Here is a 137,500-nt window from a genome sequence, read left to right as displayed (position 1 = left end):
GGGGTTTTCGTTGATCATCTTCATCATGGCCTTCACAGCGTTCTTCTTGTGCAGCAGCTCCAGCCCCGGGGCGTTGGGGTCCGGGACGTCCCCCAGCCCGTCCTTCCCGTGGTAATCTCCAGCGTGCTGCTTACGGGCCAGCAGGGGTTTATCACAGCCGGCATACACTGGGATCTGTGGAGCGGGATGTGTAAAGCATGCATACTTTTAGTTTGACTCCAACCAACAGCTGCTCAAACCCTCACAAAAAAAACCTGCACAATTATTATTCTGTGCAGTACTCATATGACTCTATTTCTGCACATTCACATCACATTTTCTCAGCATTAAGATCTTTTTTAGTACACATATTGAACATACACAACCCAACCCAATTTCCCCACCCATATAGCTATTGTGATTCTGATACCATAATATGAAATCAATTAAAAACCTCCATGGACATGCACTGATTCAAACTCACATCCAGCCTGCCTGCTGCCTGCAGGACACGCAGCGTGTTTTTGAGGACGTTGTCCAGGGGGGTGTTGCCGTGGCAGCAGGTGATCCCCAAAACCTCCACGTCGGGGGCGGCCAGGGCCATCATGATGGCGTGAGCATCGTCCACCCCGGTGTCCACATCGAGGATCAGCTTCTTCTTCATCCTGTGTTCGACAACAAGGGGAGGAATATGATCCCTCTAAGCCTCACAATGATTACATGAGATGGAAAAGTTTAAATATGTGTGAGATATAACATCCAAAACACATGATATTACTTTAAGACAACTAGCAACTCAAGCAAAGGATCTGCTTTAAACGATTCTGCAACATGAGAATGTAAAATGAGAAAAGGGTGTGTCAGGGTTGAGAAGGAACTTTTATTTGACGCTCGATCGTCTTCATGCAATTCCCGACATGTTGCTTGTAAGTGAAATAAAACTGGAGATTAGTTCAGTGCATGTTTATACACACACTTTTAAATGTCTGTGGTTGTGATATTGCAGTAAAATGTAAAACCCTCACCTGGCGGGCAGATGTTGACGGTGTTTGCTGATGTGTGTGTTGCAGGTGGAGAGGCGGCTGCAGACAGACTTCCCCTGACGAGTCTCCTTTTTAAAGGGCAGAGACACAAAGGGGTGGTGCAAATGAGCGGAGCCTGAGGCTTGTTCTTACATGTTTTTATTACATGTACAGCACTTTGATTTTGATTTGATTTGTTTCTGCAGACCCAAAGGACAGATTGGGTTTCATTTTGCTACTTTTTGCTCCTTTTCAAAGAGCTTAAATTAACTATCAGTGGTGCTTTTTATTTGAAAAGACCATGGACTTAAAATGCATGTGTTTTAGACATTTTAAGACACTGATTGGTAACAGAAAGGCAAGGCAAGTTTATTTATACAGCACACGGCAACCCAAAGTGCTTTACAAAATAAAATAAAAGACATTTAAGAATAAATACAGTGGAAACACATTATAAAAAGGCAAAGACAATAAAATCAACACACCAGGTATAAAATACATGGATAAAAAGCCAAACTGCAGTTTGAGTTTGAACATCTCATCCAAATGCAGCGTCAAAAAGATACGTTTTTAATCTCGATGTAAAAGTATTAACAGTTGCAGCGGACCTGCAGGGTTCGGGCAGTTTGTTCCAGATAGTCGGGGCATACAAACTAAATGCTGCTTCTCCATGTTTAGTTCTGACTCTTGTAGCAGAGAGCAGACCCGTCCCAGAAGACCTGAGACTCCTGGATGGTTCATACTTTTGCAGGAGATCGTTAATATCATTTGGTCCTGAACCACTTAGTGCTTTAAAAACCAGCAATAGTATTTTAAAATCAATTCTTTGGTAGACAGGAAGCCAGTGTAAAGACTTCAGAGCTGGACTGATGTGATCCACTCTCTTAGTGTTGGTAAGGACTCGAGCAGCAGCGTTCTGAATCAGCTGCAGCTTTCTGATGTTTTAGTGAGACCTGTGAAGACACCATTACAGCAGTCGAGTCTACTGAAGATAAAAGCATGGACAAGCTTTTCTAAATCCTGCTGTGACATTAGTCTTTTAATCCTAGATATGTTCTTCAAGGGGTTTTAATCATCAAATGCATCGCACCGTAACAGGACTATCAAGGAGGAACCTGCATTCAGCTTCAGTGTGTGTGTGTGTGTGTGTGTGTGTGTGTGTGTGTGTGTGTGTGTGTGTGTGTGTGTGTGTGTGTGACCAGAAACATGCACTAAAGATATATCTTATGTAATGCTGTGGAGATGTCACGCATACAGCAACATTTTGGGTGTTTTTGTCCTTAAATGATTGTATTTAGAAAGTATTTCTGGCACTACTAGTGCAACTATAATGTCGTGTAACAGACGAGACAGTGACTCTGCAATGTTTCTGCTCCCTTTACACTATACAGCCCTGTATCAGCATCTCGGTAATTTGCATTTTGTTCTACTTCACAACCTGTTCAAACCTGCTTTCACTTCTTTGATATTTCTTTAGTAATTTGATTAAGGGGATCTTAACACCAGAGAGAGAATTTGAAGATCCAGTCAGATGATGGCAGGAGCCGTAAGTTCTTGTTGCCTCTTGTTGGCTTTTGTTTTTGGTTTATCTCTTACGCTTGTCTCCCAAAACAGAACCTTCGATCCACCGTAGTCAGATAAAGGCAGAACAAAAGGTCCTACTGTATTGTAGGACATTGTATCTGTTCAGGCAGGATATGAAATGTAAAGTATTGTAGTTCAGTAATCTTCCTATGATTTTGTTCCTTCTTGTCTACGGTGCTTGCATTTGGTTAAGCAATGCTTGTCTAATCACACGAAGAATTAAAACAAATTGAAGAATGTTATTGTGCAAAAAGCCTGAGAGGAAAGTTGGTATTTCTTACCAAAAAAAGACATAAAAATGATACTTGTTTTGTAGAAATAAAACTCTTGTATACATTGTGGTAGTTTGATTCGCTCATGTTGAAGAAACGCTCTGTTTTATTAAATTATATTTGGAGAAAATACAAATATATATTATGACGTCTTTCCGAAGTGCTGCACACTCTCACAGGAGCAGAGCAGTCCGGATTCATCCTGTCCTTGTTTTAAATCCAGTCTGTTCACTCAACAGGGAACTTCATTCCCCAGAATCCTCAGCTTCTGGAGAGGCGGGTCTTGGCCTGGCCAGGTTGGCTCTGACTCTCGCCTGGTCCACGGCGTCCAGAAGGTTTTTGGAGTCCAGAGCCAGAGTGTGAGCAGCGGTCAACATCTGGCGCTGACACTCTTCCTTCAGAGAGGTGACGCTGTTCTGCTGAGCCAGACGCATCTTACTGATCAGATCCCCCAGGTCCTTGTTCAGCAGCTTCTTCGTGCCCTCGATCTGAGCAGAGCACATGAAACAGTTTCATTTGGGTAATCTAGGTGGGTTTTAATTAGCATTTTAACACATTATACGGTTGCAGAAAATGTGGAGTAGTTTGATTTGATCATCTTCAAGAAATGCTCAGTTTTATTAATTCTATTAGGATCAAATTCAAACATAAACGGTATTTTGATGTCTTTTAGTAGGACAAGTACTGGCCGTGTTGCACAATAAGTGTCCTTACTGTAAGGTAATTATTATATGTACAGCACTTTGGCTCGACCAAAAATCGTTTTAAAAATGTGCTATATAAATAAAACTTGATTTGATTTGATTTGATAAATGATATGGTTGCAGAACATTTAATTCAAAGCCAAATAAATTGGGTGTGTCTTGAGCTACTCAAATGAACTCTAAATCATGATCAAATGACTATATTTACGTGACAATGATTGTTTAAAATAAGAGGTGCAGTTGTTTACCTCTGTGGTGACGGAGCAGTGCAGCGAGGGCAGGATCTCATCCACGCTCTGGATCAGACCGCGCAGAGTGATGCCCACCGCCTGGAGGTTAGAGAGGGAGAGACATTGTGTATGTTACCTGTCTGTCTGATCACAATCAGGAGTATTGCCAGGTGGGGTAACACATACAAGGGATTTGGTGCATACATAAACACAGTAAGAGGAATTGCTAAAAGGAGCAGAGAAGAATATGACAAGTTACTCTAAGAAATATGTGCAGTACTACATAGATGTGCTGTTTTAAGAGGTAGAATTGTGCAGAAATGTGCAAAATATACAGAGGAACGTCCATTTGTTTTTTATGCTATTTTATTGCTATTGAGACATTTTGAAATGTTTATTTGTTTTAATTTTTATGCCATGTCTTTTTATGCAACACAAACATTTCCCAACTTGGGATCAATAAAGTACTTTTATCTTATCTTATCTTAAGGTTTACAGTATTTTTAAGGAGGAATGGCTCACATGGTGTGCGTTAATGTAAACTATTGTGTCTAATAGAGGACTTAAGAGTATGTCAGAAGATAAGGACAGTCCAAAAACGAATTTCACAGCTTCTAGGAGAACAGTTTTGTTAAATTCAATGTGAAATGATGTCCTACTTTGACAGCGTTGGGGTACTCGGAGGCCGACAGCGTGTTGACGTCATTCTTCAGCTGCACCACCTGCTTCACCATCGCCATGACGCCCGTGTACACCTGGTCACCTGACCGATCCAGCTCAGCTGTCGGCCGCGCCTACAACAAAAGGTAAATGAACTGTAATTATATAACACTTTATCCAGTCCTTACAACCCCTCAAAGCGCATGTTCTAGTCGTTTTTACAGTGTTTGGTCGTTTTCATAAGAAAGTAATCAAATTTATAATAAAAGGGATATTTTTTACCTGCATGACTGTGGGAGGCATTGGTGGCTTCTCTGGAGGAACTGATGGAGACAAAAAACCTGAATATCAACGCATTTTGATGACATACATAACCATGCATGTGTATGAAATTACTCTTAATGTGGAATCAATAACATGTTGCATCTTCTTTATACAATGCATGGTGAACATAACACATGTTTTATCTTAAAACACTTGTTTGAGACACTAGACTCACCATTTTCTTGTCTTTTTTCAGGAGGCTGCAATAAAAGCATGAAAGAAAGGATGTGAATTGATGAGTTTTAGGTCAGAGGTCAGGTTTAGATTGTCTATTTTCATATTTTCGAGATGCTAAGAGGTTTTCTTTTGTATAGGCTTATACTGACAAAAGAGGAAGAAAGCTTTGTAAACGACACTTGTGTGTGTGAGAAACAGATATGCCTCTGCAGCTAATGGTCACAACGTGTTAACTACACATTTTGTTTGCCTCTTAAGTAAGAAGAAGTAAAGACACCATAAAGTACCTTGATGTGTGAATCCGCCCGTACGACAGGATCCTGCAGAGAACCAGAAGCAGAGGTCAGTGAACGCAGCGTTTAGCATAACGGGGGTTAAGTGTTAATTCTGCTGCACGTGTCATGTGCTCGCCGAAGATCTTCTGCTTTTAGGAAACGTCACTCTGTTTCTTTCATAGTTTCGTCACACTCAAGGAAGTGCTGCTTCCTGTGTGTGCGTGTGTGTGTGTGTGTGTGTGTGTGTGTGTGTGTGTGTGTGTGTGTGTGTGTGTGTGTGTGTGTGTTATTCCTCACCAGCTGTCTCTCTTCCTGCTCCAGCCACTGTTCATCCATCAGCATCTCTCTTCTCTGTCGCTGTAAAGTGTTCTCCACTTGCTCTTTCTCTTTCTCCCACACCGGCCTGGTGTCCCTCTCTGTTCTCTACACACACACACACACACGCACACGCACACGCACACACACACACACACACACGCACACACACACACACACACACACACACACACACACACACACACACACACACACACACACACACCCTTTAATGTCACATTTTCACTCCAGTATTTGCATCAGTATGACTTAATGATTTCATTGAGCTTGGCCTCCTGATGAATTGCAAATCAGCTGGCTTTACTCAGTGTCACTCAACCAAAAGCTTCCTTAAATTGGAAGAGATAGTCATTGAGTGAACAATATATCCACATAAGGTGATCATACATCTTTTCCAATATTGCATTTGAAAGATTTGCAGGTTTATACAGTGTGTTCTGTATCTATAAGGGAACAGGAAGTCACAGCTAGAGATTTAAATAGCTAATTTGGTCAAAAATGAAATATGAAAGTGTGTTGTGTTGACACCTGTTGGCACGTGACTCGAGGAAGGGTGTTGCCTTTTATTCTGGATGGCTGGAAAAGAGAAAAAGGGGATTTTTTTATTTATTATAAGGAATAAAACAGCCTGAAGTGGCCAATTTTAAGATCATCCGCTTAAGTCAAATGCATCACTAACTAAAAATAGAAAGCATACAAACGGCTGTAGACACTAGATTAACTAACACTCTCTCATTCACCTCCATACAGTTTTTATGCAGCACGTAGTTTCCATTTATTCGTACCTTGGGTGGAGGCTCTTTGTGATTGTTAGCATCAAATGTAGAGACGGAGCGCGATCTGTCTCCACTCCCCTCCTGCTCCAACTCCATCCTGTGGACATCACTGTCAAACACACACACACACACACACACACACACACACACACACACACACACACACACACACACACACACACACACACACACACACACACACACACACACACACACACACACACACACACACACACACACACACACACACACACACACACCAGTTAGTGCGTGTTCTGGTGTCTCATATGTTCAGAGGTTTTTTTAGTATCAACCGCGTAGTTTTGGCAATAAATCTCAGGCTCCTCCAACAATGCAAAGTACTTAACATAAAATCCCAGCATGCATAACTGTAAGAACACGTTTATTTTAACTTTTGAGGCCACAATTTCAATTTAAAACATATTCAAGACTTTCAAATGTGTTAATCACGCGTGCAAATGTCTTAACACGGATGGAAAGATCCAAAGTGAGAAAAAATGCAATTACGTTAAAGGAGGCCTATTGTGCTCTTGGGGTTTTCCCTCTCCTGTAGTGTGTTATATACGTTTGTGTGCATGTCAATGGTCTGCAAAGGCTAAAATCCCTAAGTTGGGTATTAAAAGAGAAGAGAGGCAGGTGTTTTTACCTGAGGAGGTAGACGAGCTGGCTGAATTTGGGCCGGCTGTTCGGCTCGTAGCTCCAGCAGCGGCTCAGCAGGGAGTAGACGTGGGTGGGGCACTGCTGAGGTATGGGGAGTCGAACCCCCAACTCCAGCTGGTTGATCACCTGACCGTTCTCCAGCCAGAAGAACGGCTGATGGGCCATGGAGAACATCTCCCACACACACACACCTGGGTCAACACGCACACACAGCTGCGTTGGCTTTTTATTCACACTAAACGATATTTAACATCAAATACAGCCTTTTCACATTTGTATGATATACAGTATATAACAACAGAGAAGTTACAGTTGTAAAAAAAGGGAAAAAGACCAACAAAATAATACAAATATATAAGAATAATAATATATATGTTAATAAGAAAAGTCTACAAGCTTTGAAACGGCATTGTTACTTCAATTGTGTCACTGTGCTTTTATCGCATATTAATGTCACCTATTTTTCATTACCACTGTATCTAGAGACATGGAAAGAAGGAGCTTCACTGTAACAATTCTAACAGTTAATTTATAGCATGTCTGACGTTAGGAAAAGCTCTATCCTGCAGACAAAACTGTACTATTATTTGACTGTAAGTTTGCTTTAATGCTCAGACACACAGACAGACGAGTGTTTTCTCACCAAACATCCAGACGTCACTCGCGGTGGTGAAGCGTCTGAAGTTGATGGACTCAGGTGCCATCCATTTGATCGGTAATCGACTCACTGAGGCTGAAATATTGAAAGAGATATCAAAGATTAAACAAGTATCTTTTACTATTACAAAGAATGACATTATGTGAATGCATGCTGGAGGAATTTAACACTCCTTGTACCTCTTGATAAAGACAAGAAAAACTGTAACACCTCTAATGAGTTTCGTCTACGCTGAGAGTCTCTGATGTTGACCACATCAGAGACAAAGTGTTCACCTTTATAATACTCTTGTTCGTCAACGTAGCGAGACAGACCAAAGTCGCCGAGTTTGACGCAGTCAGGAGACGCCACCAACACGTTTCTCACCGCTATATCTCTGCAGAAACCAGACCAAATGATTACGTATCTTTCATTTAAAAGTAGGGAAGTCTTAGAGGAGTGTGTGTTACCTGTGCACCATGTTGAGTCCTTCCAGGTAGGCCAAGGCTTTGCAGATTTGCAGACAGTACAATGTTAAGGTGGCTGTGGTCAGGGTGTACTGCTCCTCCACCAGATAGCTGCCCAGCTGACAGGAACACAACACACTTTTATTAAGTCGATTTATACTGTGTTTCTGTGACACTATATCTCCATCGCCTTGTGTTGAAGTGTGCTGTATAAATAAGCTTCCTGTGCAAAATAAGATCATTTAATTTCATCCAAACAAAACAGAAACCGACCTCTCCGTGTTCGAGGAGCTCCATGACGATCCACACGGGATCCACCTCAATGACTCCGATTAGACTCACAATGTGGGGATGATCCAGATTTTTCATCAAGTCTGCAACACACAAAATAAGGCAAAAATGTATTACTATTAGAGTAGGTACCTGCATGAGAAAGTAGTAACAGACAGAAAGGAAGCATGAGAGGGGAATCAAAAGTCCCTTACCAGAGTTACCATCGCTTAACCACTAGATTGTATTTATACTTGACAGGAAAAACAGTTTCACAAAGCAGAATCTAACCTCTGTGTGTGCGTGGCAGAGCTTGTGCGAGTGATAAGAGCAACGTCACCTTCCTCTTTAGAAATACTTCACACTCTCTCATTCACAGTTTTATTAGCGGACATATCACAGTTCCTATTTCGACTGAAACAGAACAGCTAAAAGAACAGTGAATATCAGACTTATTCTTCAGCTTATGAACTTTCATACAAACTAGACTTCTGATATGACAATAGATTTGTTATATTTGTCTAGGAGGCATGTGGCGCAGTGGTTATAGCGTTAGTGTTCGGATCAAGGGGTCACAGGTTCAAACCCCACTGCAGTCAGCATGTCGTTGTGTCCCTGAGACACTTCACCCCAAATTGCTCCTGTGGGGATTGCCCACAGTATTGAGTATGTAAGTCGCTTTGGATAAAAGCGTCTAACAAGTGACATGTAATGTCTGACATGGCAGCCTCAAGGTTCATCAATCAGGGCTTTTTTTTCAATGTTAATTTAGATTTTGCAGTCTTTTCAAAGTGACGTATAGTAGGGTGTATCTTGTTGAATAGCATCCTATGAATAACCACTTTTATCCATGACATTACGAGCAAATGAGGCTACGACTTGTTATCTTTCTCGACCTATATGTGAGGGACTGCGGATGGAAATGAGCTCAAAGCTAAATCTGGCACTGTTACGCTTGACACATTTGAATGTTTGAAGTGTTCATTACTGTGCATTGTCCCTGCCAAATAAACGATGAAATGAGAAATGATACACTCAGTGAGTTGTTGTTCTTAACCATGAGGATACCACAGCCTCCAGTTTTAGCTTTTTTTTCACCAAGCCACAACCAGGCAACAGGAAGTCGCCGACAAACATTTTCTGATCGGAACAAAATGTGCCAAACTCATTCTCTCTCTTTTTCATTTTCCCCCGAAAGGTCTTCTTTGTATTGGATGTTTTCTAGTCATGTTTTCAAGGTATGAAAACTCCAGATTTGACACCGTTTAGGAACAGTTATACCCTGTTATTACCGTCACAACCGCAGACCATCACTCACCAGCTTCACTGAGAAACTTCTCCTTCACTTCAGCAGAACATTCTTTACAGGTTTTCACAGCAACATGGATCCTCTCTCCGCTCTGCAAACACACACACATGCAAACATCATCCGGTGTAAAGTGACTAATACATTTTCATTTGTGTCTTCAGTGTGTTTGGGGGTGATGAGACGGACTCACGGGGCTTTTATAAACTCCATCGTGAACCTCTCCGAAGAATCCCTCACCCAGGATCCGCCCCACAACAATGTCGTCTCTGGAGATGCTGTGCTTCTCTGATGATAACAACACAACGGTGACATTTCTTAACTTATCACCAGGTTTGTTAGATGAAATCAAGGTTACATTTGAAATAAACTCACCACTAGAGTTTTCTTTCCCCTCTGGAATCTCAGCATAAATGTCCGAACCTGACATTAGAGAAACGTTTACACTACTATGTGACACTTTAAAAACGATTTTCTACGGCTGCTACTTCAATAGATAACTTCTGCAATTTGCCTTTGCTGTAACATTGTACATTTCCCCAACATGGGACACAAAATGGATTTCCAATGATTGCTTGGCATGATAATAACATAGTTAAAGTTTAAATGATTGGTTAAAATTAAAACCTCTTTGTGTTTCTGTATAATCTGTGAATATGTCAAACCTTTATTAGATGCACTGGGACCACCACTGGAAGAGAAAGGAAGACATGTTAGGCTTTCGTCAAAAACATTTCCACTACAAATCATCATGTGACCTTTCAGTCCAGCAGACAGACATGAATATGAAAACATGACCACAGCATAGAGGAAGAGGATGGTGTGAATATGAAAATGAAGGCTTTCATCGCATTACACTCCATTATGATTCATGACGCTCACCGTTTTGGGATGTCAGGTAATTTCTGTCTTGCCTCTCTACCTGTAAGGATCAGATATATTTGGGATCAGAAAATGAAAGGGACATTGCAGCGTTTTACACCTGGTTGCACTTAGGTAGGTTTGGATGACATTGACATTTCCATAAGTGTTTTATTCACTTCAATTCCACTGAGGCCGTGGCTAACACCAACTAGTGTAAGCAGCATGACATTTCTTTATTGATTTGATTATATTATTGAAACCAGTTGTTTGATTAACATGATTCATGGACAATAAGAGTCAAAGTATCCCAGGTTGTAAAATAAAGAAATGGTGCATGCTGTTGTTTCCTGACTCCATTTAGTCTCAGGTGTACCTTTGCTGGGTTTAATAATGAGCGACTTTGCAGAGTTCCTCTCCAGCCGACAGTAGCCGTCGATCAGGTCGGCCATGTTTTCTGCCACAGCCAGGGAGGAGACGTTCACTGACAGCGGCTGGAGGGTCGGAGATAAAAATACATCCAGAGTCTGTTAAACTGCCCCAACTTGTTTCGCACCTTAACCTCAATTAACCCGTTATTAAAGAGTGTGAAACCTCTGGTCTGTCACTGTTAAAGTGCACCCATGAAAGAAACATTTTCCTACTCCATATGTTTTTCAAGATTCAAGGCTTTTATTGTCATTCGTACATAGCTACAGTGTAGTTATGTCGATGAAAATCTTAGGACACAGGCTCCTCCAACAGTGCAACACAATAAAACAGATACAATAGTGCAAGTAAATACAATATAAGTAGTGCCATAAGAGTCTATATACAAGTGATACATAATATGTAAGGATGAAACAAACACTTTGATAATTGGCTGCAAATAATGCTGTTTCTATTTCTTTCTCAGGTGAATATGTACCTGTATGGCTCCCTCTATGTGCACGGTGAGCAGAGCGCGGCCGTCGCTCTCTGCAGAGCAGGAGATACTGCACACCTGAGAAAACATCGCCAAACACACGGGCTGCTGAAGAGACAAAGAGGTATATTATTATATAGATACATATACATTATGATAGATCTGCTTCTGCTAATATGCTCATGTGCCCTTGTTTGTTCCCTCATGTTTGTTTTTATCGGACATTTTATAGGATATTTGAGCTCACCGTGGAGTTCTCAGTTTGCTGGCTGATGCCTTCAGGGCCGATGACCAGGTCTATTGTTACACTCCAGCCATGCTGTAGAAACAGGACCCACTTAACCATTAAAAAAAGCCCAATTTATCTTAGAAATGTGACAGTCAATGATGTAAACCTCTCACCACCAGCTGGCAGGCGAAGCTCTCCTGTGTGTAGCTGTAGCACTGAGCCAGAGTGGTGAAGAAGCGAGTCATGCACTGGTCCTGCTTCAGGGTGGAGTAACCCTGAAACGTCTGCTGGACCAGGCGACGCAGCTGCTTAGGCTGATGCAGGACAACAGAACATCATTAGAAATAACATGATATAATGTCATTGTACAATTAAAACGTATTTAAAGTCAGTACCTTCATGCTGTTGATCAGCTCTCTGGGGAAGAACAGGTCCAGACCAACCTCCTTCCTAAAGGAGAAGTCACACCACCATCAGAAATCAAACACTACTCAAAGGCTTTTTTCTAAGTGTGACCAATATAACATTCAGATAAGGTCATTGGAAAACAAGATTATTATAGCGTTTTGTGGAGCAATAGCTCATGCTTCTGTACGGGGGTGTGTAGAGTTACGTAAACGTTGCATGACTTCCAATATGATTGTTCAGACTGAGGTTGCATTGCAGAAAAATCTTGTCTGTGTCTGATTTAGGAACATGTTTGAAAGTGGGAAAAATCTTTGAGATGTAAAGATAAGATTTCCTGGCATGTGTGCTGTTACAGACTGGAGACACTTTTGCAACATCTGACATTCAAACCAAGCATTTCTCATTAATGCAAGTCCTAGGACAAGAGAAAAGACGACAAGGTTTATACACACATTCAACAACCTCACAGGACTTACTCCAATTGTTCAAAGTTGGACTTTTTCTCCAGTCCGTTCGGATTAATATCTTTGAAGAATCTCCTGCAAACAATACATCATTTGTGACTTAAAAAATATATGAAACTAAGTCCAACTGTTGTGCAAATATGTTGGATCTGGGTCACAGTTTCTTTCTTTTTTTAGATAATAAGGTGTACAGTACCTTATTTCCAGACAGCCGAGCTGAAGAGCCATCCCATCGCTGACTTTTGAGGCGTACTGCTGCATGTAGTCATTTCTCACCTGTGGATAAAGCACACACACCTTCTATTGACTACAACCATCATAGACATTGACCCGAACCTAACTAATCTAGTGCTTAGCCTGAAGAAAGAGACAGAACTTATTACTGACCTGCTGGTAAAAGTAGAGCATCGTGGTTCTGTCATCTTTGAATTTCTCCATGAAGTCAGACGGGATGTATCTGATCCTCAGATCATATCTGCACGAACAAACGTCACAGTCACTTTACTGTACTTATGTGTACTTGTACTTCACTCTCTGCAGTACTGACCTCCACTCAGCCTCGAGGTGCTGCTGCTCGTAGCGCAGCGTGAGTTCAGACATGGTGAGGTCCGGGTGCAGCCAGTGTTTCTCTGAGGACTTCAGGTGTTTGAGGAGGAGGCAGAAACAGGAGCAGAAGGATATATCCGGACCCACGCAGCCGCTGGACAGCACCACATTCACTACATCCTGGAAAACAAGTCAGTAAACAATCATTTCTCATAAAACATGCCACAAGAGAGTACAGTTAGAGCATAGTGCAGTGAAGTAAAGAACAGTAAATACAAGTACATTACAGTACAACTGAGTGCAGTACAGTAAAGTACGTTATATTAGAGTGCAAAAGAGTACAGTAAAGCACACTAAAGTGCAGTAAAGTCCAGTATAGTAGTGTACCTTGACGGTCCATCCCTCCTCACATCGGACCAGTTTGAAGCTTTTGCCCAGGTTGGAGCTGTTGCTAAGGAAACACACTTTGATGATCTTCACCCTGAAGATATTGTCCTTGGTGAAAATGGTCGATGGAGACATATCCGAGGATTCTGATTGGCTGGTGGGAGACATGCTCCTCCAGGACAGCGTGCTGGTGTCTCCAGACATCTCACACACACACACATATGCTACTGCAGACACATCGCTGTCACGTAGACACACACCATTTCACCCTCTTCCTTGTCTGTCATACACTCAACACACTCTTGAAGGGATCCATTGAAGCTAAAAGAAAACAACAATCATTTCACAAACAACTTTTCGGTTTTAAAGAATATTCGTATCCGGGATAACGATTCAGCTTCTCTCGGTACTCACCGGTCTTGCACAAACTTCACGACCCAGCACCCAGAGATGTAATGTCAGTCTCTAAAAGTGAACACAAGCCAGTGCAGGTAACACACACACAAACACATGTTATTTTGTAAAGTGTATATTTCGTTTTCTTTCTCAGGTTAAGGGACGATTTCTCCGAAGCTGCGTCCTGAAGAAGAGCTGCATCTGTACGCGAAAGAGGAAACGGTACTAACTTACAAACAAGGAAGTTGAAGAGCAGCACACAGAAAAACTGACAGGTCTGATGAAACCGCCTCACCCCTCCTCCCCCCGCCTCACATGCAATGGCACAGTCCAGCATCAAAACCACAACTGTGCAACAGAACTTCCTCTTCCAAAAGTTATGATGCAGGTGAAAACTGGGGATTAAGACACTATTATTACAACATATATAAGTACAGCATGAGCTAATAATGTACAGGTTTTTAACCATGTACAATCTGTTGCAGACATTCATGATCATCACCACGTGAATCATACTGACTTTTGCAATATTTTCTGCTAACATGACGTTTTTGATTTTGAGTTTCCACAACTATTAGATAGATGGAAAATGTGGTACAGATATTAAACTCCCCATCAGGATTAATTGTAATAATGTCATAAGAGACAGGCGTTAAAACGGTGTGTTTCAGACAGAGTGTTGATCCAGGTATATTCAGACGGACAGTACGAGAAAAATAAAGTGTATTTTGAACATTAAAACGTGTAAATATGTTCAAATCAATCACAAAATAATGAATATTAACCTAAAAATGAGCATGATATGTTCTGCCCAAAACACTGCTATTCATGAGTACATATAAGTGGTAGGTTTAAACTGGATTAAATATAATTAAAAAGAATAATAATAAGGAAGTATTTATGCAAAGCTGCTGCCTGGCAGTAGCTGAACCTATTGAAAGTGAGATGTACCCTGTGGTGACCATGAGGCTGTGGAAGGAAAATTCTTTATTTTCTTTCAGATTCGACCTCAGTGGTTTTGTTCTTCACATTCTGACTGTTAGCAAACTGGGTCACGCATGTAGAAAGAATATGTCTGACAGCAGTAACCACTGTCAGGAAAGTGTGGCCTCCTCAGAAAACACAGGTTTGTTTCTGTCGTCGAGAATTATGCATATGATTCTTCACACATCAAAGTGACACTTTTCGTATGAACTTACATCCTGTTATTCACAATGTAGACACGACCCATTCCTCTGAAAACAGCACGCTTTGCATTTAGCACAAAGCACTAATATCACATGTACGGTGACTAAACATGTGGTGCAGAAAGCCCACGCACCATCATTACTGACCAATTTAGAATAATAATTAATAATGACCTTTGCACACATGTCTTTTGTTACAATACTACATTATGTCTTCATGTTTTTCTTGATGGGAGTTAATTACCCGGCCGTGTCACTTACTAATATATTACACAATATTGTAGGACATGTTACTGGCATAAGTTTAGTATACAACTTTGCTATATGCAAAACCTATGACACAAACTTTCCTACAGATGGCGACACAGGCCAGTTTGTTGCAGTGGATAAAAGGCATTTATTCAATACATTAATGATGTCATGCCCCTGCAGGCAAATGGAAAAATCGACTTAACACGCTGTTTGGTTAGGTACCACTCTAATAGAGTCAATAGTGGAATCATCACATGAATGGATAGGGAGTAATTCACATTTTGAAAGATTAAGAGATAACCCTGATGCTTTTGAAAAATTTGAAATTGTGTTAAGAGTTTCCTTTACCATGGATTTATTCTTTAGGAAAATGGATGTGTCATCCGCAAATTGACTAATTTTGAACTCTTTGTCAAAGAGGGTAATGCCTAATATTTTGTGATTCTTTATAATAAGCGTTGTTAATACTTGGGTGGTCAGAATAAATAATTTTGGGGAAATAGGGCAACCCTGTCGAATACCACGTAAAACCTTAAACCTAGGGTTAAAAGATACAGAACTATAAATGTCCGAGTAGAGCATCCTAATTATGTTGCAGAAATGTTCACCAAAACCCAGAAATGTCAGAGTTTCCATTAAAAAGGAATGTTCAACAGTATCAAAAGCCTTGTAAAAATCCAGAAATAGTACGAGACCTTCAGTATCAATAAACTCCTGGTAATCAAGCATATCCAATATCAGTCTGGTATGGTTATGAATACTTCTGCCCTTTATAAAGGCTGATTGACATTCATCTATTAGTTGATTCAGACCCGAGTTTAACCTGTTAGCATAAACATGTGCTAAAAGTTTGTAATCATTACATAACAGGGTAATAGGTCTCCAATTATCCAACAAAAGATTATTTTTATTTGGTTTTGGAATTAAGGTAATAAGGCCATGTTTCATGGTTGGCGAAAGGTTTCCTGCTGAAATGCAATCTGTGAACGCCTTATAAAGCATTTCTCGCACATCTGACCAAAAACATTTATAAAACTCTATGGTTAAACCATCCAGCCCTGGTGATTTGCCACCAGACATTTGCAGTAATGCACTATCTAATTCTTCAATTTTTAGTCCATCGTCCATATACTGTTTAAAAGAATAATCTATTGTCTTTTTGAATTCTGTAATTTTACTAAAAAAGTTATCACAATTTTCTTTAGAAAACTTTGAGTTATATAAATTGCTATAAAAAAGTCTAATTTCTTCATTTATCTGGTCTTGATTTTCAATAGTGACATCATTAATAATCAGTTTTTGGATTTTCTTTTTCACTTGTCTTTGCTTTTCAAGATTGAAGAAATAAGAAGTGTTTTTCTCTCCTTGCTCAATTCATCGGGCTCTCGAACGAATAAAAGCTCCCTTTGCTTTTTCCAAATACATGTTGTCTAATTGAATTTGTAAATTGTTCAGTTGAATTTGCTCATCCAATGATAACTCAGCTTTAAGGCATAAATTATTAATTGCACTTGTCATCTCTTGTTGTTTTTGTTTCTTTAATCAAGAAGAGTATTTACAGGATTTTATCGCAATCTGTCTCACACTAAATTTAAACCATTCCCATTTACTGAGAGATGACATATCCAAAGCCAGAGTTTCTTTTATCAGTTGTTTGATCTCTCTACAAAAATCTGCATTCTCCAAAAGACTATTATTGAATTTCCATATAGGTTTAAGATTGGGACTGAAGTTGCATAGTAAAAAGGACAAAGAGATGACAGTGATCCGTCAGAGGTGATGCTGAAATGTCACACTTTGAGACATTATTATAAACTAGTAGAGATTAACCAATAATCGAGCCTAGAGCACTGACCATTGTTAGAAGAGTTAAACCAGGTATATTGTGACTTTGAGGGATTATTTATTCTCCAAACATCAGTTAAATTAAGTTTAGAGGCCAAGTGAATAATAGAATCATTAAATTAACCACTCATCAGGAACTACATTATCAGACGTTACGCATCGAACTGATGTTCACAATCATGTTTATTTCATAATATTCATCATATTTTATGTTTAACTTGCCTCAACAACATTAAACAAAGTTCAAGCATACATGAAGCACTCTTCAAAAAGGAACAATCCTCCATGTTTGAACCTCTTAAATCGCTGCATAGCCGATTTATTTGGACTGGATTATCCCAGAGAGGCTAAACATTCTTTATAACACAGTTTCAGATTTGTGAAACCTTTAATTCTATTTGTGAAAATACAAAAAAGAGAGATTTTAGTGCTTTTTCGCATCCTGGCCACATTAGACCAGGTCCTGATCTAAAACCACTATACCTAGACTCATCAAATCTGGACTGGATTATCCCAGAGAGGCTAAACATTCTTTATAACACGTGACTTGGGCACGTGGGCACGTGGGGCGAAGTCCCAATACCAATACCCATAAATAATCCTTACAACTGTGGATAAACCATGGATGTATAAAGATAAGGGCTAAACAGTAAAGCTCCTGCATTCGAATCAGCGCGGTTAGCCAGGCGTTAGTATAGCCCTCTGCCAGAAATGATCACACACTCCTGTAACCAATCCTGCTTCAGACTGAGGTTAGGACCGCCCACCTCATTAGCATACGGACACATAAATAAATAAATAAATGTATGTCGAGTAAATGTAGAAATATATGAAAGATATATAATAACGTGCAGTGTTTAAAAAAAAAAATTGAATTTCTTTTTTTTATCGATAACGGCTTGAGGTTAAAAAATAATAATAAACGAATTTGAAACTGGGGGGGGGGACACAAACGGGCAGACAGCAGAGCTCGGGGCAATAATGCAGATTTGTTTGACTTTTTTACACTTTGTTGTTCTCCTCCTTTCCTCCGCTCGTGTCTCAGAAACAGAGCGGAGGGAGAATGAGAATACGCAAAGCAGTGGACACTGAAACATGCACATACATTGGATAAATAACATAGGCGTTTAGTTTATTTAATAAAAGAGCACATGTTCAATGTGAAAAGTGACCGTAGATAGATTACTTCAGTTGCAATTTGGTGCTATATATATATATATATCTTTTAATTAAAAAAAAGATTACATTTAAAAAAAAAAATTAAAAAACAAAATAAAACACCTTGAATTTCAGGCGGGGCGCGGGGCTCCGTTGGCAGGGCGCAGCGCCCCGCCAAGACAATGGTAGGGGAAACACTGACGTGTGTTCTGTTTTCTTTATTTATACATTGGTGTATTTATTTCCATATTTATTTATGCATTTATTGATTCTTTTATTTATTTATTTGTGTATTTATTTCAACATTTATTTATTTCTGTATTTATTTAGTCATTTATTTATCCCTGTATTTATTTATTTACGTTTTTATTTATTTATTCCTGTATTTCTTCATACATTTATTTACACATTTATGTATTTATACTTAAGTCATGTTCCGTCCTCCATAATCCTCACCTCCAAGGTCTCCAAGGTTAGATTTCTGACAGAAGCACTCAGTCATTAGCGGTCTTTCACTTGTTGCCTGGAAATGGAAACTTTGACATTGTTGGATGTTGAACAGTAGTAGATCTTTACCCGTACACAGAAGTGACTTTGTGGCAAGATAAAAGAAATGTCCCTCTGTAATTGAGTCCATCCATATGTATTTGGCCCATACGTAATTGAGTTTACTCTTGATTTACAACTCTATTGAAGTGTTGTTGTAAAAGCCCCAACTTTCTTTCCCTTTTAAAGTCATCACTGGGATATGTATATTTACCAAATAACCTCCTTTGTGCCACGACAAGTCCATGCATGTCCATGCATTGCGCACGTGTTAACCATGATCATTATTTGAGGCACATTTTTAAAGGATTATTGGAGCAGATTCTTTTTTTTGAGGGACATTGCAATTTAAAATGTTAGAAAATGACAAAACGAAATCCAGCACTATGCTCGACTGTATCAAGAGGCCGGTTTTGCTTTTTGTAAACCACTCAGCAACTGAATATCAGGGGTGGGTTGTACAAATTGAACATACCATGGCAGAATGTGTGTCCATTTCCCGACTTGTCGCAGCACTGTATTTGTACTAACCCGTCCTTTTTCAGTCGATGCCTCCTTGTGTATAGTGTAGAAATTCTAAAAAGGAACGTGTATATTCTGCATGTAAAAACAGTGCTCTGTTCAAGTTCTCCTTGTCAACTGACAAAGTATTGCACAATTTGTGAGGAAAGAAAAATCAATTTGAATGTTTCAGGTTAAAAAAGCCCATTAAATCCAGTTTGTTTATATTTCATTACCAACAAAGGGGAAGGAGTGTGTCTCCAACTGTAAAGACCAGGGATTACATCAGATTTATAGAAGGATATTAACAGACTAGTTTATGTATTGTAGTCGTGTGTTTTATGCTTAAAAATATCGTTTCTTGAACTATAAAAAAGGCACTTACTGAAATGTACAATTTTAAAGAAAAAAAAAAAAGGAATATATTTTCTAATTTCTCCTTTTCCATAAAGTACTCAGTTTGGTCTTTTACATCTGAAAATATAACAGCAACGGACGGGTTTCACAAAGCGGAAAAAACTTTATTGTCATGAAACTGGTCAAATAAAACTGCAACACCACATGTGAAAGTTTGAGAATAAAAGAACAAACTGAAACAAAAATAAGATGTGGCAGTGAGATTCTTCTGGATTACTTCATCATGTTTTAGTCTGTTTTAATCGTCCATCAACTATTTTTTTATTGATCGCAACCGTGTTATCCTCTGATCCCAGTTCTTTCTCCTGGGGAAGAAAAACCTGTTAGAATTTGTTTTAAACACCATGATTTGTCAGATTGTGAGCACCATTGTTCATTTTTGTGTAATTTCACAAACCTGCCTGAGTTCACTCGCCGCAATCTCAAGTCTCTCCTTCAAATTGTCTTCACGTGTCACATCAGAAAGCACGGACCACTTCCTGTCTGTGAAAATGACCGGGACTGAGAGGACGATGCCATCTGGGAGATTATAGTCACCTACAAGCATCCAAAGAAGATTAGTTCAAACACAAGATAGATCAGCCAAAATCAATGTCTGAGATGATTGTATCCTCACCTGGGCAAAGCACTCCCAAAGAGAAGATCTCATCTGGACCACAAATGCCATTCCACGCCTTTAGGACCTCAAGGATCCCATTAGCGAGCGACATGGGAGCAGCACGGCAGGTCTTTGAAGCCACAGCTGCACGCTGACAACGCACCAACTCCTGTAAATCTGTTTCCAACCATTTCCTGGAAGAGAGAAGGAGATTATTCACTTTTTTGGGGACGTTTCAACTGTACATTTCACCCATTGAACTGAATCCCCAGCAGGGTACGGTTTGGTTGGCAGTTTTGCCATTTCATATCATTTATTTTTATTATGACAAACCTTTCTTGGAGGATGTTTTTGGCTGGTTGGGAAAAGTAAGCTGGTCCTTTGATTGGCCCATCATAGTTGAAAACCTTTGCTCTCTGGAGGTCAATATAGAAACTGCCGCTGATGTTTCCCCACACAATGACGTGTGTGACATCTACAGCAGAAGGGAGGGATCATTCATCTTGCTTAAGAAGGTGATGTATTTAAAAGACCTATTAGGTACAAAGGGAGAATTTCCTACCTGACGTCCTCACTTTCAGCTTCCTTGCGATGATGGCCCTCGCTTCATTCTCCAGCTGAGTTGCCACGGTGACAAATTGGTTGCTGTCAATCAAGTTTACGTTGTCCAAAAGTAGTGAGCATCTCAGGTTGACAAAGGAGTCCCCAGACACGATGACCTTTACCTCCCTGTTGGCCCGTGTGTCAATCAGCTGTCCATACTCTCTGTATCTGTCTGAGATTCTCTTCACCTTCTTCTTCATTTCCTCCTCATCTTCTGTATCACTGTCATCAGACCAACACTCATCCTGAAGTAGAATGACATCAGCTTCTTTAAAGGCCTGTTCCAGATCTGTGTGAATGGTCACCTGTGAATGAATACAGTTAGATGGCTTTGTTTTCCTTCTGATTAGGTTTAAAAATAGTCTCCAAAAAGAAGCATACTTGATATAGCAGAGGGAGTGCCAGGTTCTCCGTCTCCATCCTAAGCCACTGAAGTTGCTCCTCTTTCCCCTCCAGGTTTAAAAGGTGGAGGCTGATAGCAGAAGTGTTGGGGAACACCTCAGCAGAGAGCAGATTGGGGATCAGGAAGTGGCCGGTTGGGCTGAGAGCGCTGGAAATACCCAATCTGTCAGCTGACAATTAAAAAAAATATCAACATTTGTATTTTATTTTCAAACCAACCCACCTGCTGAGCCATATATGAAGGGGTTTAATAAGACTGACACGATGTTGCTCCTCTACGATTGAGTTCATCTTGGTTTCCAGATTCTCTGATGCAACACTCAGCATGATATCTGTAGGCATATCTGATGTGACGCTGTAATAGTCCTGCACAACAAGGGATGACAACAATAACATGTGGCAGACCTAAACCTATAATCCAAGCCATTTGTTATATTTCTCACAGTTTAAAGAACATATAAGGAAGTCATTCATGGGGACAGAAATGATGCAGCATAACAGGATTTACTGTAGGTTTAGACGGGATTTTGAAGGGTTATATACCTGACAATGCTCTAGGAAGTCACTAAACCCCCCTAAAAGCATCGCTTTCCCCCCTTGGTCCACCAGCTCCCTCCAAACCAAAGGGGACTGCTCGTGTTTCCAGCCATTTCTTGTGCAGGTGTCCTCGAGCCATTCCTATCGAGAGACAAGTGAGAGGAAACAGGATAAATATACTGATGATTTGTAAGTCAAAGAGACTTAATATAGTTTAAAATAAGCAATATTACCTTCCATGCATGTGGAAGGACTGAGATCTTGTGGATCCTGAAGTTTGGCAGACATCTCTGCAGACTGTCTGCTAATAGTTCCGCTTTGGCGTAATGTGGGCAGTCAGTTTTGCCTGAAGAGATAACAAGTGTAGCAGTTATATGTTTTATATTCTACATTAACACGTTAAAAGAAAATGAGTTAGATCACACTTTACCAGCGAGCACAAATTTAGCCATTGCATCCCGGATGGCGTCGGTTGCTAGGAAACTGTGGGTGTAGCGCTTATTTGAGTCCGTGTAGGAAGCGCTGCAAACAAACATAAAACCAGGGCCTGTTATTGTGATGAATATGAGGCCTATCATTAAACATGTACACCATGTGGTGGTATAAAGCGTGATAAATATTGTGCTTGACACGTTGTATATTTACAATGACCATTTTTTACTATATTGTGACAGTTCGTGCTGAACCGGGTTAACAGGGGGACTTAATATGGCAGCGCACACAGCAGCGCATGGGAGTGCTTGCAAACATTAGTATCGTTTTAGTGTAATGTAGCCCTGTGTCCCTTAGTTTAACACATTTCAAACTCAAACATGTTTTAGCAAGAGCCGTGTGTTTCTTTGTGACAGTTACTTGTGTGTTGGAGTAATAAGGTATGGTGCGTCACTTTGCTAACATTAGATAATGTGAGCTAGCCAGTGTTTTTGGAGGAGCCAGTCCGTTGACCTTGTGTTTATCTTCAGTCATAGTACTTTGTAATACTTAATTTTTACTAATTACTTATTTGAGGTAACCGTCTATGTGGCCAATAATGTAAATAAAGTGTTGACTGAAGATCATTTGGAAATAAATGCCATACTTTTTACATTTTACTCAAATTGCTAGCTACATTTGCAGGGAAATAGAATGTTATATGCAAAAATTCATTCATAGCATTCTATTTTCCTGCAAACTACTGCTTTATTTATCTTATTGCTATTTAACTATTTTATTACGGTGTAAAAAAGATTTTGTGTTTTATATTAGATTTCTTGTTTTTTATATTTTATGTATGCACCATGACATCAAGTCAAATTCCTAGTATGTGTGAACCTACCTGGCAATAAACCTGATTCTGATTCTGATTCTGATTCTAAAATACCTGATTGAGATTTTTCCTTCACATAGGGGCAGTGCGTAAATTAAGGACGCAAGGACTCTTTCTATCTCGTCCCCTAAGTCATTACAGTACAATGTCTGTCTGGGTGACAAAAGAGGTAATGAGATGGGGATGCCTTTGCAGCCGCAGGTCTCTATGGCAACAGAGCAATCTAATGGGGAAGAAATCACCCAAATACACATCTTTCCCCAGTCAGCAGTTAGCACACATATGGGGCACAAAGCACCATCAGACATGCCTGGAAAGCAACCGTGTGAGTTCAGTGAGGTTCTACTCAAAGGGGACGATTCACAGTGAGGTCCTGGAAGAGAAGGAGCCTCTTTCCTCTCCCCTGGCAAAGTCTTCGCTGCCCGATGAGAACCAATCTGAAGAGACAGCCCCAAAGGCGATACAACGGACTTCACCTTTAATGGACCGCCTGAAAAGCTGTGGCTCCCAGTCAGACGTGTTGGAGCTCACCTCCAAATATGCACCCACGTTTAAGCAGATCAGCTTGTGCCTGACCCACATCTGGTTAATTACTAAGACGATGTCGCCTGATAAGCGGCGCTACGAGCTGCAGCTCATGTTTGAGCATCCTGGTTTTGACGTGCTGCTGCAACAAGTCATGACGAGTGTGGGGCAAATGAGCAATAAAGACGTAGCTTATTCTCTCCTGAATATGGTCAATCTTGGGGTTCCTCAGGACAGCCGTGTGATCCAGACTTTTCTCCGATACTGCCAGGTAGTTGGCGAAAGATTGACCATCAAGGAAATGTAATTTTCCATTTGGAAATGTTTTTGTTTTTAACCCAAGTTAATGTTATTGTCCACTAACAGGAGAATCTGGATGACTTTGATGAGAAGTGCTTGTCCATCTTGGCCTCCTGTCTGCGAAACATGGAGCACAGCAACAACACTGACGCACTGAAGGATGGCGTGAGGTCAGGATTGTGTTGTTGTTTGGAAGACCCCTTGAAATATTTACATGACAACTTTTTTTTCAGATTCTGAAACATTTTCGTTTTTTTGTGGCTGTGTCCTAGGATGGTGGTTGAGGCCCGTCTTCCCGGCATCAAGAACGTAAAGGCTCTGCCGAATATAATGCGTATGTTGGGCAAAGACACCCCAATGGACCTCAAACGGAAATTCGAGGTTGGTTTATGAGTCCTGGTTTTAACCATATTTACCCTGATTTATTTGATTCTAAATTTCTCAAAGTTTATAATTGTGCAGAGATGTCCCTGACTGCTCATGACATTATCTAATAACAGCTATCTCATTGAAATATCATAGTATTTATAAACTACAGGGCATGACCAAGAAATGTCTTGTATTTCACTGTCTATGCAACTGAATCCATTCCCCATTGACTCATTCTGTCCCCTGCTTCCTCCAGGCGAAGGCCTTATCAATGTCAAACCACTTCAGCCTTCTAGACTCCCAGCAGATGATCATCGCAATGGCCGCAATTAATTTATACTCCAAACCACTGCTTGACATCTGCAGTAAGATTATTCAAGGTAAACACGGCTCTGAATTCTAGTCTATAAATGAAATCAGAAGTATTTTCTCATTGTTTGATTAACCTGCTAATCCCTCCTTTGGTAGAAAACATCAATGGGATCCCCTTCAACCAACTGTTTAAAACCATGCATTCGTACAGGCAGCTGGAATACAGAGACTTGGAGCTGCTCACTAACTTTTCAGAACACGCCGCCTCTATGATCGACATATGGACCAAAAAACAGGTGTTGCAACAGAACCCTCGTAAAATGTATAATCTCAATAATACAAACGGCTAAGCAAGAATCTATTTAAGTGTTTTTAAAAATGATCTAAAAGTGTCTCCCTGTCTGTTCAGGTGGTCTTCTTCCTGTCTGTGTGTGAGAAGCTCACCTTCTGTCCTGCCGCAGTAATGGAGGCATTCGCTGGAAAAGTGATAGAAAATCCCAAAGCTCTGACACTGCAAGACCTGCTCTGTGTGGTCAAGGTTTACTCCAATCTCAACTACGATCTGCAGCACAGGAGTCAGCAGTAGGTCACTCACATGGCTTCAAATGATACTCATACACAGGCCCTACAATTCATATTTAGCAGTAGATATTGCAACTTGCTCTTTTTTTAGTTAGGATTTCTGTAACCTTTTTTTATTAAATAAATATGATTTATTTACAATTTCTTTGTGAGCATGGAGTGTATTGCTTGGGGGTAAATTATCATCTACAAAGATAACCTGACTCATACTGTATCATATTGGCAGGTTTTTGTATAAAATCTGGTTTAAAACATTTTTTAATGCATAATTTAAATGACAATTGGTTTCCTTTTTGCTGTGGCAGGTTCCTGGATAGTCTGATCCCGGCTCTGGTCTCCTATCTGCCCAATATGTCCAGCTATGAGTTGTTGAAGTTGGTCTATCATCTGTGTCTACTGGGCCACTTCCCCTCTGCACTCCTGGAGCCCCTCCTGCAGAGCAGCACACTGGAGAAGCTTACATCCACAAGTAAGACAAACAAATTCTTATTTTTTTTTATTCCCCCCACACTTGGATCTTTTGGAGTTCATTTATCTGATTCTTTTTCTCCTCAGATCCCATTTACCTCGCCAACCAGGAGAGGATGTTTCAGACGGTGAACTTGTGCCTCCATCTTGAGCATCCTGTGCTCCCTCAGCCCCTGACGGTGCCCCCCACTCTCCTGGGAGCCCCCGTCCTGGACAGTGGAGCTGTGACCCCGGAGCTCTCGCAGTGCCTGCAGAGTGTGATGGAGGACCAGGCGAACACCACTCTGCAGGAGAGGGTGTTGCTGTTGGGCTTCTACTTCATAGGTAAACACTATCTGGAATACTTCTTTATTTGTCCTTTCTACCGCCTTCACCTCCCTCCACTTGCTAAGATAACTGAAGTATTTCGCTTGTGACTCGTAGATGGAGTGATCACCAAACCTCTGCCGTCTGAGACTGATAGCGGCGGTGCAGAGAGCAGACAGAGGTAAGATCAGTCTGCAGGAGATGACATCAGCTGACTCTTTAACACATATGTGTTGGTATTTTGTTTTGGATTTATCGTGATTATGTGAGTTTGTCGTAACAAAAGGTGGAGAGGATGTTCAGCCGCTCTTTTTGTTGAGTCAGTCGGGCAAATCTGATTCCACAACCTTTTTTTACAGATGCTTTAATATCATTTTGAACTCATTTCAAGATTTGAAATAGGATATTCAGGCACAACCTTTTGTCACTTGCTTTCACTGAGGAACACAGGCTGGTAACAATTTAAGACTTGGTTGAAAATGATGTGTTAAAAGGCTTATCCAGCAACTACCAACAGCTAAACAAATATAACTTCCATATGTGTTTGAAAACGTTTTTTTTCATTTGAAAGCAAGACAAAATAACCTATTGAAAATCAAAGAAACGTAATAACCCTGCTGTGTAAAGGTTAGTTGTGAAGTGTGTGCCAACGGTCACATTGTCACATAAGCCTTCACATTTAGGTCTTTTAACCAAACGCCACTTTCCCCCGTCCTAGGATTGCAGTCATTTGCCCACCACACTATAGTTTCTGCTTTGGCACGTCCCATCCCCGCGGCACTCTGGCTCTCAAGATGCGCCACCTGAAGACCCTCGGATATGACCCTGTCTGGGTGAGACTGAGAGACGATTACAGTTTGTAATGATCGAGTTTAAACTGTTACTTTAAGTGTCAGAATAATATTGATTTCTTCATTTCCTGTAGCCTCTTAAATTAAACCTTCTTTCACCCACAGTTCCTCGTTTGACAATTGCTTGCTAACATTTGATCAGAAAACAAATTATACTACTACCAATTGACGAAGTGAGAGTAACAAAATGTATTTCATCCTCTTCCTGTCCTCCAGGTGACGGAGCAGGAGCTGCGGTCTACGCCAGAGGAAAAGAGGACGGATTTCCTCAGGGATCGGATTTTTCCAGATCACAAGCTGAAGTGGAGAAACTAAACCTAAACACGAACTAGGAGTCACAAACTGTGCAATCATCGTCAACACACAGGTTGTGGTTTGCTATTTTTAGCTTTGTATAGAATGAGGAAGAGAAACAAATAAAGTATTTTTATAAATGTGCTCTGGTTTGGGTGTGTGGTTTCTTTTCTAAGGTGAAAAATCTGCATCTCATTTGGTTTTAATCGTCCGTCTGCAATTTGTTCAAAGCCTAACAGAAACAACATGTGGATCTTGCTGATGCTGGTGGCGGTTGATGAGTAAGCCCATGCTGCTGAATGAAACTCATAAAAAGCCGTGTGCTCGCACAGAAACTGCAAGGTGAGCAGTGTAAAGGTAGTTTCTTTGAAGCACACAGGAAACCGTGCACATTGTTATTGTTTGCCTCTCCTTATAAACTCCGAACTGATGTTTCTGTGTTTCTCAGAAATGAGCGTGGAAAGAGATGTGATTCACACCAAAGTTTGTAGAATGTTTTATTATTTATTTTGAAATTGTGGTCACTCGTGATTCACCACACAGGATTTGTAAATGAGGTCAAATCCCCTCATTCAGACGAATGAATCTGTTTCAACCACAGAGGGTTCCTGCTGCAGATCAGTGCAGCAGGAACAGCGTTCACTGTCTCTTCATTTGAAAAGAAGAGACAGTGAACGCTGCCTAAGATTTGTATTCTTTTCAAAAACTGATATAAAAAGAGCTGCTGCTTTCGCTATGTAGACAAGTACAGAGAAAGAAAATGAACTTAACAAAACCTCGCTCAGGATATTTTTCTGAGCTACTTCACGGACACCTGTGTCTTTATATGTACACTAACAGGGGTAACGTTAACTGAAGTGCCGTGGTCCAGGATTCTGGACCCATTTGTTCTTCCTGCGGTCCCGGGGTGCTTTGGGTTTGGTGTTCATGGAGTCGCTGTGGGACTCTGAGCTCCTCCACTTCACCTGTAAGAGAACACAGCATCATGTGAGTGCAGGTATATAATGCACTACCATACCCACATGGTCATAATGTCATATCATTGAGGACGAAAGGGACATGTCTTCTGGATTTCATGGGTTTTTCTGGGGATTTGGGCACCTGACGTACCTTTCATAATTTCAAAGAAAAACGTTTTTGAATGAATAAGAAACACACATGAGTGCAAAAATATTAAAGCATTTGAATATATTGAACTAGATGTAAAGGAACAAGATCACAAAATGTACTATAAGTAAGCTTTAGTCTCTTCTTTTGTAGACAGTTAAAATATTTTACGAACAATATGTCTCTTTTCTGGTGTGCCTGTAGTTTAATTATCTAGTCTTTTCTCCAGCTCTAAAAAGCTCACAGAGGTTCTGGTTGTATTTTTAAATGCTCCCTTAGTTTCAAAGACATAAAAGTTGAACATTTGACATACACTATAGTCCAAAGGGTCATAAAAGGACAATGGCTGTTGCTCTGTAGTTTAAATACCGGTTTCCCTCCAAACTCATGTAGTGTTATGTGATCTTACCCAGAAGATGCCTGCAATGATAGTGGCAGTTACGCCGTAAATGCTAAGGACTACAAGCCCCAGAATCCAAATCCAGAGAAGTCCATCCATTTGACCTCCACCTGCTTTTGTGTTCAAACTGCATTGGTGTCCTGGAAGAAACATATTCAGGAAGTATTCAGTGACTATATGCACACAATTATAAATATTCCCCTGTTTCCTTCCAACCTTTAAGAGATATTTACCTTCTACTTGTACCAGGATAAACACAGTACTTGGCATTGTCTCAACGGGAGGGGGGTGAAGGACCATGCCCTCACATCTGTAGAGACCGAAGCTGCTGGCATTCACTCCCGTCAGCATGAAATTCACTGATTTATTTTTCTCTGTTTTCATGTAGTTCGACTTCTGCCTTGGTTTCCATGTGGTGTTTCCATCGCGGATAACATGTTGGTTGGAAATCAATTCTTCGTTCTTGAGGAGTTTAAAGGTCTTGCTGGTTCAGCTCCGGGCAAGGCACGGGAGCATTGCCTCCGAAAGGTACGCAGATCATTTTCAGCTCTTCTGCAGAGAAAAATGTTGATAATATACTCTGAAAATACGTGTCTTTCACACCAATGTGAAACCAACACCAAACAGCTTGCAAAGGAAACGTCCTTTCACAGCTAACACTCCTGCAAATATTGATAGGTCAATATAGAAACTGCCGCTGATGTTTCCCCACACAATGACGTGTGTGACATCTACAGCAGAAGGGAGGGATCATTCATCTTGCTTAAGAAGGTGATGTATTTAAAATACCTATTAGGTACAGAGGGTGAATTTCCTACCTGACGTCCTCACTTTCAGCTTCCTTGCGATGATGGCCCTCGCTTCATTCTCCAGCTGAGTTACCACGGTGACAAATTGGTTGCTGTCAATCAAGTTTACGTTGTCCAAAAGTAGTGAGCATCTCAGGTTGACAAAGGAGTCCCCAGACACGATGACCTTTACCTCCCTGTTGGCCCGTGTGTCAATCAGCTGTCCATACTCTCTGTATCTGTCTGAGATTCTCTTCACCTTCTTCTTCATTTCCTCCTCATTTCCTCCTCATCTTCTGTATCACTGTCATCAGACCAACACTCATCCTGAAGTAGAATGACATCAGCTTCTGTAAAGGCCTGTTCCAGATCTGTGTGAATGGTCACCTGTGAATGAATAGATGGCTTTGTTTTCCTTCTGATTAGGTTTAAAAATAGTCTCCAAAAAGAAGCATACTTGATATAGCAGAGGGAGTGCCAGGTTCTCCGTCTCCATCCTAAGCCACTGAAGTTGCTCCTCTTTCCCCTCCAGGTTTAAAAGGTGGAGGCTGATAGCAGAAGTGTTGGGGAACACCTCAGCAGAGAGCAGATTGGGGATCAGGAGGTGGCCGGTTGGGCTGAGAGCGCTGGAAATACCCAATCTGTCAGCTGACAATTAAAAAAAATATCAACATTTGTATTTTATTTTCAAACCAACCCACCTGCTGAGCCATATATGAAGGGGTTTAATAAGACTGACACGATGTTGCTCCTCTACGATTGAGTTCATCTTGGTTTCCAGATTCTCTGATGCAACACTCAGCATGATATCTGTAGGCATATCTGATGTGACGCTGTAATAGTCCTGCACAACAAGGGATGACAACAATAACATGTGGCAGACCTAAACCTATAATCCAAGCCATTTGTTATATTTCTCACAGTTTAAAGAACATATAAGGAAGTCATTCATGGGGACAGAAATGATGCAGCATAACAGGATTTACTTAATATGGCAGCCAGCCAGAAACTGTTGAACATGTTTTACTGATTTGCAGGAAATACAGTACTCAGAGAAATGTGCTTTTCCAGACACTGAAGAAAGCAAAATTCCATGACTTGTCGCTATCAGGGCTGTTAGGGAAAACATCAGGCAATATGTATTGTGAGATTATTACGTTTCTAAGAGAAATTGATACATTTAAAAATAATCTAGAGTTTTGGTTCTTTTCTTTTCTTTTTTTTTTTAGTCTCTATCTCTTGTCCACACTCCAGTCCAGTTGGTGGCGGTAATGCACCACCTCCAAGTTGGTTTGCCAACCACCAATAAACACCAAAGAAGAAGAAGAAGAAGAAGCACGGAGCAGCGCGCGAAAAAGAAAATCCAAAAACTGATTATTAATGATGTCACTATTGAAAATCAAGACCAGATAAATGAAGAAATTAGACTTTTTTATAGCAATTTATATAACTCAAAGTTTTCTAAAGAAAATTGTGATAACTTTTTTAGTAAAATTACAGAATTCAAAAAGACAATAGATTATTCTTTTAAACAGTATATGGACGATGGACTAAAAATTGAAGAATTAGATAGTGCATTACTGCAAATGTCTGGTGGCAAATCACCAAGGCTGGATGGTTTAACCATAGAGTTTTATAAATGTTTTTGGTCAGATGTGCGAGAAATGCTTTATAAGGCGTTCACAGATTGCATTTCAGCAGGAAACCTTTCGCCAACCATGAAACATGGCCTTATTACCTTAATTCCAAAACCAAATAAAAATAATCTTTTGTTGGATAATTGGAGACCTATTACCCTGTTATGTAATGATTACAAACTTTTAGCACATGTTTATGCTAACAGGTTAAACTCGGGTCTGAATCAACTAATAGATGAATGTCAATCAGCCTTTATAAAGGGCAGAAGTATTCATAACCATACCAGACTGATATTGGATATGCTTGATTACCAGGAGTTTATTGATACTGAAGGTCTCGTACTATTTCTGGATTTTTACAAGGCTTTTGATACTGTTGAACATTCCTTTTTAATGGAAACTCTGACATTTCTGGGTTTTGGTGAACATTTCTGCAACATAATTAGGATGCTCTACTCGGACATTTATAGTTCTGTATCTTTGAACCCTGGAATGAGCCCTAGGTTTAAGGTTTTACGTGGTATTCGACAGGGTTGCCCTATTTCCCCCAAATTATTTATTCTGACCACCCAAGTATTAACAACGCTTATTATAAAGAATCACAAAATATTAGGCATTACCCTCTTTGACAAAGAGTTCAAAATTAGTCAATTTGCGGATGACACATCCATTTTCCTAAAGAATAAATCCATGGTAAAGGAAACTCTTAACACAATTTCAATTTTTTCAAAAGCATCAGGGTTATCTCTTAATCTTTCAAAATGTGAATTACTCCCTATCCATTCATGTGATGATTCCACTATTTACTCTATTAGAGTGGTACCTGAGGTGAAATATTTGGGAATAACATTATCTAAAAATTATATCAGGAGAGAAGATCTTAATATTTGTAACCGTATCACAGATATGAAGAAATCTCTCAGTCAGAGATCTTACTATTTTTGGCAGAGTTCTTCTTACTAAAGCAGAAGGTATATCTAAACTTATTTATCCATGCCACTCATGTTTTGTCTCTTCGGCTAATATAAAAAAAGCCAACTCAATTATTTTCCAATTCTTGTGGAGAAATAAAACTCACTACATTAAAAAGTCACAGCTTGTTAAAGAATATGATAAAGGCGGAATTAAAGCTTTAGACTTTGAATCGATGATTGGAACAATTAAAATAAAATGGTTGAAAGCTTTTTTGTCCCAGCCAGAATCCATGTGGTTCCATATTCCAAAGGCCATATTTAAACGTCTAGGAGGGTTTGATTTTCTTTTAAAATGTGATTTTGAGGTTAATAAGATTCCGACCAAATTGTCAAATTTTCATAAGCAGATACTTCATTATTGGAAGATGATATTTACCCACAGTTTTTCTCCTCATGGATCTACTTTATGGAACAATAGAGTGATTATCATAAACAGAAAATCCTTGTTTAGGAGTGATTGGCATGAGAGGGGTATTTTGTTTGTTAGTGATTTACTAGATTGCAATGGTAAACTGCTAGATTTTTTGGCCTTTTCAACGAAATACAATATAACGTGTACTGCTAAAGATTATAACAAAATCTGTAAAGCAATTCCTGTACCACTTATTGGAATGATTCATAATACTTTACTGTACTCAAATGTTGTATCAGTTTTACCTAATTTGGAAATTATTGGCGATACTCTTAAGAATAACAAATCTATTAATGCTTCCCTGAAATCCCACATTTTTCACATTTTTAACAGAGGCTTATTTCCTCAAGTGACCGATTTAGACACTTTATCTGTAATGGAAAAAGCTCTATCTTATTTTATAAAATGGCCTATTTCCCCTAAAGCAAAAGAAACTCATTTTAAAATTGTTCATAAAATCTACCCGGTTTCTACTTTTTTAAATTCAAGATTTAAATTTGAAGAGGTATTATTTATGTTTTTTTTGTCTTATTGTGAATGAATGTCTTGAACTTATGTTGATAAGTTGATGATATCCTCACCGAGCTTTTGTATGTTTAAAAAAATGTTCAATAAAACATTTTTAATAAAAAAAATAAAATAAAAAAAAAAGAACGCGCGGTGCTGTTTCGTGCTTCTTCTTCTTCTTCTTCTTCTTGAAATTGACGTGCTTGATGTGAACGAGCATTTTGGGCATGGATGGGTAAAGTTGCGCATGCGCTATGAGCGCACATACGGGTACTTCTCAGGCATAACGGGTAATCTGTGACGTTTCGCTCTCTGAAAAGTTGGGCCATTTTATCATCATGCGCCAATGAGCAACTCTCATAGGAATGAATGAGGCCCCGCCTCCCACGCTGTATCCAGTTCTTATTATACATCCATGGTTTACTCTGGTGCTGCTGCTACAGTTGTGCACGCACGCAGGTGATGCCAACATCCGCTCAGAGAGAGAAAGACAGACAGAGAGAGATAATTTAGTGATTTCCACATTTATTTTTTCCCGTTTTGCATCATCAGTGTGTGTTCGCAGTGTGCATTGACCGTAATGTGCAGACTAGGCGGGGCTGGCTGACCCTCCTCTCTTATTTCGGACAAGTAGGAATAACACTGCTGCTGCTGTTTTCTGACATTAGAGACTATTTCCAGGCATGAATTCAGCCGAGCAGACGGTGACCTGGCTCATAACGCTGGGGGTCCTGGACTCTCCCAAGAAAAGCATCTCTGATCCGGAGGGTTTCCTGCAGACCTCCCTGCAGGATGGAGCGGTGCTGTGCAGGCTGCTGGAGAGACTGCGACCCGGGACGGTGGACAAAGTGAGTACATGCATTGAATAGACTGGGAAAAAACACATTATCCAGAAGCATGCATGTGGGTAGCACACGTAGAAATAATGAAAACAACATAAATGACTTAGAAATGTCAGCCTATATCTACAATATCTGTTTTTATTACTGCACATATTGTATTCCATTCTATTTCAATGTAAATACTGCTTTATTTTATTTTATTTTACTATATTTTTTCATGTTATTATAGTGTTCTTAAAATAGCTCTCTTTCTGTGTTTTTAAATGTTTGTTTTACTTGTATGTATGCACCACGACACCAAGTCAAATTCCTCGTACGTGTCAACTTACCTGGTGATAAACCCGTTTCTGATTCTGATTCATAATTAATGAATAAACACATTTAGAATGAACATCCTGCTAGGGGAAAACAGTAGCTGTAAAACAGTGTTATGATTATGAGTATTTACTGTCTGTAAATAAGCAATAAAACATCCCCAATATGTTTTAACATTTTGAAATCTGGTTTGTTGTGGAAAAAGAGAGGAGAAATGACATTAAATTGGTGTATCATTACTTATAACTCCAGCATGTGGCCCTACAGGCGACCTATTTTTTCTGTTTTCCAAATTGTTTAATATACCAATACACATTTTAAGGAAACAAAAACAAAAAAATAAGGATTGAATATGATATATACATCTTAGAGGATTCGGGTCCCTGCATAAACTAGGAACTAAAACATATTGTTGCAATACTTGAATACAACTACTTATTGAATCTAGGCTAATTATACTTACTAATTAGCCCTTATTTACTGTAGTAATAGTGCTATTTTACTGCAGGCCTACACACACACACGCACACACACACACACACACACACATACACACACACACACACACACACACACACACACACACACACACACACACACACTGACACACACACACACACACACACACACACACACACACACACACACACACACACACACACACACACACACACACACACACACACACACACACACACACACACACACACACACACAATGGACCATGAACCTGTCAACGTCATATCCTGCTTTGGTTTATCCAACTTCCCTGTTAGTTAAACAGAGTGAGGAGCTGCTTGTTTCAAAATAAAAGCATACAACGTTTTAGCTTCTCTAAGTCGCCACCTATACTATTTTCTTTGGCACTAATTTTGAGAGTATCACATTGTATTTCAATGTTTAAATATATATTAGTTGTTTTCTTAATTCAATTTGGCCAGATACACAACATTTTTAACACAGAAGGAACAATACATTCAATTAACATTTTAGTTTGAAAGTTGAAACCGGAAGTTCAGCTTACATTTAGCTACCTTGATTCTGGTGAGCATCAAGTGGCAAGTGCACTAGCAACGCCTGAAATAAGATTGTTTTAATTCAGAAGGAACCTTTAACACTTTAATTAAAGGTTTATTATTAATTTGTGGGAGTATTTAAAGCTAATTTAGTCACTTTTTGTGTGTAGTTTTTCCAGGAGCCGAGAGGAGACAGCGAGTGTCAGAAAAACATCAGCGAGTTTATTAAAGGCTGCGGAGCTTTCGGAGTGGAGGTGAGTAAACATGTCAATAATGTATTAATTAATGCACAATTACACAGTATTAAGCCTAGAAAACACACTGCATACGTACACAGTTATACAGCCTTTTAAAAGTTATGTATCCTGCTGTTTTTCAGTGTTTTGTTTCTATTTACGTTACTCTTGGTGACGTCAGGAGCAACAGGTGATTACCACCAACCTGGAAATGTGTCATTAATGAGTAAATATGGATGAGGAGGATTTATTTTTGGGATATTCCTCGAAAATAAACCAATTTATTCTAATAATGTGTCTCTGTGTAGTTAATTAGAATTTTAGATTAACATATTTGAGCCATTCAAAGTGCTACCACATTGATATAATGGTAAATACTAGAACAATAGAGAAACTGATGTAAGCCAGTGGAGTTTTCTGGTTCTTCCTTCGCACAAGTCACCGTTTATTTAGTGTTTATAAGTTGGAACTGATTGCTTAATTAGTGGTAGTAAATCATGTACTAATTCTTCACATTTAGATATGTTTTGTTCTAATGAATCACAACCTATACTGTAGTAGGATGTGTGCATGTGTCTTGATTTGGGATGTTCAGTTAAATTGTTTAACTTACTAAACTAGTTTCAGAATTAACCAGAAACGTTGCATCGATATTGGATGTTTTGTCAGGGAACTATCTTGAAATGTAGACTGCTCTATTCCTATTTTCCTAATTTTCCGTTATCATTGCTGTCATGAGAAATACGTTATTATTTCAAAACATTGCATCAGTACCCAACTCTTCACAAAGTAGTATGTACTATTGCATTATGCTCAACTTGCAGACAAACATGCTTCAAACGTGATTCCTCAAATAGGTTACTCAGAACTTGCTTTTTACAATTTAATAGTGCCATGATTTAGCTGATAAGTAGTCCAAAGCTAACATTTGGTAAACAAGGCCGACGTATTTATCAGAAAGTTGAAAATACTAATTTAATTGGTGTTTGGCTGCAGGCAAGTTTACCCCAAAATCAATCTGTATTGTAATCAGAGCTCAAAAGCATTATGGGGTGTGTGCATGTATCTGTGTGTTTGCACAACAGTGTTTCCAGCCAGGTTATATCCTGCCCCCACAGAGGGTTTGTGGACAGGGCTGGTGAGTTGTGTGGTGAAAAATGACACCACACACTATTGATGTCCGCCATGGAAAAAGCCATGTAATCATTATGGGAAAGCATGCAACACAGGAGTCCCGGCTGTGGATCGATAATAAGGTTTTGCTCCAGACTTGGGGAATGATTTGTATGTCCAGTCAGTAATAATCAGGGGTGGGAGAAGTACTCAGATGTTGTACTTGAGTAATAGTAGAAGTACCAGAGTGTAGGAATACTCTGGTACAGTAAAAGTCCTGCATTCAAAATGTTACTCAAGTGAAAGTAGAAAAGTATTATCATCAAAATATAGTTAAAGTAGCGACAGTAAAAGTAGTCATTGTGCAGATTGGTCCATTTCAGAATAATAAATATGATATGTTTTATAATGATTGATCATTAAAGTGTTCTCAACGCTGGTAAAGGTGCAGCTAGTTTGAATGGCTTTGTATACAGCAGGGTAGCTTGTGAATTTACTCCAGGTGGAACTAAAGTGTGATTGATTATATTTCACATCATTAATCCAAATCTGTAAATCAACTAAAGGGATTAAATGAATGTGGTGGAGTACAAGTACACCATTTCTCCTGAATTGTAGTGGAGTAGAAGTCAATGAATTTGGGGAGAGGAGGGTTGGTGACGTAATGCAACACGTCAGTGGATTTTCCAATCACGTTGATTAGAGGCATCCATGTTGCTGGACATTACCAGCAGCGTAGTAATTCTTCCAGACACTCACCGGACAGACAGAGGACGAACAGAGCGGGATTTCATAATGGACGACAAACGCCTCTGTGGTTGAGATCTGACTCTAATCAGATCATTAATCTGGCTTCTGCGGCTAATTAAACCTAATCGGGGGGGGGGGGGGGGGGGGGGGGGATATTGATTAATTTGTGCCATCTCTGCTGCATTAAATCAAGCGCTCCCTGTTTTCAGGTAAGTCAATCACAGGCGCTGCTAACCGCTGCATGATAGAGAGTATTTGTACTACAATCTGCAAGATAAACATGCCTGCAATTGGTGTTATTAATATAATTAATGTAGTGGCTTATTGTTGCTGCTTTACTGTTATTCATGGCATGTCAAATTGAAACTCTCATTTAATAAAAACGCTTAATTTTGATATAAAGTTGTATAAGGGTTTACTTTTTCCACAGAGACAGTTCTCTTTTAAAACAACCAAGTGCAGTTGAACTAATTTCTTTGTTAAGATCAACAGCTAATCCTGATAAATAATGTTTAATTACGAATGAATACTGCAGTGCATTGCACATTAAAATTCCTGTAAAGGATGAGATGTCCTCCGTCTTAATGAGCTGTCATTGCTCTCTGTCGCTGGCACTCTACATGTGTTTCTAAGCAGTCTTTATCATGCCCGTTAATACATAATATAACTGTAAAAGCTTCGGTAAAATACTAAATATGTGTATCAATGCAACCTTAGCACTGGGACATTCATACTGCAGTATAAAAAGCCTCATATTGTATTTGGCGCGATGCCGGCGGAGAGATGAAAGTGTGTTTGAGTCCATACTGCGCTGACTACTAATCAGCCTGTGTACATAAATCACACCGAGTGCATTCCTAAAAGCAGGACTCCATTAAAGCACTGTGTGGTTTCATTATTTGATGAAACAGACCCAATCTTAGTATTTTTCTCTCAGCATTAGCCATTTAATTTTCACTAGTATAGAGTTTTTTAATCATAATATTTCAGAGCTGACTCCCACTTTGCTCCACCTTCACGCCCTGAGAATGTAGAAGCCACTCAGTGTGTACTATACACAAGATTAGGGGGTTCAGAGGTATTCTGTGTGTGTGTGTGTGTGTGTGTGTGTGTGTGTGTGTGTGTGTGTGTGTGTGTGTGTGTGTGATGGGGAGATTACAAGGGGAAGCTCAGACTTTGAGTAATCCCGCTGCAGACTGCAGTTGGAGCAGAGACGTAAACCCCCCACTCAACACAGCATGTCTTCAGTTTCTACGCTGACGTTTGTTTTCATTATGCAACTCCTAATGAGAACTGATGCAAGAGAAATTAGGGTTTTGAAGAGGAGAAGAAATCCTCTTTACTTTATTACTATTTCCTATTGTAATTTGAATTCTTTATTTGTTTGTTCTCCTCTAGCCTTTTGAGGTAAATGACCTCCTGCAAGGACAGAACTTCACTAAAGTCCTAAACTGCTTGGTTGCCCTCAACAAAGCTACTGAAGGTGAGATCATTGGGTTTATCTGTATATTGTGTATTTGTTAAGGCACACGTTCCATGTAAAGGTGTTTTATAAGTTTAAATATGTATGCTAAGTATTATCTAAAGAAGACCTGCAGACAAGTGTGCGAAAAATCAGCTCAGGCCCTAAAAAAGGCAATTCATTTGGTAGAAAAAAAAAAAAAAAAAAAAATCACAAGGATTTCAGTAGGTCTTCGCTCCGACTCTGTCAAGCTCAGGCCCTAATGAATGTTTAGGTTCATTGTTCGTTTCATCCTCTGACCAGGGTTCATTATTAATGAAAGATATTCTAACAGATTAACTTGACCTCATATTGAACCTCTCTTGCAGATCTGAGTGTTTCCGAGGACAGCGAGTGTGTGCCGCTCTCGTCTCACCTGAGGATCAAGTCGTTCGACTCTCTGAACACGAGTCGCTCGTCCAAAGCGCTGCAGCCTCAGTACCGCAGCCTGGTGAGTTACCATGACATCGAGGAATGAAGAGAGATCATGAGATGTTGTTGTCGTCATCTGTTAGAAAAATATCACTCGTCACCGGCTTGAGCTTCAATCTCAGGATCCATGTATTTATGATCCTCTCAAGAATGGAAGTCACATACAGAGCATCAACTAGTTCCTGAACAGTGTCCTTCACATGCTGATATCCAAGAGAGGGAGTTACACAGTCACAAGATGGAGGAATAGAAAGCAGTATTCAATGTTTACTTCAGATTAGCTCCACGTCAGAAATGAGCATGCTTGTCATATGTCTATCTCCATAGAGGCTGAATCATCATGTTAATCACATAGCTATCACATGCCTCAAACAGTCCTGATGCTCTTCTAGGTAATCATACATCCTGTCATGTACACAGCTACAGTTGGGATACCTTTGTTATCATGTTACTCTCAGATTGGAAGAGGACCTTCAGTATTTTCCCAGCACAGATTCATTCAGCTCAGTCTTCATTCCTCTCCTCTCCCTCAGGACATGTCCGAGGGCAGTGGGTGTGGCCACTCGCTGTTCAAGGCGCGCTTTGCTTTCGAGCAGACCAATGAGGACGAGCTCTCCTTCTCCAAGGGCGACATCGTCACTGTGATCCGACAGGATGACGGGGGCTGGTGGGAAGGGTCCTGCAACGGCCAGTCCGGGTGGTTCCCCAGTAACTATGTGCGGGAGCTGAAGGGAGGCGGTGGGTGCAGCTCTCATTGTTTCACATGATGTGCATTTTTTACAGGGAGGTGGCTAGAAGCTGTTCTTACATATACGCCATTTGTTAACATATTTTTTTCCCGTACAGTATGTCCAACATTTATGACAACAAGTTGCAAATACATTAAAAAACCATTGACTTTGAGAGGAGGAAGCCCAGTGTTAAAATGCTGACTTATTTCTTAATTTAAGACTCATTACCACTCCACTATATTGCAGGTTTAATTACATTTGCAGTCAAATAATTATTTTAGTCAAACCTTCTAATATGACATTTAAATTTGAAACATTTTCTCAAAGCAGTACAAGAAATCAAACAAATTAACACACTTACTACAGTTCTGCCTTTACTGACAATACCTTACTACCTTTCCAATTGCTTTGTATTTTCTTAAATAAATAGAGCACTTTCTGCTGTGGTGATTTTCTTATTCAAGTCTCTTAAGAAAAATATTGAATTTACATTTCTGACTAAGCACTGTTGAGTTCATGAGGCTGTGAAACGCTGCGTCCTGTGCTTGTAAGAGACATCGTGGTGGTTTGATTGTGTTGCTTTTCTGAGGAGGGAAGGCAGGACTAGAGGAAGGAAGCGAGACAAAGACAGGAAGTGCCTGAGCTGCTGTATAGAAAGGAACTTCCTGACTTCAAGCAGAAAACAAGGGCCATGATTACAGCACACTGAATGCATATGTAGTAGAAAACATTTGTATATGTGAGAGAGTAAACTCATGATGGTTGTTTGTGAAGCAGACATTGTTTAATTGGAGGTCTGCACATGGCTTTTGTCTTGGTTTACTGACATAAATCATTATTATGAGACATAGACAAAGGAAGCTTTATTGCAGTCATTAGACCTTCCTTTGTTTCTGCTCCAAAACCAAGATCAGGCTAACAATCATAAGGAAAGCTAAGCAAAGAAACCTTTTTCTGGTCAATCAGATACGTCCAAAGAGTACATTATACCTCCTATTATCCAACAAACAATCGTTATTCATCTGGCTTTAAATTGCAATGCCTCCAGAGGACAATAGTGAACTGAAGGATATGACAGCATGGGCTATTATAGACCTTACAACGCTGGAAATAACCAGGATGTTGAAATTACGTTGACGTTTTCTCTCCTTCTTTCTCTCTTTATAGACAAGACATTAGAAAAGCCAAAGTCTGGGACACTGAAAAGCCCCCCCAAAGGTTTTGACACCACCATCATCAGTAAGACGTACTACAATGTGGTGAGCATCAAACTCTAATAAGTGTGTGTCTGCAAAAAAATATCCCTTTTCTTGGATAACATGTTCTCGCAGTCATGGGAAGAATAACACAATATTCCCGATCTAATTTCTACTAGAATAGTTTAAGGATGGGACTATAATTATGATAATATAAATTAGTCAGGATATATGTGGATTTCTGGGTAATGAGATAATTACCCAAACATTTTGATAAATATCTCCTATTTTAGCTTTCTCTCGCTCCCTGAATGAGCATATCTATCGGATAGTTCTTGCATGTGTGTCTGCTTTTATTAAATCAATTATTTTTCATCCGCACATTGTAATTAATGTCTGTGTCTGTCTGTATATGCATGATGTGTGGAGGCTGCATGTGAGGCTGCAGCGAAAGACGAAATGTAGGTTATTTCTTCCAGCCCACTGGTTTCTGGGACAGCCTTGCCTCAGGGTTGGCTCCTGCCTGTGAGTGTGTGTGTGTGTGTGTGTGTGTGTGTGTGTGTTGTGTGTGTGTGTGTGTGTGTGTGGTGTGTGTGGTGTGTGTGTGTGTGTGTGTGTGTGTGTGTGTGTGTGTGTGTGTGTGTGTGTGTGTGTGTGTGTGTGTGTGTGTGTGTGTGATGTGTGTGTGTGGTGGTGTGTGTGTGTGGTGTGTGTGTGTGTGTGTGTGGTGTGTGTGTGTGTGTGTGTGTGTGTGTGTGTGTGTGTGTGTGTGTGTGTGTGTGGTGTGTGTGGTGTGTGTGTGTGTGTGTGTGTTTTAATAATGCAACAAGCAGCGATAGGCTCTTTAGACAGTCCATCTGTGGTCATGGTACCCGAGCCTCTTCCTCACAGACACTGCCTGCAGTCAAAGCTGTTCCCAGACAGAAATTCAGCAAAAGAAGATATAAATAAAAACCTGTCTGTCTTTCTGCTAATGGACAGAACAGAAATGGGTATAATACACGCTTTAGGCCTTTTTATTTGAGTGCATTTGTGCAGCTAGCTGGTGTTCTCATTCCCAGAGACATCTTCTACACACACAAAAAAGGGATTTATATCGATTAATTTGACCTGCTTTATCATAATTGTATTACTTCCAGACCTCAGCAACATGCAACAATGAATTACCCGAACCCTCATTCCTCAGATGTTGGGATGTTGTGGAGAGATTGGCCATTTACCCCGAGAAGTCAGACCCATTAAAGGCTACTCAAGCCAGTGTAACATATCCCATAGGGTCTGATATCTCTCCATTAGCTTATTACAAAATACATCCCCTATTTACAAGTGGACAGCTTTTATTTTGCCCTAGCTGGAGATCTAGTGTTACATAATTGGAAGTTCCATTTAACACATTTTTATTGAAACAAGCTGCAAGAGATGAGTCTGATAACCTGTTTTAGTATCCAACTTGGCCTTAATACTCTAAAATATGAATATATTCAGCTGTAATGAAAACTAAAAAGGAATCATGTATTTTCAATGTAATGGGTTATTTTGTTGTCTGCAGTGGTCCATTTGCTCTTGTTGTACCAGAGTTGCAACGAGTCCTTTATCAACCAATTATTTTCTTAACTAATAATATTAATTGTCTGGTTTATTAGACGTTTGGAAGTAGTGAAAAATGACCTGCACAGATTTCCAAAAGTGCTTGAAGTCATATTTGCTGCACAAAAAACAAATGTTATATATTTGATAGATAGATATAGATAGATATTTGATAGATAGAATTACTAACAAAGAATTACTAACAAAGCACTCATATTGAGCACTCATATAGAGCGATAGAATTGCTAACAAAGCACTTATATACTAATCAAGGACTGGCTTATCTAAAGCCAGTTGAGTAGCGTTTTCTTCAAGTTTGTATCTTCTTGGTCGAATGCACTTATTGTAAGTCGCTTTTGGATAAAAGCGTCAGCTAAATGCAATGTAATGTAATGATGGGATTTCTATGGCCAAAAGCACACTGTATTGACATTTCATTTTGAAACTGCTATCATATATCTTTCCCTAACTTATTTTGTATATTACTTACTGTATTTAATGTAATATAATCTCTGTGTTTGGGTATCTGTGTCTCTGTCAGGTCCTCCAGAACATCCTGGAAGCAGAGACTGAATATTCGCGGGAGCTGCAGAGTCTCCTGGGTTCATACCTGCGATCCCTTCACACCACAGACAAGTACAGTTATTTTTACCCCTTGTTATTGTTTTATTCAACAGACTGAGATCTTAAAGGAAGCCGTACACACGCTAGCAACACTATTTTACTTCGTCAAATTAACCGTATATAAGAACAAGCACATACTGTATATTTTATGCATACTGGATGTTATATACAGCACCACATATGGCATCCTATTGTGTAAACATCACACTGCTTTGCACGTGAATAACTTTCCATATATATTGAAGCTTTGCAAACATAGTGAGTTATTTATACCAACCTTTTATTACAAATGTCAGAGATCGTCATGAATTGATGAGCCTGGGTTTCACTGTTTTTATACAATATTCTGTATATTAAATAATGAATGACTCATCTCTCCTCTCCTCTGCAGACTCAGCAGTCTTGACATCAGTCACATTCATGGGAATCTGGAGGAGATCTCCACCTTCCAGCAGATGTTGGTTCAGTCCTTAGAGGAGCATACCAAGTCAGTGCCCCCCATCTACTTTCTGATAAAGATGCTACTCAAACGAGTCAAAATATGATATCTGGCCAATAATTGTATTGTATTTATCTATCAGTTCCTATTGTTTAGTTTCAAGTATGTAAAACACTAGAATGCTGTTTTACTCAACACAATGCATCCTCCAGCTTCGTCACAACCTAGTATTGCTGTTATTAAAGTTACAGAGACATCTGGTGGTAGACTGAAGTAACAACGTGATTGTCTGAGCCCTTTCTGTCTAATGTATATATGATGTTTGCTCCATATTAAATTAAGTATAACACATATTTTGAATTACGAGTGTCAGCTAATACCTCATAATTATCATCTGTTCATCAGGGGAAGTTCTTATTCATTTGAACATGAAATGTGTGTGTTTAGACTCCCAGAGAACCAGCAGAGGATCGGGGGCTTCTTCCTGAACATGATGCCCCAGATGAAGATCATTTATGTGGCTTACTGCTCCAACCACCCGTCTGCTGTCAGTGTCCTCACTCAGCACAGGTACACTCAGAGATACACTGGGGGGTGCATGCATTTCTTCTTGTGTGTAGTATTTACTGTGGGCGGAAGTAGTGGAGTACAAATACTTCGTTGCTGTTCTTAAGTACATGTTTCTGGTATCAGTACTTTCTGACAACTTTTTACTTTGACTTCTCACATTTTGAACCCAAATACCTGTACTTTCTACTTCTTACATGTTGAACCCAAATACCTGTACTTTCTACTTCTTACATGTTGAACCCAAATACCTGTACTTTCTACTTCTTACATGTTGAACACAAATACCTGTACTTTCTACTTCTTACATGTTGAACCCAAATACCTGTACTTTCTACTTCTTACATGTTGAACTCAAATACCTGTACTTTCTACTTCTCACATGTTGAACACAAATACCTGTACTTTCTACTTCTTACATGTTGAACCCAAATACCTGTACTTTCTACTTCTTACATGTTGAACACAAATACCTGTACTTTCTACTTCTTACATGTTGAACCCAAATACCTGTACTTTCTACTTCTTACATGTTGAACCCAAATACCTGTACTTTCTACTTCTCACATTTTGAACCCAAATACCTGTACTTTCTACTTCTTACATGTTGAACACAAATACCTGTACTTTCTACTTCTTACATGTTGAACCCAAATACCTGTACTTTCTACTTCTTACATTTTGAACACAAATACCTGTACTTTCTACTTCTTACATGTTGAACCCAAATACCTGTACTTTCTACTTCTTACATGTTGAACTCAAATACCTGTACTTTCTACTTCTTACATTTTGAACCCAAATACCTGTACTTTCTACTTCTTACATGTTGAACACAAATACCTGTACTTTCTACTTCTTACATGTTGAACACAAATACCTGTACTTTCTACTTCTCACATGTTGAACTCAAATACCTGTACTTTCTACTTCTCACATTTCCCAAACAGGCTGGTTCCTTTAGTTTGAATGTGTGTTTGGTGGCGTGATCATTATTATTTAGAGTCATTGCGTGCCTATTGATTTGAACACGATCCGTGTATCCATCATTTCCTGGTCTTCTCTAAAGAAGAGGGACCAATGAAAACGTTGTCATGTTGCCGTTGTTCAGCATGGAAACATTCATTAGCTAACAATGACATTATTGTTCTATTAATATAAAGGGAGGTCAGGTACTCTTTAAAACAGCTGCTAGTTATGGGTACTTTTTACTTAAGTACATTTCAAAGCCCTCTTTACTTTGACTTGAGTAAAGAAGTTTAGTCAGTACTTCTACTTTCACCAGAGTATTTTTAAACACCAGTATCTGTACTTCTACTTGAGTAAAGGATGTGTGCACTTTTACCATCTCTGACTGTGTGTGTGTGTGTGTGTGTGTGTGTGTGTGTGTGTGTGTGTGTGTGTGTGTGTGTGTGTGTGTGTGTGTGTGTGTGTGTGTGTGTGTGGTGTGTGTGTGTGTGTGTGTGTGTGTGTGTGTGTGTGTGTGTGTGTGTGTGTGTGTGTGTGTGTGTGTGTGTGTGTGTGTGTGTGTGTGTGTGTGTGTGTGTGTGTGTGTGTGTGTGTGTGTATCTATCACAGTGAGGATCTGGGGGAATACATGGAGTCGAAAGGGGCGTCCTCTCCAGGGATCCTGACCCTGACCACTAACCTGAGTAAACCCTTCACCAGACTGGAGAGATACCCCACGCTGCTGAAAGAACTGGACCGACACATGGAGGTTAGCGATAAACCACTGATGTGTCTTTCATTCTTAAACAGATTTATATTAAACAACAAACAATGTTTCTTTGTTTCTTCCACAAGAACGTGCCTGCATTTTATGTCAATGCTTGATTTAGTAAATTAACTTTTCATTGTGTTTCTATGTTTTTCCCCCATTGTGTTAGGATCAACACCCTGACAGAGCTGATCTCATTACGGCGATAACTGACTTTAAAAACTTTGCGGTAAGATACAGACACACATACACATTATATACAGTTATAATTAGAAGGATCTAACTTGTGACTGATTAGTTTAGTTAGGATTGGATGTGCGTAGATGTCTTTACTTACACTTGCAATATGAATATTGTGTGTGTGTGTGTGTGTGTGTGTGTGTGTGTGTGTGTGTGTGTGTGTGTGTGTGTGTGTGTGTGTGTGTGTGGTGTGTGTGTGTGTGTGGTGTGTGTGTGTGTGTGTGTGTGTGTGTGTGTGTGTGTGTGTGTGTGTGTGTGTGTGTGTGTGTGTGTGTGTGTGTGTGTGTGTGTGTGTGTGTGTGTGTGTGTGTGTGTGTGTGTGTGTGTGTGTGTGTGTGTGTGTGTGTGTGTGTGTGTGTGTGTGTGTGTGTGTGTGTGTGTGTGTGTGTTTGTTCAGGCTCACTGCCAGAATGTGAGGAAGAAGAAAGACCTGGAGTTGCAGATTTTAACGGAGCCAATCAGAAACTGGGAGGGTGATGACATTCGTTCTCTGGGTCCGGTTCAACACATGTCGCAGTGCACCGTCCACACGCAGAACTGCCAGGTACTCACACTGACTTACTCACATAAACAGATGTCATGTGACCCTACCCTGACGTTGCATTTAGACCCATAATGAACACACACCACTGTTGAGTTCAAGTCACCGTGAAAACACAGTTCAAAGGTATTTTTGTTTTGCTTTCCAGGAGTCAAACGAACGCTACCTTGTCCTCTTTCCTCACACTCTGCTCGTGCTCTCCGCCAGCCTCAGGATGAGTGGATTCATCTTCCAGGTACGTAACGGCACATCTGATTTAACCTTAATGATGTCTAAAAGCATACACCATGTGGTTTGTGGTCCACTGTTTAACACATTGTGTGTTTCTATAGGGGAAGATGTCACTGTCAGGGATGCTCATCTCCAGAATAGAAGACGGAGAAAACCTGAAGAATGCTTTTGAAATCTCCGGTCAGCCCTTTCTCTCATTCTGCTCATGCACCTAAGACTTTAGACCAGTTCAATATTCAAGCAAAATACAGTCTTTTGAGACAAACGGGATAAGACAAGATCAGTCTAATTTGAGCGTGTTTTCACTTATGACCACTGCCTGTTAGTCTGTACATTTTAACATTTGTTTTTGTGTGTTATTATTGTTCAGGTGCTCAGGGTGATCGGATGCAGGTGGCGTGTAACACTCAGCGCGAACTTCAGGACTGGCTGGACCTCCTCACCAAACACACACACACTCCTGCCTCACACACTAACTCGCTCAAGCATCAGTCCGTCTGTCACACAGTGAGTCTACATTAACAGTATCTTTCTATTTCCTGTTTCACCACAGTTGTAAATTAACACCAACGTGCCATATGTTCCTATATTCTATAACCTCTCCATTTCGTCTCCCAGCTGCCCTCTCTTCCCGCCACTCCCTCCAGACACTCGGAGTCTCGTGGAGGAAGCGTCGGACACAACTACCACACCCTTCCCCATCCCCCTTCATTTGGGATGAACCTCAACAGCAGCCCGATGTGGGGGCCCCTGGAGCCGCCCAGTACCCCCAAACCCTGGAGCTTGAGCTGCCTCCGCCCTGCTCCTCCACTCCGACCCTCAGCTGCTCTCTGCTCCAAGGAGGTGCTGTACACTGGCGTATATACAAATGTGTTGTTAAAAGTCGGAATATTTATACATCTCTGGGTCCTTTTGTGTTACATTTGTCTGTGTTTTTGTTTGTAGGATATGAGTAAGAGTCCTAAGAACATGAAGAAGCTGCTCCCTAAGAGGAAGCCGGAGAGGAAACCTTCAGAGGAGGACTTCACTGTCAGAAAAAGTGAGTATGCAACGGAATAAATACTAAATTCTCACGATGGAAAAAAACATTTCTGGGTGCAACGTGATAGGCTCCACAGTTTACACTACTGCCGTCTACACAGGCTTTGTGTTACCTTAAAAGAATCCACAAAACATCCTTAATATATTCCTTCCAGTTGAGTTGTTACAGATACAGCTGTGTATGGAGTATTTAAGGAACATTAACACTGTCTTTTCTCCATTGTCTCACCTGTCCTTCTGTCTCTCAGGTACAGCAGCTCTAGAGGAGGACGCTCAGATCCTGAAGGTCATCGAAGCTTACTGCACCAGCGCCAAGACACGAGCCACTCTCAACTCCAGTGAGCGCACACACACACACACACACACACACACACACACACACACACACACACACCACACACACACACACACACACACACCACACACACACCACACACACACACACACACACACACACACACACACACACACACACACACACACACACACACACACACACACACACACACACACACACACACACCGCTATCTGTTTGATTGCTAACCACCGTTTGTTCTCTGCTGTCAGCTCTAACAATGTTTTCTCTCTCCTCTCTTCTTATGTCTTCCCTTCCTCTGATTACCTGACCTAATTACTTCCTCCATATGTTTGTTTTTTGTTTTTCTTTATTTCTGAAACTATTGTTTTTAAATCCTTCATCCCCAATAATCCGTTCTCCTTTAATGTATGGTTGCATTTGGTTTACCCCAAACCCTCTCCTTTATCCAATATGGTTTATCCTCCTCACCTTATCCCCCCAACATGACATTTGGTTTGTTCCAACCCCATCCTTCGCTGGTTACGTTATGGTACAGCCTGGCAAGGGACTGACCTCATGCACAACCATGTGCTCGTGGACACCAGCCTCACCGTCGCTGGTATCCCTGGCAACCCGCCTTGTTCTGACCAATCAGAGGACTCGGATTATGACAGTCTCTGGAACGCCCATAGTTACAGGACTGCCTCATTTTCTCGTAAGATATCGGTGTCGCAAAACCACTGACATGCTGGCAAACTACTATAGATCTTCCCCAACCTTTCACCTGCTGTGTGTTCGTGTCTTTGTGTTTGAACCTGTGTGCATCCTCAAGAGTATACAGTAGCTTCATCAAGCTAATATCCCATAGTAGAGTTTATGTGTTTGTGTATGTGTTTTAATAACTTACCCTGTCAATGTTCAATCAGGCTCGAGCAGGAAGGATGTACACATGTTGTTCCCGGAGGAAGAGAAGATTATAGTGGAGGAGACCAGGAGCAACGGACAAACTGTGGTGGAGGAGAGGTGAGAACTAGGGATGAAGCTGTGTTTTTATGCACAACATACTTACTGTTTGCTAATATAGATATGGTGGGCTTTCAAAGCATCCCCTTGAGGGACAAAGAACTGCTGCAGAATCAAAAAAGGCAAAACACAAATATGGAAAATAGTGGATACTGAAAACATAAATCTGATTACAACAGTACACACGTACCAGATATCAAATAAAACCTGTTGGCATTCATAGCATGTACGAGTGGCCAAGTGTCATAGAAGACATATTACATTCACACAATATATGAGAAAGCCACAGAGACACAAATATTGTTTTGAATATGTTAACGTAAAGCTGTTGTGTTCCTGCAGGAGTCTGGTGGACACGGTGTACAGCCTGAAAGACGAGGTCCAGGGACTCAAACAGGTGAGTCTGCAGCTTTTTTAAAACATGTATTACTATACTAACCCTCATTATTATCCATTTACTGTTCAATTGTCTCTTTTTATAAGGTTCAAACTAGGTCCAAGTATGCATAAAGGAAAATGCATCTCTCACTGCAGTAATACAAATAGACATAATTCAATTAAAGCATTGATCAAAGCAGAGGTAGCAGCAATGACAATGCACTGCAATAATCTATTTAACTGTGTGTTCATAAATAGATGCTAAAAGTTACTATTGATGCTAAAGAAATAGCCTTAAATATTTACTCATTTTCTGTCTCCCTCCTGCAGGACAACAAGAGGATGAAGAGGACGCTGGAGGAGGAGCAGCGAGCGAGGAAGGAGCTGGAGAAAGTCGTGCGGAGAGTCCTGAAGAGCATGGACGACCCGACCTGGGACGAGACGAACCTCTGATTCTAAAACGACCAAATGACCTTTCCTTAAAACCTGTTCCCTCTTCCTATGACCTTCACGGTGACCTTTGTACCAAACTGTGGACCAAGAGAGAAAAAGTCTGCCAGAAAAATCAGCAAAGCCATCCTCACTGACCGTAAAGCTGTGAAGCCAAATTAGCTGGTAGGCACGATGACATCACTTCCTGTCCCACTCTTTTTAAACAGCCTTTTTTGGAGCACTGACAAACAAACTTTTATTATCTACTTGTGTATTTATCTTTATTTCCTCTTGTGCTGATTTTATATTAAGTCGGACATTTCACCATACCCGGAACAGTATAATAACGCTACGTGGGTTTATTCATTTCACAGATTAAAACCACTCTCCTCATTTCATTGGCAGCGATTTCATTTCAATTTAAAAATGTTTTATGATATATGCTCTTGATTCTGACTAACTATAAAGCTGGTTAATTAATTAAACATCGTAGGGGGGTACTACATTTTACAATAAAACTACATTTACCAGCACCTGTAACTGACAGGATGAGATTAAGTTTTTTTATTGTTGTTAAAATTATGCTTTTTGCAACCGACTACTATTATATTTTAGGGATCCACTGCATTGCTTCAATGGATATGCACATTCCTGGTGTTTTTATTTTTAAGGAATATAATATTTTTTGTATTTTACTAAGTCTTTAAACCCAGCGACATGGACACAAACAGAGGATCTGTTATTCTGCTGTTCTTCCACTTCTTGGAATATGTTTTACGTGTAAAAGAAGTCAGGACTTTGGGTTTAAAATGTGTTCGAAACTTATGGACCTATTGTGGACGTCTATATAATGATGATCAGAAAGTAAACAGTGAAACAATCAAGTACTGCACTGAAGTAATTCTGAGGTATGTATTTGTGTAGGAAAAGAGAGCCTTGTTACATTTCATTTGTTAGACGCTTTTATCCAAAGCGACTTACATACATTCAGTACTGTGGACAATCCCCACAGGAGCAATTTGGGGTGAAGTGTCTCAGGGACACAACGACATGCTGACTGCATTGGGACTCGAACTTGCTACCCCCTGATTCGAAGTCCAGCACTCTACCACTTAGCCACAGCCGCCCTTGTAAGACAGAAACAATCAAAGTTAATTTTAAGTTTCTCTGTGAAACAAGCGGAGAGTCGGCTCGTTTCTCTCTCTGCTTCAAGACCGAAGTCCAAGCAATATAACACTGGAAAATGCTCTTGATTTGAATGATGTGAATATGAAACTGACTGTAGAATGATTTTTTATATTTGTGATTGTGTTTTTACTCTTATCGCCTGGTTTTGATTTGTAACACTACTTATTTTCTACTGGACCTTGTTGATCACGCTGTAACGTCAGGAGACCTGCCTTGTGGAGAAAAACATTTCCTTTGCTTTAAATATTTATAAGGCTTTAAATGTCACCTGGAAATGTTGATTAAATAAGAAACAACACGTATGCAAGCTATGTAATACAGTATGTCAATTATTAACTTATGTATTTAACTGAAAGTGACTGAAGTGTGTTTAAATGTGATGGTGATGAAGGATATAGCAGTAGTTACAATGAGAAGAATCACCCCCTGTCTATTTATTTTGCCCATTTGTCTGTGAATAAAATGTGGAATCAAATCCCTAAGAATCTTTTATAATGCCGGTCAATCATTGAGTTTATGTGAGTACGCAACTGGGTGAGTTTCATGTTGATTTCTATTTCAAATCTACACTTCGGTAGTACTGACCACACAATACATCTATATTCTGAAGGGTTTTACAGAAGGGTTTGTTCATATAATATAGCCTGAATTTATTTTTATCCCAACAAAATGAGACAACAGTTTTAAAACTAGTGCCTTTATGTTCTATAAATATCTGTTATATCCACACATTTAATAAGATATAGCCTTATTTGCATACATGAAGTTAATATTTCAGAAACTTGCAATACAGAAAACGTTTCTTTTAATGCCAGTAATACACTTTTAGTTTAATGGGGATATTTTGTTGGTTAAAATGTCATTTTAATTGCATTTTAAAACATTATTTGATAACAAATAAGGCATTAATTAGAAAATGAACACTTAAATACATAAAATAACTACATAAAAATCCACAAATCAGGAAAAGAGAAGAAATAAAAAGAGGAAAAACATTCATAACATTTATTAAATTAAATTATTTTTAATTTAAACGTGACTTTTTCTTTTGCCAGATTCTCTCAAACGAGTGAAACAGCGCGTGGTCAAACGGGGGCATTACACCCTGTCGAAATCCACACCAGGTGCAAATCATTGTCGTTAATTAAGAAACAGTTAATTAGCACGTGAGGAGCAACCCGTCTGTAAGGCCACATCGACACCGAGAGAGGACACGTCGCTGGAGAAGAAACAAATAAACATTTAAAAAAGTCTATCAAACCACAAACTTCGGAAAAGTTCAATTAAACAACCATTAGTTTTTAGTTAGAGTAAATTGTGCTATTTTCACCTGTGTGCTAGTTTAACCTGTGTGACGCAGCTAACGTGCTAAGCTAGCAGCAACAGAAAGGGACGAAGACTCTCAACAAACAACCTTTCAAAGAACAACAATAATACTTATGTCAACACAAACTAAATGACTTTCAAAGAAGCAAGTGCAGTTTCGACATCCCCATGAAAGAGGAAGACTGCAAATGTGAGTCAGATACTTTATTTCAATTTGTTTTTGCTATATGTTTAAATGCGTGTGCGTGTATTTAACTACTTTCAATGTACTCTACTTGTTTATGTTGTTAGGTTATATATTATGCTAAGAATGTGTCTGTGTTTATTCTGTTTGTGAGCATTGCTGGTTCTTGCTTTGTGTTTAAACTGTACTATAATAGGTGGTGGTAGTACATTTTCTCAAGTACTGTACTTTAATACAATTTTGAAGTAATCTTTGCTACTTATACTTTTCTACATTTTGGAGGCATTTGTTTTACCTTTTACTACATTCCTTTAAAAAAAAATAGTTACTCTTTACTATTCCTTTAAAACCAACCAATAATATATATAATAAACCATTATGTATTATTATAGGTTAAGCTACCATTCAGTATAGCAATTTTGTACATAGTGTACCAAGTGAACATTAACTATAATAGATTAATAATTATAATACGAACATGTCATATTTGATGTGGGCCATACTGAAAAACGAGTACTTTGTAATTGAAGTATTATTGTAATGCCAATACCTTATGTACTTTAACTTGAGTAGTTTGAATGCAGGACTTGCAACAGAGTTTACTATGCCTCCAAACCTGTGAGGGGTAGTTCAATCACACACACACACACACACACACACACACACACACACACACACACACACACACATATTGAGTATTGATTAGAGTAACTCTACAGGCCTTGCATTGTAGGCTGTGTACCAAGTTGTGTGTAAGTCATGTATTCGATGCATGCATTGATACTTTTTGATGTAAACAACAATGTAAAGATCTGTACATGTTTCTTAGTATTCAGTACTTATATGAACCTGTGTCAGAGTACCAGCTTTGTAGTACTGTATATATTATTGTCTGCTCAGACAAAAGACTCGTGAGTAAGTCATATATCTATGATATGTGCATTCATTTAGATTAACACAAACCTTTGGAAGTGCATTCAGTGAACTATAATGCTTTCTGATGTACATTATCTCAACAGCTATGTGACTTATTATGATTTATCTGTGTGTCGTATGGATGATATTTAATTTTAAAGTAATTCTAATGGGCTTATAATGCATGCATAGTGACAACCATCCGCAAAAATGACCTCTAGTAAGGACTCATAATGTGCTATAACAGTCCGTGATGTTTGGCGAAGAGACGCTATTGTCTGTTTTGTAAAGAAGGCTGTACGGTGACATTTAAGGGAAAGGAGATTTAAGGGATGGAGACAATTGACTTACCATTTTATATTTACATGGAGGTTTCAGTCAGCTACAGTATGTTGAAGGTGAGACATCTATTGTGCACATATTCATTGTAAAAAGCCTCCATGAAGACGTTTGTGATGTTTCACAATGCGTCTGACAGTTTGACGGCTGCCATGTTAGATGTCTGTTATCAATGCCATCAATAACATCACCTGGATCAATTGCCAACAGGTTTTGGCAGTACACCGGTGAAAAGCATTATTCCCATAACAACAGAGGAGAAAGGAGTCTTTGTGGAGTTGTCTTTACTAAATTGACAAGGCCTTTTACAGCCTTTTGATGCAGGGCTGGCTGCCTCGCACAATGGAAGGCATATCAATGTGCACATGTCGTCTGGAAAGCTCAAATGTCAACGCTTTTCACAACAGCACCGGGTAGAGCAGGAGGAATAATTGATTGGCTCACCTTTTGTCTCGAGCCAAATATTCATCCAGGAGGCATAGCAGAAAGATGAAAGAGCATCTTCTGCTATTCTTCTGTTATATCAAGACTCAGATCACATGTGGATTACAGGTTTAGATTGATCAACAGTGAGGTAGGGTGTTGTTTCCCCCCAAAGAATCATAGTTACACAGATATTTTTGTACATTATCCATTACCTTTTGAAGCATAGTAACCATTGAATGTATTTGATGGTCTGTTGTATTGGTTGGTAATTCACCTTTTGTACTTCTCCTTTGAAATTTCACATCTCCAAAGAGTGAGAAAAAATCTAGCCTTCAGCTGGAAGGGAGTTTATCTCTCTTAAAAATAACCCCCTGCCTTTTGCGAATAAACCACTCTAAAGTTGAAGCCTAGGGTTTGACTTAAAAGCTTGAGTTTTTTCAACTTTATCTGACGCTCATCAGGTAACAGATGAGTCACTTACAGTACAGATAATCCGTGCATTCACATAATGATTTAATGACATCTTTAAAAGTAATTACGTGATGATCTGCATCCACACACACGGTATAATAGTGAGGTACACTGCCACACACTATTGACAGCTCCATCGTGGATCAAATGGCAGTGAGTCACATCGGGTTGCATTGTGTTTTGGCGGTGAAACCAACAGGTGTGTGTTCTGTAAAAGGTACTCCCACAGTCCCTCTCTGTCTCCTCACTGTGCTCAATAGCTAGTGATCATTTAGATGTGACTTGTATTGTTGCATTGTGACTCCCTCGTCTTTCTCTCTCTTCTCCCTTCAAAGCCTTGCCATGAATTTCCAGCCTCTGCAATTTTCTCCTCCTGTAGCATAAGAAGAAAAGATGACAAAGACAACACAGGACTCCTCTCTTCCCCCGGCCCTGTTATTGTACAAAATAGCCAAGCAATAGTTTTTTTTTTGTCATTGGTTTACTCCTAAAAGCCCATTTGACGTCGGCCCTGAAAAGAAAGCAATAAAGAAAGCTTTTCAGTGGCGTTGAATGAGCGAGCGAAGGAGGAATGAATCCCTTTGGGACGCTGAGCCCAGAGAGGCCTTTTTATTGTCTTTGCTCTGGTAATCAAATGGAGCTGAAATGAAAATGGAGTTTTCTATGAAAATAGGGGCCTTTGTTGGCTTTGGAAGGCTAGTAATTCATAAACAATAAGCCGGCGCCTTTTGTTTGGGTTATAATATATTCCTGCTGCTCTGAAAGAGGTCTGTCTCCGCATACACACACACACACACACACACACACACACACACACACACACATTAAAGCCAGGGTAAAAGCCAAAGCGAGGCAGCAGGGGAAGAGAGAATATAAAAGGAGGCAGAGAGGCAGGCTTTCCATTCATCCTCCTGGCTGAGAGACGACAGGATGCTCAACTCTCCATCGTTCACCTTTCTTCTTCATCATCCTCTTCCTCTCTGTTACCAGTCAGTCAAACTTTACCAACAGGTGGGAACGGATCACTTGTCTTTCTTTTCCAAGGAAAGGATTTCTCCTTCGTTTGATGGATCAAAGCAACTCTTTTTGACCATTTTTCTTCCACATGCCATCTCTGTTTTTGGAAATTCTCACCAAATGTTGGAGGAAGAGTGATGGAGGTCCTGAGGTGACTGCATACCTGCAACATCAGCAGATTGATGGGACGATACCACAGTCTCACTGAGCAAAAACAGGACTGTATTTAGCTGTTTTAACTCCAGTAAAAGCATCTTTTCAGTATGTGGGGAGTGATTTTTCACAACTTCCCAGCAGATGATTGTTCTGAGCTTTCTGGAGGTCCTTATCACCCACTGTGTGGTACCTTTACTTCTTCAAAAATGGAATACAACTCACAACAACAACGTCTTTATTTCCTGTGTGGAGATCAGCCTTCCTCAGGCTTCATTCAGTGGAAGAAGACTTTGAAACACTTGCTTGGAGGATGAGAACTGTGTTCATTTACATGCACAACAATCTGGATATTTACATAAACATGGATTTGGATTGAGACGGCATTTTGTAAGTGCAGCATTATGCATATTTCAGACTTTCATACGTACATAGATTTGATTTCAGCATAACTTCACTTTGCTTTCACTCTTCAGTCACCAGAAAAACTCTTATTTCTTCAGTCTCACTCTCCCTAAATTGTTTCATTTCCATGCCAAAGAAACCAAGAAGTGCTGTTAGAGTAATTTAAGTTTGGTGAGTCGGCTATACATTACAAAAAACCCTGAAATCATGCTTTTTTTGTGTGTGTTTTTATAGTAAAACTAATGTCTTTTGACAGAGACTTGTAGATGTAATCGTTGCAAATGAGTTTTTGCAGATCTATGTGAGGCTATTTGCTTCCTCACTCCTCAGTCATGTGACATGTGGTGCTATGTGGGCGTGTCTTTGGATGAGTCTGCAGTATAACCATCATTTATACAGTAGAGATGGCAGAGACGTCTCATCAAAATGTCAAGCCACATAAGAAATTGTAACTTAAGCCTATAGAGAACAGGATGGTACTATGCTGTCTTTACATACTGATCAATACACTCTATTGATTAGAAATAGAGCTGTTTTTAGTATAACTGTGGTATGATTGTGCTAAAAAATTACTTTTAGTATATACTGTATATGTATCAAATATAATTATCTCAACATGGCATCAATAATTTTCTTGTTCCTTTCGGTCGAGCAGGTAAAGCCAACACTTTAGTGATGATATATCCAGCTGCTACTTGTTGGAAAAATAGCAAGAAATGTGTGATATACTGTGTGTGTAGTCTTATCATTTGCAGTATGCATCAAAACACTTTCTGTTGCAGTCGGTAGCGCTTCCTGAATGTTGTTATTTGAGAAGACTGATATTCAGAGGCTCATTGCATTGTGGAAGTATAACTGTGTGAGAGTCTGAGCTCAATGTGTCGTCATCGTGATGAGAATGTTAGATTAGGGATTCACTATTGAAATGGCTTCAGTTTGGTGTTTGTTATAATCTTTTGAACATATCAAACCCCCCTCTTTATGATTGGTTCACCTGTGGAGAGGTCATCGTTTGATTACAAAAGGTAGATGTTCACAGGGTGTCCGCGGGGTCTTAAAAAGTATTAAAAGTTGATAAATCAATTAAGCGAAAATTAAGGCTATTAAAAAGTATCAAACGGCATTTTCCAAGGTATTACATTTTGTAGCTAGTTTTCAATAAGTATATAAATTGTCCAAAGAGGTTGTATTCTACAGTTTGCCTGAATGTAATCATTGTGTAGGTGTGTAGTGTGATTCTGTGTAGTTTATTTATGGCATCCCGTTGGGTTTGACGTCATCTGAACAGGACATCGCACGCTCACTGCTTGATAGCGCGCGAAGGCCCGTTTACGCCGGTTGTTAAACAACATCGTTATGGGGAAATGCAAGTCTGCGTCCAAATGGTTGGAAGATAAGGAGGAAGGACAATCAATACTGTATATAGTCAATGTGAGGTAAAGTGTGTCGCCAATGTAACCGGTTAGAACTCGAAGTTGCGATGAGGTCTTAAAATGTATGGAAAGGGTCTTAAAAAAGGTCTTAAAAGGGTTTACATCTGACTTCAGGATTCCTGCATATACCCTGTGTTCAACAAAGGGCCCCTTTTTGTAATTTCTGCATCTTTACAACCCTTATCCAGTTCTTATTGTAGCCCAATTTATTCAGAGCTGTATGTCTTGCTTCACCTATTTTTAAAATGAGCAATTTATTTGAGAGATATGAGAGAATGAACTCCAATACTGAATTAAAGCTGTGAGTCTGGATCTGACCACTAGAGGGCAGCACAGTCTCACAAACAGACACTCAGTGATAATGAATGTTGGCACTATTTAAATCTCCTCATTCGTCGTTAGCTATCACTAATGTTAATCAGATTTATGTCCAAACAGGTCATTAAGTCATAAGTTACACTGCATTCTTCTTTTAGTTCAATCTGATGCATTTAGATAACGTGTGTGTAAGATATTGAGTATGTCACAAGACATCGTTTATTTAGCATTTGAATTCAGTTACCATTTATTAACCATGGGAAATGTCTTAATGTATAATCAGCCACTGCAGGAATGAAAGGGTTGCAGCTATTCTCATATACTTAGGCCTGAGTAGCAATACAAAACGTTGTGAGTAGCAAGTTAGTTTTTGATAATTTGTGTTGAAATGTGGATTTCCTTAACTCTCAATGTGAGCTGAAATCTAAAAGTCAGGCCTGTTGCTCAGAAATCCAAATGTATCTGCATGTTAACCTTTTTTCTACTAATTGATATCTAAGATGCAAAGACAATCTACGTTACATAATGACTAGTATTTATCAGTGAGGAGTCTCTATACTTGATCTGCAGCAGGATCCCATCAGTACAAATCTTTGGGACTCTTTTCAGCCATGAAGAGTTTTGCCACTAGAGGGAGCTTGATATCCACCTTCAAACTCAGAGAGGCCACTGAAGACTTGACCACTATTAGTCCCTTGTGTGTACAAACTCATGTGTGTGTAAGTGTATATGTGTGTGTGTGTGTAACGCCTGCAAACAGCTGTTTTCCAGACACTGACAATGTGCGTAAAAATCTACTGATTTGTCTTATGATGTTGTCTGTTAACTATCAATAGTTACTTGGCTATCAGATTTAACTATCAAACGAATAGAAGATTCACAACATGTCGAAGTGAAATATTTGTAGTTTTGCAGCACAAAAATCAACCATAAGTAATATATAAATATGGTTGTACTTTCATTCATTACATTGTGTTTAGATTCTGCACTCTTGAGTCTGTTCTCCACAGGTAAGAAGTTATTATCGCTGCTCTAAAGTCCTTGCTATGCTTCGCTTTGTTTCTTCTTACTACTGACTTCAAAGGCTTTAAATGCCCGTAAACAAACATATATCTATTTTATTTAACGTCTTGGCAATGGTGCATATTCAGTTAAACTCTCTACTGTTGAACTTCTTTTCTTAAATATCCTTCTACAAGTCAGTCGCTGTGAAATTCAATACTTTAATATGCATTTAGAGAGAGCATTGGTCATACTGAGGAATTTGTTAATGAGTTTATGAGCAAATCATGTCCCTACCTGCAGAATATCATCATTTTGTGAAATTACTTTTCGGTATTTGCAGAGGATGTAATGATCACCACCATTTGTTTGTTTTGATTTTCAAACACAGGTCAACCTCGCTCGCTCAGCCTAAGTAGATATTTCACTAAAAGTCGTAAGAGCAATGGAAACAAAGCCAAAACAAACAGCTTTACTGTAGATTTGAATAAAGCGGTGAATCCAGCACCAGCACGACTGCACAGGAGTAGTTTTTAAGTGGCGTGCAGCGCTCTGAAGCGCTTGCAGGGAAAGCAGCGAGCAGTGGGATACCAGAGCCTTCCTGTGAACTGAATTGCCTCAAAGTGCCAGCCTGCTATCAAACCGCATTAATGTGATGGATATCCGGCATTCTGCATTCATTCTCCACGCAGGAAATGTGGAGGCTGACGAACAGATCGTGGTGAAAAAGGTCTCCAGCAAGCCAGCAGCCGCTCTCTGCCTCTAATGCATCGACAAATATAGCCCGGGTTCAAGTACATTGTATATAAAACTCACACAAATAGACACACTTTTCCTTAACCCAATTATTTACAATTTCCTATAAGTGGGCAACTCGGTCTTCTTCTACTTCTGGTAATCTGTGACGGGCATCGGACAGAGCTTGTGTTCTTTGCTGTGGTTGGAAAAGCTCACTTTGTTACTGTCACAGTGTCGTGTATAAGCTTGTGAAGAAAGTAAAAAGACTTACATTTCTGTCATTTGTTGGGAAATAACATTTTATATTGGATATCCTGCTGATGATTTTAGCTTTTCGTGGTGCCTCACAGCTCTTTCTTTCAAATACAAGGCTGTGCATTCATATAAAACTTCAAGATGACTTTGTTTATTTCATTTCCATCAGACCTTTTTACTGCAAATATCAGTTTATTTTGATATAGGGGAATACAACTTATTTGAAGGTCACTCATACCTGCAGGTTTCATGCTGTTCTGAGTTTGTATCTTCATGACTTCTTGCACCTTTTGCAAGTCGCTTTGGATAAAAGCAGCAGCTAAATAAAATGCAATAAATATAAACTCCCCTGAGTATGTAAGGGATATCATTTAGAGTTTTGGGATTTAATATTTCCCTTTAACAAAATAGGAAGGCGTGCTTTAGGCAGATTTGAAAAGACTGAGACATTCAGAGTTGTAGTGTGCAAGGTGTACAGATTCTGCATCCTACATTTCCCATAATTCAATTCAATAGCATTTTTTTTTTACATTTTAAAAGTCACACCCTCGATTATTGGGTGCAGGCTTTTTTGTTAAACGGCTTATTTTGTTGAAGTCTCTCCATATGTGTGAAGTTGATGTAATGTCCCTTTCAAAAACCTGACATTTAAGGACATGGGACTGGAGTTTGTTTCTACTTTGCCTGTATTGTAACAACAAGCAGATGATAATAGTCCGTATTGTGCAAATCTGTGGCTTAAAAGTGGCATTTACTCATGAAAAAGTGACCGTAAAACTTTGACTAAAACCTTGTCTCAGGGTGATCTGTAAACGACACGTCACCTCTCAGCTGCCTGGTTGACGTGCATCACAAATGCAAATGTGCCTCTGTATATATTTAAATAATTCCCCCTTCCATTCACATGTCAGTGCTCCTCCCATTACTCAGACCCCCTCACTATGAAGGAACTACGCTGCCATCATCGCACTACAAGCATCACACAAGATACTCACTCACACTAAATGCTGCAGCCAATTACATTGATTTTAGAGCAGCTATGTTGTTTGCATTAGCACAGGAAAATAGACTGCCATTTTCCAGGTTGTTGGGTTGAAATGGAGAATTGAGCTCTCTTCAGGATGAATAATGGACAGAATACCAATCAGAAGAAACTCCACTTATCACATAATGCACTTACATCATTAGAAAGACTTCTCAGTGCATTTACAATTATATAAGTATATTTGTACCCCTGCTAGTGAGTGTACTGGAAGTAGAGAACAGTGTAGGTCAACAGTTTAACCCCTTTTTATATGTATTACGTTACACTCAGTGACATTTACACCAAAAAGGCTTTTAATAATACGGAATAAACTCTTTATTTAGACAACAATAGAAGACATTTGAGAGGTGAGAGCCGTCTTTCAGGGATGCTAGACTAATTGTGCTGATTTAATTCAACTTTAGTTTGGTAGTACGCAGCACTAAAGCATAATATCAACACACAATGCAGCTTTATCACCCTGAGAATCCCTGTTTAAAAATGTAGATTTAAGACTTATTTTATGTTATATTCCAATATTTGGAAACTTTACAAATTGCATAGAGAGCTGATGTTCTTTTATATTTAACCATATAATACTAATTGCGTAGAGAAAGTGTAAGAAGAGTGTGTTTTTTTATTTTATTACAGGCTGTCTTTGAATGAAAACGTAGAGTCTGATTTTTGCTTTAGAAACTTGCCGTGTGTGTCTGGTTATTTATTACGAAACAAACTACCCAGATGACAATGTGATGATGTACTTCTATAAAACAATTATATCACGGTAGCATCCCTGGCACTATTCATGACTTTTAAACCAGCAAAAGGTGTGAAGTTTTAAAAAACGTAACCATTTCTTGAGGCAAAATTTCAACATTTTCTCTGTTTCCATTGAAAAAAAGACACCTTTGGTCGAACATGATAAACAAATAGCTCCTTATTACGTATCCAAATGTAAAAAACTACCAAATAAATCTCATTGTGTACCCATCTATCTCTTTCTAAAGCAAACCCCCCTCTCACCTAAAGCGGAGTGGCACTAAGTAAGAAATCAAATGTCATTCTTGGGGCCAAGTCGATTTCAATCTCTATTTTCTGCTTTTTGCAAAATCTATAAACGCAGCTCTTAACACAGGCCTGCGAGCTGAGTGAGCGGAGGGTTAAAGGGGTCTGCGGGTCTCGGGTTAACTGCCATGTCAAAGTGGCTTTTGTCCTCTGAACGTTGCAGAGATGACGGACAGACGGTTGCTAGTTTGAATCCACACGGTAAATGAGACGAGAGGGTGTTTTTATATCATCCTTTTCAGAGGTACAAAGTCGTTTTTCATGGCTTGTGAAGACGCAGAGGATGTTTTATAGGCCTTGTCACTCAGTAAAGACAAATATCTGGTTGAGTATACATTGCTGTGTATGATCAAAATGCATCGGGGGCCTTATAGCTAGCAATAAGCACAACAGAAATGCCTCTCCAGCCACGTATCATAGCTGTCTCACAACAAGCCTCGCCTCAAAATAATTTCTTAATCCATTAATTGGCGTGGAGCAGCATTCGGGGCAGGGCTTTTTGTTCAATATGTTTTTCAGAGATGCATACTAATCATATAAAGTGATCCTTTGTACTCAGGTTGACAGCACCGACGAGGGCTTTTAGGCACACACACACACACACACACACACACACACACACACTGAGGCATGTGTCTGGGTGCGCCGATGGCAGAACGAGTGTATTATTTTCCCTGAAGAGTGTTATTTTCCTGTCAGGGCTTGATGGCAACGTGCCAACAGATGTGACAGCGAGTGATCATCCCTCCTTCATACTGTACAGAGAGAGAGGGACGGTGAGGACAGGAACACTAGCTGGGTTTCCATCCAGGCATTTTCTATGCAAATTACCATGTATCGCATTTGAAAAGCATCAGGAAGACGGCTAATTCTGATGACATTTCTCACAAAGTTTGACGCTACTGGGTGGAAGACAGTTTGATTTGAGACATTTTGATTTGAAATCCAGTCAGTCAAATACATGCGTCTGTGTTATCTCCTGAAGAGATGAGAGTCCCTCTTTTATATGGAAGTATAATAACATGTGGTCAACTTTGAACAATCACTTTCATTTATTGAGAAGCATCTTTTGACTTCTGGGAATCATATATAAAGTACCATGATAGTTATATTTTAGGATCCAACTTTTGCGCCTGCCTGCTTCCTTTCCTGTCAATACTTTATTGTTAAGCTTAGTGTGTGTGTGTGTGTGTGTGTGTGTTTTTGTTTGTAGTGGGCATATGATACTTCAAGATGACCTTTAAATGCCACATGTCTAAGCCAAAACGTGTACATTAACTCCTGCAAATCCCGATGTGAAGCATCTGTTACAGAGGATTATACTCAAGGTAGTTATAGGATGTATTGACTATGTTTTTATACTTGATGGTCATGTTTTTTAACAGCCTAGTAATCAGTCTCTATAATCTGTGGGACTTCAACAACTCACAGTTTCTCCTGCAGACTACATTTGGATTCCCACTCCAGATCTCTTCTCAGTAATCTGATCTCCTGAGAGGCGAACAGCTATTCAGAGCTACCTGATAAATAACAGCCGCTGCAGATCAGATTATAGTGTGTGTGTGTGTTAATGGCACTGTTCTCCTTTGTCATGCTGTAAAGTCTGTAAGTAAACTGATTCTCTCTCCGTTATCTCCCTCTCTTTTCTGTGTTCCTCAATATCCCTCACTCTTTATGCTCCTTTACCCTCTTCATTTACTTTTGCCAACAAAGAAAAGGCAAAACAAAGCGGGGGAAAACAAAAGGAAAGCAAGACGAACATGTCATTACTGGTTTTTGTTTCTACAGCGGCACAATACCCTGACCACCCTCATCAAACGAGGGAGAGATAGCAGCATGCAGCGAGTTAGAGAGAGCGATAGAGCCCCCGTGTGACGAAAGGCAGTTTAATTTAGATAATTATCTCGCAAATTAACCACAAACTCCTTCCCTGTTAATTACCTGTCTTGGGGAGCGGTGCACGAAAACAAAAAGCAGAGCCAGGGAGGTCTTTGTTCACATCTTCTTGGGGGGGCCATAAATTGGTTACGCCCCTGCTGAAAGGCCAGATAACCCTTTGAGGGAACAACCATTAAAGCATTTGATAGGCTAATGGGGAATACTGTTAGCATCCGTGCTTGTAATTGGACGTCATAAATCTGGGACAGGTGATGGAGGAACAAAAGAGGGGTTTTGTGCGGGGTGTCGAGGCCGCGGCGCGACGTGTAAATCCTTCCCCCCGCTGAATGGCGCTATCTGATGGTCCACAGCAACGGGACACAAGCAGATCTCCCACATCGATCCTCGGAGAGTATTTACATGTGCTCAGAAACACAGCTGCATATATCTGTGTGTGAGTGTGTGTGTGTGCTAATAAAAAGAGCTTTTCTTATCTTGGTGTCTGCTGAAGGTGATTCTGTCAGCAGCTATTAACCTTGCCTTTATAATGACAGCTCGTCTGATTAGTTTACACACTTAAAAGCCCTGACATTTTCAATTTCACTCTGGTATTTTCTTCCCTTCTGTCTAAGGCGCAGTTTGAAATACATTCTGTACACTTTTTATCTTCTCTATTAGTGACTTATTAGTGTTGTTAGCAAGCCTCGTTTAAAACCAAACATTAAAGCTTTGTTGTTTTTGGTTGCAAAGTTTCCATTTGTAAACTTTAATGAACTTATCCTCAATGTGCTTAAGAGAAGGAAAGCAACATTCACTCATTTGGAAAGTGTCTTTTTAAAGAGGAAACACAAAGAGACACAGCAGGTGGTCCAACCACTTAACAAGTCCGGGAAACAGATTATCTTTTAGCTTGTTTGAAGAATTTGACAAGGTTAGTGGTTTGACAAAAACTCCTCAGCTTAGTTTCTCTTAATGTCTCCTTAAGTGCTAATAAGAATCTTTATCAGCGGTCAGTGTCAGGGAGGCGTTTTGTTATCTCCGGATTTCAATGATTTCCCAGTTGAACACCATCATGAAACTGGGATTTCTGAAACTCCTCGTCTCTTTATAGCAGGAAGGACACATTTCAATCTCTTCCTGTTATTACACACGCTCAAAATGCATTATTAGTTTCACTCTTTGACGGTCCACTCCAACAAAGTTAAGCTAAGTTGAAGGCTGTTTCTGTCCCATAAAAAGCTGATGATTTCAGATACACTAGATTAGGGATGCTCCGATCGATTGGCCGATACTCACTCTCTGCCGATCGATCGGGGCTCTCTATAAATGCCAATCGGGAGAGCCGATCACATGACGTAAAATACATGACACTTTTCTCTGTGCGCGGCAAAACAAGCTCGCCAAAATGTCTTCACCAGTCTGGCAGTATTTTAAGGTGTCCGAAAAAGACAGTAAAATAGCGGTATGCAACGTGTGTGAAGCAGAAATCCTGCAGCTCCACCCGCTGTGACGGACCGGTGAGTGGAGCAGAACACACATTAAGAGTTAGACCTAACACACTTAGCTATTTTATCTACCTCTGGAACAAGCTAAACTAGTTATAAATATATTTATTCTTCACTGTCGGGTCACTCATTACTGGATCAGCGAGCTGCAGGAGATACTGACAGGCTGTCAGGAGAGAGGGAGAGGGAGAGAGAGAGAGAGAGACCGCTCATTTCTCCCGTGTTATTCTCCAAAGTTCATTTGAATGCAATAATTATGTTGGTTGTTGTTTGTGGAAGCGCCAGTGAATGAGCCCCATTAACTGAGTTTTAAACATCACTTTAAATGGAAGATCCCCATAGGCTCCGCCCACTTGATCGGATCGGCGATCGGTATCGGCCGATACTGATTCCAGCGATCGGCGATCAGCCCCAAAATTGGCGATCAGAGCATCCCTACACTAGATGTCTTGAGGAAATTGTAGTTTTGATCATGCACTAAGAAACCTCTACTGTTTTGGATTTCAATAATTTTGAAACAATAACTGTTCTTCCCAGATATGAGCTGTATATCCAACAGTGTGGCCTTGTAAGTATCATCTTTATTAATAACAGCTCATTACATTACATTTTTTTGTAGGAATATTGATTTTCATCGGACAGACATTTTACCTTGCTGCCCATAATACACTTCGATCAAAACTCAAAATATTGTTGTTTTCCTGAACGCAGTATTCATTCCTCAGTAATATTTGAAGGATCCTCAACATTGGCCGGATTCAATGACATAGCATCCTTACGTTAAAAGATCCTTCTTTGACATTGAGAGAAAAACCCCAGTGTGTGTGTGTGTGTGTGCCAATACACTTTTCTTTCATTGTTATAATTAAAGTATAATACCTTCTTGGTTGAGCTTAGGGAGCAGTCATCGTTAAAATAAACCAACAGCGACTAGCAGCATTAAAAAAACGACTTGAAATCTAGCGTTTCTCCGTCTACTAACTACTTCTTACCTTTGCTTCATTCCTATATTTAAAATCAGAAGACAGGACCGTACTCTTTGGATTAATTTCCACATGTTCCTATCCTTGTGGGGAAATGTCCCTGTCATTTTCCACACACATTAACACACATAACACTGTAGCTGTGACGACTCATGGTGTTCTTCAAACCAGGTGTGAGCAGCATGAGAGCACACACACACACACACACACACACACACACACACACACACACACACACACACACACACACACACACACACACACACACACACACACACACACACACACACTCTCCTCATACTTAACACACAGCATGAGGGGAACGTCGAAGCTGCACCAATATTTGTGTTTTGCGGCCGTCACGTATTTGTCCAAGTCCTTGTGGCTGCTCTCCACATCCAGCGGCAGCAGGTGTGAACAACTCTTGTGTTGAGAGCGACACACTCTGCCGCCACCCTGTCAGAGAGCGAGAGGGAGAGAGAGACATGTAGACACAGGGCCGAGGGAGGAGGGGGAGGCAGGGAGAGAGGGAGAGATCAATAGTAGTGAGTGTGGAGTTTGGATAATTACAGTTGTTAGCAGGGAGAGGAGAGCAGCTATAGTGGCCTCTCCACTCAGAGTCTCTTATCACTCTCTGGCCTGTCATTACAGCTTTAAATGCTGCTGTAGCAAAGTGGCAACTGTGTGTGTGTGTGTGTGTGTGTGTGTGTGTGTGTGTTTCCTCTCGCACTGCTTATTTCTCCTCTTTTTACAGTTTCTCTCAGTTTTTGCTTTGCTTTTTTAACTCATCTTCACTCCCTTTCCTCTTACCTTAATCTCTACTTTCCTTCTACTCTACTCTATTTAAATATAATTTCCTTCCATCCGGTCTTTTCTCCACTACTTTGTATTTCCTCTACTCACCTCTCACTCTTTCCACTTTTGAACTCCTCATCTCCTCTCCTCCTTCCTTGATCACTCTTCTACTCACATGTCCTTCCCTCCTTTATTAACTGTGTAGTAGAGTTCAAGAATGACTTAAGTTTGTTGATCAATTCATTTAAAATGGTCCTCTCTTCTGCTTCTTCATCCAATAACTTCTCCACTGCTCTGTCTCTCGTCTCCTCACATCCTCTCGTACATCATCCACTAATCTCTCTTCATCTCCTATCTCCCGCTTTCCTTCCTCCTCTTCACTCTTTGTCTCGTTCCCTTCTCCTCTTTCTCCTCCACTGACACCATGAGCGGTGCCAGCAGAGGGAATTTATTCTGGAGATCCACGCTCTAATTTCTCTAAAAGAGAGGTTTTGACTGTCCAGCCAGACAGGATTTTTTCTTAGTTGAGTCTTGACACGCGACACTAAAATAGGCCTGCAGTTAAATCCATCCTCACACACACACACACACACACACACACACACACACACACACACACACACACACACACACACACACACACACACACACACACACACACACACACACACACGCACTCGCACTCGCACTCGCAGTTGCGATTTTGTTGATCTGCGCTGATGTTGAGGAGCCTTGTCAGACATAAGAAGGAGAGCAGAATGATGGAGAGAAGGATTAGATGGGCCCAAAACAACGGCGGTGTTTCCCCCTCGGGCTGTTTGCTCTGATTTAGATGGAGCAGGATTAGCTGAGGATGAGGAGATCAGAGTAGTGTGTGTGTGTGTGTGTATGTTGGTATATGTGTGAGAATGTGTGTGTGTTTTAGAGAAGTGAGCTGGTGATAACGTTGACGCTTGAGGCAAAGCTGTCAGATATTCGACCGATTTTCTTGTTCCGTAGGTGGTGCATAGCATACCATGAAGGATACAAACACGCACGCACGCACGCACGCACACACACACAGATCAAGCACTATATCGAGCACTGCAAAACACGGTGAACAAATAAGTTGCACACATCAAATTCTGCTCAGATTTCTGGCTCAACTTCCTCAAAAACAGGATCAAATGTTCACAAATTCAGTCAATGTGAGAAATGATGGCTTAACTTCGCTACACTCGTGATATTCCTATAAATATCCACATTTTGTTGCGTCTGTACACTTGCAGATGGTCTAAAAATGGTTAAATGGTGTGCAAGTTATTGAAGCGGATCGGGAAACGGAACTACGTGAATGTGGGTTTGATCGTCAGGAAGCGCTAACACGGAGGCTAATGAAACCAGACTGTCAGCTGTCTCTCAAACCCTGCTGTATGTGTGTGTGTGTGTGTGTGTGTGTTACATGTATTGAGTCGAGTATCACAATGAGACAGGAAATCTCTGCAAGGATAAAAATTCTCTCTCCCCTCTCCTCATACAAAAACACTCACAAATAACCCGCTAATCTCTGCCTCTGCCCGCGTGCCATTCAAGGCTTCCTCCAATTAAAAAGCATCAGGGAGTCGAACCCGCCATCTTATTTATCATATTAATTAGAAAGTCCCCTGACAACAAAGAGGGGCCTACAGCTGTGGAGCAGAGGAGAGGCATGGGAAATGAAGGAGTGTTTGATTTTGTTGTCTTGCTAATGTGACACCTATTATACAGGTTAGGCCTCAAATAGAAAGACGCCACAACAGCATATGGTAATTGTAAGTGTGCACGTGCAAGTGATAAATACGCAGGCATCAAAGGATCTGCTTTGACTAAGTAGATGTTGTATTTATTTACCACAGCTTGCTGGATTTAATATTTGTAACCCATCAGAGTATTGTAGTGTTACCATAAAATACATGGGAAGGGAAATAAGGGCGTTCGTGAACATACAGGTGATGGTTTTATCCGTAGCTTCAGAGTAAACTACTACAGTAACTCAGCGTCTGATTCTTAATGGTGTGAAGAGTGAGGGCCAAGAGGTTTAAGACTGATAGAGAGAGGGGGGGGGGTGATGTTCTCTGTAATCATCGCTCTATTAGCCTCCCTGTATGGCTGCCCTATGGAAGATAGATGCTCCGTATATTTAACAGCTGACAGATGTGTGTGTGTAGATATGTCAAAGTGTGTGTGTGTGGCAGTGTGTTACAGGATCTCCTTTTCTAAGTGTGTGTGTGGTGTTGGTCCTGTAAACCATATTGTCTTACTTCTTCCTGATGTAGGGTTATATTTACTTTTGTTCCAATAAAGGGGTTAGACTTTGCGATAAACTTAAAACTCAGGTCTAGTTGGTTCAGGTTAATCCAACTCTGAGATGTTGGATCTGAAACAATAGTCTAATTCACATATTTACATTTAGAATAACTTAAATAAATAAAATAACATGTGTTGGATTAGCTCTTGCACGTTGAAGAACTCACTTTAAATCATTAGCCTGTGTTTAGAAACTTCAGGTTTATATCAAGTGTACTGTATATGCAATATGAGAGGCCTTCACCCTCAATTTCAACGCGAAATCCTGAATAATTGTAGCTATTTTTATGTGTCATCTGTGGATATAAGTGCATCCTCAGCCGAATAAAGCTTGCATCTATCTCACAATGAGTAGCTCAGAGATATGATGATTTGGTCATGATCACACAAAGCAAAGTGAGTCTGGGTCTTCTCTGACAAATCCATCGACAGTTCACAATTTCAAAAGCATTTATAGTGCATATTTTTTGCTTTGTTGCTTAAATATAGCCAGATGTGTCTCTGTCCGTGGTGCTGAAGCTGAGGCTGTAAATAGTGAAGGAGCTGTCCACAGTTCTGAAACAGTCTTTATCTCGAGGAAGAGAAGAACAAGCGATAAAGATAGTAAGACATTTAGGAAAGGAATAGGACGGTTGTTGAGAAGATGGAGGTAGAGATTTAGATTTGGAAAGATATCTCATCTTTAAAACAAGCCTCTCGTTCTGTCTCTCGTAGAGCCAGCAGCTATTAAGATTTGATAGACACCGTCGTGTGTGTGTGTGTGTGTGTGCGTCAAAGTCAAAGTCAAAGTCAGCTTTATTGTCAAGAATTCTACATGTTGTACATCCAGAAATCTCCAAATATCGTTTCCCGCAGTCCTACAGTGTGACATATATACATCAAACAAAAAACAAAAAGGGCCTAGATAAACATGGTATACATTAAACAAAACAAAGGGCCTAGATAATCGGGGTATACAGTTTAAAATGTTAATAATATACTTCAGGTCTGTGTGTGCGTGTGTGTGCATGTGTGTGTGTGCGTCTGTGTGTGTGTGTGTGTGTCAGTACAGCCATCTGGTTACCAGAGCATTGTTTACTCTGTCACAACTCAATATTTGCCCATCCATCTCTCGTCGCACTGCAAACCATGAGTGTGTGCTTGTGGTAAACTGTGTGTGTGTGTGTGTCTATGTGTGTGCGTCTGTGTGTGTGTGTGTGTGTATTAGGGGTTCACAGAATTCATGGTTAGGTACGTACCTCGGTTTTGGGGTCACGGTTCTGTACGGGTTGGGTACAACAAGAAAAAGGGAAAAAAAGTCCCAAATGTATAATTCCAGGTTTGTTTTTTATTTATTTTTGAACAGTAGTGCAAGTTTCAGTTTAGAAATAAGGAACTCTAACATTTTGAATAATTAACTTTATTACACAGTTAAAAACAAACCACACACACACTCAGATGGCCATATTATCTATAATGGCTGATGTCAAACAAAAAGGTTCAATAAGCTGTAAAACTAAAAAGAATGTCTTGAAAATATTACAAAATAAATAATAAGAAAGTGTTTCAATCACTTTCAATCACAATCAATAAAAGCCGGGGTCCTCTACTATTGCACAAGGGCGCATAGCCGTTGAAAAATATATGCCAATAGCTTCCGTTATTTTTTTTGGTCTCTCGGCTTTCATGTCTATTGGCTTCTTAAAGACAGCGGGGATAAGCTGTTGAACTGCTGTTGTCTTTTGCCGGGCTCTGGTGATTGGCAAATCTGGGTGATGCCTTCTGATATGATTTAGCATGTTTGGCGTGTGTTACCATTAGCATACCGCACCGCTGTCGAACAACGCCGGCACACCGTCCTCGTCCGATCCACCACTCGCACTCCATCGTTATTGTAGTCCACCGGGAACCAGAAATGTTCCCACACAGATGATTAGTGATGGCAGTTTGACACTGAAGCTTCGATACGTGCTTCAAACCCTGGTTTTCCTATTCCATAGAAGCTTGCTTCAAAATGTGGAGAAGTTGTGAACAAAAAGACAATTATCAGTATTAAAAAAAAGTTCAACATTTAAAGAATAGATAGCCCAGTGGATAGAGCATGCGACGTGTGTGCATCGAATATTTTTCACTTCGCCAGGAGAGGTCGCTGTAACTGAAGCTTCGAGAAATTAACCTATTTTCGAAACAATTGTCCAAGTGGTTGGATGCTTCATTCAAAGCTTCATTTGCCCATCACTACGGATGATTTCAAAGAAGCAGGTGGGTTTTCTAGCTCCTGTGTGTTATCTGAACTCGCAATACTAACTTTTCTTCTTCTTGTATATCGTTTTGTTGTGTTTTCTTCTTCTTCTTCACTTGTTGTTTAAGGGCGGCTGGCAAACAGCTTTTAGGCGCAATACCGCCCCCTGGATTATATATAGTGTAGTGGATACTGCCCTGAATGACAGACTTTTTTCCCACTCGTAAAAAAAAGGCGTATTCGTCGTGTGACTGCATGCACCGAACCGTGACCACCGAACCGTGACGGTACGGGACGAATACGGATACCGTTACACCCCTAGTGTGTATGTGTGTCTGTGGGGTTGTTTTGTATTTAGTTGAGTATTGTTGGATTTTATTGGGTTGTTTACAATAAGGCAAAAATAGAGTAATTGCGAGACCTTTTATAAAGTTGAAGCTTTTTCAACGCAGGACTGTTTGTTGGTTGGAAGACACGGTTAGTTTAAGAGTTATGATAAAAGGTTGTTTTGGGGTTAAAGGAATTATTTATGAAGTCAGGCTTCCTCATGGCAAAAGCAAGGACATGTGTTTGTGTGTAAAGCGCAGAGCAAATTACATGGTGTACTTCTCCATTTGGCTGCTATATCTACACACACACACACACACACACACACACACACACACACACAGCATAGCAATCCTTGCTATTATGTAGCTTTCATGTGTTTCTTTGAGCGTATAGCACAGCAGACTAAATGCACTGCTTTGACATCCCCCAATGGCAGTGCATAACACAGGAACTAGAGATATCTTTGACATCGATGTTATTGCCGCCATGGATCTCCATCACGCTGCAAAACTCACGCTTGTCCTTCCATCTACATTTCCTTTCTCTCCCGTCTCGTTGCAATATGTTGTTCCTCCATCCTCCATCCCCTTTCTCCATCTGCTGTCTCTGATCTCCTGCTGCCGTTTGAGCATCAAAGGTGTTGAAGAGGTTGGCCATCTCACCTTCCTCCACACACACCCCTTCATCTTCTTCAAACAGGGAAGTGCAAAGGCTAACTGTGGGTTTCAGACATCTTCTATTTCCTCGCTCTCGCTCCTCTGCCCCGGCCTTTGCTATTAGCGAAGTATCATGACAGAAATGCTCTCTGTGTGAGGAACTGCGGATCTTCAGAGGATGACATGACCTTAGATCTCTGAGTCTCTGTTTGTGTTTGTAAGAGTAAAAGGTGCTATGTTATAATCACTTGTTTTGATAAATATATGATAGGAGCTCTTTTTCATTAAATTGATTGCTCTTTGTAAGTGTGTGTGAGAGGGTGACTAGACAGTGATCCTGGCAGCCACACACACACAAACACACACACACACACACACACACACACACACACACACACACACAAACACAGACAGACAGACAGACAGACTACAGACAGACAGACACCTTCATCATTGTGCTAAAATTAAAAGAGGAAATCCTTTGGATCCTCAATTTATCTACTTAGTCTCATCGCTGTCAATCAAGCAGTGTGGGTCATGTTGATTTTTGTTCTTAATTTAGGATCTATGCCTCGTCTTTTAGTAACAACTGAGATATGCTGTTTCTGACATGAATTAAATAGATACAGGGTATAGTATTAGCATCATCATTAGTACATTTATGTATGTATTTGTATTGGATTATATAGGATTATAGGACATTTGGCCTTGCTAAATCCTCAGGGTATGATGTCGCAAAGGGCCCAGAGGCCTAGACCTTACATGCTAAACCTCACAACCCCCATACACACACACACACACACACACACACACACACACACACACACACACACACACACACACACACACACACACACACACACACACACACACACACTCCAACCTTTACCCTAAACCCATTCCTCATCTCTGCGAAAGCGGACCCTGAGTGAATGGCCTCGCTAAAGGCTTTTTAATAGACTGCTTTGTGTTGGGAAAACTCTGGGTGACAGGGGTGAGTCCCAAGGGAGACATGGGGGGGGGGGGGGGGGGACGTGCGAATGGCTCATTGAAAAACTAACAGAGCAGAGAGAGAAACAATGTTTGCTGCACTACTGATCCTTGAACACCTCATTTTATTCCCATAAATCCCAATTACATCTGTGACATTTCATTAGAATAAATGCCTTCACTCTCCTGTAATCTACAGCAATGTGCATGGATACATTTTAAAGTATAGATACAAGACCCAATGACTTCTCAAACACTTTGTAAAATCATGATAGCTAGAAAAGGTTTTACATGTGCTGCTTACCTAGTGTCTCATATGTTTGTGACTGCCACTGAAACACTATTTATTTCACTTTACAGAGACCATACATCCATCAGGCTTCACAAGATTTGAAATAGTTCCTCTAAACTGACCTCCACACACGCCTTTTTTGGAAAGAGTGTGTTAGATAATGATAATGAAGCTGCAATCATCCTGTGTTGCATGAACCAGCTAGTGAGTTCTCATCTATTATTGATCGTAACAATATTTATTAATGTATGTCTCCTCTTGATGTGGTTCGGGCTGATAAGATTTATTTTGCCTTATTGCCTGCTTTTTCTAAGGGTGTTTTGCACACGTTTTATCGCATAAAGAAAGATATTTAACCCCCCAAAAATATAGAAAATGACCAAACAGAGGTGCAAACTTGTAAAGGCTTTGCAATCACTGTTCATTCAATCAAAAATATGAGTATTCTTGTAGAAAAGTTTACATTTTCCAAGGTGGTGACTTGAGTTTCAGGTCAGTAGAAGGTGACATGTTTGACTGCATCATCCTCGGGAAGGCGATATGTTTTCCGTGTATTCCTGTCCTCTCTCGGCTGCAGAGTGTGTGTGAATGAAGACATTTATTACAACAGAGACACAGAGGATTAGCACAGGGCTTAAACCATTCTCATGGTAATGCGCGGAGCTGGGAGCGTGCAGATAAACACAAACACTCACCTTATCAAAACACCCAGACCTGAAGACTACTCCTTAACAGCACCGACACAGACAGGAAACAGACGCAGAGAAAGATGTCAGTAAGCGGCCTCATGCAAAAATAATGTTTGGACAATGAAATCGTTCAAGGGCGCACCTAGAAACTCTTTACTGCAAAAGGTATGACCTCATTGGACAAGGTAATGCAAAGAAAAACCAAGAAGTCACATGTTAAACGTTTTATAATTTCAATAACCCATAATTAAATATTCATACATGAGTTTGAATGTGGAAACCTTGTGAATCTGAAGGCCTGCTTTTTTGGCACTTTTCACATCTTTGTGTGACTGTTGTTGATGAACCAGAATGACATTAGTTGACATATTTGTTCCTTGGCTGAATGTAATCAAGGTTTTTGGAGGAAAAGTTCAACATTTTAGTCGTAGAAATGCTATTCAAATGGACACTGCGTCCCGAACGTTGAAAATATTGTAAGGGAAACACTTGAAGATATAGATTGAGGCCAACGACTGTTTGTCGACATTAAATATCCTTTCATTACCTATACATCTGTTTTATTTCTAACTTTTCTTCGCAGTTTTTGATCTCTGACGAAAGCTTTTTGATTGACTGATTGATTTCTCATCTGAAGTGATAATCCGGCGGTGTGAAAGAGAGGACTGTAAGCTCTCAGCGACTGTAATCCTCGGTATCCTCTGCTCCAGGCGCTTCACTTGTACCTTCTCAACATTGTAGTCAGACAACAATCTCAGCCACCAAATCCACGTCGCTCCAAATCTTCTCTCTTGGCGTCAGGTTCGTTTTTTTGGCTCCTCCAAAAGAAGACGGGGAAATAAGCTGAGCTCTGAGGATTTTTATATCCCTCTTTTCAATAGACTCTTTGAACATCACAGTGTAGCAGCATATCACAGAGAGACGCCATGATTCTCTCAGCTATCACATTCTGATAAAGGAGCAGGGAAGCCCGAACATGTGGAATCTGACACTAATGATTTTAGCAAGCAGTGTTTTTGTATTTTACTGTGACAGAAATGCCCAAAATACTCTGTTGTCATCAGAATATTTACAACTTGAGCTGTTTATAAGGATGCAAGTGAAGTCGGAAGTCTTTTGGTGAAAGTCTCAAGTCTGTCCAAGTCTTCGTTTTGGTTTCAAGTCCATCCATTTCGTTCTATGCAAAGTATCGTCTCAAGTCTTTCAGTGCCAGTCTTAACTCCGTTCAGTTCAAGTCCCAAATCTTTAAGAGCAACACCAAGTCATTTAAATCATGTCATGTCTTTGGGACGACTATGTCCAGTCTACAGTCATCTAAGACTACTCGAAGAAGTGTCCATTCTCAAATCTTCAGTCTTTTAGTGCCAGGCAAGCAAGTGATTCTTATCAAGTCACAGGTCTTTAAGGACAATTTAGGTGTCATGTATTTTATGTCAAGTGTCATTTTCTTCATGTACAAAAGTTACAACTATGGCCTTCCTGACATCTTCAAGAAGAGTTTTGTGCACTGAGTTTCCGTCACGTCCACAGGTGACGTCAACCTGTAACCTTTGTCTGTGTCTGTGCCAGAACCAGAGGGTCTGCAACACAGAACACATGCTCCTCTCCATCTGTCCGACGGCCATCCTTCCCCTCAGTGACAGAGATGTAGCTTCCAGATCTCTCCCCTGCCACCTCTGATTAAGGCTGCGTGGGCGAGACACACCTGTACAGCTGATGGGAGACAATGCCGCCGCTTCCTCCCCGAGATTGATTTTCTCCATTAAAACGGGCCCTTTGTCTAAAAACGCTGCACCCCTTTTGTTATGCTAAAGAGAAGATGGAAGATTTCCAATTCAATTTGGGCTGAGCCGAGGGCCGGTCAGCTATACGGGCCTCCATTGTTCTGGTCGAGCCCGCTGGGACGACGCTAGCGTCTCCCAAACGCCAATTAAGCCGGACGGAGAGACGGACAGGGGGATAATTGACAGGCAGGAGAAAGGCAGCCTTCTTCCCCTCTGTCTCATCATTGAAAATGAAAATCAAAGGGAGAGAGGAGAAGAAGTGAGGGATGAGAGGGAGAGCAAGGAGCAGAGGAGTAATGGCCTGTAATATGTTGCCCAGAGCAAAAACTCAGATCACATCAAGTGTTTAGACTTTGGCCCAGCAGCACCAACAAGAAAAGACAATAAGAGGTACGATGTAATATGAATGTTTGTGAAAAATAGGCCAAGCGGTGGTTTCCAGTATCTTCCTCCTCCATCATTAACCTGTCACAGGTCTACTCGCGTGTTAATTGCCTCTAAATGTATCTAATTAAGACTAATTTAACATAAATGGTTACTTGTTACTACCTTCTAATGCCTGAAATAGAGGTACACCAATAAAAAGCGTCATGTTAATAATCAGACATTTAATGATAAGCTAATCAATAGTTCAAAGTAACCACATATTGTCTCACTAAAGTTAATATAGCTACTTTTCCATCTGCCATTCATAAAAATAACTTTCTATTTGTCTGATGAATCGTGCGTGCAATAGGTCAAGCTCTTTTTAGAGTGCTTGCTGTTGGCACTCATACAACTTTTAGGGGTTTGTTTTTATTCAATACTTGCAAGAATAACATTTCTCTACATGTTGACCTCACACCTGCTTTGTGACTCATTTCCGTCACATCCAATTAGCACTTCCTCCGTTATATTTAAGTCAAAAGAATATCTTTTGCACCACCTTCTTTCCTCCAAACATCCTTTCTCTCAGTTTATCCCGCTCTGTTTTTCCTTTCCTCAAATCATAATGTCTCGCCCGCCCCAACTCCCCCCTTTTTTCCCTCTCTCCCTCTCTCTTTTCTGGCTTGTGACAGACGGCCTAATAGGATTTAATAAGCCCCATTTGCATGTCAGCCTTTTAGATTTTCTGTAAGAAAGAAAGGCGATAGCAGGGATGGGGGGTGGACAGGGAAAGAGAAAGAGGGAGGGAAGGATGGTGTGAAGGAAGAGAGAAAGAAAGGAAGGAAGGAAGGAGGCATGGAAGTGAACGATGGATTGATTTAAGATAGAAGTAGAAAAGCATTATGCCTTTCCTAAAAACATGCAGTGCACTTTTTTCGAGGATGTACAGGAAGTGAGATTGTTTTATGGTCTAAATAATTTCCCTCTCAACCCTGACACATTTGTTGTTGGTAAATAAATATCCAGTTGGAGCTTCATGTCTCTTCCATTAAGTGGTTTTTGTGTTTTTGTTTGTGTTTAGTTTGTTGTTGAGAGTAAATGTGAAGAACAGAGAGCAAACAGGAAGTCAAGATTCTCCATTAGTAATCACCGGACAATGAGCTTTCTGGTGTTTTGTGACAATCAAATGTCGTCCTGTTGGAAGAGCTTATTGTTTGTTTTTCTGGTCACTTTTGTCGATTGAAATGGTTGATCTCTGGCTTGTTAGTACTTTGTTTACTTCAGTAACATAGTGACATCCCTGTGTAACACTCGTGCTTTATGCTGATTTACATTAATTAATATAAAAGATACAATTAACCTCTTACTCATGATATCTGTTTGTCAGAATGAGCCTTAAATATTTCATTTTGTGGTACATTATACCATGCTTCTTCTCAATCCCTACATAGTAATATGTATGTGTGTTTGTACTTGTGTGTGTTTGTACTTGTGTGTGTGTGTGTGTGTGTGTGTGTGTGTGTGTGTGTGTGTGTGTGTGTGTGTGTAGGGAGACTGTCGCTCTGTAAAGGAGGATAAAAGGTCCAGCCAAAAACCATGAGTGCTGCACACATCTCCACACACACACTCAGTAATCCCCATGTTGGTAGCTGATGTTTATTGCCGTGTAATAGGATCAGGATGAGGCAGCGTCAATATCAGAGCAAACATCACACACACACACACACACACACACACACACACACACACACACACATACACATACACATACACATACACATACACATACACACACACACACACTCTGATCAAACATAGCCCAGGAAACATTGTGATCCAGGAGAGATGAGAGGACTAATCCTTTTAGCCTTTCTAAGAAGACTCTCCTCCTTCTCTTTTTCTCTCGCTTCCTCAATCATTCTTCTTCTTTCACTCTCTTTATTCGTCTCCTTCGCTTGACAACATTGTCTTCTCTCCATCCCCTACTTTTACTGACAAGGACAAGGCTAAAAAGAGAGTCTCTGAGCTAAATATACGTGTGTGTGTCAAGTGTAGATTGATCTGCTTGGTTTGCTGAGAGATTAAGACGTGATAAACCCTCCTTTTTAAACCCAACCAGCCTCCCTCCCACCTACACTCAGCATCTGTGTGTGTGTGTGTGTGGCTGTGTGTGTGTGTGTCTGTGTGTCTGTGTGTCTGTGTGTGTGTGCACATTCCTGCAGGTTTGCATAATGATTCCCATCAGACGTTCAGATTTCAGTTCTGAAGGGTGAAACCAATTTTTGGACCAAAGCATCTCATAGCAGATATTTAGGGCTTGTTTCTTTCCCAGAGTATCGGGATGTCTGTCTTAAAGTATGATACAGAGTCAGGATATTTCTACAGCTTTCCTTATTATTGTGTATTATTGTTTGTTTATGTATGTTGATGCTCAACATCAGATTAATCCTGACATTGATAAGCATTATAACGCCTTTATTTAAATTGTTTAAAGAGGCTGGCAATAGAGTGGTGCAGTGACGCGTCCTAAAACCCGGATGTAACCTGCGCATGGGTTCCCTCCGGTTCCCTCGACAAAAAGGCAATGCAATGTCTCCATAGGATTTTGGAAAATAGCTCGAAATAAGGTCTGTGGTTGACACATTACATTACATTGCATTTAGCTGACGCTTTTATCCGAAGCGACTTACAATAAGTGCATCCGACCAAGAAGATACAAACTTGAAGAAAACAGAATCATATAAGTACATCAGGTTTCATAGAGACAAAACATTTCAAGTGCTACTCAACTAGCTTTAGATAAGCCAGTCCTTTATTAGTATATAAGTGCTTTGTTAGTCATTCTATTGCTCGAAGTGGAGTCGAAAGAGATGAGTTTTCAGTCTGCGCCGGAAAATGTGTGCTTTCTGCTGTCCTGATGTCAATGGGGAGCTCATTCCACCATTTTGGAGCCAGGATAGCAAACCCACGTGTTTTTGCTGATGGGACACACATTTAACAGACAGATCACATTTAAGAGACAGATCACGTTTTGTTCAGTCGGATCATCTCCACATGTCTACCCTACTTTTATAATTTTCTAATCGTAAATCCTAGTCGCCAGAAGCAAAATGCTAACGTTATGCTATAAACGAACAGGGTCGCTGCTTCAACGTCACGCCAACTTAAGATCCATATTCAAACAGACAGATTCTAAATGGTACGAGTTGAAGCGTTTGTTTGAACAGTTTGCAGGAGGCAGGTACTTGCTTTCAAGCAGAACAGGGCAAACTAACTTAGCGGGAGTGTTTACGTGTTCGGCGTAATGACGTACAACAGCCTCGACAACTTCTGTAGTCCTATTCAGCCACTTGGTAACAACCATCGTTTTTCAGACACGTCAACTCTTCAGAAATCACCAGTGGGGTCACTGCTGATGGATTTAATGTCCTAGAACAAAACGTGATCCGTCTCTTCAATGTGTCTCAACCACAGACCTTATTTCCAGATATTTTCCAAAATCCTATGGAGAGATTGCATTGCTTTTTTGTCAAGGGAACCGGACGTGGTAAAATGCTAACTCACTTCCGGGTTGTAGGACGCGTCACTGCACCACTCTATAGAGAGCCTTTTTAGAAATAATTAAGGATATTTTTTGATTTAAAGGTAGGGTAGGTAATTTTGGAGAAACCAGCTCGAGATCGCTAGAATTTGAAAATACACAACCGGAAAAAATCTGCCACTTCCTCACAGAGCCCCTCCTCCAACACACACGAACGCGCACATGACCAATGAGGGCACGAGATAAGTTTGTGCACAGATGGAAGGCTGACAGGCAGGTAGGCCATCCAGTTGTTTTAGCCGGGCCGGCTCAGATGATTGGTCGTGCTTTTTACAGCGCCACGGCTTCCACAGATGACATTTTTTAATGGATTTATTGTCAAAGCATTTAAGATATTCATTGCTATCGGGATGTTAAGAGCATTCCATGGAAAATAACAAGTGTATCTCGAGCCGGTTTCTCAAACTTACCTACCCCACCTTTAATTCAGACCAAATAAAAATAGATATATGCATCATGTATACAAATGAAGAGGCCACTATGGAAAAAAACACTTTCTTCTCGTATAATTTATTCAGATATTGTACATTAATAGGAGTTAAAGACCTTAATAAGAACTTCTTATACATAAATGGTAATGTCCCCTCTCTTTATTAAATTGAATGCCATTCACATAATATTACAGGCTGTATTTCATTGTCAATATATTTGACTTCTCTTTCTTGTTCTGGTCCTTTTAGCTAGATATAGCTATATATAATGTCTCCAGTATAGTCTAATTATAAGGTGATTTGTTGTGCTTTTCTCAGAGTGCAACCAGGCCACTTAACACATCTTTAAAAAGTGACGCAGTATTGATGCATATCACATTCACAGGTTCATGTAAATGCTCGCTGCTGCTGCTGCACACACACACACATGCTTGTTAACGTGTGTGTGTGTCTTCAAACAGAGCTGTGAGTGCTTAATGAATTTGCTCTGATTGGAAATTAATTAAAACAGCCTCAAACAGACAGCCGCCCACAGGGAGCCACCGGCAACACACTGACAGACACATTACTCCCTGTGAAGGGAGGGAGGGGGGGGAGTTTACAACTATCTGATGCACTCCCCACGACCCCTCGTCACGGATTATAGAAACCTTACCGTGTGTGTTTATTTGCAGAATCATTTAAAAAGCAGCAGTCTCGATCATGAAGGTAAACAAGAAGCTCTCTCCTGGGTTTTTAATGACTCCACAGAAATATGCAGGCTCTGATTTCACTAAACGACGCAGGGAGATGATTTGCATAAATGGATGATTATTCAGAACAATATTTTTAGTTAGCTTTTTGGAAAATGTGTTGCTATTTTGACCTTTTCCCTAGTATTACATCCTGCCTAGTGTGCACAAATACATTTTAAAGCTTAAAATAAACTTCAAAAATCTAATGTAATGGAAAATATTGTACCATTAAATTACATTTTCTAGTCAAATCTTAATAAAAACACACTTCCCTTGTAAATGATACGTGTTTATTATGTAAAAAGTTGTTATTCAGTCAAAGAAATTGAACTTATTTGTGTAAATTGATTGATTTCCACACTTAAATTAACCAAATATGATCATTTACACCGTACACGTGCTGCCATTACTCTATATGTTGATGTTGCTCTAATCTAATCTCACTGATTTATACAGAGAAAATTATTTATCACATCGTTATTCAATAGATTGGTAAAACAGCAAATAAATGCATTTATTTCCTTGCTTTTTTAAACATTTCCTGGTTTTCCTTTACAAGCAGAAATAACTAAACACCGTCGGTGATATGACTTAGTTTGTGAGAGATGAGAGAGCTGTTAATACAGTTTTATTAATCTCTGTAAATGCATAAATAATTACCCATAAGTATTTGATTTGTCTGTGAGACAGCTGGAAACTGTCAGTGAAGGATTCCCCGCCAGCCTCTCGGGGAATGTGTCAAACTCAAAAGACAAAGAGGAATAAATCATTCTGTTAATTCATCGACAGACAACAGACACATCAATAATGACAAGTTATGGGAGTGAAAGGCTTCATCAAGAGCGACCACATGTCAGCCTCTGAGTGATTTCCTACCTCCACTCAAATCAAACATGTGTCCTGGCTTTCAGTGTGTCATTGTTTTTTAGAATATAAGGACAAGAGCCTTGATGGCATGTTGAAGATTGAGTAGTGGATTATATTCAACTGACTTTAAAAATATGAATCAATGTTGTAATTTACATATCCTGAATTTGTCCGCATTTCTTCAATATCAGTTATTGTAGTTTTCACTGTGTGACTTCCAGTTGACTTTTTTTGGTCCGAGAGCTCAAATATATCCAATTTGAACAATAAGTAAGCAACTCACGTCAACCAAAGTCTGTCTGTCAAGGTTTTTAAACCCAGATGTAATTGATATAGTGGTTTAATGTAAGTGAGCTCACCCTTAACCTCCCCTTAGTTAACTAGCTTAGTTTCACTTAACTCCTGGATGCCTAAGGGGTCATGATTATGTTATTTGACACCCAACAGAAGAGACCAAATAGCCTAATATTGCTGTTTGATATCATTTTGGACTACATTAAAAAAGGGGAAACATCCTTTTTAACCTAAGTACATTGTTCACTTCCATTCACTGAGCCTCCACTGAAGTTTTGATCATTAATAACCTCTGTTATAGATCATGTGATATGATCAAATGCATCTGCTACTAAAAAAGACTTTGATATGAGACTTCTGTTTCCAAGCTCGAGAATGAACCTTCAATTTCAACAAGAACCCTTCAAAGTTCTTGAGATGCGTTTGGCAAATGATAAGATAATTTAAAACAAAAGGGGGAAAATGAAATGTAAAAGACCTCAGCAGTGGAGGTGAACGTGCAGTGTGTCTGCTCCACATTTAATTTCATTTATTTAACCAGGTGCTGAAAGTAGGTTCCAAATGAAGACATCAAAACAGAAAACAACAGGGCATCATACAACATAGATACAGGGATTACAATGCACATACCTAACGACATGTACAGGTACCAACAGTATCAGCTTGCATAGCATCTATCCGAGCTTTAAAAACATGCAGTGGAACCAAATTGCTAATTTTCCATTGTTTTTGCAGACTGTTCCAAGTTAGTGGAACTGCGCACCTAAAAGCTTTCGTCCCTAAGTCAGTCCTAGTACTTGGCACATTTAACAAAACCACAGCATGAGATCTCAGGCAGTAGCTACTTTCAATTCACCGTGTGATCAGAGAGCAGATGTCAGATGGTAGTTTACATGGCTTTGTAGATGAACATGTGCCAGTGACTGAGCCTCCGTACATGATGCTCTGTAGATTCTGCAGTAAATACAGTATACATTTTATTAAAAAGACCCCGACAGGAACCTCTGGCTCAGTTAACCGGTCCAGCTCCCTCAGGCAGACACTGATGTTAAAGACTAATTGACGAGCACTTTAAATAAGTCCTAATTAGAGCACGGCTGGTAATAATTGGGCAGGCGGTCTGAGCACTAATTAGCGTTTTTTTATTATTTAAAAGAAGCCCACTGTGAGTGTGTGTGTGTGTGTTACGGTGTGTGGATGAATGAGCTCTGCAGGGGGGCTGATGAAGCCCAGCAGACAGAGAGGGAGAGAGAAAAAGGGGGGAGATAAACCTCCTCGCTCTTTTGTGATGGTGTGTGGGTGGCCCTCTGCATGGGAGAAACAGGGTGGAGGGCAGGTGTGTGTGTGTGTGTGTGTGTGTGTGTGTGTGTGTGTGTGTGTGTGTGTGTGTGTGTGTGTGTGTGTGTGTGTGTGTGTGTGTGTGTGTGTGTGTGTGTGTGTGTGTGTGTGTGTGTGTGTGTGTGTGTGTGTGTGTGTGTGTGTGTGTGTGTGTGTGTGTGTGTGTGTGTGTGTGTGTGTGTGTGTGTGTGTGTGTGTGTGTGTGTGTGTGAGCTGAACTTACTCCTAACAAGACTAATTGATTCTGTAGCCTTTTCTTTATCCGTCCCCGTCTTCCCCCGTGTGTTTTCTCCTCCCCTCTCTGCCTCTAATTGTTTGTGCTGAGAGGCGTCTAGAAAACAGAAGTGATAGATTTCCCACCTGCTGCAGGACACATTAGTAACACACTCAAACGACGTGTCTGCCTCTCGCTCTCTCCATGCTGCCGTCCTCTCATTGTTCACCGACAGCCTTTCAGAGTCGACCCAGGTGTACTGACCCCCCCTCTGCGTCTACGCCAGGCTCAAAATACAACCAAGGTGTCACTCCTTTTAGCCAGTATATTCCTGTTTCATTAGAGTCACATTTGTATATCATTGAAGACTGAAAGCATTGGTGATTCGCCATCTTTAAAACCAAAGGAACGTAGAAACTTAAATTACAAATGACACATATTTTAAATGTGTTATTGTTTTTGTGTACAGAGCAAGGTACATATATTCATTGTAAAGGGACCACAAGAGTTAACACTGGCAAGTACTCATTGTATAGCAATCCATCCAAAAGACGAGATATATATATATATATGGACTTACAGAGAAATATTTGCACAAGCCTAAAATAACCGAGACACATTTGTTTTTTATATTAGACTCACATTAAGACCCTCAGAGACACTTTCATGTTCAAATGTTGCGTCTCAGTTACTGTATATAACTCTGCAGAAAATACACACTAAATATTTGAATTGAAGAGATGGATGTAGAAAACCTTGCGTACGCTTCTGCTCTGCAAATGTTTAATGCAAGTTGCTTAGATTTCTTCAACTGTGCCATTATCACATGAGGAACTATTGAGCAGAATTAGTTAAAATTAGATTTAAAAGAGTTTATTAGAGTATAACAAACATAATGGTAAATATATGCATTTATATTGCATTTGTTCAGTCTTTGTTGCCATTAAATCACCTCTCCTCTCACGTCTATTTCTGTGATCTGGCTTAAAATCACCATTGACTAATCTATGTCTGTATATCAAATGTAGTTTCCGTACAACGGCGCTTAATTTCCGTTAAGGTTAGTTTTTATTGGCAACTTTGTCAGTGGAAGTGTTTCTTAACGGCACAGTTTTAGACAAAAAGTCATCTGTGAATTGGGATAAACCTTTGACTATGATTATATGTTTTAACTTCCCAAGGTAGCTCTTCTTTTAAGGTTGAAACTCAGAGTAGCTCCCTACTGGCCACAGCAGGATTCATCACTCAGACAGACTGATAATTGAAAATTACTTTAAATACTAATTAATGGCACAGCAGAGCCAATCTGAAATTGTCTGTCTGGTTTTGAACATGCCAGCTGTACAGTTTCTGCTCTGTAATTGCTGGTTAATTAATTAAATATGTAGTGGATTAGAGGAATTATGGGCAATTGTCCCTTAACAACCCTTAACGAGGTCTTGATTAGTGTCTCCAGCCATATCCTGTGGCTAAAATGATCCTTCAATTAGAGCTCATGAAGAGAGAGCGGTACTGGATGAGAGGTCACATGATGGACAGCGGACGGGGACACGGACTTCAACCAAACGAGAGAAAAGAACGTTTGGATTTTAATTTAGTGAAACCAGCTAGTTTTAATGTGTGCACCTCAACGGGTGATTTCTGATGAGCTACGAGAGTCCAGAGACTTTTAAAAGCTCAGAAATTATTAAGTATTAAAACTCGTGTTTAAAACTAAATGTTTTCTCAGCGCTTGTTTGGAGATGTCACTAAGCTGTCAAAGTTTCCTCTGGCACTTCATAACAAGATATGATTTGAATAGGAGTTAAATCAATGCATATAGTACATTTGACCAAGTCTTATTTCTTTCTTTTTGTTCAGAATTGTGGGACTGAAGCAAGGAACAAAGTGTGTGTCCTTTTCAATTTGTCCTCTATTTCGGATAAGGATTTTTTTCTGTTACACCCCATATTTATTTGATTCTGGTAGGTGGTCTGTATCTGTAACATTTCCATGCATATTGTTGGCATGAAATGGCAAAACACCAGAGTTACTAGACTAGAAACTTGTCATTTTTCACAATTTCTTGCCAAATTGTGAAAAACTATTTTCTTGTTTTGTCATGAAGTGTCCAATACTTCACTACACGTGTGGTTGCTATCAGATCCCTTGTACTTCCACGGTATGTCAGTGCATTTTCCTACGTATAAAACTAGTGTACATGTGTGTGTGATATTTCATGATTCTGACAGTGACACACACACACACACTCTCACACACACTGGGTGTATGGAGATAGGAAGGTGGCTGACATTTGCTGTGCCTCGGTGAGGACATGGCCTTTTCTGCTCATTTCTCCCGGCCAATCACCCAGACTGAAAGGGGAAAAGAAGATAAGGCCTTTTGTTTGGCCTGACAATGTCCTACTGATACTGCCATGGGAGACCATTCACTGTGTGAGACTGTGTGTGTGTGTGAGACTGTGTGTGTGTGTGTGTGTGTGTGTGTGTGTGTGTGTGTGTGTGTGTGTGTGTGTGTGTGTGTGTGTGTGTGTGTGTGTGTGTGTGTGTGTGTGTGTGTGTGTGTGTGTGTGTGTGTGTGTGTGTGTGTGTGTGTGTGTGTGTGTGTGTGTGTGTGTGTGTGTGTGTGTGTGTGTGTGTGTGTGTGTGTGTGTGTGTCCCTTCTCTTTAAGACAGGGAAGCCCTCAGAGAAGTCATTATTTACCCTTGGAGATTCTGGCACATGAATGCATGTAAATCTGTCCAGTCCTGATTGTGGGAATCTACGAAAACATGCAACTTTTGTAAAGGTTAATAGAAATGTTCCTTAACGTTTTATAGAAACGGTTGAAACAGACACTATGCTCTCTGTTGTGCACCTGGCAATCCTCAAATGAAATGCAGAGTTAAATGGTCAAATGTACGTTAGAGGGTCTTCAACTCCAACCAGCTCTTTACATCCCGCACCATGTGTCAGATTTTGTCCCATATCATATCAGAGAGCTGGATATCACACTGTTAGCTGTAAATGGTGTTAAGATAGTGTCAGGTGGGAAGGGGGGGATGCACTCGTTTAAGATGATATCACTCCCAGAAAAAGGGGGCAGCAGCCAAATGCAGCGGGATTGATAATTTTGTCAAATTGCCTGCAGCACTTTGTGGTCTCGCCGTCAGATGCCGAACATCTTAAAGAAGATCCCGGTATTATAATATATGAAGCCATCTTCATAATGCATCAAAAGTGAATGGCTGGAATGCCACTTAAGGTAGTGGTGGTGTAATTGGTGCTCAAAAAAATCTTAATAGTATCATATATCTTGAGCTGGGCTTTTTAAAAGGATCTATTGTGAGATCTTGCCTTGATCTCTCTCACTCACACACACACACACACAAACACACACACACGCGCGCACTCGTAGGGGATAATGCATTCAAGCCATCACTTCATCTCAGGATTCCCACGTGTATTGGGACGCCACATGCTGTAATGATCGTCTGTAAATGGCTGGGTTGGACCGCTAACTTGTGTAAAGCAGGCTGAGACTAATGTACTGTCTTGTAAGAGGGGGAAATGACTCGTCTATTACAGGTAGAACCTCCGAAAAGGAAGGTGGAATATGAGGAGGAGACGGGATGAGGGGTGAGGAAGATGAAAGGAAAACTGGGAAGGTTCACAAAAGTTTATTTTGTGAGCGACAAAATGTAAAACATTTAATGAAAGCGTTTTAATGGTCTTGAAATAATGATGAATGCACCAAATGTTGCGTAATACTTATGTGTTTTCCTTTTATCATCCTATCCTCAGGTTGCTTTTAAAGCCTTTTCCCCGTAACTTTGTCAATGACTGCTAAAAACTGTGCCAATTTCGAGCCAAGAAATACTCAAATATTTAGTCAATTTATCCAAATATTGCCTTTTTATCTGTTTGAATCCAATACTCAACCAAAGAGGTTAAAGGTTAGGGCATGTAGGAGAAAATATAAAAGTATAATAGGTATAAAAGGTATAATTTATATTTTTGTAATAATTTATTTACTGGGTTTTCTGGGTCACAATGGCTTTGACTTTTTGTGTAGCTGCTCATAATGATAAATAAACAAATCCTAAAGAGACTCCATTGATATAAAAAGGGTTGAAAAGAATGATATTTGCCATAAAGGCGTCATAAGTGTTAATTAAACGGTAGCAAAGCAGCCATTCATGCTGTTTTCCTCCATTTGAATTTCAATCTAAACAAAATATGAAGCTCCATAAATCTCCTTTTATAATCTGGATGTTGTTTGCTGACAAAATGCGCCCTTATTAATGCCATCACCGTGTTTTGTCACGCTTGTTTAAGAAAATTAATTGAAAATGTCTGCAGAGCCGTATGTAATGCACGCTAATTTCCTCCAGCTATTGGTGAAGCGTAAATTGGCAAACACTCGTATAATGTGCTACGTGAATAGACAGTTTAGATCGCACAATATTTTTGTTTGCTTAGTTATTGTATTCACGCAGACAAATACGAGGCATGTCTTTTTATGCCGCTTCATTTCTTCTTAGTTGTTTGCTATTATGATAACAAGGATCCATTTGATGTCAGCAGGCTTTTTATCTTCAAATGAGCCATTTAAATGTCATTACTGTAGGGGGGGGGGGGGGGGGGGGGGGGTGGGTGTGGGTGTGTGTGTGTGTGTGTGTGTGTGTGTGTGTGTGTGTGTGTGTGTGTGTGTGTGTGTGTGTGTGTGTGTGTGTGTGTGTGTGTGTGTGTGTGTGTGTGGTGTGTGTGTGTGTGTGTGTGTGTTACATTTACAAGACCCATTCATGTCTCGTCATTTTTCCTACAATGAGAAATTACCAGCCTTCCCTCTCTGATGCGGCAGCGCTAACAATATTCAGATTTTAATAGTTATTGTTCAGTGACACAAATTCAAGCTTTTGTCCACTTCACTGTCCTCAGTTGTTTACTGTTTAAGCAACAGGCAAAAGGCGTAATGACACAGGAAATTAGTGTCATTATTCTCCAATAGGGTAGACATTATGTTTTGTTTTTTAACATGATATGAGCTTCAGAAAGTCAACAACTTCTTGGAGCTCAAACTCGCCTAAAGTATATTCTAGCCTGCCCGTTTTCATCGTAGAAACGACCCAAGCATTTGGGATTATTATGCATTTAATTGTACTTTTGTGCTTTAAAATACCAACCGACTATGTGCTATATGTGCAATATATATATATGCCGTAATAACTGTGCAATATATACCTGGCTGCTAAATCCTAAGAACTATTACAGGATGTGTATTATGTAAATTGTGTACATTTTTATTTTATTCAATTTTTTATTATATGATACCTTTTTTTTTAACTGTAACATTTATGCATGCTTCTCCGTAACATTAAGCTGCTCTTTTTCTGCTGTAACACGTACATGTCCCCTCTGTGGGACGAATAAAGGTATTCTGATATTCTAAGAAAGATTTTGAATGCTGGACGTTTTACAATACTACTTAACTTAAGTTTAAAATACTTTCTCCAGCACTGCTCCAAACTCTCCTGGAGCAAAGTTACTTGATTACTTCCCAGCATCTTGTTTAATCAGCTTTGATACCACTTCCATTTCCGTGAGTACTACCATCAGACTGGATGACATTAGCTTTTTTAAAGAAGAGCTGAAGTCGGCTCCATGTCTAACCTTCACGGAGCGAGCGCTGTCTCTGAGTGGCAGATAAGCTATAGGGCAGCCCTCCCTGTGCACTCTGGGTAATTTAGGAAATCCTTCCTGGCAGCTTGAGATGACAAGGCCACTGTGTTTGTGGCAGTAGTCTGTAATTTGCTTGTTTTCCACTCCGCCATAGAGCTGACGCCAGGAAGCATTTCTCTCTCTCTCTCTCTCTCTCTCTCTCTCTCCGGATCACTTTCTCTCTCCCTATCTTTTCCACTTGCTCGCTCGCCCCTCTGCTCCTGGTATGCTCTGCTATTGTTGTCATTGTGTTGTTCAGCTCAGCTCTGTGGCCTCCGAGTTAAAAAGAAAAACACAGGCTGCAACCGGCACAGAAATCAGAGCCTAATCTCTCCCAGCGAGGAAACCCAGTGCCGGCGTGAAGACACACGCAGGGCGACTTTACACGGGGAAAAATAAATATACTACATATATATCCCTCAGTCTCTTTTATAGGTATTTGCCTCTCAGTTCTGTCCTGAGTTATTTAAATAGGGTTCATTATCTTCTATAAACGTTAACTATAATTCTATCGACAAATAAACAAGAGCTAGAAATTATTATATATTTAGCACATCATTCAAATGCTCTACAAATCATTAGATGTTATATTTTTAAGTGATCAGTACTGCTAGTGATGAAGCTAATTTGCAACTTTTAATTTAGTCTATACTAGAAAATGTTGATATAACTGAGTTTGGTGTAAACTCAATCCTGAATTTCCTCAAATTAATGACATATGTACTATTTTTTATTCTGCACAGTGCATGAGTTTCCCCTCTGTGCCCTGGTGCATTGTGGGAATTTCCCTCCTGTCATGGCGTACAGTTCTCTCCTCTTTATGTTCTTGCATTAGTGTCTGAATAAAACTATTCAGATTGAAATGTAATTGTTTTCTGAGGCGAAGCACACAGACTACACTCGTGTGTGTGTGTGTCAAAAGAACTTTGACAAACAGCTCCCGTGTTTACCATGGCGACGCTGTGGCCTGTGTTCTCCCGTCTCTACGGTAACCGAGGCCCTGAGCGCTGTGATTGGCTGAGCCGTTGAACTGGCAGCGAGAGACAAAGGAGAAGGACCGGCGCTGGTAATTTCTTATCACCAAATCCCATTAGGCTCAGGGTTTTTTTTTTTCATTAACCCACACAAAAGTAAAGTGGAAATCTCCACAGCTCAGCCCCTTACTGTGAGCAGACCCTAATAACATCACTCTGCGGCGTATTAATACCACAGATACGTCCAAAAAGTACATTAATAAAACAATCCAAAGTGAAAAATACAAAAAAGCTTTGGTTGGTTGGTTTTTTAAAAGAGCAGTACTTCATTATCACATTAATCCCGATGCCTTTGTGAGGAGTCGTTGTGAACAAATGGTAGAAAAAAGCTAATAGCCTCCTTATTATGTCAGTGATACTGTTCATTAATTATTAATTTGTTCCATTAGCCAGATAAGAGTACTTTATTCAAATCAGACGTAGAATAAGGGAATAAAATGAAGTCAGGGTGGTTTAAAGAGGTTTAATAAGAGATTAAGACATTACATATATGCTAGAAAATGAACAAAATCTGTAAACATTTTCCTCTGGCCATTCACTTCGTACCATTCAGAGTGTCCCTGTTGAACATATAATATGCTGAATAGTTATTGTATCATATTAATATAGTTATAAAGAGGTTCTGTTAATAACAACTGCAGCACCTATACTTTACACCAATGTGTGTCTCGCCCACAGACGAAATGTAAAATGCTAATTGCAACATCGAAACTCTGAATCTTTAACAAGGTCTAGTTCTTTTACAATAATTACACTAACATCTCTGAATTAATGACCTGATGGCTCACCAATTAAAAGCCGGTATCACCTCTGAGGAGTGCAGGGCCTTAAGTGCTGTTATCTCCAAATTATCCTGTAAGAGGGAACAAGAGCTGCTAAATTCAATACACTTCAAAAATCTCCATTACTACAATAATGCACAAAACTACTTTCTACATTTCCTGTCACTCTAAATATCTCTTTATGCAATAAGGGCTGCACAGTTTGGAAAATGTGACTAATTCTGATTATTTTTGACTGATATTGCGATATGATTAATTGAATTGGATGTTTAATAATAATTAAAGGACATATTTATAATGATCATGGTGGCATTTCTTTAAGAGGATCTTCCCTAAAGAAAGATATTTTATTAAGTCCTTAGAATATGATTTATAGGCTGGGACATCCTTAATTTAGAAAAGAGATATTTACACATATTTTGCCGCTGTTGTTTTGTACAATGCTATATCCCATCTTGCCATTTACATTCAAATTTCAATTAGATGTGCATCCCTAATTCTAATAAAACCTGCATTTGTAAATCCAGCCCCCCTGCAGTAATACCCTTACAGAGATGAATACCTCCAGTCTTTTTGACATTTTCTCCTATCCAGTAATCATTTCAGCTCAGCACATCTGACACCTCTCATGCTGAATGGGCCCCATATACCTACGTCCATAATCGCAGAGTGTGTGTGACGGTAGGTGGTGGTTAGGTGTATCTACTGTATGTGTGTGTGTGTGTGTGTGTGTGTGTGTGTGATAACGGCCTCTATGAAGTCGGATTGACAGACAAAAGCCTAATCGCTGCTCAGCTCCAGCAGCCAAACAGCTCAGAGGAAGTATTGACCCAAAAGCGGCGTAATCCCCTTCACCTAACACGGGCAATTTCACGTAATACCTGTAATAACACACATTTAGCTCAAAGCAGTCATCAAAAGAGCTCCAAGCATCTGATTTTGAGAGGTGAGCTGCTTGAATAAAAGGGACCTGAAGAGTATATCAATCTGTAATAACAACATCGTGGCCCGGACTCGCTTTCTGTTCTCTTAGCTTTGTCTCTCTCTGTCTAAATGTGTCGCTCATCTTTCATTTGTAAGGCTTTCAGCTTCTTGGAGTTGTTTTAAAGAAACATATGGAGTCTGCTATGGTAAAGAAAAAAGCTGTGTCAAGTAGGCGTTTGAGTTTGTCTTTGTGCCTGTGTGAATACGTTGCCGTTCCTTCCTTATATTTGACATTTGAAATGTGTTTCTCAGGTACTGTTTGCGTACTTCTGTAATTTCTGCGTTCTCTGCTGTCAGTGAAGGGTTAGCGTTCAAACATCACCTTAAACACGTTCAGAGGCAATTAGAAGAGGTATGGAAACCCAGAAGGGACAAACTGTGTAATCTTCTACACCTTCAGAAGGACCCATCACATGTGGTCGATAGATGCATACCTGTGAGTTATATGTCGTTCAGTTCAGTGATTTTTCTTAACTCCAGACTTTTGTCGAGGCCGAGGAGGTAAAACTATACATTTCACATAAAAAAACGTCTGTATTTTTCTTTTCTCATGTCTTTCAACCCTTTTGCAGCTAATAAAATATTGAAAACGTATTTTATGCAACATTTTCCACAGCACGGAGATCCAGTGACAACTTACTTGTAGTTTTAAAAACAACATGTTTCCCTTGACTGTCCGTTAAACTGGAAACACAAAATAATGTTTTCATAAGCCTCTCGAATATTAATTATAGTGACCTTTTTTCTGTAAATTTTTTTATGTAAACCTAAAACTTGGATCTTTCTTTCTGTCAGCGCTCGTGTATTTTGCTACTGCCACAGAGTGTGTATAATGTGAGGCTTAACGAGGAGAAGTGGTGCACATGATGGAGCACACGGTATTCTCTGTTTGTGTTGGGCTACACACACACACACACACACGCACACACACACACACACACACACACACACACACACACACACACACACACACACACACACACATACACACACACACACACGGCAGTAAAGATCAAGACAATTATCTCTCTAAAAAATGCACAGTGATATTTGTTTGGAGACAGACTGTAGATCCAATATCTCAATGAGTTATTAGAATATGGAGGGATGAAACCCTCTATAATGGTCACACATGCAGAGCACACAGCACACACAGTGACATTTGTTCTCTGCTTTTAACCCATCCTAGTACCAGGAGTCTAGTACTAGCAGCCAGCTATTGTACAGCGCCCGGGAAGCAATTGGAGTGGGGGGGGGGAAGGGGGGTGTCCGGTGCCTTGCTCAAGGGCACCACGGCAGGGCTGGAGGTGAACTGGGACCTCACCAAGTAGCAGTCCACACTCCATATCTTAGGTCTGGTTGGGGACTTGAACCAGCGACCTTACAGCTCCCAGTCCAAGCCCCTACTGACTGAGCCACTGCATATAGAAATGAAGCCCATTACATGTTGTTTGGCTATTATCCCATGTGACCTCCAGCAATGTGAAATTGATTTAGTCAAATAATGTTAAACCCCTATGCATTACCGTGCAAAAAACCCCTGAAAAAACAGCGTACACTACATAAAGTGACAGCATGCTGCAAAAAAATGGTAGTTATAACCGCCCACCGATGGTTATGTCATCACCTGACTCACCAGCAGCAGAGATACAATCATTTCTCACTGTTAGAGCTGCTGCTTCTCTAAATCTCCACCCAGGAGGGGGTTCAGGATTAACATTACGTACTTAAGCACACAGCATTCACAATACACTTAACAAAGGTTTTTCTGTACAGTAGAATATTTATAGCTTTTAAATCCTGACAAAATATGAGCTAAAATTAGGAGTTTTTTTTTGTGCAGCTGCCTGATCTTATCGACTTCTAAAAAAGTGGTGTGTGTCAAACTGTGCACACACAAACACACACCTACAATCACACACACAAACACACACCGACAATCATCCCCACAACCTCAATCACTCCTCATCACACACACGTTAAGCCAGATTATTGATAGCATATACACACACACTACAGTAACATGCTGTAACCGCATCTAGAGGTGTGTGTGTGTGTGTGTGTGTGTGTGTGTGTGTGTGTGTGTGTGTGTGTGTGTGTGTGTGTGTGTGTGTGTGTGTGTGTGTGTGTGTGTGTGTGTGTGTGTGTGTGTGTGTGTGTGTGTGTGTGTGTGTGTGTGTGTGTGTGTGTGTGTGTGACTATCATCCATCTGCATATTAGCGCTGGACCATCCCTTTAATTTCCTACAGTGTCTGATAACCATCACCTTTTATCTTCCACAAAGCATTCTGAGATTTCATATGAGTGTGTCAAGTGTGTGTATTTGTGTGTGTGTGTGTTGAAAGACAGGCATTGACATCCTATTGATTTTCTTTTCTCCTTAATAAGTGAAATGATCTGTGTGATATTAAATGTGGAGAGGAGGAGGCAGGAGGTCAAACGTTCGATGACTTATGGAATAGTGTGCCCATCGTCACAGGACACTGAAGGTTAAAACTGTTGTTATTTTAGGTACTTTTGTTGATCTGATGCGAGAAATATAACATTTTTCCTAAAGGAAATGAAAAAGGGAAAAGGCTAAATTGTTGCTAGTGCTTCCCATAGATGCCAGAGTGCTTTATCCAGTGTTATCGTGAGAGAAATATTGATGAAAAATCAGGAGTAGTGTATCTTCACAGATTTCATAATGGATTGTCATGACTTTTGACTGAAAGCTGAACTTTTAGTGTTAATTTGCAGCAAGTTACTACCTATCAGTGGTTTCATAAAGCTTTTTTCTGCATTAAAATAAGCCTTATTCAAAAGATTTGACCAATATTTGTATAGATAATTCCACTTGCAGCTCTTCGACACACAAATCTCTGCATTTCAGTGATCATCAGTGCACAGTGAGGAGATAAAGAGTGTGTGCTCTCTACATAATGTGTGCGTAGGTGTTTTGTGTTGTACGCTACATATGGTCACACAAGTATGTTTGACAGCCCCACGGTAATAATTGGCTCACCTTAATTAACTCTAGGAGGTCTCGGCAAGTGGCCTTACAGCCTGTGTGTGTGTGTGTGTGTGTGTGTGTGTGTGTGTGTGTGTGTGTGTGTGTGTGTGTGTGTGTGTGTGTGTGTGTGTGTGTGTGTGTGTGTGTGTGTGTGTGTGTGTGTGTGTGTGTGTGTGTGTGTGTGTGTGTGTGTGTGTGTGTGTGTGTGTGTGTGTGTGTGTGCATCACAGTGAGGATCTGGGGGAATACATGGAGTCGAAGGGGGCGTCCTCTCCAGGGATCCTGACCCTGACCACTAACCTGAGTAAACCCTTCACCAGACTGGAGAGATACCCCACGCTGCTGAAAGAACTGGACCGACACATGGAGGTTAGCGATAAACCACTGGGTGCGTGCGTGCGTGCGTCACATCGTGAGGAGGCAAATGCTATCCCTCTCCCAGGACGGACAGACGTGCAGTAGATGCCGTGTGTAAATCAAAAAGATAATACATTTACAACATAGGTAGACCAAATGTTTGGAAATGCATGTGCCTACAGTATAATAAGAAGATGAATCCATGAGGATGTCAACAATCCTGTGGGAGCCATCAGGGAAGTAGTTTGATGAGAGTCAGGCAGGACCACAGTGACAGGTTCAGCCACGACTCGAAATCCAGGACTCAGATCAGGACTCATATCAGGACTCAGATCAGGACTCAGGACTCAGGATCAGCCACGACTCAGGATCCCAGCGTAGATAGACACCAAAAAGAAATTTGGGGGAAGCTGGGTTATTGGGAACATGAGAGTACACAGGTACAGACAGAGAGAAGGAAGAAGTAAGGTGCCCCCGACAGTCTAAGCCTATAGCAGCAAAACTAGGGACTGAATCTAATCAGCCCTAACTATAAGCTTTATCAAAAAGGAAGGTCTTAAGCGCACTCTTAAAAACGGATAGGGTGTCTGCCGCCCGAACACAAACTGGAAGCTGATTCCACAAAAGTGGAGCTTGATAAGAAAAGGCTCTGGCTCCCATTGTACTTTTAGAGACTCTAGGAACAACCAACAACCCTGCATTCTTGGAACGCAATGCCCTAGTAGGACAGTAGGGTATAATGAGTTCTTTAAGGTAAGATGGCGCCTGCCCATTAAGGGCTTTGTAGACGAGAAGAAGAATTTTAAATTCTATCCTGTGTTCTATAGGGAGCCAGTGTAAGGCAGCCAGAACAGAAGTAATGTGGTCTCTTTTCCGAACTCTGGTTAGTACACGAGCTGCAGCATTTTCAATCAGCTGAAGCGACTTAACTGACTTCTTGGTACACCCTGATAATAAAGAGTTACAATAATCCAGCCTTGAAGTAACAAATGCATATATTTGCTTTTATTCTGAGAGACCTTGGGTGAGACGGAAGGGGAGAGCAAGATAGCGGGGGAGAAGATAGGGAGGTTATGAATGAAACCTTTGTGTGTGTGAGTGTGTGTAGGTATTAGAGAAGAGGCGTCATGTCTTCATCTCCCTTTTCTAAAGGTCTGCACCTCACCAAGGTCGCTGAGATGGAGAAGAAAAGTCTGATAAAGTTAGTTCATGTTACTGAGGGTGGATGGAGTCAGTTAGGGTTGTCTGCTTCTTGACAACACTTTTGACCGGTGTTTAGTTTATAAAAACAAGTTCCCCTGACGAATAAAGGGTTACAAAGTTTACGGTTCGATCCTCTGAGTGGCACAAATCATCCTCCCACTGTGAGGGTTAAAAACATGACTTTTCTGTTACTTGATTTATAAAAATCTAATAAATGGATGTTTCATTCTTCCTTCTTCCACTCTGTACATGTTGACCATAATCTGCATGGATGAGTCATAGTGAATACTTTATGAAATGTTAAATAGATTCACCATTATAACAATATTTACTTGTATGTTTTTAAAGGACAAACGTCACATGGAGGCTGAACCTGGCCATCATGAACACAAGGTAAGAAATTCATTAATGCGTGAAATATTTCTCTAAATGTGTTTCCTGCTGTTATAGCCGCGTTCACACCAAGTACTTTGCCGTACTTAGTGCCGGCACTTATTACCCCAGGGCACTTATTACAGATCGCGTTCACACCGGAATAAGTTCCCTGAGGGAAGATTACGCAAATGAGCTGCTGACGTCACTTCGTCTTCTTCTGCTTTGGGTTTACTGGCAGGCCGCAAACCACTTCACGGCGTATACTGCCACCCGGAGTCCCCGGCCGGAAGTCCCCGGAGTTGGGGACTGGCTTCAGTAGAAGCTGCTGGGACTCCCAGCAGCTTCTACTGAAGCCTTCAGAGTAAATCGCCAGAACGCCGACACCTCCTCATCTCCACCGCTCCCATGTTTTATTTTGTGTTGCCATAAGTTAGTCTCTCTGCGTTTGTGCGCTGGGCGAATGCTAATGCTAATAATGCTAATGCAAAGATAATAAAATGGCAGCTCTACAAAACATTTCAGAGTTGTACGGGGCGTGGTTTGCAATTCGCCCAGCCAATCAGAACTGGGGCACTTTTTCCCCCCAGGAAAGTACCATCTCTCAGCGGGCACTAAAAATGGGGGTAAAAGTTCACGGCACTCAGTACTCTTTTTGGTGTGAACGCGACATACGGGGTACTAACGGAACTAAACGCGAAAAGTACGGGGAAAAGTACTCCGGTGTGAACGCGGCTATTGACTATCTAATTTAACAGCTTACATTAAAAACATACAATCATTTTGATTGCCATAATTGCGTGAGGTTGCTCTAAGAAACGTTTAAGTTCACGTTTTATTGATGCATTCAGAAACTAATTGAATATATCCCGGTTTGGTCAAATTTTATTATAATATAGCTTTATTATTTAGTTTAGTCGTGTCTATCAGTGGTCCTTTGTTCTGTGGACATAAGCTACGAAATAATTTTAAATCTCTTTCAATTTCCACAAGGCTGATACTGTGTGTGTGTGTGTTTCTGTGTGTGTGTGTCTTTCAATGAGATAAACACTTGAGCTACAGATTCTGTGCAGAAGGAAATCTATAATGTTTGATACCAAGGTCAGAGTGATTGTTCCTCTCTCTCTGCTGTGCGCTCTGACACAAAAGGTGTATTTTCCTCCGCTCGCTGCAGAAAAGTTTCCAATCAAACGCTGCAGCTGAGTGTGTGAGTGCAGCATGAAGGAGGTGAAGTGTCAATACCTCCATCTGCACTTTAAATCAGCAGCTTATAATTAGAGACCGTCTGCATAAGGGCTTCTCTTGGTAGGATTTGGATGAATTTGTTGGATTGGATTGACAATATATAGGACACACTTATCGACAAGTAAGCTTTAAAGGACAAGTCTCTTGCATTAAATGATAGCTGATGCATCAAGTGTGTATTAATCCGCAGCTGAAAATAGTCCCCAACATATGAAGTATTTACTCCTGTTTGAGTAACGATTGTTTGAAACTGCAGTGTCAGAAATGGATTGTATTTTGCAAAAATGAACGATGTTATGACTTGAAAAAGAAGACATCATTATCAAACTTCATCGTTGGCTAAATGATCTTTAGGTCACGCACGAGGCGTCCATTATAGCAGAAATAGGGAAATAATTGTTCCATTTGTTCGGTTTAAGGTCCATTTAAGATGTGTGATCAACAGACAGTGCAGGCGGTTTGTGTTTTTATGCTCGAAAAAATGTTGTCTGTCAGACTGAAAGAAGCGTAATGGACATCTTATCAGTGCAGAGTGACAGTATGTGCTACTACATAGAACTGTGTGTGTGTGTGTGTGTGTGTGTGTGTGTGTGTGTGTGTGTGTGTGTGTGTGTGTGTGTGTGTGTGTGTGTGTGTGTGTGTGTGTGTGTGTGTGTGTGTGTGTGTGTGTGTGTGTGTGTGTGTGTGTGTGTGTGTGTGTGTGTGTGTGTGTGTGTGTGTGTGTGTGTGTGTGTGTGTGTGCGCGCGTGCGTGACTGCTGACAGCATAGTGATGAGTTGATAATGTACGTTGTCCATGATGCAGACAGACAGAATGATGGACACGGCTGTTTCTCGCTCTTATCCTGATCATCTGTCCAGTTAAATACACACCTGACACACACAACACACACACACAGGAAGGTGTGTGAAGGGAGGCATGATGTGTGAAGAGAAATCACATGATGTCAGATTCAGATATCAAATAGAGGTTGGTGTAAATGTAGGTTGAAAACTCACAGAAGTAGTTTTTTGTATCTATCTGTTAAGTTATACGATAAGTTGATTGCCAGTTAATCGTTTGGCAGCTATTCAGATATTTGATTATTCACTTTAGTCCCTTTTTTTCAGCAATAATGTCAAATATTTCAGGTCCAGGATCTCACTTGCGTCTCATATATACAGTACTTACTTGTATGAAGTTGGTTTCAGTCTTTTCTTGTGATTTATTGGCAGTAAAAGTCGCGGTCTGAAGCAGGGATTTTGGAGACATTTGAAATGTAGCTTCGGTGGTCCGGCCAATGTATCACACGTATACCAACCAAATAGAGGACATCAAGGGTTTAAACAAACAACAGGTGTCATTGACTCATGTTCTGCTTGTTATTTCCTCATTTGGTTAGCAATAAAATATTAAAGAATTGTGAGAATAAGAGCTCAAAGTGACCTCTCTAGGTTACTTTTTTGCATCTGCCCGACAGACCATATGCATATGTTAAGTCAGTAATTAAGTCAGTATCTTTCATTTGCACGGTCTCCAACCTCAACCTGGGGGAGTCAAACCAAGCTGCATTTAGTACCTTCTCTTCCTCCCCCCCTTCATGCTCCTGACCCTCCATGCTGTCATGTCCCTGCTTTTATCTCCTCACCCTAAGCAACCTCTCCATCTTTTTGTCCTCGCGCTGCTATCTGCCTCTTTGTGGCTCTGATGAGGGTCAGGGGTCAGCGGAGGGCTCGTCATTACCTTCATGTGCATATACGTGAAGTGTGTACACAAGATAATAAGGTCCTCTAACGACCAGGAAATTGTAGCAGAGAAGGGAGAGTGGAAGAACAAAGCATTTCAGGTAGGGTTGTATAAGGTAAAATGTTAAGGAATTAAAATATGTAAGTGTACTCAAGACTGTGGCAAATAGAAGGTTACTATATTTCAACAAACGGTTTTATGACACCTACATGAGCACAGCTAAAGCATGTAGCAACAGGTGTAAAGAACCAGTGAAAAGATACACTTCTTACATTTTAAACCCAATGTAAAAGCAGATATTTAAAGTTTCCTATTTTTCCTGACATATGGAGGAACACTGCGAGGCTTTTCCCTCTTTCTGTTGCCTTCTATGCTGACCAGTTGCTCTCTCTCTCTCTCTCTCTCTCTCTCTCTCTCTCTCTCTCTCTCTCTCCCCCCCCCCCTTCGCCCCTCTCACTTTATCTATGTCAGCTCAACAATAGGAAACTGCTGATGCTCCTATTTCCGCCATATACCGCTCTCCTCTCTGCGTAAAGTTTGTACATTTCTATCTGCAGTGAGCCTGTATGACGTTCGAAATAAACTCATTTATAGATATGAATGTTAACCGAAACACATAAAGCAAGTACACTGGAAGAGAGAGAGTGTGTGTGTGTGTCTACAGCTCATTGTGTGTCTGGTAATGAGAGCTGCTTGGCGTGTGCCACCATCGCAGGCTGTTTGTTTAGGTGCTGCTGTTCTGCGTGTGTGTATTTGCATACATGTGTGTGTTTGGATGCCACTATTTGGTCAGCTTCGCCTGCTTTCTCAAGGCTGGTTCATCACAGCAACTAAACATAATAGTAGTGTGTGTTTGTGTGTGTATTTGTGTGTGTGTGCCTCTGGGAATTGAATCTAGAGTAAACACACATGTCCGTCTCCTTCCCAGGTGGAATTGGATAAATGAAAGGGCCGACAGTGATATTGACGCTAACCCACTGGTTGTGTGTGTGTGTGTGTGTGTGTGTGTGTGTGTGTGTGTGTGTGTGTGTGTGTGTGTGTGTGTGTGTGTGTGTGTGTGTGTGTGTGTGTGTGTGTGTGTGTGTGTGTGTGTGTGTGTGTGTGTGTGTGTGTGTGTGTGTGTGTGTGTGTGTGTGTGTGTGTGTGTGTGTGTGTGTGTGTGGTGTGTGTGTGCGTGTGTGTGTGTGAATCTCTGAAAACCCATCTATACTCTGTATTAAACGTGCAATAACGAACGTTTTAAGTCCAAAGTTGATGGAAAAGTGAGATTAGCAACAATACATCACACTGACAGACACCTGTTGAATTAGTCATATTGATTACAGACCTTCTTAACTCACAGATATTACAAAATATATCCAGTTATTATTATCCTGCAAAGTAGATCAGTGGTTTATAAACCTTACTGGGGAGAAAATGTTGCCATTGTCATTAAAGCACAGATAAAGTACTAAAAATGTTTGTTTAGTAACTTTGCCTTGTTCACAAAGTCAAGCAATTCAATTGGTGATTACTAAGTTGTCATGTCCGATACCTATCAGGGCTAAAACTGTGAAAATAAATGGTGTTATAACTTTGAGAGAGAGTAAGAGTCCAACATGGGTAACACATATATACAGTAGTTTAATCAATTTGTGTACAAACAGAAGAATATGTACTCTCTATTGAGCTCATTACTCACAGTCTATGCTAGAGTGTTAGCATGTAGCACGGAGCTAGCAGTGATCTGTTTCTGATACATGTTATTCCCTTTAGACAATATATCAGCGGGATAAACAGGGACACGAGAGAGAGGGAGAAGGTGATGTATGGAGCTGCTGTGATAACGTCTCTCTCTCTCTCTCTCTCTCTCTCTCTCTCTCTCTCTCTCTCTCTCTCTCTCTCTCTCTCTCTCTCTCTCTGTAAAAAGAGAGGGATAAAGGGTCTTTTCTCCCTTCCACATGCCAGGCAGCTCCCAGCGGCCTCTTTGTTGACACAGCCGCCACAATGGGAACTAAAGGCCTCCCATTATGAGCCTGACCGGGGCCCAGGCTGCAGTGCAGGCCCGCCAGCAATGGCCAAAGCCCCCTTGAATATTAGCCTGGATATATAAGACTAACCCCCCACCCCTGTTGCATTGTCCAGCCTTATTCTGCTCCCACAATGGGACATCACACTTTGGAAGTCATTCTCAAAAAGGGGAAGCCAATCAAAAATAATGGCACTTATTGTTTCTCTTTTGCCGCACATTGCTGAGCAGCGTGCCCCTCCCTCGTCTGTGGCTTTATCTGCCTGTGTCGCCCTAAACCCCGGGCTTCATTCACCGCTGTTATACGGGACAAATTAAATAAAACGCAGTATGGGTCGGAGGCGAGCGGAGAGCCACGCTGGCCGTTGGGTGGTGGTGTTAAAGGGAGTCAGGGTGAGGGTAAAAGACAGGTGGAGGAGACATGGCTGCTGATGGACGGACAGTTGTTTAGCTCCTATTGCAGAAAGTCATCAGGATAAGTTTCAGTTTGTGTTGCTGATGGACACGTTGGGTTCTGCAGGAACTAAAAATGCAGTGGGACCCTTCAGTGCTCGGACAGTAGGAACGTCATCTGGAGATTGTTGGGTTGGTTTCCATTTCTGTGTCCTTGCAACAAGAGGAACAGAGAAAGATTAGTCAGATATGACAGAGCTCTCAGCCGGGATGGATTTCTTTAAGGATATATCTGCTGCTTTCGATAGATGGATGCCTGGTTAAAGGAGGTATGTTGCTACTTATCACAGAGGGGAGGGTCCTTTGAGGCACGAAGGTGTGTGTTACACAGGTGGTTCTGCTTCATTGGCTAATGATCAGCTGTGTTAACGTTTAGGTGTTCAGGTGAGGAATTAACCAAAAGCTGGCAATATGTAATCTCTTCTGACCGTTATAGTAATGTGACCGTTTGGATTATTGGTGCAAATATAATAACACAATGCACACAGAGCTACGGCACATCTTGAATCTGCAGCTACAGTGGGACGTTCCTGCTGACTGTGGGTTATGTGTACATGTTGCCTTCAGGAAGCCTTCATTGTACGAGGTAACAAGAGTTGTTTAAATATTAGAACCTGACAGTGCTTTTCTCAAGTTGACAATATCTTTTAAATGTGATGCTAACACATATATCAAGTATTAATCCTGCAGTAAAGAGAACAAAGACAGTAGCTTTAGATGCATGAGAGATGTAAGTAGGAGAAGAGAGATGTGGGGTGAATAGAGGAAGGTAAGGAGTGGAGAGAAAGGAGGAAGAAAAGGTTGTTTAGGGGGGAGGAAAGGGCAGGTGGAGGGGAGCTGCTCTTTGGGGTCTTTGAAAGCAGCAGGTCCTGTCTGGGAGCTCGACCCCATTTAGGGCGAGCGAGAGACACAGAGGGGAAGTGTGAAGAGGGGGAGAGAGAGGGAGACTCCTCAGCCTGCACTTAAAGGCCCTCCCTCCCCAGGAAGTCCTCATTCTTCCCAGAGCCCGACACCCCCCACCAATAGCAGAGAAAATCTAGGAAAAAGCCCTCATTTAACATGAGTGGAGAGAGAGGGGGGGTCCTGATATCTGAACCTCCCCTCAGCGGGGGGAGAGAGAAATGTCAGCAAGAAGGAAAGGTTTAGAGTCTTTTATCATTGGGTTTGGATATTGATTGTAGTGTAAACAGCCTGTAATCTACCTGTTTGACCTTTCTGCATTTTGAGGAACATACGCTTTTTTGCAAATGTATTGAACAGTAATTGGTACAAGGGACTTTGTAAATGTGGATTATATTGAAAACATCTGCCTATCTTCCCAATATTTTAGATAATAGTCTGTACTTTTACTAAATTAAGGTTTTAGAAATTTTTGTTTTTCCTCAGCCTCGGCTCACATAAATTTTGGTCGCTACAAAATCATTTTTAGAGGGGGAGTTCAAATCAGCCATGATGGAGGGGGCTGTGTGGGATTAGCTCTACACACAAACACACACACACACACACACACACACACACACACACACACACACACACACACACACACACACACACACACACACACACATACCATGCATACATCACTTCAGGGGACATTACATTGACTTACATGCATTTCCTGGAGACTTATCCTAACCTTAACCATAACCAACACATGCCTAACCATAACCCTTACCCTTAACCGTACCCTTACCCTAACCTATTCTTCACCCTACAATTAATGATACCCCTCATGGGGACCTCCATTATGTCCCCATAAGGGAGGCGAGTCCCCACACGTGACTGTGTAAACAGATTTAGGTCCCCACAAGTATAGTAATGCTAGGAAACACACACACACACACACACACACACACACACACACACACACACACACACACACACACACACACACACACACACACACACAAACAGAGGTGTCAGCCTGGTTGAACCTCACTAGTTGACAGTCAGCTGTTTTTGCTGCTGTTGTGCAAAATTGGCAGAATTGAAAATGCTCCCGGCCCGGCAAGCATGACTTCAATAGTTACAAAATCATTTAAAGAGTCAAATATACTTTGTTATAAACACCTTTAGTGATGTGTCCTGTTTTCTGTCTTTTTGTCTCAGTTTTATACTCCTGGAAAGTGCCAAATGATGTGTTAAAGTAAAAAATATATTCAAATATGCACTCAGAAGTTGCATGTCCTTACTGTATACGCAGAGTACTACCACAAGTACCAGAGCACCACTTACTGAGTCTATGAAGTGAAACATTACTCTGATGAGATTTCCATTAGAGTTTAGATAGGTCTCTGCATTTGTTATTTAATCTTGATTTTTGATGTGACACACTGTTGAATAAAGGAAGTATAGCAGGACATGGGGGGTGTTTGGCATTAGCCAGACAGGTTGGACTGATGCTGATCACTTTTGTGTGTGTGTGTGTGTGTGTGTGTGTGTGTGTGTGTGTGTGTGTGTGTGTGTGTGTGTGTGTGTGTGTGTGTGTGTGTGTGTGTGTGTGTGTGTGTGTGTGTGTGTGTGTGTGTGTGTGTGTGTGTGTGTGTGTGTGTTGGCTGGCACTAGCTGCTCTCAGAGGGACTATCATTGCTGGTAATCCTCTTCATGCTCCACTAATCTGTTTTCGCTGGGGTCACTCTCCCCTCCCTCTGTCTTCCCCTCCCTCACCTCCCTTCCTTTTTTCTTTCACCACTCCTCAGCGGGGTTTCTCCCTCTCTCCTTACCTCATCCTTAAAAAAGGTCACTTCTTCATCCTCTCCTCCATGTTTCCCTCCCTCTCAAGCTGCCCTCCTCCCTTTAATAACACTAATCTTATTACACAGAGAATCAAAGCTTTCATGTTTACCTCCCGTCCATCTCTAAATCAAACTAATAATGAAAGATTAGGGATCTTCCCTCCTCCTCCTCACATCCTCTCTCTATCGACCCTTTCCTCTACATCAACTGTGACCATGTGAAGCTATGGAGACCGATACAAACTTCTTATTTGGAAATATGCTAATTGCTTTCTTTAAGAGAAAGATATGAGAAGATGAAGAATAGTCTCACTTCCAAATTGAATTCAAACATCCAAAGTTTCAGTTCATCATAATTAATAACTTTATTAAGTATAATGTCTTGAATCTTAGGATGTATTACTGTACATAAGTCAGTAAAACTGTAGATCTTAAAGCTATTGCCCACAAACATAAGGCTAATATCATTTCTTAGGAAAAAAAGGTAACCCCTCCATCTTTCCCTGTCCACTTTACCATTCAATCATCTCCTTGTCCTTTTTCAACCCTTCAGCTTACCTCTGCTCTCACCACTAACAATCAGATGTCTTCCACCACTCTCACACACACACACACACACACACACACACACACACACACACACACACACACACACACACACACACACACACACACACACACACACACACACACACACACACACACACACACACAGACAGACACGTGGTCTAATCATATTTCTTCCTATCTAGAAGCAATCAGTGATAGTGTTGGCTGCTCCCGAGCGCCTTGACAATACTGACAGAGAAGGAGGCTGCACATGCTCTAATTAAATTAAATGTATGTGCTGCAGTGTGTGTATTCTTGACCAGCCTGAAGCAGATGGAAGAATGATGGATGGGAAACAAAGGTGCGATTTGGAGAGCTAGACTGAAGTATAAAGGTCAAAGCAGGATGTTGATAAGCTCAGCGGCACATTAACATATGATTAGTTGTTTATATGGTAAAGATCCTTGTTAAGATACAAATAAACTAGTTCATGTATGCCCTAAGGTTAGGCATGTGTTAATGGGAACATTGTGTTGACAATAAAGAATACTCTGTGTAAATTATCCTCATATCAGGATTCAAATTGTCTTTGTAAATGTTCTATGCAGATAAAGGTCCCATTTGTCATGTTATAAGGGTTAGGGTAAGTATGCACACCCGTTCTAAGAACCACCTATCTTTTCTGTGTTTTCAAGGAAACTGCACTGTGCTGAAGAGAACTGATGGAACATGAGAACTGGATAAACATTTGGTAATTATCAGATTATCTAGGGTTAATAGTTGTTGTAGTTGTAGCATTGTAGGAAAATGCCATAGTATAGTAAAAGATAGTGGCATACAAATATGTCAAATTAAAAGGCATAATGTAGCATGAGTGCCATAGAATATAGATAGATATACCTTATTTATCCCAATTTGGGAAATTATTGTGTTACAGAAGCAGTGTAAGTTCCGTCACGTAACGTTAGTTTACTATAACGTTACTACAACATTACTTTACTATAACTACTAACGTCACGTAACGTTACTTTAATGTTACACTTTAACGTTACACTTTAACGTTAGTTTACTATAACGTTACTTTAATGTTACACTTTAACGTTAGTTTACTATAACGTTACTTCAACGTTACTTTACTATAACTACTAACGTAACGTTACTTTAACGTTACACTTTAACGTTAGTTTACTATAACGTTACTTTAACGTTACTTTACTATAACTACTAACGTTACTTTACTATAACAACTAACGTTACTTTAACATTAGTTTACTATAACGTTATAGTAAAATACAGGAGAGAAACCATTCAGCTGCTCAGTCTGTAAGAAATATTTTACACAAAAACGTTCCGTGACGTTACTTTAACGTTAGTTTACTATAAACTAGTAACTATAACGTTATAGTAAAATACAGAAGAGAAACCATTCAGCTGCTCAGTCTGTGAGAATGCTTTTGCACTGAAAGGAACTTTACATCGACACATGAGAATACACACAGGAGAGAAACCATTCAGCTGCTCAGTCTGTAAGAAATCTTTTACACAAAAACATTCCGTCACGAACGTTACTTTAACGTTAGTTTACTATAACTAATAACTATAACGTTATAGTAAAATACAGGAGAGAAACCATTCAGCTGCTCAGTCTGTGAAAATGCTTTTGCACTGAGTCTGTAACTAGTTCTGTCACGTAACTAGTAACGTTACGTTCCGTCACGTAACGTTACTTTATTACTAGTAACGTTACTTTACTATAATGTTACTTTAACGTTACTTTTCTATAACTAGTAATGTTACTTTAACGTTACATTACTATTGTACTAATAAATGTGCTGGTATTTGTATTATTATTTATAGATCAGTACTTTAATTTGTCTGTGTAATTGTTAGTGTGATAAAGATGTCATATTTTAATTGTTTGTTTATTGTTATATGTGTACCTGCCAAGGGACTTCATTGTAATATTATCCTGATATGATGCGATTTCAGAAAAAGCCAGAGAATCACTATATAAATGAGGCCCCGTCCTTATACTGTGTGTCCCTTGGATGTTTACTTGTGAAGTTTAAGTATTGTGTTTTCCACCTGAGTGCTGTGTGTGTCTGTCCCCCCCCCACCTCTCCGTAGGTCAGGTCTGTGTCGCTGTCGTCTCACTGGGCGAAAGACATGATTGCAAACACACACACACTTTACTAAGCTGTGATCAGCTAAGCGCCTCCTGAGTCCTCACATCATCCTACAGAGGAGAACACACATCTGACTATATTGCAAAAATATTTTTAAATATATTTTCCACATACTATACTATGACTCTTTTTGCAACAATCCAGATGTGTTGACGTCAAAAATGTTACATTTGTTTAAATCCAATAAAATATAAGATACAATAAATGTTAACTTTGATCCAGTGTCCTGCCAGTGTTTAATTTGTGTGTGTGTGTGTGTGTGTGTGTGTGTGTGTGTGTGTGTGTGTGTGTGTGTGTGTGTGTGTGTGTGTGTGTGTGTGTGTGTGTGTGTGTGTGTGTGTGTGTGTGTGTGTGTGTGTCTAGTCCAATGATTCAGAATCATGTCTATTACTAAGTTGGTTTACACATACAAAAACACAGTGATTAAATTGTAAAAAAAAGGAATTAATATATAAGGATTTAAAAGAAAATGAATATAATACACACATACAAGAAATGTGCAGTGTATTATTACATTACATATATTTTTTAAAGTGAAGTAAACTGACTTTTACATTAGAGAAGCATTGGATGCATGAATCCCCTCTGTGAACAAACTGAATATGAGGACATGACCCGCTCACACCAGCGTGTAGGAATACTTTGTACAAGTAAAAGTCCTGCAATCAAAATGTTACTCAAATAAAAATACACAAGTATCAGTAAAAGTACCAAAAGTATAATAGTCATTGTGCAGATTGGTCCATTTCAGAATAATATATATGATATGTTTTATAATGATTGATCATGAAAGTGTTCTCAAAGCTGGTAAAGGTGCAGCTAGTTTGAATGACTTTGTATACTGCAGGGTAGCTTGTGAATTTACTCCAGGTGGAACTAAAGTCTGATTTAACACTTCATTATATTTCACATCATTCATCCACATCTGTGAAGTAACTAAAGGGATTAAATACATGTAGTGGAGTAAAAGTACAAAGTAGCAAATAATTGAAATACTCAAGTAAAGTACAAGTCCCTCAAAGTTGTAAAGTACTTGACTAAATCTACTTTACAATTTACAATTTCCATGTTGCTATGTAGTTTGTTTCGGACGAGTGAGAGTGAAAAGCAGGACAGTACAGATTCACACAAGGATAATCAAATTAAAGGTCAAATGTAAAAAATATAAGTAACTGTTAAAACAAGAAATTAATTAAATGAGCATATATTTGAGTCAGGATTGTTAAATATATTTACAACTTAAGGTTCTATATTTTAACTTTTTCTGATATTTTCCAAAAAACTATACTATGCTATTTGTATTTACATTTTGGACATACGTGTTGTTTTTTCTGATATCTGGAAATGATATACTATGTTGTTTCCTTCCCATCATTGGTTTGTATGGCATTTCTGACATACTATGCTATTATATACAAATATATATATATTTAAATAAGGGTCCACCTTATATAAAAAAAATCTCCAACCCAAAGTTGAGAATGAATTTACCAAATGAAAGGTTTATCTCTCAGGTCAGATGGCTCAGACTGCAGGGGTGCCCAATACGTCGGTCGATCGAACGGCATTGAAAAAAAAAAAATCTCATATTTTCTAACACGCAGTTCACCGGCGAGCTGATTACCTAGTTAGCCTTCCAATTTATACAATTCTACTAAAGAAAGGGTATAAAATTGACGTAATGACCAACAATGTACTGAGTTGTATTGTGCCATACGGGTTCATGCCGTTATGCAAGGTACACCAACATAAATATATGTTTAGCATTCTTAATGTAGGTAGAGAGACCCTCCCTACACACAGATCACGAAGACTGCGTGGTCCCTCACCTTGTAGTTTTCAAAATCTCCAACCCAAAGTTGAGAATGAGTTTACCAAATGAAAGGTTTACCTCTCAGGTCAGATGGCTCAGAGGGATAGAAGACTGACTGTGAGACTGCAGGTTGTGGGTTCAAGGCTTTTCAGGTGCAGTCATCTTTAAGGTCCAAAAAGCCAAATGAGCAGGTCATAAGCTCTACGAAACAATGATGACTCAGGACAGATGGCGCAGAGAGATATGTAACAAGTCAGAAGACCTGAGGTTGTGTGTTCGAATCCTCGTGATGCTCAGTGATTTTTAAAGAGCTTTACTCAAAATGATGAGGATAAATGCGCCCAGAGAACAGGTCTTCATGTACATGAGTTGGTGGCTATTTGGGTTTGTTCTCGGCACTTAGGTGACTTAGTGCGCAATGAGGCGCCTAAGTGCTGGGAACAGATCCGCTGCTTAGCATGTGCGGGGTTCGAGTCTACTAGAGGCAAGGTAGCTAATAAAATAGGTCCAAAATAGAGAAATAAAATAGGCCAACAAATTAGGTGAAAAGTAGAATAAATAGAGTTACAAGATAGGATAGGTGACCAACTAGAAAAGCATAGAGGAATACGGGTAATGTAAACATTGAGCTCAATTAGGGGATAGATTAGTCCTTTCTTTTCTAGATACTTAACTCTGACTGTTTGCACTAGGACTTGTTTTATTTCCTTTTTTCACATTTTCTTTGTTTGACAAAATCTAGCAAACACCAACAATAGCTCAGAGTGATACAACACTGCTCAGGTAAGCTGAAGTCTTGGGTTCGATCCTCATGAGGCGCAGGAGTTTTCAAAATCTCAAACCCAAAGTTGAGAATGAGTTTACCAAATGAAAGGTTTATCTCTCAGGTCAGATGGCTCAGAGGGATAGAAGACTGACTGTGAGACTGCAGGTTGTGGGTTGAAGGCTTTTCAGGTGCAGTCATCTTTAAGGTCCAAAAACAAATGGCTCAGAGGGATATGTGACAGGTCAGAAGACCTGAAGTTGTGTGTTTGAATCCTTGTGATGCACAGTGGTTTTTAAAGTCCTTTACTCAAAGTGAAGAAGCCCAGAGAAGTACCACATGTTAGCATAAGTTAGCTGCAAGCTAGCAACATGCTTCTAAAATGTAGTGGAGTATATGTATTAAGTAGTGTAACTGTACAGGTAAAGTACATGTACCTCAATTGTAAAAGTACAGTACTTGAGTAAATGCACTTTGTTCAAATACACCACTGCTTTTGTTGCAGTTGTCTTGGATGAGACTACGACTCATGATATCTGTCCATTATTTGTATCTGTCTACGAAAATACTCGCATCTCATACTTAAAGGTAGGGTAGGTAATTTTGGAGAAACCAGCTCGAGTGCGCTAGAATTTGAAAATACACAGCCGGAAAAAATCTCCCACTTCCTTACAGAGCCCCTCCTCCAACACACACGAACGCGCACATGACCAATGAGGGCACGAGATAAGTTTGTGCACAGATGGAAGGCTGACAGGCAGGTAGGCCATCCAGTTATTTTATCCGGGCCGGCTCAGATGATTGGTCGTGCTTTTTACAGCACCACGGCTTCCACAGATGAGATTTTTGTATGGATTTTTTGTCAAAGCACTTCAGATATTCATTGCTATCGAGATGTTAAGAGCATTCCATGGAATATAACAAAAAGTGTATCTCGAGCCGGTTTCTCAAACTTACCTACCCCACCTTTAAGTAAAAGTAATAATACAGCAGCGTATGGAAATAAGTCAGTTTAGTAAGGCACAAAATGTTTATTTAAAAAAGTCACACTTAACTATGTAATTATTAAAAAGTAATTAAATAGTAGTCACACTTTTTTTAAAGTTACAGTTGAAAAAAGTCAGTATAGTTTGTCTTGAAAATAAGTAAAGTATATAAAACACATTTCATAAAGAAGTACGTCAGATCAAATGTAATAAAGGTCGTATGTCATCTTTTTGAAATGTTATACTATGACTTTTTTATATTGCTCTTCATGCTGTACTATGACTATTTACATCATATTTTAAACAAACTATACTACAGCTTTATTTCTAACAACTATACCATTACTTTTTATTCCAGAAATTCCATACTATGACTTTTAAAAGTTTTTCACAACATATTAGATAGTGTTTATTTATAATTTAATAATAAATAAACACAGGAATAAATAATGATATATAATAATAATAAATGTATTTATTACAATGTTTATTTATTATTTGTATGTATTCCTGCATTTATTTATTCCTATATTATTTTGTTAATTTATTCCTGTATTATTTTGTTAATTTATTCCTGCATCTATTTGATCATGCCTGTGTGAGATTTGAACCCTATTTTGTTTGTTTAGTGGACCTGCAGTCCTTGACTCTAACCTCTAAGCTATTTTGTCTCACAAACTTTCTCTGTGAATCCCAGACTGAAGTATGTATCATTCACTAGAAAGTGCTAGGGCTGTGTGTTTTGAGGCTCAAACATGAGATGGAGATGTCAAATATGCAAAGGAACATCCAACTCTCTCAGGTCAAATGGCTCAGGGTGATAAGAATGACGGTTGGTAGACCAGAGGTTGTTGGTTCCAGTCTTGTGCCTTCCAGATAGATTTTAAGGTGTCTTCACCTTAAGGAAGAAGTCAAATACAAGTAAAAGCCGGGACTTCTCATCTGCTCCAATGGCTCACAGAGATAGAACAATGGTTGGTAGACCAGAGGTTGTTGGTTCCAGTCTTGTGCGTACCAATAGGATACTAACTATTGGACAGTATCCAATAGGATACCAATAGGAAACTTCCTTAATTTCCAGATAGATTTTGTGCGTGTGCGTGTTTAAGACAGTTAGTATCCTATTCACTCCCCCCCAAAGGGGGGGAGTGAATAGGATCACCCCCAAAGGGGGGGAGTGAATAGGATACCAATAGGATAGTATCCAATAGGACAGTATCCAATAGTAAACTTCCTTAATTAAGAAAGTTAGTATCCTAGTTAGTATCCTAGTTAGTATCCTAAGATAGTAATAGGATATTAACTTCCCTAACTTCCCTAATTAAGAAAGTTAGTATCCTATTCACTCCCCCCCTTCGGGGGGGAGTGAATAGGATACTAACTTTCTTAATTACTAACTCCCTAGAGTGAATAGGATACTAACTTTCTTAATTAAGGACGTTTTCTATTGGATACTGTCCAATAGTTAGTATCCTATTGGTATCCTATATTGAATAGGATACTAACTGTCTTAAACACGCACACGCACAAAATCTATCTGGAATTTTCCTATTGGTATCCTATTGGATACTGTCCAATAGTTAGTATCCTATTGGTACGCACAAGACTGGAACCAACAACCTCTGGTCTACCAACCATTGTTCTATCTCTGTGAGCCATTGGAGCAGATGAGAAGTCCCGGCTTTTACTTGTATTTGACTTCTTACTTAAGGTGAAGACACCTTAAAATCTATCTGGAAGGCACAAGACCGGAACCAACAACCTCTGGTCTACCAACCATTGTTCTATCTCTGTGAGCCATTGGAGCAGATGAGAAGTCCCGGCTTTTACTTGTATTTGACTTCTTCCTTAAGGTGAAGACACCTTAAAATCTATCTGGAAGGCACAAGACTGGAACCAACAACCTCTGGTCTACCAACTGTCATTCTTATCACCCTGAGCCATTTGACCTGAGAGAGTTGGATGTTCCTTTGCATATTTGACATCTCCATCTCATGTTTGAGCCTCAAAACACAGCCCTAGCACTTTCTAGTGAATGATACATACTTCAGTCTGGGATTCACCGAGAAAGTTTGTGAGACAAAATAGCTTAGAGGTTAGAGTCAAGGACTGTAGGTCTACTAAACAAACAAAATAGGGTTCAAATCTCACACAGGCATGATCAAATAGATGCAGGAATAAATTAACAAAATAATACAGGAATAAATTAACAAAATAATACAGGAATAAAATAATATAGGAATAAATAAATGCAGGAATATACACAAATAATAAATAAATATATTAAATACATTTTATTATAATTATTACATTTATTATTATTATATATATATATATATATATATCATTATTTATTCCTGTGTTTATTTATTATTAAATTATAAATAAACACTATCTAATATGTTGTGAAAAACTTTTAAAAGTCATAGTATGGAATTTCTGGAATAAAAAGTAATGGTATAGTTGTTAGAAATAAAGCTGTAGTATAGTTTGTTTAAAATATGATGTAAACAGTCATAGTACAGCATGTAGAGCAATATAAAAAAGTCATAGTATAACATTTCAAAAAGATGACACAACCTTTATTACATTTGATCTGACGTACTTCTTTATGAAATGTGTTTTATATACTTTATTTATTTTCAAGACAAACTATACTGACTTTTTTCAACTGTAACTTTAAAAAAATTTTGTGACTACTATTTAATTACTTTTTAATAATTACATAGTTAAGTGTGACTTTTTTAAATAAACATTTTGTGCCTTACTAAACTGACTTATTTCCATACGCTGCTGTATTATTACTTTTACTTAAGTATGAGATGCGAGTATTTTCGTAGACAGATACAAATAATGGGCAGATATCATGAGTTGTAGTCTCATCCAAGACAACTGCACCCACAACCTGCAGTCTCACGGTCAGTCTTCTATCCCTCTGAGCCATCTGACCTGAGAGGTAAACCTTTCATTTGGTAAACTCATTACATAGTGCAAACGGTCAGAGTTAAGTATCTAGAAAAGAAAAGACTAATTTATTTTATCCCCTAATTGAGCTCAATGTTTACATTACCCGTATTTCTCTATGCTTTTCTAGTTGGTCACCTATCCTATCTTGGAACTCTATTTATTCTACTTTTCACCTATTTTATTTCTCTATTTTGGACCTATTTTATTAGCTACCTTGCCTCTAGTAGACTCGAACCCCGCCCATGCTAAGCAGCGGATCTGTTCCCAGCACTTAGGCGCCTCATTGCGCACTAAGTCACCTAAGTGCCGAGAACAAACCCAAATAGCCACCAACTCATGTACATGAAGACCTGTTCTCTGGGCGCATTTATCCTCATCATTTTGAGTAAAGCTCTTTAAAAATCACTGAGCATCGCTAGGATTCGAACACACAACCTCAGATCTTCTGACCCGTCACATATCCCTCTGCGCCATCTGTCCTGAGTCATCATTGTTTCGTAGAGCTTATGACCTGCTCATTTGGCTTTTTGGACCTTAAAGATGACTGCACCTGAAAAGCCTTGAACCCACAACCTGCAGTCTCACAGTCAGTCTTCTCTCCCTCTGAGCCATCTGACCTGACAGGTAAACCTTTCATTTGGTAAATTCATTCTCAACTTTGGGTTGGAGATTTTGAAAACTCCTGCGCCTCAGGAGGATCGAACCCAAGACTTCAGCTTACCTGAGCAGTGTTGTATCACTCTGAGCTATTGTTGAGGTACAGTCTCTTATTTTATTCATTTAAACCAAGTTTTAGATAAATAGATTAATTTAAAAAAGACCCATACATGTGCATGACACAACTTTCCCAGTATAAACAAAGTGAAAAAATCTGCCATACTCAGTTCTGGTCTGGAAACTCTCATTTGTATATAAGGGGGGACCCTTATTTAAATTCCACTTGTTAATTAAGTACTTTTTTACTTCCCATCTTTATTGATACTTTTACAAGAACTGAATATTACAAACTGATTAAATCACCAAGGGAAATGTTGTCTAGCTCATGAGGTAAGGACGTTGACTCTTGAAGCACAACATACTTGGTTCGAATCCCAAGCAGTCACAAAAAGAAGCTAATGAAACCATTCACCACGACATAGCAAGTGTAACACCAGTTTACTTGATACTTACCGTATGTTCATCTCCCCTTCAGTCAGGATTCAGCAATTAAACCTTCCTTTTCAGTGGATCAAATACTTTTCAAAACTGACACTGTGATCCAAACTTTGAGCAACCCTGCCTTAGAGCTTATGGGAAATGAATATGTATTAATTAATACCATGAATACCAGGGTCTATGGTGTAGTTTTAGGTTTGTTTAAGCCACACAGTGAACATGGATGCTCTGTCCACTAAACGGAAAGCAGCTCAGGCCTGGTTTTGTTAAGACTGCTGTAAGTAAGTAGGATCTGGATGAGAAATGATAGAATAAATGCTCCTGAAGCTGTCTGGCAGACAGGAGAAAGCCATTAGCAAGGCTCTGTTAGCGATCGTCTTGTAAACCGAGACCCCGGGCATTCATTAGGCATCAATCAAAGGATGAGGTGCAATGATTAAATGATGAGTGCAAATGCTTAACAGTGTTCGTACACCAGGCCACTTTACTCTGACACTTGAAAGTGGGGGAAAATGGATTGAAGAAAGATGATGTTAGTCTCTGTGTGGATGGCTGCAACTGGTAATTTATTCATGGAAGTTATTAAAGAAAGTGAATTTCAAAACCTTTAAGTCAAAGCTTGATGAGGACTATTGGAGCAAAGGGAATTCTTTCACATTGGCTCCCAGTAATCATCGTTAAATTACACTCAATTTAGGTTTTCACAAACTTGTTCCTGTTTCAAAGCTCAGAGCGTATATGAATGTAACACCAGAACCACGTTTGGGATCTAGTATACCTTTAAAAATGCCGGCATGACTGGTGTCTTCCATCAGAGCATAAGTCCAGGTTCTTCTCTGCGTTTCATGGACCCTTTATCCACCGGGGTTTCACCTGCAGCAAACAGAAAGACATGTTTAATCAAAAGGGACATATTCAGGACAATCACACTGAATTCAAATTGAAGCCACAATCAGCAATTAAAGACTGTTTGTATTGGAAATATCAGAAATACATTTAGTTAAAGAATTCTAACCATTAACTACAAAAAAGTAACGTCAATAACAGGCATATTATAAAGTGGTACAGCAGTTTGTTTTTCACAGCAGAAAACAAGTAGAAAACCTTGAATCAGCATCAGAAAACACTGTACAGTATTGTTCAGGACATTGCTGAGCTTATTTTAAACAAACGTTGTCATTTACATCAAGACAAACTTTTAAAGAAACCAATGTAACACTGTTCATCATCATCAACAACTATGTTAATGCTGCCATTGTATAGAGAGTCTGGGCACTTAACTTGACATATGTCTTCTGTTGCTGTGGTATATGTGTATATGTGTGTGTGTGCGTGCGTGTGTGTGTGTGAGTGTGTGTGTGTGTGTGTGTGTGTGTGTGTGTTAGTGTACTCCCTGCTCTGAGCTCCAGTAGAGCTGACAGCTTGCTGTGACAGAGAGCCTTAAACAAACCCACCGGGTCGCTGTGCACAGGAGAAATGCCTTTGATTCTATTAGGCCTGTGTGTGTGTGTGTGTGTGTGTGTGTGTGTGTGTGTGTGTGTGTGTGTGTGTGTGTGTGTGTGTGTGTGTGTGTGTGTGTGTGTGTGTGTGTGTGTGTGTGTGTGTGTGTGTGTGTGTGTGTGTGTGTGTGTGTGGCCTGTAGGCTTAGAGATGTCAGGCCTGATAGCCGCATGAAGATGTGCAGAACATCCTTACTGCTGTGTTTTATCTCCACACACACTTTGATTCCTGCTCATTCCAGGTGTGTAAATGTAATGATCATCTCCATTTTTTTATAATTTGTGTCATGACTAACTTTATACTGAAAGGAACTTCAGTGTAGCTCAAGCTAGAAGTACATAAGGTAACATTAAAGCATAGTGTAGTGTAAACCAAAGTATCACAGCAGGTGTTCAGTCAGTGTTTCCAGCATTGTCCCGCTCTAACAATACCTGTTGCAGTTCTCTCTGGGGATTTCCAGTCAGACCCCGCTGGATCAACACTGCTGTCTAACACATGAATCAGAAGCAGATCAACTTTAATTGAAGAGTTTTCTTTTTAAAAGCAAAAACTACCCCCAAATAGATACCAGTATTAACTCGTATGGATGCCATTCATTGATCTGCATTAGTTAGGCATGTCATGACATTTTTGTTTGTTTACATTTAAGGATAAATGGAGGTAAACTGCATAAATTAAATTCATATTTACTACGGTTTTTGTCTTCCACAATAAAAAAATCTTCTCTTTGAATCACACGTCCCGTTTTCTCTTTGGACAGCCAACCAAATCGGTTCATTTTAAGCCCTATTTGGTTAAAGTAGTATCTGTTGTATCATAGACAGACAACACTAGCGCCCTCTTCATTATCCAGTTTTCAAACATGAACACACGCATCGTTTTGCTGCTAACAAACACCTCACAAATAAACACTATACTTAGATTATTTGGAGACGTATGAGAGGCCCTTATGTCTCGAGAGCGCATCAGACACACACACTGAGAAACAATCAAACACACAGAGCTGTGATCCTTCTATCGAACAAAGCCAACACACAGACATCGACTCCAAAAGGTCACCACGTCCCAGACAGTAAATAAAACCATCCCTGAAATATGTTCTTATAAGCTGTCAATTCAGGAATCTATACACAACTTCCAGGAGTGAATTCAATAAGCCTAAAAAAGTCCCTGCAAATATAATCACTACATGAACTGCATTAGAAAATAAAGCAAAGTGTGTTCATGTGACAAGATATCAGTATTTGGTTAAAAGTGAAATGTTCTCTGATTAGATTTCTGATGTTCTGTGTGCGTGTGTTTCAGTGCTGGCTGCAGAGAGAGAGGAGATTGTCACACTGTGCGAGAAACAGATCATACAAGCCACTCAGCAGCACTATAGCCACCTGGTACAAGGAGAGGAGAATCCTGCCATGCCAGCGTGCCAACGAGCGACTCGCTGAGAGGCAGAGAGGCAGAGCACCTGACAGATGCCACTCGGGGGAATAATCCCACAGGGCTGAAAAGATCCTCCACATGACGGGAAGCCAGTGGAGCAGACTGGAATACCAAACTGCAAATGAAATAAATACATTTTCCTTTTTACTCTGCTTTTATGCTGCATAGAGCCGGAGAATATCACATTTCTACAAGGTTCACTGACGATGTCAAATATAGACAATTCAACTAAATCTGATGTTTGATTCATTTTCTGAATTATATATTGAGAATAAACGCTAAACATTCACTAGTTACAGATACTTTAATGTACTTTAATATGTGAGCGTTTCTGACAAAACAAGTGACTTAAATATGGCACCTTTAAGCTCTGTAAAATGTTGAAGGTTATTATTCAGTATTTATCACACACAAAACTATTTATCACACAAACATTACTATTTTTTTACTATTTAACAACATTGAATTCAACAAAGTATTATTTGTTTAAAAGCGTTATTGCTACGCAGATTTCACCCTTTTTTTTTATAATAACAGAAGAAGAATCCCGGGCCTTCTGCAGCAGGCCTGCAGCTCCATCACTGTTCAATAGATTATTAAAATGTTACCATTACAAATCTATACTCCCAACATTTATTATAGGATTACAGTAGTTTTTCTAGGGGGGTTAAATCCCCTCTTTCTCTCGTGCTCTCCTGCAGCTTTAGTGAAACAAACAAAAGGGCTTTGAATGGCACGTGCTCCGAGCGTCAGTCATCTGTTTCCTAGCAACAGGCACAACAGAAAAGCACCTGTGGCTCTGAATGGGAGGCGGTGGAGCCCTTAGTTAGACAAAAAACAGGGAGAAATTCTAACATATATAGCCTTTTTTTATTATACGCTATTGGTTATGATGTAAAAGAGCCATTTTCCTCTTATAATGTATAAGTATTGGTATAGATTGCGATAATGAGCCATTTCTGTGTTTAACGTGGAGCTCTAAAAGTATAATTAACTGCAACATCATATTTTTTAATTAAGATATTGTGTGCATTTTGTTGCTGTAAGAGTGACGGTGCTCGGCTTATTTACACTAAATCATTATGTCATTTTAGGCTTCTTTATTTGGATTTTTATTTAAATTTGAGGCTATTTTTATTACATTTGCTGTTTTGCCAAGCTAATGTTGTTACTATTCAAGCTTTATTTGCTGAAACCTTATTAAGTTATAACTATATAGCCTATATATCATATCATATTGTACATGTGCTGAAATACACATGAATCATTCTGTCATTTTAAACTTGCGTATTTGGATTTTTATTTAAATTTTAAGCAATGTTTTTTATAAAATAGGCACATGTTTTCTGCTGTTTTGCAAAGCTTATGTTTTTACCATTAAAGCTTAATTTGCTGTTACTTTTTTAAAGATGTAACATAGCCTATAAGTTATATCATATTTGACATGTGATGAAATATATGAGTGTACAGAGCCTGCGTAAAGCATGCGCAAAATGATAGGAATTAAACTGTTTACATGTGTGTGTGTTCTGAGCCACACACACACACACACACCAGCTACACACACAAAACAGATGACAGAGGGAGTAATTTTTTTTTGGTCTCGCGCTCCGACGTCACCAGAACCTCGAGCCCCTGCATGCAAATCACGTCTCCTATCGCGCCTCTCCATTGGCCGTCCCTCGCTCATTTAGCTGCTCCGGTAACTTTTCCCAGTCGAGCTTCAACCAAAGTCAAACTGCAGGGTCTATTTTTCTCGGCTACAGCAGGAAAAAAGAAGCGTAAAAGGGGAAGTGAGTTTTCCTCCGAGTGGATTCATTTTCTTTCACTCTTTATCTTTATCGGAGCTGCCTGAATGTTTCTGTGTGTTTGACTGTCCAACAAGACCAGGTGAATGTACAGCATCATGATGGAGACGGACTTACATTCCCCCATGGTCCCGCAGACCAACCCATCCAACCCGGGGGTAGGAGGAGGAAAAGTCCCGCAGGACAGAATCAAGAGACCCATGAACGCCTTCATGGTGTGGTCCCGGGGTCAGAGGAGGAAAATGGCCCAGGAGAACCCAAAAATGCACAACTCCGAGATCAGTAAGAGACTCGGCGCGGAGTGGAAAGTGATGACCGAGGCGGAGAAGAGGCCGTTTATTGACGAGGCGAAGCGGCTCCGGGCCATGCACATGAAGGAACACCCGGACTACAAGTACCGGCCGCGGAGGAAGACCAAGACGCTGCTGAAGAAGGACAAGTACTCTCTGGCCGGGGGGCTCCTCGGATCTCACCCGGGGATTGGCATGGTGGGCGGCGGGCAGCGGCTGGATAGCCCCGGAGGAGGGGGTCACGGAGGTGGGAATGCCGGCTACGCGTCGCATGTGAACGGCTGGGCGAACGGTGCGTACTCGGGCCAGGTGGCGGCTGCAGCGGCGGCGGCGCACGCCATGATGCAGGAGGCGCAGCTGTACACACAACACCCGGGCTCCGGAGCTCACCATCACGCACACCATCACCCGCACCACCATCACCCGCACAACCCGCACCGGTACGACATGAGCGCCTTGTCCTACAGCCCCATCTCAAACTCTCAGAGCTACATGAGCGCCTCCCCACCGGGATACGGAGGGATCACCGGATACTCGCACCAGAGCTCCGGTGTGTCCCCGGTGCCTCTGGGTTCCCTGGTGAAATCTGAGCCCAGTGTGAGCCCTCCGGTGTCCACGGCGCGCCCACCGCAGCAGTGCCCCACCGGGGACCTGCGGGACATGATCAGCATGTACCTGCCCACCGGAGAGGCGGCGGGGGACTCCTCCGTTCACAGCAGACTGCACGTGCTCCACCCGCAGCACTACCAGAGCAGCGGCTCCACTCCGGTAAACGGGACAGTTCCTCTGACTCATATTTAAAATCTCTAAATGTTTAAGCACTACAAAACCACAACCAAATATTTAAAGATGTGGGCTGCTGCTGATGAATTGTAAATTATAGGGCGGTTATAGCCATAAAAATGCAATCACTTTGAACAAACTTTTTTTTATTGTTATTTTTCTTTCAGTGATGGATTTTTTGTCTGTCCGAAGCTAAAGGAAAGCTTTTGCTCTCTGGAACAGAGCATGCCAAGTTTTGACACGATTTAAATTATAATCCGTGAAGGCTGGTGCGTTTTGAAGGTTATTTTTTTCCTAATTTTCTGTGGAATTAAAGGCACCAGCTGTGTGTTTGAGGGAAAACCTGTTTAAAGAAGGAACCGTATAATAAATGGAAGGCGGTGTGAGGAAGATGTGTTTAAAAAAAAAAGTTTCTAGGCTGCAATTTAAATTGATTTCCAGTTTTAATGCTTGTAAACATGTGAGTCAGTCGGTGTAATTTGAATTTGTTTTTGTTGTTGTAAAATCTTGTAAATTGTGAATAAATAGGCCTACTGAAAACACTTTGACGCAATTGTACATAATTTACTACGAAGCCTCTTTCTGGGTCGATTTTACGCGGAATTTAACGTTTCACCAAAAGCGTTAGACATTATGTTTTGCAGGAGATTTAAAGCCTTAAGGAGACTGTATTAGCGATATTTAATGTTTATTACCACTGATTCCTATTCTAAAAATATATTTGGAAATGGTGACAAGCGTCAAGTATTGTTTATTCAAGGCAAACTGCCTGGTCAAAATGCAAATGGCAACTAAAAAGAATAATTAAAACACAGGTATGTTTATTCGATATGATCTGGAAAAAAAGGGCAATTTAACATCCAGGCATTAAGTATTTCTCCTCGAATAAAAAATAAACACAACATTATATATTCTGTTCTGCTATAATAGAATAATTTGTTTTCTGGTTGCCTTGTTATATTAGCTGGCATACATTGTTACGATATGCATCTTAGTAATATAAATAAATGTTGGACATCCTTGTGAGCAATGTTTCAAATGAAGGTCTTTTAATTTGGAAATGTAGTTGATTTAAAACAATAATAATAAAAAAAAACAGGCCATTAAAGAGGCCGACATTTCTTCCTGAAATTGCTTTTAGAATTTTAATTTTCTGTCCTAAGATTATGATTTTCTGATACACTCTGTAATTGTAAAATGATGTCAACACTTTAGATCTCCAAGAGCTCATAACATTTAGGATTCACATGGTTTGCAGGTGGATTATCTGACAGCCTGTAACTCAAAGGTTGGACTGCAACACTTGTTGGATCACATATTAGCCTAAGAGTGGACTTATTTTCCAATTGTGTATCATTTAAAATTGTGCCACATGTTTTAAGACGCCCCGGCTTTAAAACTAAAATAAATGTTAATGTTTATTATTTATCATTTTCCAAAACAAACTAGCAGATGCAACATGGTAACAAAACAGGGACTTCATTCTAATAATTATATATACTTTTATATGTTGATTTCTTATTTAATATCTCCTTTTTGTGCATTCTCACATGTAGTGAAAATGCAGGATAACATTTTCTTTTCTCATAAACTAGCCTTACTGTGTTTAATGATGTATTGGTCTGCATATAAATAGGATATTTACTATATAGAAATACAAACTCAATAATCTGTTTTATTGTAGACCTATCCACAAACTGACATTATGTTTCTATCTGTTAGTATTTTTTTTTTGTACCTGCCTCAGGGTCATGACCTCAGTAATCTAGATCTCAAGCAAAAGTAAATCCGACAACAAGAGTATCCGCTGAACGACTAATTCTTCAGTTTGGGTCCACTTCACCCCCGCCTCCCCCTGGGTCTCTCAAATCTCACCCCTTTCCATCAAACGCCTGCCTCTGTGTGTGTGCACGGTTCTCCTGGTTGTTACATTATTTCCTTCTTTAAATGTGATGTCTGAATCACTGGAGGGCCCGGGGTAGTGAGAGTGGGATGAATGAGCGAGAGGAGAAAGGGGAGGAAGAAGAGGGGGGAGACGGAGGAGGTTTTTGTGTTGGAGGAGAATGGGGATTAGCCCGGGGGTCACCAGTAACAAAAAGCCCAGCAAACAACACCCCTGGTTTTATCAGACTAAGTCCCACTCGGGTCTGGACTTAAAAACAAGAGGGCAGCGTGGATGCAAATCACAAATAATAAAGCTGTCTCCCTGGACGTCAGCTGCTTCAACTGGAGGTATTTATCATCCCTGGGATTTCACTCAGATTGATTTAAATATCTTGGGTTTGTCTTTGCTCTTAAATCAGGATTGAAATGTCCTGATCCGGCTTGATCTTTAAAAAATAGTTACAATTCCATAAAAGATGAATGGAAATTAAAGCTGGAAACAAATATGAGAATAGGTTTAATTTAAGAATAGTGCATACAGTATTTTCTGATTAGTGGAAGACACATTAAACCACATGCATTTGAAGGACGGCTAAATATTCAATGGGAATTCTTGTTTTCTCATTCCTACACATTACCGTAGCTCTGAAGCGAACTACTTACGGCAAGACTGAAAGATGTGTTATTCAGACTCCATGATATCCATCAAAAATGTTTGAAATACAATTTAAAAAAAAGGCAAGTTACTGCATCATTTATAAACTTGAGTTTGTCTGGGATCACATTTAATTGATTAGATATTGTAAAACAGAGAGCAAATATACAAAGGATTTAGTTAGTTAATTATAAGTTATTTCAAGATAAAGCATGTGGATTTATTTCTTAATACTGCTGCAGTTGTACTTCTTCATCCATGATGTCTTCAGTATTAATATACAACCAAACAGGAAGTTTAAGATGGACAGATTTGTTCCTCCTAATATCAAATGTAGGACAAATATTATAAGGTGTGATTCAAAGGATCACATGTAGGTTTCTCTGAGGCTCAGGAAAGCAGAAATATAGAGGTTGTTTGCACCACTTTAAGAAAAGACACAGTGTTTGTTTTATAACGAATAAAGCTCTCAGTCTGGTCCACTTCCACCCAGCGGCTCCGTCACCGAGGAGCCATGTTTCTGGAAGTTGTCCTCCTCTCCTCATGTTCCCTTTGGCACATGCGCGGACACTGTAACCCTGAGCCCCCCCCCTCCTGTCCCGTGCTCCCGGTGTCCTAAACGTGGCTAATCGGCATCAGTTTATCACGCCTCCGCATACTTCCCTCCCTCTCCTCCTATAAAAACCCTCACCTCGACGTTGGACCCGGTTCTGTCATGGGAGATTACGGGGGACCGATTGCACAAGACCGAATGTGGCGCGAGGAGATTAGCCGGGACGCCATAGAAAACAGCAACGGGGCCAACGGATTCCTCGCGAGGGGGCCTTATCGTGCAATTACACGTTGACACGTTTTAACCATTTTTCAGTCTCTTAATCCGAGGGCCCCCTCCTCCCCCTTTCCCTCCCCCTGTTCTCTCCAAAAGCAGACCTATTGGTGCTGAGGGAGCGCTGCCGTCTGACTCTCTGCATCACTCTGCTGTCTGAAAAGTCATTTCCCATCCTTTTCTCTCTTTATCGAACACTTTTAATGTTTCAAAAAGGGGTAAAATGCCAAATAGTTCAGTTTGTCTCTGTCTTTACAAATACAAAAACGTTAAGAGCTGAATTAGGAATAAAGTCAATCGAGGTACTTTGACAACTCAATTATTAAAAGGGTAAAAACTGATAAAAAGTTAAGCATGAGAGAAAATCTAAATATTGAAAAAGATCATTTAAGATAATAAGATAGCCGCCAAATACAGTCTTGTTTTTTAACATTGTAGAAACTAAATAAGGTGCCGAATGGAAATCTACCTACAAATCTTAGGATAATGTGGAAAAGACTGTCTGCAAAAGAACATTTTATTATATTTTCTATCTGATTTAACCCACATACTTTCATTAACAAATAGAAAAATGATGGTTTATGACCAAAACTGTTCATATATTTGTATAGCCTCTATTCTAGCAGCATAAGTCTTATTTGCAGAGTTGCAGCTGATATGAAAACTTTCCCCACCAAATCTCAACGTCACCTTTACACCGCCTTGTGTTTTTTTTTTACGTCAGGCATCAAACGGACTGCATGGTGTGTTGTTCCACCATGCTGCTCAATTCAATTAGGGCCTTTCATGACAATCAATTAGGGAGTAACCCCTAGATCTCCCCGGGGGCCTATAATCATCACACACCGTCTGCTCAGAGAGTCTCTGGGGCCCCGCCCACCAGACGCACGAAGCCTCAACGTAACGGGGCCACTGGGAGCCATGAGGAGACAGTTTGTGTTTTATTTCAAGCCGTTTTACTTCAGATTATGTGCTTTTTTTCTCGCGTGTTGAATGCAGATTTCCCCCCTTTAAGTTGTGGCGCCCTTTCCCTGCAAATAAAGGGTTTTACTGCCTGGGTTTGGGATCATTGTAATTCACATGCAGAGCCTTGCTGACAACAACCACACTGATCAGAAACATATTTACTGAAGTATTTGGATATATTAACACCGTTACTGTAGGTCTGATAGTGCTGGGAAATAACTACATACATGTACTTAAGTACTCTACTATACAATATTGTGGTACTTGGACTTCCTCTGGCAAATATGTGTAAGGAAAACCCTGATGATATTGGTCTTGACACATTGATAATGAAAATAAAACAGGCTGATTTACCAAATCTGTCCGAATTCGAGACAAAAAGAGTGGATTTTTTAGCCTCTGCTGTCTTTCTATCAATCTGTTGTAATCCTCCTATTCCTACCATTTTGAGTCAATATAGTTATAAATAAGGGGAAAGCGTAATGGTTGAAAAAGTAATGATCCTACACTGTATATCTATTAAACCAGACTTATCTCTTAATATCCAACAAGTGAATGTAATGAGTGCTTACAGTTCAGATGTAACTTCTACTACTCTTGTATCTTCCATTGATCAGTTATGTTAAGTTAAAAAGTGGCGATCATAAAGTACATTTCTCTGGAGCTGTCCAGGTGCTGAAATGAACCAACTGCACCAAGAGTTATGGTCTTCACATAATGCCATATTTCAAGAAGTATAATGTATTGATTGTCCCTCATCTTTGAAATGCTGAAGTTATAAGGAGGGCCGTGACATATAACCCAAAATCAAGCAACGTACAGAGATGTCATATTCCTGGCTACAGTAGGACACTATGAACCCCTGTATATTATTAAAAACACAATGAATTATTCCAAAGAAATCGGCAACGTTTGGCTTACATTTCACGCCATGAATGATGGAGCAAAGTAACATTGGACAATGGAAAGCAGGAAGAGCGTTCTACTTTTAAACCAATTATAAATGCAAGAGCAAAAGTGAGGTCCCCTCATGCCAATTACCTCAAACACCACGGTGCTTCTCCTGGAGGGTTACGGCACTTCGGAGAAGAAAGTAGGGGGAGAGAGAGAACAGGAAACACTAACATGATTACAACTATAGCACGGTCTCAGGTAATCACAGGAGTTAAAAGGTCTCCTGCCGGCCCAGAGGCCAACGCACCGCTCTCTGCCTCTCACCTCTGCGGAGAAAACTCTGTCATTTGCAGATTGCAGGTGAGATCTGGTTCACGTCTCTACAGCCTCCTACCAGTGTGGCGGCCAAAAACACCGGTCAATTAGTGCCAATCACCGGCAATGGTTCCATAATTATTTAGTGATGTTTGACATGGGGAGACCTGTGTGCGTTTGTGTGTGTCTGTGTATTCATGGTTTACAGATCTGGGGTTTTTAACAGCCAATGCAAAAATGTTCGAAGTTGAAACTACAAAAGAGCTTAAATTCAGTGCCTCTAAATAATGTTTTAAAGACTGAACATTGTTAAATACAGTTATAGTTAAGTAAAAGGTTCATGTTGTAAGGTATACATGACCTTTAGTATGTGTGTTTGCTGCACAAAGGAAGCGAATTCATGGATATCTTGGCTTTTTAAGGATAACTACAACTTTGGTTTTATTTGGTCAAATGTATTTATAGTCAAGTACTGTAGCAGTGTTTCACCACACACACTACCAAACAGTATGAAGTAGGAACATTGGCTCCACCTTGACTAACTACAACATTGAAATGCTATTACATTAATAGGACAATAATATACAATATGTGGGAACACAGCACGATTACACAGGTTGTTAATAGCCCAAAAAACCTCTGAGGAAGGATCAAAGCTCAGGTGAGTGCGCACTGAAACAAACAGGTTTCTTTCACTGCTTCATTTCAACTCAAAAGTGACCATAGTGACAGCTTTCAGTGTTTGTCTAGAGTGTGTGTGTGTGAGTGTGAGTGTGAGTGTGAGTGTGAGTGTGAGTGTGAGTGTGTGTGTGTGTGTGTGTGTGTGTGTGTGTGTGTGTGTGTGTATGCATTTAAACAATATGCTAATCTCTCCGGCGTGGAGTAGAGGGATTTGCTGTATAAAGGAGAGAGAGGAGCATGCTTGTTAGCGATAGCCTGGCTGAAGATTCCTACACACACCCACCTCCCTGATCCACTTCCACGGGCCTTCCAGTGTGTGTGTGTGTGTGTGTGTGTGTGTGTGTGTGTGTGTGTGTGTGTGTGTGTGTGTGTGTGTGTGTGTGTGTGTGTGTGTGTGTGTGTGTGTGTGTGTGTGTGTGTGTGTGTGTGTGTGTGTGTGTGAACAGGAGGATGATCTGTGTTGGCAGCCAGTGGTTGTGGACTCAGATTAAACATTGAGAGGGGTTCAGTGTCTGAGGGTATTTACAGATTCTCATTATCGCCTCAGAATATGACCGGACGAATGAAAATAACGCTAAAATCTGAAGGTAAAAAAGGTTAATGGGTTTTGTGCAGTGCATTCTGGGTAGGGGAGCCATTTAACATTATTGTCCATATGAAAAGATAACTTACTCAAAGGTTAGGTTTCCTTGGTCTTTTGTTTCCCTTGTTGAAGTTGCAGTTCTTTTCTTTGAGCATACCTTCCTACACATGGCCATGAAGTATGAAAACATCTCCCTATATGTGCAGACATACAGTGGAGTATTCAAGGACCGCATGTGGTGCTTTTCAGCCTTTGGAAAGTTTCTATAAGAATCTAATAAAGCTTTTGTCATTCATAGAATTCCTTAACATTAACAATCCACTTGCTGCAGTGTCACTAGTTATATAGCGTTGGTGATTCAGCCGTAGGGAATGCAGACAAAGTATGCAGGCAAGTATGCAGGCAAGTATGTGAACATTACCACTTAGTAAAGAGCCATTGAGTAAACAAGTTATGGTGTCATTTTATAAAGAAATAGAATGTCTATCTCGCCCAATGCCACTTCTTTTAAGGAACGACATCAGGTTGAATCCCAGCACATGACAGTAAGAGACAATAAGTAAAATAGTGTATACAAATGTATGAACTGAACGATACAAAACCGAAGCATAAATTATGAGTTTTTAAGTCAATATCGATGTATCTCTCATCTGTGTGTTCTCAAAGCAAAATGCCAGTGTAAATGGTTTATTAAACAGCGTCCAGTACAGAAGTAGAAGCTGAAACATCCTCAGGAGGAAACTTTACACAATGCAGCCGCTGCCATGACAAACTTTTACTTGTTTTTACTTTAAGTAGACAACTTGCTCGCTGGAGAGGAGAAAGGGAAGGAGGGAGGGATGTGGAAGGATGAGAAAAAAGCGAGGGATGGTAGAGCGGTGCTGAAACACAACGGGAGCATCCATCCTTTAACCGGTGGGGAGTTATCGCCCGACGACAGAGCCTTTCCAAACGCTTTAAAAAGCACATTTGAAGATGTATTAGTGCTTCCCTGAATCCACTTGCTGCCAATAGGGGGCTGTTTGCTGGGCTTTGTGTGTGTGTGTGTGTGTGTGTGTGTGTGTGTGTGTGTGTGTGTGTGTGTGTGTGTGTGTGTGTGTGTGTGTGTGTGTGTGTGTGTGATTCCCTTAGCGAGCGTTGCTAAGGTGCTTTAGGGATGGGATTAGCTGGAGGCTCATCACACATTCCATAACAGAAAGAGAAAGTACGGAGAGGAAGAGAGAGACGTAGAGAGGAGGAATTAAGGGAAGGAAGCAAAAAGAGGTAGGGAGAGAGGGATGATAAAGACATGAAAGAGGGAAGGATGGAAAGAGGGATGAAGAAATAAAGGAAAGACTGGAAAAGGGAAGATATTAAGGAAATGAAAACACACACGAAAGAGGAAAGACGGATGAAAGAGAAATAATGGAAAAGGTGAGAAATGAAGTGAGGAAGGAAACAAGAAAGGGTTCAAAGGAAAGGAAAGAGTAATAATGGAAAGACTGGGAAAGAAAAGAAAGACAGAAAGAAATGAGAATGGAAAGACAGAAAACAGAGGTTTGAAGGAGGGAAGGAAATAGGAAAGGGAAATAAATGTCAAGCTTAATGCTAAAGGAAATGAAGGAGACGAGTGAGAGAAAAGGAGGAATTGGGGAGAGACGAGGAAAGAGAAAACATTTATGAAGAAGGTAAGAGACAAAGCAAACAAAATGGAGAAGCTACGAGAAAAAGAGTGCAAGGAATAAATATTAAAAAAGAGCCAAACATGAATTCTTAGGGAAGACAGGAGGAGACAAAAGAGGGAAGGATTGGAGGATGAAAGAGAGAAGGAGAAAAAGTTATAATGGCAAAGAAAGTAAAAAAGCAGTCGAGCGGAGAGAAGAGGTCGGAGGAAGGCGGGGTGAAGGAGGTGAGGAACCAGGGGAAGAAGGAGGCGATGGAGGAGGAAAGAGTAGGAAGGAAGAAGGAAGCGGGGGGGGAGGAAAGGAGTGATCTTGCTGACTGTTGCATCAGCTTGTTAACCGAGGGCCATATGATGAGGATAAGCTGCATAACGCGGCGTGGCGGAGCTGCAGGAATCTGTCCAGGATCCACCTTGTTTGAAATCCATCAGAGCAGTCTGCTTCACGCCTCACTGCAGATTCAACACGGCTAATCTCCAAGATCCTGTTTTATTTTTGGGGTGATGTTTCTGCACTTCCTTCCTTCCCTGACATCACCTGTCAATCAAATGGTGTGGGCGGCGCTGTGACGTCTTGTTATTTATTTGTGGAGGGCGCTGCTTCGATAGCGATCACTGCTCAAGCTTACTCTTCCAACAAATGTGTTTTCATTTCCCTCCAGAACAATTATTACATCAAATCACTATCGCAAAAATACAGTGTCTCCTGATATTTGATAGGATGATAGAAAATACTCGCCGGCATCACAAGACCCATGGAGGGGTCAGCAAAGTGTGTATGTCAAAGAGTATTGCTTTTAACTATGACCACAATCTTTGCCTGACGTCAACCATCGAAAAAAGTACTCTACAATCACACATGTGGAGATATTCCCTTCCTGGTGTCCTAGGATAGTGCGTTTACTAGATTAGGACCAACAACCCCAATACATATTGCATGAAACCAACACAAAGATGCTTCAACATGAGGTTCGTATTAAACTACAGAATTAAGCTTGAGGTTTGACTGCCATCAACCCATCATTACCTCCTGCCCAATGCACTGTAGAAAACACATTATGATAGAGGCAGATACTTCACTGGCAACACGTATAACACCACTTTCCCTCTGTTTGCAGAGACTGACTAAGCTGGAAGCATTATTTAGGAAGCAAATGCATCTCCTTTTGAAACCATCTTCAAATGTTTTGTCATCAAGAAAAACCAGAATTGTCATCAGACTTGTAGAATGTAATAGTTGCATTCATGAACACCTTGCTGTGTATGGTCCACACAGTCAAATCTATTGATATGTCTGTTGAACTGAACACCCGACAGTGCAGATATCCAGTGTGTGATGTGCAGCAGGGGACGAGGAGCTGCTGCATAGGTGTGGTCTGTTAGCTCTCCTGTTACCTGGCCCTCCACTGACACCTGAGCCTCCTCTGTTGGGACAAATTGACAAAGTGAACCGGGCTGACAGGATGCCAGATTTCCCTCTCTGTTTATCTCCATCTCTCCTTTTTCTGTTAACCTATCGCTCACTTTCTCTGTCTCTGATGACTCAGTTAAACAGGATCAACACAGACATTGACCTATGCATAATTAAGCATCTAAGAAATTGTGTTTTTTGTATCTTTTGGTTTAAAAGTTGAATTTAGGAATAAACATGTTTCTAAAACCTGTTTTATTTTTCTCTCTCCCTCCCTACGTCTCTCGTCCTCCCTCGGTCCGTCCGTTTAGGGTTTCCATGAGCTCATTATGTTCTATGAAAAGGGACAGGTAATGCAATCTGGCATGGCGTGGCACGACTCTGTGTGTGTGTTGATTACCTGAACAACAGTCAACAGAGTCTCTATTTCAGCCACTTATCTCGTCTAGAAATAATCATCTAATCAGGCGTGCACACACACACGTAGCGTACAATAATGTGTGTGTGTGTGTGTGTGTGTGAGAGAACAGCTCTCTCTGCATACAGTGCATGCAAACCCACAAACTTGGAGAGTAGGGCCAAACATAGAGACTGTTAATGTATGAAACAATATATCTGTGCCCCTCTTTTAATAAACAAGTCACTACAGTATCAACCTAATGGGCTCGGGCTGACTTGTCTCCATGAGAGAAGTCAGAGAGAAACAGAGTCTGTTGGCCTTAAAAGGCATAAAAACAGCAAATGTTTCATAAAATAAAATGTCCAGGTGTGTGTTTATGTGTCTCCAACATAATGCTCAATTGGCAGGTGCCTATGATATTAAAAATCACATATTGAACCGCCGTAAACACACGACAGCTAGAGACCGGAAAAATAGATCAATCGCGGCGATAGGAGAGAGAGGAAAAAGCAAAGAATAGAACGGGAGGAAGAGGGAGGGGGGCGATCGACTGTAGCTCTGACCTCTCGGCACACACAAAGCCCCCCCTCCATCCACAAAAAAATAAATAAAAAAAGACCCAGAGCCCTCCACCGTCAGGGCTTTTTACTGTATCAATTGCCCCCCCCGCTCCTGCGCCCTCTCAGCGACCCACCCCACATGGCTGGACAGCCGATAAGTTGGAGCTGAGGACTAAAAGCCCCCGCAGGGCGAGCGACAAAAGCCTCCAGCCAAGGAAAGAAAAGTGCTCTCTCTCTCTCTCTCTCTCCGCTCGCTCACTTTCTTCCACACTGACTCTCTCCCTGCGCTGTAGGGACACATTATGGAAGTCATTATTCTGGCCCTACAAGTTGCCACAGACGCTTTGGGGCTCTGACCTGGCCGCGAGTGTGTGTGTGTGTGTGTGTGTGTGTGTGTGTGTGCGTGTGTGTGTGTGTGTGTGTGTGTGTGTGTGTGTGTGTGTGTGTGTGTGTGTGTGTGTGTGTGTGTGTGTGTGTGTGTGTGTGTGTGTGTGTGTGTGTGTGCATAAGCCCTGCAGGATGGTCTTCAAGCCCCACAGAGTGTGAGATGAGGAGAATTATGAGTAATTTTTTCCACACTGAGAAGCTATGTCACACATTTTACATTTCTACTGGATACTTTGATATGCACACACACACACACATTCAACAAAACAAATGTCAACACTGTGTAAAAACACGCTTTGGGGATACATCAATGCAACAAGTGTTACTACAAAACATCAAATATTTCTTCCCGCTTCTTCCATGCATCCCGTTCAATACTTCAACATCATCTGATCCGTCTATAACAGGTTGAAGACTAGAGAAAGAGACAAGAAAAGATACTTCTGAAACCACAGCTGCAGCAAGATCCACTTCTGCCCTGATGTTTACTCACCAATATCCAGACAGAGGTCACATTTACAAAAAGAACACTGGTTCTTCCATCCATTTCTCACCTATTTACAACCCTCCTCAATATCTCTCTACTAACTCTTCATAGCTCAAAAGTTTCCTCTAAGATGAAAGTAGACGGCACTTAAAGAAAGAACGAGCCTTATAACCTTAAAAGGCATTTGCAAAGCGTTGTTATTTGACTTTTGATGACAAAAACTCAGCTTTATGTGTTTACTAACGGGTGCAGTTGAAGTCTACATATGTCAAGTGTGTGATGAGGACAGTGGTAAAAGCAAAGTAAAGATGGTATGCAGAGGCTGTATGAAAGATATTTGATTACAAATGATAGTACTCACTGCTGCAGTGAGAAAAGGTAAGGTTTATGGGGTCAGGTTATCTTTGTGTTGGTTCCTGCAGACTGCAGCTCCAAGGAAAGCTATTCTCCCTTTGCCAACATTCCACTTTCACCACCAGTATAAACCCCAGTCAGTGCAAATTAACGGGGAGCATTAGCCATCAATCACTTCCCGATACACAGAATTTGACGAGGAAATCACGGTGCCATAATGCGAGGTGTGCGGTTATACAGAGGACTGATTCAGATGTCATGAAGAGTGATGTTCTAACTCTGTAAAGGACTGGCTTTGCGGTAATAAAATGTGTGGCAGCACCAATTACAGCCGCCTAATCTAAATGTTACAGCCAGGTGAGGTTGGCACGCAGCATCAGATCCAAACTGCATGGGCGAGCAGGGGGCTGTTTATAAGTTAGCCAGAGACGAGTGATTTTATTTAGCTTGGGCTGATTTCTCTGCAAAAGTCATAACGCTTAAATACGCACAAAGTCTACCTCTGCAGCGGTACTACAAGTTCCTCTGAGTGTCTTTCGAGGAAATATTTTTGTTAGGAGATCTCATCAAAAAACTATCTTATTTTTTCGTCTGGGACAAAAATCAGCATCAGTAGGTTACAAACTCAATCATCTTCATCATCAATCATCTTCATCACTTATGCTGTTTTTGTCATGTTAAGAGTTTCCTATCACCTCTCTCTTCCTCATGATCACTTGCACCTTATTGTCATCCTCCTCATCGTCCCTGCTGTTGACCTCTTCATCACTTTCCTCTTTAAAGCCTTTGATTTCTCTCGACCTCTTGTCACTTCTAAGCCAGTGTCTGGAGAGCGCCTGGAGCTTTTAGGCCGAGCGACTGATGGTTCGAGAGAAGGAGACAGAAGAAAGAGGGGAATCAGGATGGAGGCAGGCTGTAATAGGAGACACGCAGCAGGAGGGCTGTTTACTGTCACCGAGGGAGGAAAAGAGAGAGGTGGGGGGGGGGGAGACGGAGGGGATATGGACAACGAGAGGAAAAGAGGGAAGGTTAGGGGAGGATGAATAAAAAGGGCAGTGTTCAGGGAAAAGAGAGGAACTATACACTGACTGAAAACGTTTCTTTAGGCTCAGACAATCCTTCTATACTGCACAGCAACAAAGAAACACTTCTTCACGTCAGTCTGATATGCAAGCTGTGTACTGTCACGAATATTAGGATATTTCAGAAGTAATGTGGACATGGCGCCAATGTGTAACACATAATAGAAAACACATGAGGCTGTGGCTCAGTGGGGAGTGTGCTGGACTTCGAATCAGGGGATAGCAGGTTCGAGTCCCACTGCAGTCAGCATGTCGTTGTGTCCCTGAGACACTTCATGCCAAATTGCTCCTGTGGGGATTGCCCACAGTACTGAATGTATGTAAGTCGCTTTGGATAAAAGCGTCTAACAAGTGACATGTCATGTAATGTAATGTAGAAAATGCATAACGCACGGTTTTCCAGTTTGCCATGACTGCAATAAATACCTGTCTCCTGTACCTGTTACTAGATGTAAACAGGTCAATTGAAGCACTTCAGTTGAGTAAGTGATAATGCACGACAAGGTGTTCCAATATCAGAAAAGATGAAACATGTTGTAGGTAGAAAACGTTATGACGCGTTGCCTCCACACAGTCCATTACTCAGCCATGTAACTAGTGAGAAACTGGAGGCTTAAATAAACACACACATATTGTGGGAGTGCGATATTTGCCTACTTACTGAGCGTTTATCCATGAAGTGACAAATCAAATATTGTGCCTTCACATTTCAGACTCCAGAGACAAAAAGTAAAAACAACACTTTGGTGATGAACACATTTACAGGTCTGTATCTGGATCATTTGTGTGCTAATGCTGTAAGGAAATGTCTCTATGCTGAATCTCTCACACACACACACACACACACACAGATTGAGTGTGTCTTCCAGACGCTGTTGGGAACATTCACACACTGACACTAATGTATGCTGCTGCTTTGAAGATAGCTGAGCAATAGAGCAGGAGGGAGACAGAAAGAGAAAGGAGACTGGTGAGGGTCTTACAGTGCGTTCTAGAAATCAATAACAAAAAGACACATGTGTTCAGACATGTTTAGCAGTAGCTTCTCAGTTAAAATAACTTCAACTCAATGATGAAGACATCTCAAATTCAACATTCAACAGTTTATACTTGTGTTGAACTGATGCTAATCATTTTAAATGCACACGTGGTGATGCTATAAGAGTGTATCTTTCCAGTTCTGTCTGCAGCCCTATTTTTTCCCCACTTCTGCAAAACTCCATACTGCCACTAATTATGAAGCCAGAGCTACATGAGAGCGGTGTCAGTGTCTGATAGAACACTCTGCTGCTTCTGAAAAGATGCTCTTGGGAAAGGTGCTTTTAGTAAACACTTCAGAGGCTCTCAAAACAAAATTACCATACCATAGATTAAAGAGCGCTTCCTACTTGTACGTACAAACACTTTTAGATTGTTATCAGATGACAGGGGCCCTGCACAGTACCCAGGCCTCACACACACACACACACACACACACACACACACACACACACACACACACACACACACACACACACACACACACACACACACACACACACACACACACACACACACACACACACACACACACACACACACACACACACACACACACACACACCTGTTGAGCTCCTGCAGCTCTTTACCTGCCGCTGGGATCGGCT

General features: G+C 40.3%; 8 protein-coding genes, 1 long non-coding RNA gene and 1 pseudogene across 12 annotated transcripts in view; 4 read left to right on the top strand and 6 right to left on the bottom strand.

The window, feature by feature from the left end:
• LOC117499091 (inosine-uridine preferring nucleoside hydrolase-like) overlaps positions 1-1,106 on the bottom strand; it is a 3,116-nt gene extending 2,010 nt beyond the window's left edge. Inside the window, exons 1-3 of the mRNA XM_034151385.1 lie at positions 1,005-1,106; positions 464-644; positions 1-174 (exon numbers count right to left, since the gene is read on the bottom strand). The exon at positions 1-174 is cut by the window's left edge and continues 6 nt beyond it. Of these exons, the coding sequence (XP_034007276.1) occupies positions 1-174; positions 464-643 (354 nt within the window). The 5' untranslated portion in view covers position 644; positions 1,005-1,106. The remainder of the gene's footprint in view (positions 175-463; positions 645-1,004) is intronic.
• A 1,813-nt stretch (positions 1,107-2,919) lies between these two features.
• On the bottom strand, positions 2,920-14,136 carry LOC117499048 (protein-tyrosine kinase 2-beta-like). 2 transcript variants are annotated; one of them, XM_034151291.1, is made up of 30 exons: positions 13,914-14,136; positions 13,500-13,820; positions 13,114-13,292; positions 12,954-13,041; positions 12,763-12,842; positions 12,579-12,641; positions 12,090-12,144; positions 11,868-12,008; positions 11,713-11,784; positions 11,469-11,573; positions 10,938-11,055; positions 10,583-10,622; positions 10,366-10,391; positions 10,076-10,123; positions 9,894-9,988; positions 9,713-9,794; positions 8,398-8,498; positions 8,128-8,243; positions 7,954-8,054; positions 7,664-7,753; positions 7,007-7,211; positions 6,349-6,448; positions 6,092-6,139; positions 5,525-5,650; positions 5,240-5,272; positions 4,951-4,975; positions 4,734-4,774; positions 4,451-4,585; positions 3,810-3,890; positions 2,920-3,345 (listed from the first exon to the last, which is right to left on the bottom strand). In XM_034151291.1, the coding sequence occupies exons 2-30, from the start codon at positions 13,701-13,703 to the stop codon at positions 3,103-3,105; spliced, it is 2,841 nt and encodes a 946-aa protein (XP_034007182.1). In that variant the 5' UTR covers positions 13,704-13,820; positions 13,914-14,136; the 3' UTR covers positions 2,920-3,102. The 2 variants fall into 2 exon arrangements, with proteins under 2 accessions (XP_034007182.1, XP_034007183.1); XM_034151292.1 differs by having other exon boundaries at positions 11,469-11,570.
• A 5,688-nt stretch (positions 14,137-19,824) lies between these two features.
• Positions 19,825-22,506, bottom strand: LOC117499015 (putative malate dehydrogenase 1B). The gene is made up of 10 exons (XM_034151241.1): positions 22,372-22,506; positions 22,175-22,287; positions 21,948-22,082; positions 21,628-21,770; positions 21,384-21,552; positions 20,962-21,307; positions 20,733-20,874; positions 20,418-20,593; positions 20,199-20,338; positions 19,825-20,106 (listed from the first exon to the last, which is right to left on the bottom strand). The coding sequence occupies exons 1-10, from the start codon at positions 22,475-22,477 to the stop codon at positions 20,023-20,025; spliced, it is 1,554 nt and encodes a 517-aa protein (XP_034007132.1). The 5' UTR covers positions 22,478-22,506; the 3' UTR covers positions 19,825-20,022.
• A 157-nt stretch (positions 22,507-22,663) lies between these two features.
• LOC117499014 (FAST kinase domain-containing protein 2, mitochondrial-like) lies at positions 22,664-27,398 on the top strand. The gene is made up of 12 exons (XM_034151240.1): positions 22,664-22,813; positions 23,328-24,043; positions 24,139-24,242; positions 24,345-24,453; positions 24,698-24,821; positions 24,910-25,049; positions 25,163-25,335; positions 25,641-25,804; positions 25,891-26,127; positions 26,227-26,290; positions 26,828-26,942; positions 27,177-27,398. Exons 2-12 carry the CDS (start codon positions 23,393-23,395, stop codon positions 27,273-27,275), a joined length of 1,980 nt encoding a protein of 659 aa, XP_034007131.1. The 5' UTR covers positions 22,664-22,813; positions 23,328-23,392; the 3' UTR covers positions 27,276-27,398.
• A 336-nt stretch (positions 27,399-27,734) lies between these two features.
• Positions 27,735-29,173, bottom strand: LOC117499233 (T-cell-specific surface glycoprotein CD28-like). Its single transcript, XM_034151610.1, is given in 4 exon segments — positions 27,735-28,219; positions 28,771-28,901; positions 28,995-29,142; positions 29,144-29,173. Coding segments are annotated over 4 exon segments (426 nt in total). The 3' UTR covers positions 27,735-28,102.
• arhgef7b (Rho guanine nucleotide exchange factor (GEF) 7b) lies at positions 29,167-52,013 on the top strand. Of its 3 annotated transcripts, none has more exons than XM_034151238.1 (22): positions 29,167-29,289; positions 33,761-33,927; positions 35,423-35,506; positions 38,750-38,834; positions 39,182-39,303; positions 39,818-40,022; positions 41,183-41,274; positions 43,340-43,434; positions 43,814-43,909; positions 44,309-44,431; positions 46,007-46,145; positions 46,315-46,374; positions 46,783-46,929; positions 47,075-47,161; positions 47,259-47,337; positions 47,528-47,664; positions 47,776-48,000; positions 48,103-48,196; positions 48,447-48,536; positions 49,424-49,520; positions 49,863-49,917; positions 50,229-52,013. In XM_034151238.1, the coding sequence occupies exons 2-22, from the start codon at positions 33,763-33,765 to the stop codon at positions 50,349-50,351; spliced, it is 2,400 nt and encodes a 799-aa protein (XP_034007129.1). In that variant the 5' UTR covers positions 29,167-29,289; positions 33,761-33,762; the 3' UTR covers positions 50,352-52,013. The 3 variants fall into 3 exon arrangements, with proteins under 3 accessions (XP_034007129.1, XP_034007128.1, XP_034007130.1); XM_034151237.1 differs by having other exon boundaries at positions 33,750-33,927; XM_034151239.1 differs by lacking the exon at positions 29,167-29,289 and adding an exon at positions 49,054-49,212 and having other exon boundaries at positions 33,526-33,927.
• Positions 29,359-30,457, bottom strand: LOC117499232 (annotated as a pseudogene).
• A 712-nt stretch (positions 52,014-52,725) lies between the features above and the next one.
• Positions 52,726-109,300, top strand: LOC117499219. The gene is made up of 5 exons (XR_004557682.1): positions 52,726-53,034; positions 96,605-96,743; positions 98,283-98,327; positions 107,717-107,772; positions 109,149-109,300. It is a non-coding gene; the product is annotated as an uncharacterized LOC117499219 (long non-coding RNA).
• Positions 109,301-121,573: 12,273 nt separating this feature from the next.
• On the top strand, positions 121,574-123,245 carry sox1b (SRY-box transcription factor 1b). Its single transcript, XM_034151049.1, has one exon. It carries the CDS (start codon positions 121,723-121,725, stop codon positions 122,725-122,727), a length of 1,005 nt encoding a protein of 334 aa, XP_034006940.1. The 5' UTR covers positions 121,574-121,722; the 3' UTR covers positions 122,728-123,245.
• Positions 123,246-137,434: 14,189 nt separating this feature from the next.
• Positions 137,435-137,500, bottom strand: part of atp11a (ATPase phospholipid transporting 11A) — a 44,998-nt gene continuing 44,932 nt past the window's right edge. The window contains exon 31 of the transcript XR_004557618.1: positions 137,435-137,457. The gene's annotated coding sequence lies outside the window, so the exon portion shown is untranslated. The remainder of the gene's footprint in view (positions 137,458-137,500) is intronic.

The sequence above is a fragment of the Trematomus bernacchii genome, unplaced genomic scaffold, assembly GCF_902827165.1.
Source record: "Trematomus bernacchii unplaced genomic scaffold, fTreBer1.1, whole genome shotgun sequence".
Lineage (NCBI taxonomy): Eukaryota > Metazoa > Chordata > Actinopteri > Perciformes > Nototheniidae > Trematomus > Trematomus bernacchii.
The sequence above is the reverse complement of the archived record's forward strand: the minus strand, read 5'-3'. Positions and strand labels throughout refer to the sequence as shown.

Bases quoted from the DNA above. Each gene is read 5' to 3' on its own strand.
- sox1b (XM_034151049.1), top strand. From the start codon at position 121,723: ATGTACAGCATCATGATGGAGACGGACTTACATTCCCCCATGGTCCCG.
- LOC117499048 (XM_034151291.1), bottom strand. From the start codon at position 13,703: ATGTCTGGAGACACCAGCACGCTGTCCTGGAGGAGCATGTCTCCCACC. The intron at 12,642-12,762 runs GTACTGTACACC...TATTGTTTGCAG, and splicing joins CTCGGCTGTCTGGAAATAAG to GAGATTCTTCAAAGATATTA. The intron at 11,056-11,468 runs GTACATATTCAC...CCGACCCTCCAG, and splicing joins ACATAGAGGGAGCCATACAG to CCGCTGTCAGTGAACGTCTC.
- arhgef7b (XM_034151239.1), top strand. From the start codon at position 33,763: ATGAATTCAGCCGAGCAGACGGTGACCTGGCTCATAACGCTGGGGGTC. The intron at 48,537-49,053 runs GTGAGCGCACAC...GTTATGGTACAG, and splicing joins ACGAGCCACTCTCAACTCCA to CCTGGCAAGGGACTGACCTC. The intron at 49,521-49,862 runs GTGAGAACTAGG...GTGTTCCTGCAG, and splicing joins CAAACTGTGGTGGAGGAGAG to GAGTCTGGTGGACACGGTGT.
- LOC117499014 (XM_034151240.1), top strand. From the start codon at position 23,393: ATGTCTGTCTGGGTGACAAAAGAGGTAATGAGATGGGGATGCCTTTGC. The intron at 25,050-25,162 runs GTGTTGCAACAG...CTGTCTGTTCAG, and splicing joins ACATATGGACCAAAAAACAG to GTGGTCTTCTTCCTGTCTGT. The intron at 25,336-25,640 runs GTAGGTCACTCA...TTGCTGTGGCAG, and splicing joins CTGCAGCACAGGAGTCAGCA to GTTCCTGGATAGTCTGATCC.
- LOC117499015 (XM_034151241.1), bottom strand. From the start codon at position 22,477: ATGTTTGTTTGCAGCGCTTCCTACACGGACTCAAATAAGCGCTACACC. The intron at 21,308-21,383 runs GTATGCTTCTTT...ATTCATTCACAG, and splicing joins CACTCCCTCTGCTATATCAA to GTGACCATTCACACAGATCT. The intron at 20,875-20,961 runs GTAGGAAATTCT...CTTCTGCTGTAG, and splicing joins GCTGAAAGTGAGGACGTCAG to ATGTCACACACGTCATTGTG.